Source organism: Trachurus japonicus, unplaced genomic scaffold (genome assembly GCF_045865225.1).
Source record: "Trachurus japonicus isolate A0001 unplaced genomic scaffold, Traja_1.0 AP029789.1".
NCBI lineage: Eukaryota > Metazoa > Chordata > Actinopteri > Carangiformes > Carangidae > Trachurus > Trachurus japonicus.
The window spans coordinates 205,119-312,485 of NW_028219922.1; the positions used below are offsets into that span (position 1 = coordinate 205,119).

Sequence of the window (107,367 nt, forward strand, 5' to 3'; positions counted from 1 at the left end):
GAGTGTGTGTGAGTGTGGTAAGTGTTTTCAGGTGTGCCGAGACGGAGCAGAGCCCTATCAGCTGCATCTCATCCTGCAATCACCTCAGCCTACTTCTACTCAGCCCTGCCACACCCTCGCTGGCAGATCGTAGCCACTGTTAGTCAGTACACAGCTCGACTCTAGCTTCTAGACCAAAACTTGAGATAAGAGACACCTTTTGACTCTGTTCTTCTTTTTCAGCACCCGCCTGTCTGCTCTGCTCCCCGGCCCCGCTCTGCTCCACCAGTTCTTCACTGTGTTTTTTCACTGTGACCTTGTGTACATCCATCTGTGCAGCCATGCTAGTCCTGCCTGGCATGGCTGCACAGCAGTCGACTGTAGACCACTTTCAGGGTTTTAAGGCGAGACACGGCAGGCAAAAACATCGTTTTTTCATGCACTTATCAATTTTGAGATTTTGGGCTATTTTGCTTCCATAACATGTCTTCTTTCAGACTAATACAAAAAAATAGTCTAAAATACACGTTATGGGTGTTTATTTTACTTCACTTTGACTGGTGTCGCCTGTAGATTTCTCCTAAATTCACCAGAACTGAGCGTTCTATCGCGGAGCGAGCCGCGTCTGTTCAGACTCCTGTCATATCAGGTATCGCTGTGAAGCTCTCTCTCTCTCTCTCTCTCTCTATCTCTCCCTCTCTCTCTCCTGCACTAATGTGTCGGTTCCAAAAATGGTCATTTCCTTTGTACCAGCGACGAATCGTAAAAGTACGAGGGAGGGTCTCATTGGCTGGTGTCGTTTTCCGACAGCGTGATTCGTTTAGAAGCATCACGTGATGCGCTCTGAACAGCATGGAGGGACTTTTAAAAACGGGGAAAGGAAATCGATTTAAATCCTCACGTAAAATAAAACAGCAACTCTCACTTGCTAGACAACAAAAGACACAGCACAGAAACTCACCGAGCCATAAGATCCCTTTACAAAGTGCGTCATCGCGGAAGCTGTCACCCGTAAAAAAAAACGAGTGTTTGCCGCCGGAGACAGCGCGATACACAGCGGTGGCTTTTTTTTTTTTTTTTTACACATCAGACGTCTGAATGAACTGATCGGAGATTTAATATGTCCCTGCGCTGGTACAGGGCTTAAAATGAGCATCGATCCTCAGAATCACGTGTTGTGCAGTAGTTTACTTCTCAGTGACAGAGGTGAAACGGATGTGACACTGACATGGGCCAGAGATGATTTTTAGCCAGACAGAGAGAAACTGAAAACATTGGTTGTCATATTACAGATGAGCCCAACTAGGCTACACCTAAAGTGTTTCTTATTTTTATTTTTATTTATTTATTTATTTTCTCTGACCTACTGGCCCACACACCTTAAAATTCACAGTGGCCAGACACTCTTGTTTCCAGTAACAATGGGCTCTATGCACAGCTCCACTGCTTTCTAAATTCAAGGCAGCTCTTTTATTTACTGACAAACTGATTAATCCAGGTGTGTCTGAGTAGTCACATTGGTCAGACACACCTGGATTAATCAGTTTGTCCAATAATGTAACACAGGAAACAAAGGAGCTGCCTGAAGTTCAGGAAGTAGAGCTGTGCATAGAGCCAATTTGTGGAATTTTTGCAATAGAATCTTTAAAGGCCGTTTTCTCAAAATGAGCTTTTTCTTATACTCTGGACCCGAAATCTCCAGTTCAGCAGCACTTACAGACACCAAACCTTCCAGTTGTATTCCCGCCTATATTCTGAAGGTTTTTACAGAGGGGATTGTTGATATATCATTCACAGCCTCATTTATACAACAATTTATACCTAAAAACAGGGCGAAATTTGATTTTTTAGGGCTGGTGACAGTATTTTCTCATTTACAAAGTGATAAAAAGAGATATCCAAAATCCCCTCTGTAAAAACTTTTGACTTTAAAATGTCAACAAAATAAAACAAGAATTTTGAAAGTGGCTTTATCCAATCTTCAGATTTCGGGTCTGGAAATGTACACAAATTCACGCATATTTAATTATATAATGTCTAATTTCCATATGTAAGCATAATATTTAAGAAAACATGTAATACAAAAAATAATTGTCTCAATCTAAGTAATAAACATAGAAAGTTTCATGGCAATAGCTGTTAGTTAAATTTTTTACCCTATTCACCTGGGGTGTCTCGCCTTAATAAAAATTAAAAAGAAAAAAACATATACACAACAATTTTTCAAGACACTGGAAGTTTACAAAGACTAGAAAATAAAAATGTTGTTGTTAAAACATACAGTGTCTATAGAAACTCATCATACCCCTTTGAAATATCAACAGTATGTCAGGTTTTCAGGAAGGTAGGCATGGGTTGACAATGACGCGACAAGAGACAATGGAAACACAGAGGTTATATACACACGAGGGAATGAGACACAGGTGGTGCAATCAAACACAGGTGAGACACATGAGGTAATCAAACGGGCGGGAAACTTAACAGAAAGACAAGGATCAGACACAGACTTCAAAGTAAAACAGGAAACCAGTACATAACAGGGAAAACGAGACAAAACACAACACAAAGGAAACAGGACATAGAACCACAAATTAACACAAGAATCTACACAGTATTGGTCATACAGCCAGAAATCATTGAACTAAATGTTTTTGTTTTTTTCACTTTGATAAGGAGGGTTATATTGTGTATACAGCTCATAAATGTTAGATTGAATTTATTCTACTCTTCAGGGTTTAATGTGACAAAACGTATGGTTACATTGTAACCTTGGTTCTCTGAGTGAAGAGACTATCTCTCCACTCAGTTACATATTCCATATGTACGGGATATGACCCCCGCTGCTTGTCAGGGCACGTGGATATTTCTTTAAGACACGCCCTATTGCGTAGCTATAAAGCGCCTGCGCTGGCGTGTAATCACTGATAGTTTGATCGAAACGTGTCTCCGAGCGGCCTAAGAACTGGAGAGATAGTCTCTTCACTCAGAGAACCAAGGTTACAATGTAACCATACGTTCTCTATCGTCTTGAGACTGTCTCTCCACTCAGTTACATATTCCATATGTACGGGATAGACCTTTAAGACACCCCGTGAGGAGACGGTGCAGCCACAATCCCACACCACAACGTGAACACACGAACTATGTACAAATATACAATATATACAAGTCACAGGGATAGGCCCCGCAAGGCGCTAAGGCCAACCCTGAGAGGGAAAGGACTGCCAGGGAAGCCCGCAAGACGCGAGACCAACCCAGGGAGACCGGCAAGGGCCCCGCAAGACGCAGGGGCCAGCCCGGCCACAGAGCAGCCGCACACTCAGCCCGCAAGACGCAAGGCTGAGGGGAGACACGTAAATCACCGTCGGGTCACGCCCAGCACCCGCTCCCCGAAGGAGGGGCTGGTGGCCACATTCAAGCGGTAAAATCTGGTAAACGTGGACTGGGACGACCATGTGGCGGCAGAGCATATGGAGGCAAGAGAGGCCCCCCGCCATAAGGCCCACAAGGCGGCCACACCCCGAGTGGAGTGAGACCGGACCCCTGGTGGAGCAGGCACCCCCGACTGCACATAGGCCTGCTGAATAGCGGCCACAACCCAGTGAGACAGCCTAGACTTCGACAGACGCCTGCCTAGACGCCCTCTGTCGTAACAGATAAACAGCTGGTCAGACCTCCGGACAGCCCGTGTCCGCCGCACGTATTCGGTCAAGGCCCTGACCGGGCACAGGGCAAACTGGCCCCGCTCTGGCTCCTCGCCAGAGACTGGAGAGGAGAGAGACCGGAGTTCTTTCCTTCTTGGGCCTGTAGCACGCCTGGCAAGGCCCACCGAAACCTCCTTAGCGCAGTGCCGGCTCTCCTGTGCCTGCTGCAACAAAGCAGTGGTATGGGGCCCAAACATAGCGGTCGGTTCCACCGGCACCTTAATCAGACAGTCTCTATCCCCTTGCTGCAGCTGGGATTGAGAGAGCCACAAGTGGCGCCTAACCACCCAGAATGACGCTAAAGCAGAGGAGAGGCATGAGGAAGGCCGTCTGTAGCTCCTCCCCCACACTGGTGTCATCCTGAACCTGCCGAGACAAGTCACGGAGGTAAAAGGACAAAATAGCCCCAGTGTTGGCCAACCGGGTCTGCACCGCCATAGCTTTATGTAGCTTAGCGAGCAGACTATCCATTAGCCTGCAGTTCTTGCTGGAGCAGGTGGCGTTGCCAAGGATGGAGCTGGAGGGGGAAACCAGTGGGGTGAGGGTTCGGTCCACTGGGGGAAGCGTCCCACAAGCAACCTGGTCCTTGTCGTGCATGTTAGAAAACCTGCGACATGCTGCAGACCACTTGTGGGTAGAAGCTGGAGAATGGAACTGCTGACACAGCAGTTCCTTAAAATCAGGTAGGAGGGGCACCTGGGTTGATGCAGGGCGCACCTCCGCATCCTCCTCAAATCTAGAGGACGTGGTAGGATTTACAGGGAGGGAAACACCCAGAGCTCTGGAGGCCCTGTTCATTACCGCCTCAAAGCAGTAGGCTAACTCCCCCCTCGTGGCTTCGCCCACTGTTTGTTGTGCACAAGAGAGGTCGTTATCGTCGGAGGAGGCAACTGTTTCTATGTCCACGTCCTCCTCCTCCGCCTCTTCCTCCCTGTCCAACTCTGAGGACGGGGGCAGAAAAGAACTGAGTGGAGGCCGGATCACCATGGGTTGAAGGGGAAGCAATGGAGTCTGCCAGACACCTGAAGACTCCCCCCTTCCCTCCGAGGCTGAAGCCGTTCTGCCAGTTTTCTGCCGGGGCCCCTCAGAAACCTGAGAGCCTGGGCGTTTCGAGGCAAAAAACCGACACCGAGCCTCCCTCGTACGTGCAGGCAAAATAAAGCAGTCCATGCATCACTGAGGCTTTTCCCTTGAAACCAGAGCATGCTCATGTCCTAAACACAGCACGCAACTATCATGCCCATCCTCTAGGGGCATGGCCACCCCACAACCCACACAACAATGACCCCCCTGGCGTGCCATATTACCAGGGACCGGAAACCGGAAGTACTGCACTTCCTGTTTACAGGTAGCCTGTAGCACCGCAGCTAACTTGGATTTATTTTTGCTCTGTGAGTGTACTCTGCCTGCCGGCCGCTGTGGGAGCCGTACGCTTATGATGGGGGATGGTGAAAGTGCTTGAACTTTTGGAAAGAGGGGAGACAGACGTTCGCCGCCGGGCGCGTCAGCCCGCGAGCAATACGCCGGTGAAGAACACTGCCGAGGCCGGGAGCCGAAGAGCTCCGGCTCAACCACACAGCTACGATGCTCGCCGTGAACCCACCAGGCGCGTCAGCTCACGACCCGCGAGCAATACGCCGATGGGAGACACTGCTGACCCAGTCAGTACTCAACCACCGAGCGCGTCAGCTCAGGAACCGCGAGCAATACGCCGGGAGGAATGCTATGGTTTTTTTTTTGAAAAGGACAGACAGAAAGAGCTTCAGATACAGCAATCCAGGGAGGCTGCCAGTGACAGGCGCCCCGACTTACACAGGTAAGCGGATTCACTGCTATATCCTCTGCTTCTCTTTCAACAATAGCTTTTCGGATTGTGAGACACAGCACCCTGACGTACAACGTGGAGATCAAACAATCAGTGATTACACGCCAGCGCAGGCGCTTTATAGCTACGCAATAGGGCGTGGCTGGGCAAGCCGGTGTGTCTTAAAGAAATATCCACGTGCCCTGACAAGCAGCGGGGGTCATATCCCGTACATATGGAATATGTAACTGAGTGGAGAGATAGTCTCAAGACGATAGAGAAGCTTAAGATTTTGGAAAGGTATGAGGAATTTCTATAGTTACATACAAACTGTATGTAGGTATGTCTATTGATTGATTCTCTCATCTACCAAAATCAGTTTAAATTGAAAAATGTTGCATCTTGTGTCAAATATTAATATGTGATTACAATGTGATTAATTAATTACAAAGCCTGTAATGAATTAGATAATTTTTTTTGTAGAGTCCCACCACTAATTTGATCCGATGTATTTCTACTGTTCCGTGTTCACCAGAGAAACGCTGCTGTTTCACAATAAAAGCACAGACACACAGAGCTGCAGTGGGAGGAGGAGGAGCAACAATACAGGAAACAGGGAGAGGCTCAACGTCACAGAAGTGAAATCTAAAGAGTGAGGGATTGAGGACTGAGAGGAGACAGAAAGTCAAAGTGAGTCCATCAGGAGTTTGTCAGCAACACAGCAGAGTCTCTACCAAACACTGGTGAGTACAGCTCATCATATTCACTGTGTGAGCAGCAGCTTTAACACTGAGTTTCATCTCTACTCAGCTGAAGCTTCACTCTCTTCATGTCACACTGACTCTAGTGAACTTAGTTTAGTTTATTAGTTTATTAAGGGACAATGTGCAATTACATTAATCATTTAAAGGAAAAAATGAAAAGATGGTTGCACCAGATTTAGCTCCCAGCTAATTTCCATCTGTAGTCCCTACACATATGTGTAATAAAGTACACAGAATACAAGCTATTATACAAAGATGAGGCATAAACAGATACAGATTGACAATGGACAACATTTAGACAACAACATGTATGAGGTAGGCAAAGTGCAAAGTGCTTATAGCAGCGAATGTTGACCGTCATACACTATGTGTGGTGGACAAAGTGCAAAAGTGCTCATAGCAGCATTATTATTCACAGTTTTGATAGTAATAAATAAAGTGGTAATAAGTAAAACATGAAAGTGGCAACAGTGGCAGATGTAATACCAACGATGGTAGTTCTCGGTTACAAAAAATAAAAAGTTACCAACTATGGTAATGTGACAGGTATATCTATGGACATCAGAAGAAAACAGAGACAAAAAGTGCTAACGAAGAAGAAAAACAGCCCAATGAGTCGGGCAGAGAGCCTGACAGCACCATCTAATGTTGGCAACTTTGATGGCAAAGGAGCCATTTTTTTGTAGCAAGATAGAAACTGCGATAGTTTTTGTTGGTCTTCAGGTCATTGGGGAGACTGTTCCATTCACCAATGGCCTTAACAGAAAACGCTGATTGGCCAAAGGTGGATTTTCGAAATGGAATTTTACAGTCTCCACACGTCGCAGATCTTAAAGCTCTTGTTTTGTTTTCTGAACAAGGAAGGACAAATTTTTTAAGTGGAGGAGGAGCTGTATTATTAATTATTTTATGAACTAGACAGATGTTGGACAGTTTACAGATATTGTCAAAACTTAGTTAATTATGTTTGACAAGAATGTTGCAATGATGGTGCTTAAGTAGGGAAGTATCATGGCATTGAAGTACATTATAGCAGCACTGGATGTTAAAGAATTTCTGATGTGGCGGAAGTTCATGAGGTTAAATTTCAAGGCGTGAGACATTTTTTTGAGGTGTTTTTTAAAATTCAGATTAGAGTCAAGGGTGACCCCCAGGTATTTAAATACCTCCACAGTTTTTATCGTTTGATTGTTTACAATTATTTTAGGATATACATATTTCTTGTTCTGTTTGTGGAAGTACATGGCCACTGTCTTGTCTGTGTTCAAAGTGAGATGTGTCCGGTGGAGCCATTCTGATATTCTCTCCATAACGTCTGAGAGTGTAACAGCCACTTCTTCATGATTTTTCCCGTGGGCAAAAATGACTGTGTCATCCGCATACATTATTGTTTCTACGTTGTCACAGATAGTAGGTAGGTCATTAATATAAATACAAAATAAGGATTGAGCCTTGGGGAACACCCATGCTACAGCTTTGAAAGGAGGACAGATTGTTTTTGATCCTAACGCACTGGGTGCGCCCCGCCAGGTAGGACTGCATCCAACTGAGTACATTTTCTGACAATTTAAATTTAGTTAGCTTGGAGAGAAGAATTGAATGATTCACCGTGTCAAAAGCCTTGCGCAAGTCCAGAAAGACAGCCCCTACAACACCCCCCCCTTTGTCCATCTTTTCCCTGACGACCTCTAAAAAATAGCAGCAGGCCGTTTCTGTTGAATGGTTTTTACGGAAACCAAATTGCATAGAGTTAAGTAATTTTTCATTATCAATATGAGACTTAAGCTCTTCCGCAACCTCCTTTTCCAGGACTTTAGAAATAGCAGGAAGTATGCTTATTGGCCTGTAGTTAGCCATTTCGTGTCGGGCTCCTGATTTAAAAACTGGGGTTACGATAGCAGACTTCATGGTAGAAGGGAACACACCACTTCCTAGTGACAGGTTAATAATATGAGTTAGTGGTTCAGCAAGGCTGCTCTTATACTTTTTCAGGAAGGCAGGGTCGAGTCCCCATGTGTCCTTTGCTCTGGATTTGGAAAGAGAGGCAAGGAGTTTGTCAATACCTGATTTGTTTACATTAAAAAAGTGCATTAGAGAATCAGGAGGCGTGGAAAAGCTGAGTGACATACAAGATTGATTCTTTGTAGCACATGATTGACTATTTTCACCACCTGCTTGAATATTTGTAGTACATATTTCTTTAAGATCACATGATTTTATGCTGTTTAGAACACATGATTGGTTGTTTGCAACACATGGTATATCACAGGAAGGACAATTTATAATACATGATTGGCTATTTATAACACATGATTGGCTGTTAATAATACATGATTTAAAGGATTCACCCAATTCCAACACTGAACTAATAAAATAAGCGTTGAAAGTATTTGCCATCTCTAGGCCGTCTGTTACGGTTTTTTGTGCAGTTACCCTAAGTTCAGAGGGACTGCTGTAATTCTTGCTTTGATCCCTACCTGTTAATTTGTCAATGCAGGTCCAGATCATTTTACTGTTCCCTTGCGCTTGTTGTATAATATCAATGAAAAAGTCTGCTTTGGCCTTTCTGATCTGTCTTGTTGCTCTATTTCTAAGGGTTTTAAACAGTAGTCGATCAGTTTCCAGCCCTGATTTTAAGGGCCTGCTTCCGTTTGCGTTTGAACATTTTTGTTTTAGAGAATTTACCCAATAGATTTAAGAGCGTTGTTTGCAGCTCCTTACATGCCTTCTCACAACATACATTTCCAGTCACATTATCCCAGTTAGTTGTTTTCAGTTCGGATTCCAATTTTACAAGGTCTTTCTTGGGTATAAATGAAATTGCTGTGCCCTTGTTGTTTATGTCGTTTAGGGTATCTCTGCTTGTTAAGTTTTCTTGTAATTAATGTCAGGTTGTGATCAGAAATTCCTGTGATAAGGTTGTAGCTTTTGGTTACACGGTCAGGCTTATTAGTGAAGATTAAATCAAGTAGGGTTCTGGAAGATTTAGTTATTCTTGTAGGATTTTTAATTATCTGAGTCAGGTGGAATTTATCCATTTGGTCCTTTAAGTTTTTACGCCGGCTTTTGTCTAGCCAGTCCAGGTTAAAATCCCCCATTAAAATAACTTCTTTGTTATTCCAGGTTTTAAGGATGTCAGCTACCTTGTTGAGAAAAGACACATTTTCTTTGGGTGGTCTATAAAAAACTATGACATTAAAACACATTTCTGGAGATAATCTCACTGTGCGTTCACACCAAAAGCTTCCAAAGCGTCAAAAACGCTCGAGGACGGGCGTCAGACAAGACAGCTTCCAAAGCGGCAAATATTTTCAGCCGCTTTGGCCGCTCGTCACGTGACTGACGTCACAGTTCAGTCGTGCTGGTCATTTAAAGGAGCCGCAAAGCGGACTTCCAGCATAGCACTGCTTGCTGTTGCTCAACTTCAGTTTGAAGCATAGCTGGCATATAGGAGATGTTCTGTAGTTGTGTAGTTATACAGAAAAAAGCACAAAAGTAAGAACATAATAACAGCTTAAAACTTTGCAATAGCCTACAGAAAAGAAAAGACGCCGTCAACGCCACATTCAGCTGTCTTTTAACAACTACTTGTGATGTCTTTGAGGCTGAGTGAAAAGAATCGCCAAGAGAAAAGGAAAAAACCCCCAGCGCACTATCGTGCATTTTTCATGTTTTAAGACACGTGTATAGACTTAGTGAAAGCTTAATTAATAAACACAAAGTCTCGGCATCCGAAGGGTGGTGGTTTTCAATCACACACTCCGACCCCGCTTTTTGCAACTTTAAAAAGTATAATCCAGGGGGGGGAAAGGCTTACAAACATGGACCAAAACGGCTCTATAATACACACAAATATCCAGAAGAAACGAAAATTAACTTAAAAATTAACTTAACAGCATGAAGTGGTCAAAATTTTTTTGTTTAAATATCTATGTGCAAATGTTGTCTATGACTATTGTAGCTGTGCACATTAGTGATGTTCGATACCACAAATTTCCTTTCCGATCCGATACTGAGTAAAATTCAGGCTGGTATCGGCGATACCGATCCGATACCGATACTTTGTGCAAATCCACCTAATGTGCCTGGTAAATCTAATAAAATTTTTAAAAAGTACTGTATTTCAAGTCATAGCATTTCAAACACTAAAAAAATAACATAAGTAAAATAATAAAATCATAAATTAAATAAGAAAATGAAACAAACATATAATTTTTTTAATCCATTCATCTATAATATTATTTATAATTTTCCCACAGATATTACAGACTTCGTCTTCACGTTTGTGACGCTGAAATAGCTCCACACCTGACTCCTTTCCGCTCCACCACTGACTCTACACAGACTGACTTTGTGAGCAGCATGCCGTTGCGCTTACACATTACGCACTTACCCAGGTGGACGAAAAAGTAGTTCCTACCAACCGCGTGTCATTTAGACAAGATCTGAATGGTTTAATTACTTTCCACTATGTTCCTGTTAATGATATGCATAACCACAAATGACAGAAGTATCAAAAGTATCGATATTTTCATTTGAGTATCGATTCTAGAGCACACAGACCTGGTATCGGAAGTATCGATATTTCAGCATCGATCTGCACATCACTAGTGCACATTTGCATTTGCGTATGTGTATGTATGCGCATATGTCCGTATATGTATATGTACATACATCTGTGTGTGACAATGTGTGATAGTATGCATGTAATTTTGTTTCTTGCACATGCATTTGTCTTTGTTTCTGTCTCTGCTCTGTGAAGCACTTTGGACGACTGTCACAGGTCTTTTTAACTGTGCTATACAAATAAAAGTGAACTTGAACTTGAACTTGAAAATTTGTGTTTTAAGCATGCGTCTGGCACAGGCGTCTTGGAGCTCTCCCGCGTTGGTTTGTGAAAGGAAGCTGGGGGTCTGGGGGCACACTTATTATTATTATTATTATTATTATTATTATTATTATTATTACTATTATTATTATTATTGTTGTTGTTGTTATATTGTTGCTGTACGGAGTCAAATACGACGAAGAGCCAGTCACTAACGTTGTCTTTTGAATAGGCTAAAAACAACATTTTTCAACTTCAGTCAGACAGACTCTTTCCCTTCTTTTTGCCATGAGCTGTCCTGCTTGTGTACATTTTTGTCTTTAAGCTTATGACACGCGCCGTCCCTGCAGATTGGCAGCTGATTTGAAAACATCTAGGCCTACTCTTGAGCAAATATCATTTAATTGTTGCGACCTTAGCCTATATGTTACATTGGATTTAAGAAGATTAATTTCAAGGAGACTAAAAAAGATGCCATTTAATTTTTAATCAGTTATTTAAGTAATTTCCTGCGGCCACAGAGTGTTGTAAAAGAGCGGGGGAAATTAGTATTTTGATACTTTTGAGGCGGAGAGCAAATTAAATTAATTCCCGCTCAATTGTATCATTAACACACTCCGCGATTACTATAAATAGGCGCGTTTAACCATCAAAATCATATCGAGTCATCATGGATTTGGAAGACATCGCTGTGCTGTGTGCTGCTGCCTGCCTGTACACCCGAAGACGCCGTCCTGCTCGCCGGGTTTGGGTCCATGAGATTCTCCGGCGCCGTGAGGAGCTCGGTGAATTTCATCGGCTGGTGCAGGAGCTGCGGCTGGATAGAGAGCGGTTCCAGCGTTACTTCAGGGTGGACGTCCAGCAGTTTGACAGCTTGCTGTCGAAGGTTGGACCTCTGATCGCCGCGCAGAGAACCAACTATCGCCGCCCCATCTCCCCATCCGAGCGCTTGGCGATATGCCTCCGCTTCCTGGCTACCGGTGACTCCTACCGCACTGTTGCCAGCAGCTACCGGGTGGGCGTGAGCACCGTCAGCCACATTGTAGCCAGTGTCACCGTGGTGATTTGGGATGTCTTGATGCCCGAATACATGCCGGTGCCCACCACCGAAGACTGGAGGAGAGTAGCCGAGGGGTTTCGTGACCGATGGGCTTTCCCTAATTGCGTCGGCTCCATCGATGGGAAGCACGTCGTTATCAAGGCTCCAGATAACTCGGGCTCCCTGTACTTCAATTATAAGAAGACGTACTCCATCGTTCTCCTGGCAGTGGTGGACGCAGATTACTGCTTCCGAGTGGTGGATGTGGGGAGCTACGGGAGGACCAGTGACGGCGGCGTGATGGCAAACTCCATCTTCGGGCACAAGCTGCAGCACGGAGCCCTTGGCCTACCAGAAGACGCTGTTCTCCCGGGGGCTGAGCAGACGAGGCGTTCCCACTCCGGCGCGATGTCATGCATCCTTTCCCAGGCAGGCAGTCCGGCAGTCACAGGTTGTACAACTACAGGCTGTCCCACGCAAGGCTGATTGTGGAGAATACCTTTGGTATTCTCACGTCCCAGTGGCGTATGTACAGAGGAGTCATTGGGGTCAGCCCTGCTAATGTGGACGCCTGTGTCAGAGCAACCTGTGTCTTGCACAACTTCCTGAGGCGGACCAGCAACAGCACCAGCTCGGCGATGCCACCACATCAGGCGCCGGATGCAGAGAGGGATGCTGCTGCAGGTCTACAATCGGTGACCCGAGTAGGATCCAACAATGCAACCCGGGAGGCCATCCGCGTCAGGGAGGCATATGTGTCCTACTTTGCCAACGAGGGAGCGGTGACCTGGCATCCTGCATTCATCTGATGCCATTCTTCAAAACGGCTCTTTTAAGAGCCACTAAATGAATATTTAAAAGCAATATTTTCCTGAGCTATCAACAAGAAATAACGTGATAAACGTATCAAGCACATAGACTGACATCACCCCGATTTTGCCTATCAATTGCTTTATTATAACTAAATCCAATACCAGTTAATTGCATACAACATACAGACACCGGTTTAACACCGGTGTCTGTATGCAATTAACTGGTTTGTAAAAAAAAAAAATATATATATATATATATACAAATGAGATATATATATATATATATATATATATATATACAAATGAGATATATTGAAAACACACACACACACAATTCCTCCTCCAATCAGAAGAAACTTTATTTCACATTTTTTTCAGGTTTTGAACTTCATTTTTTCCACATCAATTACTTCATTTTTTTAAAACTATAATTAATTGTAATATTTTTTTCAAACTAAAAGTCTTTTTTTTAAAACTACAATTAGTTTTCTTTTTTTTTTTTTTTTACTAAAGTAACTTATTGTTTAACTTTTTTTTTAGAGTTTTTTTTTTTAGAGTTTTTGAAGAAATTAGATTGTTTCATAAACAGGAACAAATGCATGAACAAACACAAGTGTGCGTGTGCCTGTGATGCAGGTGAAGGAGGGACAGCAGGGTGCAGATGACAGCACTGCGACGGTCAATAAACACCCCTCACAGTGTTGTCATCTGCACCCCGCACCCCGTGTGAATGCAGTCGTGTGCGTGTGGTTGTGTGTTACAGTGAGGTCAGCTGAGCGCTGCCTTCCTGCCCCCAAGGGTCCTCCCTCATCTTTGCCTCGAAGATGAGGCGGTGAAATTGAACCTTTAGCTCCTCTCGTGCTCTGAACGGAAGGGTTTTCAGGTCTGCAAGGAGCATTTTAAAAAATAGGGTGTCAGCATCTTCTGCTGGAGGTGGAGTGCTGGGTCTGGGGGGATTGGTGGCCCTGTTGGTGACTGCCTCCATGGCCCTCAACATCCTCTTTTCAAATTCAGAGCAACTACCCTGCGTCTTTCTCTTCCTCCCTTGCTCCTGCTCCTGCTCCTGCTCTTCTCCTGCTTCCTCTGCTTCTGTCACTCTGTCATATTGTAAAAGAAAATGTAGAAAATTTTAAATTAACTTTACAGATATAAACAACTTCATTTTGGTAAGTTGTAATTATGGGGGCGGGACTAGATAAGCTTTTGCTTCTCCCGCTTTCCCTTTCGGCCATGTGTTTGAACTAAGATGAAGTGCGATGATGATTATTTAAATTGACATGCCCGAAATAAACAAATTGATTGATTGATTGATTGAATTACATTGTGCCCTGGCAATTATTTTTTAAAGACAGCTATAATGTAATTCTGCATATTCAAAACTGAATTTACAGATGCCATTCAGTTTCCTTGAGATATGACCTGGACAAATGAGAATATTCACAGGTATCTGAGCTGTTAAATGTTAAAAAGGCTTCCCATACACTTCTGTCTCTGCCTCTGCCTCTCCCTCATCGGCCCTGCTCTCCTCGCTCTCCTCAGCCTCATTGAGGTTGGAGGTGGATGGGCGCTCCTCCATGAAAGGGTCCAAAAACTCCATTAAGGCGCTATAACGCCATGAACGGCCCCCGCCTCCAGCCGACCCACTTCTCCTCCTGTCCTTCTCCCTCTTCCTCTCCTTTCTATATTGGTCCCTCAGACCCTTCCACTTTTTTCTGCACTCTTCAGCTAATGGACAGAGAACACAAAGAATTATATTGTTAACATGAATCAATGCAGAACAGAGCTCAAACTCTCTATAAAATCATTGTACAACATATGAACATTGTCTCTGCAGTGGTTGATTCTGATTAATTGAAGCAGGACAAAATTATTGAGATTTTACTACAAAATATTCAGGCGAACTTTCCAAAATGTCCATTTTTGGCCCAGCTTGGAACCACCTGCTACTATAAACTATTGTTTAATCTTTATTTTCACACAATTTGGATAAACTAACTGAAAATAAATCTACTGGAACCGATTGTAAATAACTAACATAGTGGATTCAGTGTCTCTGCGCCCTGCTGCACTCAGAGCAGCTTGTTTGGGGGGGGTTGGCTTTCAGCCTGTATCTCTGCAGCGCATTGGTCGATTTGAGTGATCGATGGCTCATTCTTTTTTTTTTATAAAGTATATTTTTCGGCTTTTTGCCTTTATTTGATAGTGATGACAGTAGAGATAGACAGGAAAGGGGGAGGCAGAGAGAGGGGGAATGACACGCAGGAAAGGTCTGCCCGACGCGGGATTCGAACCGGGGACGCCTGCGGCGAGGACTGTAGCCTCTACATGGGGCGGCCGCTCTACCCACTGCGCCACGCACCGCCCCATCGACGGCTCATTCTAACCAATAGAGAGCAGAGAATGACGCTAGACCCAGGTCGATGTGATTGGCCGCACTGGCAGCCATGTGCCAGCCATGAACCAATCAGATCAGCAGATCCACGTGCAGGCCAACGTGGTGTTGTGTGCGCTCATAAAGCCCGTCGGATTTCGGCCCGGCTGATTCAGATGTAAACACTAGGCAGAGTTCAACTGGAAATATTGTGGATTTACCCATAACACAACCTTTTCACGGCAAAACAGCAAAGGTAAGAGCAAATGTACGACCATGTTTTGGCCACGCAGCGTCTGTTTTTGCTTGACTTTGCTGGTTGTTGTCTTCTCCCTCTGCCGTGCTGCTGCTAGCTGCTGTGTTAGCCGCGGTTGTTGGGGAATGCCCTGATGTTTATGTTCAGATGAGAGGTCGCTGATGTGTTTTGCATAATGTACAGTAGTATACGAGCCAGAAATGTGGCAACTGGGTCCACACAGAGGTGCTTTATGAAGTTTGATGTCTAGTTGTTTGTTTGAGTAGTGTTTGGGCTGTGTTTGGGTCATATAAACATGGTTTTTACACGTTGTAGCCCAGCTTCTGCTGTTTAATGTGACATAATATGACCATATTCTTTCATAATCAGTGCAGTGGGGGCTCTGTTATTGTTCTGCATGTCTTCAAGTCCCCCAACTGGGGGACTCTGGATTTTCGAAACGGATTGAAAAGCTGGTCCTGTGCATATCGAGACATTGACTTTCAGCCCTCAGTAGCCTGATTAATATCTATGAATGGACGACTTTTGCGGCAGCAATTTAAAGCGCGAAAATTGTACACAGTGCGCCAAAAATACACATAGGTGCACACATCAAGATACTTTGCTCTATTTAAATGTTAGTTACTTTTTAAATCATATGTTGATAAAATGCTTTGCTGTGCAGTGTGTTTTCCCATTCAGATGAAGCTAGAAAGGCTTGCATGCTAAATGTTGTCACTGCACTTCACTCCGCTATTTTTCTTTCATTTTTCTGTCATTACTACACATTTTTAAACTCACCAGACCAACCGACCACCTCCGCGACCAGATCCCATGCATCATTTTTTTTGTTTTGGTCCCTGTAGCCGAATATTGTCACGTTGTACAGAATCTGATGAGCCCGGACAGACGTGATCAATTTTTCAGCGTCCATGACGGAACGAATGTGCTCTAGGAACCAAAGTTGCATGCGTTGTTCTTTTGGGACCCGCTCAATCTAACGCACCTCTATCCCAGATAGCATACAGATGTGGGCCACTTCAGGCAACAATCCGGCACTGTAGGCATTCTTCTGGCCCGCACAAAACAGATGTGAGCCTAAAGTGGCCCATGTGGTAAATGCTACATTCGGCCCTTATATCACAAAACAAATACGGCCCATCTTTGGCAAATACGTGGCAGAGTTGGGAATGGTTATTCTTTAAGTGAACCAAGGCTGGGCCACATATGGTTCAGCACATGTGGCCCACCTTTGCTAAAACACTATTGGGCCAGTTTTGGCCAAAATACGGCAAGTTAGCATCGACTAATATGGATGTGAGCCTTACGCCTGGTTCACACTGGACGCGAAAGCGCCGTGAGGCGGAGCGGCCGCGGAAATCGCGCGCGAGCCGCGTCCCTCCAATTCACACCAGACGCTGATTTCTCCGCGGCGGTCGCGAGCGCCTCTGCTCCTCAGCTGTTGTTTACTCACATTCAGAGCTGTGTTTTTTACATCATGGATAAGTAAATAACCTCATATAATTATAACACCTTGTGCTGTGGGTCAAACAACTCCCTGTACTTCACTTCCAAGATGAATTTCACGTCGTCCTTCACTTTACAACAACTCGTCTCTGCCTCTCTCTCTCTCTCTCTCTCTCTCTCTCTCTCTCTTTCCCTGTTTGTTTGTGTGTTTTGACCCCCCCTCCTCCTCCCTGCAGCCAGCCCACTCCGTGTCTCCCTATCCTGTGTGTGTGTGTGTGTGTTTTCATCTCTCTTGTTCTCTGTTGTTTCATGTGTGACTTCCTGCCAAGATTGACGCGATTGCTCGCGGCTCGCGCACAAAATAGAACAGACGCCGAAACGATAAATGCACGGCGCGAGCAATCGCGGCGCTTCGCGGCGCGTCGCGTCTGGTCTGAACTACAGAACCTGTTAACTTGGCCGCCGAAGGGACGCGGTCTCCGTTCCGCGGCTATTCGCGGCGCTTCGGCGTCCGGTGTGAACCCGGCGTAAAGTGGCCCACATGTGAGAAAACGCATGTGGCCCACCTTTGCTGAAACACATTCGGGCCACTTTTGGCCGACAGACGGCAAGTTAGCATCGACTAATATGGATGTGAGCCTAAAGTGGCCCAAATATGGTTCAGCACACGTGGCCCACCTTTGCTGAAACACATTTGGGCCACCTTTGGCCGAAAGACGGCAAGTTAGCATCAACTAATATGGATGTGAGCCTAAAGTGGCCCACATGTGAGAAAACGCATGTGGCCCAACTTTGCTGAAACACATTTGGGCCACTTTTGGCCGAAAGACGGCAAGTTAGCATCGACTAATATGGATGTGAGCCTAAAGTGGCCCACATGTGAGAAAACGCATGTGGCCCACCTTTGCTGAAACACATTTGGGCCACTTTTTGCCAAAAGACGGCAAGTTAGCATCGACTAATCTGGATGTGAGCCTAAAGTGGCCCAAATATAGTTCAGCACACGTGGCCCACCTTTGCTAAAACACATTCGGGCCACTTTTGGCCTAAAGACGGCAAGTTAGCATCGACTAATATGGATGTGAGCCTAAAGTGGCCCAAATATGGTTCAGCACACGTGGCCCACCTTTGCTAAAACACATTCGGGCCACTTTTGGCCGAAAGACGGCAAGTTAGCATCGACTAATATGGATGTGAGCCTAAAGTGGCCCAAATATGGTTCAGCACACGTGGCCCACCTTTGCTGAAACACATTCGGGCCACTTTTGGCCGAAAGACGGCAAGTTAGCATCGACTAATATGGATGTGAGCCTAAAGTGGCCCAAATATGGTTCAGCACACGTGGCCCACCTTTGCTGAAACACATTCGGGCCACTTTTGGCCGAAAGACGGCAAGTTAGCATCGACTAATATGGATGTGAGCCTAAAGTGGCCCAAATATGGTTCAGCACACGTGGCCCACTTTTGCTGAAACACATTCGGGCCACTTTTGGCCGAAAGACGGCAAGTTAGCATCAACTAATATGGATGTGAGCCTAAAGTGGCCCAAATATGGTTCAGCACACGTGGCCCACTTTTGCTGAAACACATTTGGGCCACTTTTGGCCGAAAGACGGCAAGTTAGCATCGACTAATATGGATGTAAGCCTAAAGTGGCCCAAATATGGTTCAGCACACGTGGCCCACTTTTGCTGAAACACGCTTGGGCCACTTTTGGCCAAAAGACGGCAAGTTAGCATTGACTCATATGGATGCGAGCCTAAAGTGGCCCAAATATGGTTCAGTACACGTGGCCCACTTTTGCTGAAACACATTTGGAGACTCAAATGGAGCAGGCAATGCTGGAGCTTGCTATGGAAGCAGTGAGAGGACTTATGCTGCGTTCACATGGAGACCTCTAAACAGCAGACGGCATGCCGGACTCCATGTTAGTGGACGAGACGGTAAAACTTGGGGGAGCACGGAAAAAAATATTGTCGCCGGCAACGGCAATGCTGTCACGAGTTCAAATATTTTAACTTTTGCAGTCTGCCATGACGGTAAACTCAACCGAACGTGACGCCTAAGTACGAGTATGTTGATGTTGCCGTAACAACGTGGTGGCACGCTTTGCTGTTGTGCTGTGCCGTCCGACAGTTTGTTTTTACCGTTTCGTCCAGTGGCATTTGCCGTTTACCGTCTGCCGTTTACCGGGCTCCATGTGAACGCAGCGTTAGGCCTGAACTGCCATTGTGTTCAACTAGCAGATGGTGAATTCTGAGAGTTGTTCCGTCTGACACTCATACTAGCAAAAATTAGCCAACAGCCCAAAGTAGGCATAGTCAAGTTGAACTTTTTCTTCTCTTAGTGCAATATATAATATGCTGACTGTGATGAATTTTATTTGCTGATGAAAGTTATATTGACCGACAAGTTGTCCTTCCCACAGAACTTATTCTATATTGTCAGCGGGGAGCATACGTCAGTCCGACTGCCCACAAGTCCGACGGCTCATTTCTCCGACTACCCATTCTAGTGTTGAGGTTAGGTTTAGGGTAAGGTTAAGGGTTAGGGCTACTTAAGTCGGAGAAGTGGGAGGTCGGACTGATGACGCAAAAATAAAGAAATGTATGGTCGGAGTCGGAGAAATGGGTGGTCGGAGAAATGGGTAGTCGGACAGATGTCATGCGCCCATTGTCAGCGCTGGTTACAGTAAGCGAGTTTGCACATGTGTATGTGTCTGGTTATTAATATAAGTAAAAGCTGTGCAGTTTTGCACTAAATTATTTGGTGCTCTTTACTAGTAGGCCTATTAAAATATTATGGTTATCACTCATATTTCAATCATTTTAATGCTGTACCTATCTACTGACTTTACCTGCCCATGCAGGGACTACAGACCGAAGTGAGCTGTTGAGTGTTGCTCTAATCTGACTCAAAGCAAATCTTCTTGTCTTTATGTTTTTGTGCATTGTCCCTGTTTTAAATAAATAAATAAATTCAATTCATTAAATGCACAACTGTATATTCCTTGACAGAATGTGCGAACAAGAGCTAGCCTAGGCCAAGAGTGATGTGAACAGAAACCACTTCACGTCACATAGAAAATGACTGGCAGGTCGACATTGAAAAATGTATTGACCTACATTTACCTGAACATACTGAACTGTTTTTTTTTTTTTTTTTTTTTAATTACGGTAAGTCAACCCTATTAAGTCTACAGGATCGTATCTTTATTCAAACTCTACTTTCCGTTATGTTTTTTTCCGCTTCGAGTTGGAGTTTTCCAAATTACGAGTCTCTTTGAATGCATCATTTTCGAATTGACGAAAGGTAGCAAGGGAGCAGAAAGTCCGCGAAACGGAGATCCTAGAGAGAAGTCACGGTGAGCCTGAGGTGAGTCCCTGAACGAAAAATTAATGAATGCATTTCTGTAGGAAACATTTAGCTCTTATTGTTGGAACAAAACATTGTTTTGTTAGGTTGCCGGTGCTGCAAAATGTTAGCTAGTTAATATTCAGTTTTTAAACAAGGTTAATGTGACCAGGCAGACGTGGCCTAGATGTTTCCCATTTATGGACCTGGCGCGGCCACACAGAACCACAAAGATTCTGCTTTTTTTCTCTTATCAACGCAATATCGTTCCGTTCATCATAGCTCGGCTCCATTTTGGCATTCTCTCTCTCACACACACACGCGCGCGAACGCAGGCACGCATATGCACACACACATGCACACACACACACACTATGTACTATTATGCACGGTTTGAACTCACATGGTCCTCTAAAACAATGTGAGCAGTTCAATGGCCAGAGCAAACATATTTTGTAGCCTAATATTTCATATCTTTTTATTTTTTTATTTTTTTATTTTTTTACCTTACCTGTATGGCCATACATACAGTGAAATGTGAATGTGTTTTTTTGTATGAATGTATTTTTTTGAAGGAAAAATACCCATTTACTTGTGCTACATTATGCATTTTTAATTACAGTATATTACTGTCATGATGATTTTTTTTTTTTTTTTACAGCATGTGCTTATTGTTTTTACAGAAATTTGCTGGTGGAAATACAGATTATTGAACTCATTAAAGGTAAGCTTCTCTGGTGAAATACAGTTTTTTTTTTTTTTTTTTTTACCCGTCTTGCCCACATGTTGTTTGCCTTTGCACTGTCCTGTCAAACAAACAAACACACAAACAAATAAATGTAGCCTACTGATATACTATACGATGTATCAATGTATAGGCTAATACTTGTTTCTTTCTTTCTCTTTCAGAGTAACATTCTGCTACTGAGCTGCACAAGTTGCCAAACAACAAATAGGTTAGTGATACTGTAGTGCCATGGATAAAGAACAGTGGAATACCACACGCAGTAATTTAAGGAAAAGAGCTGTCAAAAGAGCTAACCAGTTCTTTGACTCTTTAAATGACAAGCTTGAGCTTGAGCTTGAGACTGAAGAGGAGTGCAGTTTTCAGGATGTAGCGATTGCTTCAACCTCGGAAACAATCGCTGATTCACCACCAAACCTTGATATAGACAGTGGAGATGGTGGATTAAGTTGTGATGATGATGACAGAAATGATGTTCATGACACAAGGGATTTAGCAAGTTGTTTGAGAGACTGGAGTACACATTTTGGGATTTCGCTGATTGCTTTGTCTGCCCTCTTGTCTATTCTGAAAGTTCATCATCCTTCATTACCCAAAGATGCCAGGACATTGTTAAAGACACAGATTTGCCATGCTGTTAGTTCCTTGGCAGGTGGCTCGTTCCACTATTTTGGGATACAGAATATGTTCACTAAAATATTTCAGAGACTTGCATTTATTGTTCCAGACAGGCACAACTTTAAATTGCAGTTAAATATTGACGGTCTACCCATTTTTAAAAGTTCAACTGTTCAGTTTTGGCCAATCTTGGGAATTCTGCAAGGGTTTAGTCGGAAACCTGTCCCAATCGCCATTTTCTGTGGCAACTCAAAGCCTCAGTCTTTATCAGAATATCTTAGGGATCTGGTTTGTGAACTGAAATCCCTGAGCAATGGATTTGTTGTTAATGGTAAAACCTTTTTCCTCACTGTGTGCTCAGTAATTTGTGATGCTCCTGCAAGGGCCTTTGTTAAAGGTATTAAATCACACAATGGCTACAGTGGCTGTGACAAGTGTGTACAGTCTGGCCTATATGTTAATAACCGCATGACGTTCCCCGAGACAAATGCCAGAGTGAGAACAGATCGATCGTTTTCAAATGCAGAGGATGAGGACCACCACATAAAACCTTCGCCATTTTGTGAAACATCTGTTCCTATGGTCAGTGGCTTCCCACACGACTATATGCATTTAGTTTGCTTAGGTGTCGTGCGTCGTCTACTTGATTTATGGATTGGCACACGTGGGAAGTTAAAATCCCGAATTTCATCCAGGCAAGTCTCTCTGATTTCTCCAAAGATAATTTCTCTCAGAATGTACATACCCTCTGAATTTGCCCGAAGACCAAGGGGGCTTGATGAAAGACTAAGATGGAAGGCAACAGAACTTAGGCAGTTCCTGCTTTACACTGGCCCAGTTGTTTTGAAGGATGTTCTGGCTCCTGAGGTGTATCAAAACAAAAAAAAATGCTCTTATCTGTGAGCATTTACATTCTGGCGAGTCCAACCTATTGTTTGATGCTAAATGACTTTGCAAACACACTCCTCAGATCATTTGTTCAACATTTTGGGCAACTCTATGGTCAGGAATTTATAGTGTACAACATACATGGCTTGATCCATCTCAGTGAAGATGTAAGGGTACATGGGAACTTGGACCTAATATCTGGATTTCCTTTTGAGAACTATTTAAAAAACATTAAAGGCATGGTTAGGAAGCCTAGTTCACCACTGCAACAAATCATACGCAGGATTTCAGAACTTGACTCAGCAAGTTTACTACCAGAGGAAACACTGAAAACTGGCAAACATCTCAAAATGTCACATTCAGATGGACCTGTCCCAGATGGCTTTGCGGGAACTGTCTCCCAGTATAAAGAACTGGAAATGGATACATTTGTCATTAATTCATCAGAGAGGGACAGATGCATTAAAATGAATGGCAAGATACTTCTGGTCCAGAATATAGTTGTTTTTGAGGGTCTGGAATACCTGGTTTGCAAAGAGTACAGAAAGACAACAAGCTTTTTTGACTATCCCATTAACTCTTCTGATTTGGGTATTTTTTTTGTGTCAGATCTCTCATCACACCTCTTGTGCTTAAGGTTAGACACTATACAGAAGTGTGTTCGCTTACCTCTGGAGGAGGGGTTTGTTGTTGTGCCTCTTCTCCATGCAGAGTGAGCTCTATTGAGCCGCACACAACATCAGTTTTTATTTTCATTTTCAGTTTAATTTATTATATACTTTTTGTGCAGCTCAGCGGCAAGTTACAGTGTTGACAGTTCAGCCGGCCTTCACCCATCTGTGTGTAAGTGTGTATACCATATTTAAAGTAATTATTCAGTTGGGAATGTGCATGGATTTGTCTAGAGTTAAATACTAAAACTAACTCTGTGTTGTTGTACCCCCTTCCTTTTCTAGGCAATGTTTTACATTGTTGAATTCTATGAAACCCAAGAGGTTGAGGTGGTGCCAGCAGCTTGGGTGGCTGATGACGTTTGTCAGTGGCCTTCCTTTTACAAGCCGGAAGAACTGTAAAGGCTGTGAAAAATTCAGAGCAGCTGGGATTGTCATGGGAAGAGTTTGGCGTTCGGATTTTATATAAAGCAGGTATACACGTCACCACATAATTACTTGAGTTCAGTCATTTAAAAACATATACACTCTATTAATGATTAATGATGTCTGAATTTCTTTATGTTCAGCAAACTATACAACTGCCCGCCTCAAACTTCCCATGGCAGAAGCCCACACTGATCTACAGACAACAGAAGAAGAGGAAGAAATACCAAGGAGAAAGCGAAAAAGGCTGTAAGCATTCAAAGCCACTACAGTACTATATTTGTGAGACATTAATAATTATTAATACGTTATCCGCTGTCAATAACTACCACCTCCCTTAGAGTGAATGCTACTTAAGCTGATGCAATTTAGATACATTCATACATTGTTATACATACATCTTATATTATATCTTATTACTATAAAGATTCTGTATGTTTATGATTACAGTACGTACCTGAAAATAGGAAAAGTTGTTCATGGTAAACCAAGTTTTACTTTCAGAGAGAAAGAGGATGGATTCTTCAATCCAAAGTAATGTCAAAATAACCCAAATCTCAATGAGTTGGTAGCTCAGCAACAGGTCCCTGTTTTGTGTTCACCTGCAACCTGGACAGGTGGAATAGTGAGAAAAGTGGGGGGTGGGAGATGGATCAAGGGGAAGGAGGGGGGTGGCTCAACATACCCTGCTCCTATGCTCAATTTATCCCATACGTGGGCTAAGTTGTGCCACCAGACCACTTTTTTTGGACAGACTATATTATCTACAATGTTACACCCTAAAATGTATACAGTTGCATTAGTTTGCAGTGACTACAATGTCTTAATGTAGTGATCCTGAATATGAGAAGGAACTCAACTTAAACTGGTCTCCCTATAGTTCAGAGTTTGATGCAGTGGATTAATGTCTATCATCAGATGCAGTTATCTTCCTCATATGGTTTTTTACTCATGCCGAGTCAATATGGCAGGTACATTGTCCTTCCCATGCTAACAAAAGCAATAGGGCAAAGTAGTCTGATGTGTGCTATATCTTAAGCAATACAAGTTCAGTGCAACAACTTACCAATGACAAATGCTTTATACTTTCAATTTCTTCCTCTTCCCATCCCAATCCCCTATATGCACACACAAGACCAAAAATTCGCTTTGAAAGTGATAGTGACAGCGACTCAACTGCAAAAAGATCATCACTGCCAGCAGCCCCAAAAATTCAACGGCCAGACTTCACACCAAGACCGACTCCGAACCCCAAACGTCCTGCATCAGTGGCAAGCCCACCACCCACTGTCAGCCCACAACAGCCAGTGACCAGTCAGGGCAATGAACAGCCGTCAGCTTCAGGTGCTTCAAACCTTGCTTGTAAGTGATTATATTTGCACACTAATGCACATACCCTCTCTGTCTCACTATCTTTTTCTCTGTCGCTGTATAAAATCAACTTACAATGCCTTTTTGGTTTTAATTACTTGTATGTCGTTATTTTTAGCTCTTCTGCGTAGGCTCCTGACGAACCAGGAGCTTATCATGGAGCAGCTCAAAATTATTACCCTGACCATGAATAAGACTCAAGGACAGCCTGTTGGTGGGCAGGAGGTCCTTGAAAAAGATGTCTTCCCAATTAAGGACATCAGCTCTTTACTGGCTGTGGAGAAGCGGGTCAGGGAAGAAGCAGACTTTCAACAGAAAATGGTAACACTCGTTATTTCTCACTCTAGAACTATTTTGTGTATGTGCGTGTTTATGGTAGATAGACAGGGCAGTCTGTCTTTGGGCATTTTTCACCTGTAAAGTGTGAGCTCTGTTTGATGATGAGACTGTACAGTGTGAGTACATACATCGTTAGCGTTGACTAGTGTTGTCACGATACCAACATTTTGGTACCGGTATCGGTACCAAAATGTTTTTCGATACTTTTCGGTACTTTTCCAAATAAAAAGAGAACACAAAAAATGTCATTATTGACTTTATTTTAATAGAAAATCTTAGAACTATAACATATGCATCAGTAGCCTACTGAACTCTTCCTAAATTAAATCATTAGTGGTCTGTTTAAAAATGATTATCAACTGCGTTATTTGAGGTCTGAAAACACTGCATCTTTTTTTGTTATTTTGACCAGTTGTAATTTTTGGGAGAAATTGTTCTCAGTAGTTTATAGAATGAAACACAAACGTTCATTTTACACAAACACACACCTATTGTTTCCCATATGCAGCGCCACAGAATCAAGACCAAGCCCCCCCCCCCACCAACGCAATATCGCTCCGTTAATTCATCTCCGCGTAGCGCTGTTCACTCACTCACTCACAGAGAGAGGGAGAGAGAGAGAGACACACACAGAGACAGAGAGCATGCCAGTGGTGATCCGCGGTAAAAACGGACTTATCAACCAGCTGTTTGCATTAATTAACGAGTCTGTGGCGGCCCGTCTCTCTTGCGCGCGGCGCGCACACACACACACACACAGTCACACATAAACACAGGCACATGGACAGGTGGCGCTGTAACGGTAATAAAAAAAAGCACCTTGCTTCGTTTGTGACTCGCTCACTCGCTCGCCTCGGCTCAAATTACAATGCGGCGACTTCACGCGGCGACGTCACCGCTGTCGGCGGCGCAAAATGAAAGTACCGGTCCCATCTAAGCGCAGTATGGTACCGTTTTAAATGCGTCAGTACCCCGGTACCACTCTAGTACCGGTATACCGAACAACCCTAGCGTTGACCATAAATCGTAGACAATTTACTCGTACAGTGTTCAGTGCTGATATAAACAACAAGATTTTCAAAAATTTTACATTGTATGCCCGGTGTAATACTGCTCGTATAGATCATGTATGTCCTTTTTTTTGCCGAGATTACTGCTTTGAGTGTCATCGGTGGGGTCGATATCAAGGACACCGTGTGGCAGATCATGAAAACCCTATTCACAAACTCCCTGGTCAAACAACTGAACTGGCGTGGCGTGAATGGGAAGACGGCCTTCCACAGCCTCCAGTTAAAAGATGTAATTACTGGTGAGTGTTAATTGTGGGTTATATTTCTTATGGCGCGTTTCCACTAGCACAGTACGGCACGCTATTTGCGTGTTTCCACTAGCCCTAGTACCTGGTACCAGGTTCCATTTTTAGTTCCTCCTCGGCCCTGGTTCCAAGCGAGCCGAAGCGATACTATAACGTGACGTCATCCGACTGCCTTCCGCTGATTGGGCAGAGAGTCAGCGCGAGCGCGACGTCGGACATGAGAATCAAACCCGGAAAGCAGAGTGGCAACAGCGCCAGCTGATCTGTATCAGACTGTTGTGGTTCCTTCACCTGAGTTAAATGTTGCTGTGTGTAAATCCACACTGTGGTCTGTTACCGAGGTGCAGACCAGTGAGTTTGGAGCTGACGAGCGGATCGAAAAAAGTTTGCGGCCCCGCGAAGACCCCTGGCCGACCCCACCCCCGCTGAGGAGGAACTAGAGAACTCAGATGTAATGGAAACACAACCGAACCGAGCCGTGCCGTGCCGTGCTGTACTGTGCCAGTGGAAAAGTGCCATTAGTGATGTGTCTTGATGAATCCTTCCTTCCTTTTCTTTTATGCTAGATAGGGGTGCTGAAATTTAATCATAAAATCAATTTATCAAGATGCAGATCTGAATGATTATGTATCAGTGTGGTAGCAGACAATATTCTATTCTATTCAAATAGAATTCCATTGCTTGTTGAGTTTATTGCTGCAGCTACAAAACCAAGTCTCACAGTGACAGGCAAATAATGAAGGCTGTTTGATCATGTTCCATGTGTGTGTTTAAATTTGTATAAGTTCATGACGACATGAGTTTTAGTAGTGGCTGACAGGGAGAAGATACTGGAGCACACGGTCAGTTTTAGAAGTTTTTATTACAGTGCCAGTGCTGACATTTCTGCACGAGTAAGTCTTCTTCAGGGCATATTAAGGGTGCCAGCTCATTGAAGCATGTCTGATTGGAGGAGCAGGTAAGCTATATGCATCATATACACTAAAACAACTCATATGTCACGACACAACACTTAAAGCTATGGTCTACGATTTGGTAGCTTGGTAATTATTATTAACATTGTTTATACAGCGATTATGGTCCTGTGGTCCGATCTACAATATAAATAGCAAAAAGAACCAAAAAAAAATTCAGTCTATCAGCTGTGGGACTGTATAGAAAGTGACCAACAGTCACGGTAAGCTTGCATTGGCTCGTACCCTCCATCCAATCACTTTGCCTCCCCTGCTCCACCTTGACCCGCCTCGTCCCCACTCCCTTACGCTTTGAAACTACAAGTAGTTGTAACTGCTCTGAGCAGCTCAGCCACAGACACATGAAACCACGAATTCAGTGCCCGTTGCCCGGCCAGCCTGCCACTGAAAGCCCACAAGGATTCAGAGAAGCACAGTACAGAAGCACAGAATGTTTTGCCACCATTATTACCGTTACCGGTGCCACGTGGAGTCTCCCTGATCCTCTCCCGTCACACAGCCGCTCCCAGCCACATACAGCACCCTGTGCTGGGTCGCCTGGTGTGACCAGCCTCCCTCCAGCTCTGGCAGTACCGGCGGTCGCCGTGGTCCCGTTGCCGCCACCAGGCTACCAGTAATTATGGTGACAACGGCAACTAGCACCGCCTCATTACTGGCAGCTGGTGCACAGCGGTGGCAACGGAGTACTGCTGCCATTAGAGGTACCGAGCACAGCCTCAGCCAACAGCGGAGTTTGTGTTGAACAGGTAATCTATGGTTTTATCGGAGAAGTTGTGACTGAATCCGACATTTTACTCTGCATTCAAAGCCGTGTTTGTTTTCTGCAGGTAACAGGCTTGTTGCTCTGATCTGCTCTAGGGGGTCATGTCGTGAGGAGGCTCGGAGGGGAGGGGTTTCTCATTGTCTTTCAGACCGTAGACCATAGCTCTAAATATAATTAATTAAAAATGCTGATAGTCTAATACTCATTAAAATACATATAATACAACATATACACCCAATCACATGTTATGAGGCACCAGTTTAAAGCTGCCATTCTTAAATTGCTCTGTTTGCTTTGAAGAAAACATACTCTGTGCCACATATGTGCCAAAATGTCAGCATTATAAAAATGTCTATGTGCTTCACCATCTTCTCCAGCTGTTTATCTGTCCTCTGCTCTAAGATGCACCCGTCTGCAATCATTTCGTCAGCTGAAGGCGAAAGTTTTCCTCCTACAGTTTTAGTTATTGGCTGGTCATGGCTAGACTGTTTTCAAACTAGATTCATTGCTGCCCAACTACTGTATGGGCAAGATATAGCATGTCATGCAGTTAGCCATTTCTCACCATTGTGTGCAATCTATCCAAAGCTTTACACTTTTCTCAATTTTTAGGAACAGTCAGAAAAAATCAATTGACGGCCACCGCAAAAGATCAGGAGGTGGAAGCATACATTAAAAGGTGGCTTCATCTCGCTGGCGATAGGGACGGTGGAAGGAGAGAGAGAGAGGAGAAACGGCGCTCTACACAGCTCGCACGTAAGTTAACTACAATACCTATTTTGCAATATACGTATGTGTGATACTGTTCTACAGCAGAAATCAAGATGAAGCTGTCTGCATATGTAAAATAAAAAAATAAAAAACAAGGGCAAAGTACAGAACAAATATTACAGATTCTAAATGAACAAATATAATTAAAAAAGGCAGAGTGTGACTTTTGGTATTTTTTCCGCTATGGTCAGTTAGGAATTAGAAGCTTGTTCAGCCACCATGCAGCAAGCACCCATTTTCTTGTAAATGTAAAGATTTATCTTGGCAGTGATGGGACAGTAATGTAAACTGTAACTGGAATTGTCACCCATTGCCTTTCTTAAAAGCCAGTTCATGGGTATGAAAAGTAGGGAAATCACATTTCAATTAGAAACACATCTTTAATGAATACTGTATTTGACTTTAGTGTAATATTCTAATTACAAAATAAATTCATGAATATGAAGCAACAGCTGAAATACATTTTTACATATTAATATTACATGCCACCTCCATGCTAAATTGAGCTGGAATGAAAGACAAAAACATTCTTGTGTTCTAATGTTAACATGAGTGGACAAGGTTTTGAGTCTTAAGATGTGGTCTTACCCCAAACTTTTCCCTTTACTGCTGCATTTATGGTCTTCAGCTCCACCATGTGGTGAACTGGTGTAAATACGCAGCGACTGTTTGAAAGAGGCTAGCTGACTCATTGTCATCTCAGACTTGATATGTGGTAGGTTTAATATGTAGGATGGAGTTGCTTCCAACTTAGAGCCTCAGCCATGTTGCAATGGAATACTTACCTTGGCATAATATATAAAAAATAAACACCATTTCCCCCTGTAGAACAACCAATCTGTTCCTCACTCATGTTTATATTTTGAGAACAACAGAATAGAAAAAAATAAGATTTAGACAGTATAAAACAGGCCATGTTGGAGCTGCAGGATGAAGTAAATGCTGATGTGTAGCCACTCACATGAATGAGTTAGTTAAACACAGTACTGCTTTACTGAGTCAACAAAATATGTTCTTTTGTGCATTTCTTAAAGGGCCAGATGAAGACGAGACCCAGCTGGGGCCATGAGTGAGCATGCTCCACACATGTTCTTGTTTGTTTGGTTTGTGTTATGTTAAGAAAATAAAGGTCACTGTTAACTGTTCAAGTTAAGTTGTTTCCCGTGTCTGGTTATTTCTTCAATTCTTCAGGAGGTATCTTCACCTTTGACCCTGAGACCAACAAGACTGGACCACTGCATGCCACCATTTAACACAGTATCTGGAGGTACCATAATGACATGTAGTCACAAATTCAGGCCAGTTCAGGGTTTTTTTTATACGACGTGTTTATATTTGACATAGTACTTGGTTTGGTTGTGACAAAGTGTGCAGGCTAGACAAGATCATAGACTGTAAACCAGTTCTGGGTAAGTCTGAAAGCTAGTTCCAATGTCCATGTGGGATGTGGGCCAGAATGAAAATGTACGGTGGTGGCCCACATTTGGGTGAGTGCTGGTTTATTGGTCTCTTCTTGGCTAACATTTGGCACTGTGTTGGTTTGGTTGTGGCCCACTTCTGGCACATAGCTGTGGACCACTCATGTGCCATCATTCTATGTGGGATGTGGGCCAGAATAAAAACATACAGTGGTGGCCCACATTTGGGTGAGTTCTGGTTTATTTGGTGTCGGCTGACATTTGGCACTGTGTTGGTTTGGTTGTGGCCCACCTCTGGCAAACAGCTGTGGACCACTCGTGTGCCATCATTCCATGTGGGATGTGGGCCAGAATGAAAATGTACGGTGGTGGCCCACATTTGGGTGAGTTCTGGTTTATTTGTTGTCGGCCCACATTTGGCACTGTGTTGGTTTGGTTGTGGCCCACCTCTGGCAAACAGCTGTGGACCACTCATGTGCCATCTTCCCTTTCCGTACTTGGGCCAGAATAAAAGTGTACAGTGGCCCACATTCGGTTGAGTTCTGGTTTATTTGGCCTGTTTTTGGTTGACATCTGGCATTGTGATGGCTTGGTTGTGGCCCACTTTTGGCAAACAGGAGCGGACCTCCCAAGTGCCATAAGTCCATGCGGTATGTGGACCGGATGAACATGACAGGTGTGGGCCAGATATGGGCCAAAACAATTTTGCTATCTGGGATCTGATTGGTTGCCGCTTAACCGCGTCATAGCTAATTACCATAAAGTTAACCCGGGCTCAACTTCTCATCTGGTGACGCTTTGGAAGCTTTGGACGCTTTGGAAGCGCGGCAACGCCTGTTGACGCTTTGGACGCTCAGTGCCGCCGGGCTCTCATTGAAAATGAATTGACTTCCGGCGTTTTTGACGCTTTGGAAGCTTTTGGTGTGAACGTACAGTTAATTTGGGCTCCAACACATTCGGTTTCATTTTGGGGGAACTCAAGCTGTGTACAAGATAGACTGTTCCTGACATATGTGTGGTGGCCTGGGAAAACCCTTCACATGGTGGGATTTTGACATTTTCATTTTTTGATATTTCCATAAACTAGACGTTTTCAGCCATTCATAACTGTTTGAATGACTGAGATAGCCCTCTCAGATCAAAAGTTATGAGCATTTTAATCTATCATGACCAAAAAACTGAAAAGTGAGAAAAATGGCTTTAACTAGAACGTTGCTGTTTTAACCCTCTAAAGACGAGAGTTTTACAAAACATTAAACAGCTTCTGAACCGTTTATGATAGAGATTAGCTGTAAACTGTATCTGAATCGTGTGATTTTCTGCTTTCCGAGGGTCCTTGAATGGTGCCTCTGTGACAAGAAGGGACCGTATAGGGTGCGTGTGATCACGTGGTACGGGAACAGACGCTAACCTAGCGTAGCATCGATGCTAATCCGAACGTAGCATCAATGCCAAACAGAACGTAGCATCGGCGCTAAACCGAACTCATCATCGGCACTTGCACAAGTTTTACAAAACATCAACAACCGTTTATGATAAAGACGAGCTGTAAAAAAGCATCTGAATCGCGGGATTCTCTGCTTTCCGAGGGTCCTTGAATGCTACATCTACAACAACAACGGACCTGTCTCCTCTAGCGCTGCTGCTGCGGCTCAGCTGTGCTGCGGCTCAGCTGGAAACGAAACGCCTTATACTCGCCACAAAAACATAAAAATAAGTATACTTTCCGTTTTGTTTTCTTAAAATATTTATTCACCACGATGTAGTAGGGAGTTCAAAGTACCAGAATCACACAAAATATCAAAATCGTGGAAATAGTACTTTTCCACCTATTTTGGCTATTTGCCACAATCGAACGTCCGCGACATCCGACGGGTTTTCCCAGGCCGCCACACATATAATATAACGCCACCACCTTTGCCAAGCGGACGGTCCCTTCTGAAGCTGGTGTAGCCTGTTATGTTAGTGATGCCAGGAGGGCTAGTTGGAGTTAGCCAAGTCTCTGATATCCCAAGAAAGTCCAGGTTAGAGTCAGTGAGGAGCTTTTCTAATTGTTCAGTTTTAGATATTATGCTTCTTATGTTAATGTGCCCACCTAGTATTCCTTTGGGTTTCGCTGTGGGGTCCCATAGCACCTTGGCATGGTTTACAGTTTGGAAAAATCTGGTATTTTTTTGTTTTTCTGTTACCTTTAGTGCTGGGTGGTGAGCTGGATGAGCTGGCCTTCTGGTGAATGTTGTTCCCTTCCTGACTGAAGGAGGGGGCTTGAGGGCCGCTGATGTTGGTGAGGGCCTGTTGGCTGCTGGGCTAACGTTAGCCGTAGGCGCCCCCCCGCTGATGGTGATGAGGGCCTGTTGGCTGCTGGGCTAACGTTAGCCGTAGGCGCCCCCCCGCTGAGGACCGCTGATGGTAGTGAGGGCCTGTTGGCTGCTGGGCTAACGTTAGCCGTAGGCGCCCCCCCCCCGCTGAGGGCCGCTGATGGTAGTGAGGGCCTGTTAGCTGCTGGGCTAACGTTAGCTGTAAGCGACCCCTGCTGAGGGCCGCTGATGGTGGTGAGGGCCTGTTAGCTGCTGGGCTAACGTTAGCCGTCGGTGTAGCTCCGCCGCTGGCCGCCGGAGATAGATGAAGCTTCTCAGCTGCTGGGCTAACGTTAGCCGTAGGCGCCCCCCCGCTGAGGGCCGCTAGTGGTGGTGGGGGCTTCTCAGCTGCTGGGCCAACGTTAGCCGTCCCCCCGCTGAGGGCCGCTGGTGGTGGTGAGTGCCTACTGACTGCTGGGCTAACGTTAGCCGCCGCTGGTGGAGAGCCGGGGCCGGTGGCCAGCGACGCTAGCTCCCCAGCTAGCATCGCAGGTGGTGGTGGCCCGGTGTCCGCTGGTTCAGCCGCTGCCGCTGGTGGAGAGCCGGGGCCGGGGGCCAGCGACGCTAGCTCCCCAGCTAGCATCGCAGGTGGTGGTGGCCCGGTGCCGGAGGCCAGTGACGCTAGCTCCCCAGCTAGCATCGCAGGTGGTGGTGGTCAGGTGTCCGCTGGTTCAGCCGCCGCCGCTGGTGGAGAGCTGGGGCCGGTGGCCAGCGACGCTAGCTCCCCAGCTAGCATCGCAGGTGGTGGTGGCCCGGTGTCCGCTGGCGGAGTAGTGTGTGTAGCGTTAGCTGTTTCGGGGCAGCTGGGGTCAGGGCTCGTGGGATTCGGTGTCGATTCTACAGCTGTCTTGAAGATGCGAGGACCGGGGCAGGGGTGTATGTCCCCCGATAGAAGGAGGCAGATTTGGACGATACTGAGAGCCCGGGCATCACCCCGCTTGCCGCTGTTTCTGAGGTGGCAAAGCGGGCACCCTGGGCGCTTCAACAGGTCTTCTGCGGCTGCATGTCCGAAGCCTGGATGTTTGTGTACCTGGTAATTGTCCAATATGTAAAAGTTAGGCAGGTTTGCCATCTCTTCCCCAACAGTTGAGGTGTTCCACGCGCCTTCTCGTCTTATGGTGGTCGTCCAAAGTAATAGAAAAGAAAAGAAACATTGCGCCGTAATAGACGAGAATGTTACAGAGAGAGCTGTCGACACCGCCGACACCGCCGCCGCCATCTTGCTATGTTTTTCTGCTAAGGTTGGCCTTCCACTTCCCCATGGGCTGTCCTAACAGCTTTGCTCAACTGGCTCACAACAGACCTGTGGCTCTATAATACTTCACCTCATTTCCTGGTTTTAGAGCCGTCAAGTTATCACCTGCTACAGCTGCATTACTCTCTACTTCCTGCTGCTCTTTCACAATAAGAGCTGTACACTTTTATTGTGAAGCAGCCAGAGGAAATACAGTGTCCTTCACTAAGTGCAGCTTTGAAAACAGAAAATATCAGATTATCAGGTGTTTACAGTTTTTCTTGATTGCTAAGACACATTTCTCGAAAGCTGCTCTCCTTTTCTTTAAACTGTGAACACAAACCCCAATTTTCAAGCTACATTCACAAAACCTCAGACTCTTCTTGCAAAACCAAACTTTCACATTAACACATGTTTTAGACCACAAGACTCATGAGTTTGTTCCTCTGAGAGAAGAATATGAAGGAAAGAAGGCAGAGCTGCAGAAGACAGAGGCTGAAACTCAGCAGATGATCCAGAAGAGATGACTGAAGATTGAGGAGATGAAACAGTCAGTGAAGATCAGTAAAGCTGCTGCAGACAGAGAGAAAGCAGAAGGTGTTGAGGTCTTCACTGCTCTGAAGGAGTCTGTTGACAGAGGCCTGAAGCAGCTCATCAAGGAGATCGAAGAGAAACAGAAAAGCTCAGAGAAACAGGCTGAAGACTTCATCACAGAGCTGGAACAGGAAATCTCTGAGCTGGAGAAGAGAAGCACTGAGGTGGAGCAGCTCTCACTCTCTGAAGACCACCTCCACCTCCTCCAAAGCTTCCCATCCCTGAAAGCTGCTCCACCCACCAAGGACTGGACACAGGTCAGAGTCTGTCCACCATTATATGAGGGGACTGTAGTGAGAGCTGTGTCTCAACTGGAGGAGACGCTCTATGGACAGATCAAGAAGATGATAGAGGTTGAGGTGAAGAGGATCCAGCAGTTTGCAGTGGATGTGACTCTGGATCCTGATACAGCAAATCCTTATCTCATTCTGTCTGATGATGGAAAACAAGTTCACTGTGGTGATTTGAGGAAGAGACTCACAGACAACCTAGAGAGATTTTCCAATTATATCTGTGTCTTAGGAAAACAGAATTTCTCTTCAGGCAGATTTTACTTTGAGGTTCAGGTTAAAGGAAAAACTGAGTGGATTGTGGGAGTGGCCAGTGATTCGATTGACAGAAAGAAAAGCATCACACTGGGCCCTCAGGATAGTTACTGGAGGATAAAGTTGATAAATGGAAATGAGTACTTTGCTGGTGTTGACCCTCCAGTCCCTCTTACTCTGAGGTCTGGTCCTGAGAAGGTGGGGGTGTTTGTGGATTATGAGGAGGGTTTGGTCTCCTTTTATGACGTAGATGCTGCAGCTCTCATCTACTCCTTCACTGGCTGCTGCTTCACTGACAAACTACACCCACTCCTCAATCCCTTTGATAATGATGGAGGTAAAAACTCTGCCCCTCTGATCATCTGTCCTGTCAATCAAACTTAATAGACCAATGAAGTGATTTTTTGTGTAATAAGCCTGTGCATATTCTCATTTGTCCAGGTCATAGTATCTCAAAGGAGGTTAAATCGAAAGCAACTGGACTTGGTTATTTGTCTGGGAAGACATTTCACCTCTCACCCAAGAGGATTCATCAGTTCATGTACGCATCTGACCAGGCTGGGACTGGTCCAACTAACTGGTGTGGAGGCTCAAATTACAACTACTGTTCACAAGTGGCAAGTGACTCCAACAACTGTCGTTATAACACAATAGGGCACTAACGAAGTCGAAACCAACTTTCCACCAAAGACAGTCAGTTAAACGACTGTCGTTGGCACCTGGAGCACAAAAGGGAACCAGTGACATCATCAGCCTTGTGAACGCCCACACAAGAGGTTAAATACCTGGATCACCACACCAGATAGTTGGACCAGTCCCAGCCTGGTCAGATGCTACATGAACTGATGAAACCTCTTGGATGAGAGGTGAAACGTCTTCCCAGACAAATAACCAAGTCCAGTTGCTTTCGATTTAACCTCCTTTGAGGTTTTTTGTGTAATGTTTAATAAAACGTCACTATTTTTTTCTAAAGATAACACATGGTGAATTATTGTGTTATATTATAAATATTAATGTTGAAGCTGCAGTGAAGAGTGAAGCCTGATACGCTGAGTCACTGTTTATTGATGTATCTGATTCTAATAATCAATAGCTGATTCTGTATGAGAGTAGGTGTTTGTGACCGTAATCACTTCTTCATCATGAAGACAAAAACAGTAAATCTGTAAAAGAAAATGCATGTGGAAAAATAAAGAGAAAAATATTGGTTTAAAAGACATTAACCTGTGTGATTGTTTTTCTTTTGTAAAGGAAAGCTGTCAATCAAATTGTTTGGGGTGGGTTTTGCTGACCAGGATGAGCAGGGGAAACAGGAAGTGGTGTGGCCCACAGAGGTGTAAAAATGTAGATAGATAGAGCTACCTTTCACCTCCTCCACACTGATGGACAGAGGGGCTGTGTGGTTCTTCTGGACCTCCTGGGTCCACAATGTTCTCCTTTGTTGTGGTGGTTTAGGACCAGGATGTTGCACCTCCAGTCTGTAGAAGGTCTCTTTGTTGTCACAGATGAGTCCCACCACAGTGGTGTCATCAGCAAACTGGATTCTGGTGTTGGAGGACTGGATGGAGACAAAGTCCTGAAGGAGGTCTAGACTGAGTCCTGTGGTTGCAGTCCAGGATTGTGGTTGATGATGTCATTTCCTGGTCCTGACACTCAATTTTACCATTTATTTATTCAAGAAGGGGGTGTGTACATAAGTCAACATATTTTGACGAAAGAGAAAGAATGTGGAGGTACCTAATTGCAGCCAAGGGCTGATTTACATTGGTAGTCCCCCTGCCAGATGTTGCAATGCAATGCACATAAATGTTGTAGGTGTGATTTAAAGTGGTTGCTAATAGTGGTGTATGTAAGGGCAGTGGGGGTTAAGGTGCTGGAGTTGTGGAGGACAAAAGGAGTTGAGGTTATAATGCATTATACCATGGTCTGGGTGAATCCTCGATTCTGATTGGCTGCTGGGTGTCCATTAAAAAGTGATAATGGAAACCTATAAAGATGTTCCGGTAAAATAGCCTGATTACGTTCTAAATATTACTGCGCTGGCTCAAACGCTTGTTGGTAACCACGGCAACGGACACTCGGACCATAACAACTTTTTTTCAGCGCATTACGGCACTGGAGTCTGTAAACACACAAGCGGTAAGAAGCACTGGACCTCTGAAAAACTTTGTGTCACGTAACATTTAAGCCGTCACCTCACCTCCCTTCACTGATCAACTATCAGGCTGTGGGAGAGTCACTGGCTGTAACGTTACGCTGCAGTCACAGCGGGTCCCTCTTTTTTTTTTTCTTTTATCGCCGACGAGTGTTATTAAATAGTCCGCTCGGCTCAGCCGCTTAAAGACGTATGGTTTTAACGGTAAAAACAACATTTTAACGGTAAAAACAACATTAAATTACAAGTAATTGATTTAATATGTATTTATCTCGTAAGTGACCATGGTATAAGCGGGATAATGCCCTTCGAGGTGTCCGATTATCAGAGATTAATGGGCTTCCATAACAACTTTTTTTCAGCGCATCATCGCACTGGAGTTTGTAAACACACAAGCGGTAAGAAGTGCACTGGCCGTCTGAAATAATACTTTGTGTCACGTAACATTTAAGCCGTCACCTCACCTCCCTTCACTGATCAACTATCAGGCTGTGGCAGAGTCACTGGCTGTACGCTGCGGTCACAGCGGGGTCCCTCTTTTTTTTTCTTTTATCGCCGACGAGTGTTATTAAATAGTCCGCTCGGCTCAGCCGCTTGCCTTAAAGACGTATGATTATAACGGTAAAAACAACATTTTAACGGTAAAAACAACATTAAATTATGATTTAATATGTATTTATCTCGTAAGTGACCATGGTATAAGCGGGATAATGCCCTTCGAGATGTCCGATTATCAGAAATTAATGGACTTCGCGGAAGCAACCGTCCGACGCGAACGCCTCCGCGTCGTCCATTAATTTCTGATAATGGACACCTCGTTGGGCATTATCCCTTACGTAGAACAGATGAAGAGCTCTTTTCCAAAACACTATAAATCCATTTTAATAGTTTTCCAGAAAATGACATTTTTTACCTAGGCCCACCCATTTTGTTAATATTCAATTTATCCTGTTAAAATGATTGTTGGCTCAGTCTGAACATGTTGAACAATGATTATTAAATCAAAGAACAATATTGTTGATTAAAAACTCAAAGTTTATTTTATTTTTTCTCAAAACGCTATATTTCCACATTAAAAAAAACAAACACTGACGGTTACTGTCTTGAAAAACCAACCAACATGACATGAGAACATCACTGAGTTGCGTGTGTGTGTGTGTGTGTGCGCGCGCGCGCGCGTCGGGGGGAAGGGGGGGGGGTGTCGACAGTAATGATGTCTGTCTCTTTACATATTAAACAAAGAGAACTATGGACTATGGAAATTTTAATGGTCAGAATACAGACGTTATCATGACGTGAGCACATGTTGCTGTAAACAAAACCACGTCTTTGCTGTAAAAAAAAAAAATTAAAAAAAAATCGATCGTTGATACGGAGGACACTCGTCGTTACAGGCGGGGGCGCGGGGCCCCTCCGGTATGCGGGGGCTGTGGGGGTATACTTAACGGGCCAGTGTCCACCACATAAACAGATACAGTAATTAACTCAGAACCCAGAAACTACTGAATGAATGACTGAAAACAAACCTGGGTTCAGAGCACCGCCATGTTGGACTGCATTGAGCGCTGCTAATAGAATTCTGAGGAGAGGGAGGAGATGTCGCGTTTTGGCTAAAAATAGATTCGGCGTTTATCGCGTTTTGGAAAAGAGCTCTTCAGATATCCGTGTACTGTCAGTTATATTTCAAATTACATGGTAGATGAGCCCGAAGAGAAGGAAAAATAGATAATAATAATAATGGAGGCAAAGGAGTCACGTGACGATGGTCGGCCATGATGGAAGGAGACGCTATCGGTTGCCAGGGGCAACGTCATCAGAACAGCACAGAGACGGACTAAATTCTAGCTCTTTTTTGCGCCAACAGATCAACAAATTACTAGAAAGAATAAGGAGAAAGTAAATCACTGAAGCAGTTTTTAACACAGCAGTGATTTCCGGCATTGTAAAACAGTAAATTACGGAGTAGACGATTTTGTTTTGCCCATAGACTAGTAAGGCTGTTGCCACCGGAATCCTTCCATCATGGCGGAGAAGGGGGGCGGGGCTCTGACATGGATGTATTGGGGCTCTGAGCTGTGACGACAACTCCTCACTCTCAATAAACCTCTCTCTGCTGGTGGACGTCAGACTTCTTCACCAACAGACCACATATAACTGTAACTAACTATCAACTAATCACGACTAGGCTACATCAAGAAATATGAACTGGACTTAGCATTGCTGCAGTTCCACATTTCATCTCCACAACCCAAACTGTTCCTCCCCACTTGGTTCCTTTTTTTCCCCTATAGTTTATGCCCCGGTTTATGGAGGATGATGGTATCAAAGGTCAGGCAGTGACTCCTCCCACCTGTCAGATGAAGCTTCATCTTTGTTCCATGTTCACCTGAGAAACACTCACAATAAAATCACAGACACACAGCATCACCGTCCAGAAATTAAAAAGTAAAGTGTGAGAGATCGACAACTGAGACGAGACAGAAATCCAAAGTGAGTCCATCAGGAGTTTGTCAGCAATACAGCAGAGTCTCTACAAAACACTGGTGAGTAGGCTACAGCTCATCATATTCACTGTGTGAGCAGCAGCTTTAAAGGGGACATATTTTGCTTATTTCTGCTTCTTGACATGGTACCTTCATGTTGTAAGACAGTCAGACCCCCACCCTGAAATGTTGTCTCTGAAACAATGGAAGTTTTACCTCAGCCTGGATGTAACCTCTTTGTGTATTTACACCTTTTGGTTATTAGTGATTTAGTCAATTGTCTTTGTTAGAGTTTCACCATTTGATGAATGTCTCTAATCACTAAAGTGTCTCAGTGCGAGAAGTATAAAGGTGTAGGTGATACATTGTCATATGAAAAGACCCCCTGATGATCAAAGGTCTCCAGATGTGAATGGTGTCTCCATGCAAAGTCCCAATTGTTATGTGAATTAGAGGTGTTTCTGTTCTGGTTGGATACATAAGGGAAAGAGCAACAACCTCACTTTGAGTTGATCTGCTTACCAGAGCTCCCACACATCGAGTGTGTTGCATTATCTGTTTCTTAATTATTGTTACTATTTGCTATAGTTTGTTCATTTTGTATATCACAATAAACTGGAATGTTAACCCTTCATTTCTAATATTGCCGTATTGAGACTTATATAGCGCCACCTAGTGGAAAACTCAAAGTGAGATATTTTAAATAAAATTAAAGCTAGGGTCTGTAATGCTGGAAAACTAGCAAGAGAGCGAGCAAGATTTGAAAAAAGCACCTCCTAAAGTTCCTCCCCCCTGCTCCCCCTCCCGTCAGTGAGTCCGTCCAAGCCACGCCCCCACACACTAGCACGCGCACAGAAGCAGCACGGAGGAGAGGACAGCTACGAGCTAAGGGCTACGAGCTACGAGCTAACGAGCTAGGAGTAGTTTTGGACGACAACAAACAGTCATGTCTCACTTACCGTACCTGTAAGTAAACTATATTATTATTATTATTATTATTTTTGTTTGTTTTATAGCACATCAGTCTGTGCAGACCCAGGGGCAGGTCGGGTCTGAAGGTCTGAATCTGCTGAATCTCCCCGAGGATCCTGGATTCAGACCCATCAGCTAAACTACATTGTAGCCTGATTGTGATGTGTTTTTCACTGACAAACTTGTATTATAATAGTCACATAGCATATCTGCCTAACTCAGTTTTTCATTGAAAATTATGCAGGGTGATGCAGAAGTGTTAGGAAAGTAAATTTAGGCCAATATCTCAATTTGGCTACATATATTAGTTAGGCAGATATGCTAATAGGATAACGATATCTTTGTTGTTTGATTGTTAGTTTACACGATGACAGCACTGGCTCAGACCGAGCTACAGTCTGAGCCTTTTTTTTTTCTCTTGATCTCAACATAATCAAGAACTGTAAACAACTGTAAACAATGACATGCCATTTACTGTGAACACAACATTTCTGTTAGAGAGTTCATTGTCATTCATAAACTGTAAAAGGAAAAATATAAACATACAAAAAATAATAAATGAAATCCCAGTAATATTAGTAATAATAAAGGACAACATGATGAGAAAGTCTAATCTTCTTGATGAACTATTCTCTTTACAGGCTAGAAATGAACGACTTGAGCTTGGAAGAATCTCATCAACCCAAACCTCCTGTTTGGTACCTGCAGATGTCAGCATCAGGAGATGCTCCTCCACCAGGCCCTCCAGCTCCACGTCTACCTAGTTCCTGTGTCTGGAAAATAAAGAGACCGCTACCCAGATCCTCATGGACAGTATAAAGGTTTTGTCCCTTGTAGAGTGTAAACACACTGTAAGATTTACTAGAGCCCTGCCGTTTATACTGTGTTCTACATTAGATTCCTGTCAAATTTGCACTGAAGTTTACAGACTGTACATTCCAAAGTTATTTTATTATTCTTATTTATATTTTTGACTTATATTTAAATTTTGTCTTTTGTTATTTATATTGTTTTTAATAAAAATTTGAAAGTGATGAATGCCTTTCATTTTAGTATTTCTGCAAAAGAAGCTATACATTTTCTCACCACCACAACAAAAATAAGTGATTACAGAAAAATTACAACAAAGTTGGTATCACCCTTTATTGTTACATAAGTATCTGTACATTTTCAACATGAGTATATCTACACATTGGAGAAGGTGTTTACATGGAAAAGGTGTTTCCAGGGAAGGCAGACAGGTCAGGCTGTGTATGAGGAGTGTTTTGTCAGCTCTGTTGATCTGCAATGTAACTGTAGTCCATCTCCACCTTTTCTGTGGAAAGGCTCCACTTCTTCGACTTTTCATTGTACACCTTGCCGTATCTGTAATAAGAGAAAAGATAATAAGCTTTGCGTGATACATTCATATTAGCTTACAGTTTACTCGGGGTGGAGTTTTATGCGTCAAGGTCTGAAGCATAAAGCTCTGCCCCAGTTGAACAACGTCTGAAAGGAGCAACATCATACGGAGCAGGAGGTAACTCCTGTCTAGTGTGGTGGCTGTGATACAACCTATAACCTACACCCTTATGAAAAACATACGTTCTTATCATTTAGGGACAAAAGTGTCCTCTTCAAAAATGCCAATAATATTTTTTGCCCCTTTTTTTCCTGATTAAAAAGGATTGAAAAAGAACAAACTAAGCATGGCGTGTGTGGTCTGTAAGATCAGTAATGTAAGTGGGTGTATGGATGGAAGAGTATGTGTGTGTGGGGTGTTATAGAGTGTAAAAACAGAACCAAAACATCAACCAAAGAGCAGGAGGTGTTGCAGGCAGGAGAGAGGGAGAGCAGCTGACTCCAGGAGGGAGTTGTAGGCCACAGCCTCCCCAGAGCCCAGGTGCAGCTTTGGCCACTGACCACCCTGCTGCTGTGAGGAGAGAGAGAGCAAGGCAGCAGCGATGGTCGTCACAGTAACATACCTTGCATCCAATTGCTGAAGAGCTGTCTCCTCTGGGCAGCTAATGTCTGATTCCTGAACCCCAGCTACTGAGAAGTCATCATCTCTGTGAAGATTGCAAAATTAGAGAATACTGTCAGTGCAGCATCAACATACATTTACCCTTCATTCATAGAGCACAAAACACAGAACTGCTTATATGTAGAAATAGAAATCTTGGGTTTGGCAGTTGAAAGGAAGATGTTTTGACAGAACAAAAAGGCATAAAGATTTATATAAACTGTTGAGAAGATCCTCAGTTTTCCCCTATCCTCTCTGCACAGCAGCTAACAGAGTATAGTCCATAGACAAGCTTGTAACATGATCAATTACTCCACCAACACCACACAAAGTTAGAGGTACAACCTAAGGTAGCTGTGTTTTATTTTAGTGTTGTTGGTGGTTGTTGTAGTTGATGTTAACAACTCTGTGTGGAGTGTTGGACCTCCTAAGGTCAGGTTTTATCCTCAGGCCATCATATTTCTCAAAAGATAATCACTAACATTTACTCAATGTCTGTATAATGATATGGCAGATATCACTTCATATCATGTATATATACTATATGTGCAATAATACTTTTCTGAAGTACCTCAAATAGCACTTTGAGCCACATAAAACAGAAAGGGCTAGATATGAAAGACAGATTTTTACACCACACCAAAGACAACGTTGGTCAAATTCATATTCATAGCAATAGCAGCAGCAGCAGCAAGTTGAACTCACCGTGGACAGAGACTTGGAAACAGTAGTTGAAGCTAGCGGGGCCTAATCAATCCGTGTTCAGACTGCGTCGAGGTTGATCGATCCTTCTCATATCATGACTATGAAAACATAAATACGCAACAGTTGTAAAACGTAAAAGCCAACATATGTGCGTCTTTTATCACAATAATAATGCAGACACTGACGACTATGGTAGAATCTATTCAATACTAGCGTCACCGACCAGTTTTAAACCCACAGAGAAGCTAATATTAGCATTTGGCTAATACAAGCTACAATAGCTACGTTAGCAAAAGTTAGCCTACATATTTCATGAAAATAAGAAATCCTCCCCGAAGCAAAACAAATAATTACCTGTCCAGCAGAAAGACAGCAACCTCGGCATCACTTTTCAGGCCCAGATCCCTCCGTTGTTTCCACCGACCTGAAGCTACACCGATGTACTCTGGTTTAGCCTCTTGCTGCATCCAGAGCATAGACTGATCCCGAGCCGTTTTGTCCGCAGCCAGCCGTTTCTTCCTCCGGCTTTCTCTTCCTTGCCTTTTTCTCAGGGCGAGTCGTTACAAGTAACCGTGGAAGTGGTGATTTGGGCTGCATTTTCTCAGCCGTTGCTCAGAAATGAGCATGAAATCCGTTCTTCTGCAGAGCAGTGCTGACTTTTTCCAGCCGGGCAACAACAGCGAGACGTGAAGACTGTGCACGCGCGCGTAGGAGGGGGACGGGTGCAGAACGAGACACGGAGGCATCTGATTGGTTCTTTACTCTCCGAGCAAACTTCGACCAATCCGTGCCCTTCGGTCTGAAGAGCACAGATTGGGCGGAGTTTTCTCATTCCTGCGGCTGTCACAGACCTCTGTTTTTTTCCGTTCCTTTTCCTGATGACATAATGTACTGATTCCTCTGAAATTAGACGGGCCATTTCCCCCAGTATAACGAAAAGTGCTTCTGAACAGCATTACAGACCCCAGCTTTAAGGCTTGTTGCTTTATGATCTTCTAGTCCAGTGGTACAGTAGCAATATTGAGCTAAACTGGTCGTAATTATTAGCTTCAACTGCAGAAGAGAAATACCAGAAGTCTGCTGCTGGAGTTTACTGAAGCTAAAGATGTCAGTAATTTGTTATTTATTGTTAGTAAACTAGTGGTTTGATAATGGCTTGCAGCAGTTAATATACTCAGTAGCCTACAGTAACTTCAAGACGGACTATGTTTAACCCCCCCCATCCGGAGACGTGGAGACTGAGAGGAGTGAAGAGAAGAAAAAAAAAGTAGGCTACGGTAGGACGGAAGTGCAGTCAGGCAACGTCTGTGTAACATTTGCCATCATAGCCATAACAGTGTGTAGTTGTGTAGGTAGGCAACTGTTTATTTCATTCAGCTTACATGTTTTATGTGAAGAAACTACGGATGATAATAGCATTTTAAAAAAAAAACATCAGAGCGCATTAAGCTGTCAATGAAACGCGATCTGGCCATTCTAATTAATGATGAGAAAAAAACGTATCTCCGCCATCGCGGTAAAAATAAACACGTAAATCCATTTAAACACGATTTTAGTAAAATGTGGATTATATCATGACACTCACATGTGTATGACCACATTTAATGTTATTGTAGCAAATTTGATGATACCACATTCAAACACTGTGAAATTACGGTGTTTTTTCCATTTCCTGTAAAAGTACCGTTTTGGACATACGTGTTCTACGTCGGGCAGCGACGATATATCAATATTTTTTTCTACTTTTTTTGCATGAATCTCTTCAGCCACTTCAGCTCTGTTCAAAAATACCAAATAATAAATCATTTTCAAAAATGTAACCCTTTAAATGCCAGTTTGAATACATGGTGCGCCAGCTATTGAAAAACTAAAAGTGAGATATTTAAAAAAAAATTAATAGGAGGGGGTTGGGGCTTTGCAGGTGATTAGAGTCTTGGACATGTCAAAAATTAGCAATAACATTAATTTCCTGGCATTTGTAGTTTTTGTGCAGTTTAAGTTTACGACTCATAGCAAAAAAGCCCCATTGACTTACATTGAAAACCACATTTTTTTATCTCACTAATAAAACACTATACAGACATGCATTCTGTATTATGTCAGCATTTCATTTTGAACAAAACTAGTTCAATTTGACATTTTTTACTGTATTCTATAAGATTCAACTTTTTTCCATTGTAGGCTGATGCATGATATTCTTTAGTTTATATTATGGAACCCTGTAACCCTGTGTGTGTGTGTGTGTGTGTGTGTGTGTGTGTGTGTGTGTGTGTGTGTGTGTGTGTGTGTGTGTGTGAGAGAGAGAGAGAGAAAGACAGAGACATAGTCTGGCTGAACTGAAAACAGATCAGAGAGAGAACACTGTCAGGGTGAATAAAGGGTTAAAATGGGATTGAATATGAACGTTTCTTGAGATTGTTTATCAGGTGTTTCATTCACTTGCCTTTGAAGTAGGCAGATAAAAGGTGCCTGAGTGAGTTCACGACCCTCTGCCCCTGCTGCATCAAAGATGTTGTCTATAATGTTGTGGATAAAATATCAACAATGGACGCGTATATTTATGCACCTGGCTGCTTTCGCAGCAGTTGGTAGCTTGTAGTTTTACTCAGTCCATTAGTGCACAAGGAGCAAGAAAGCAGCAGGACAAGAGAAGCAGTTACAATGAAGAGGAATTTTGATAGGACGGAAGCTTTGGCCATGGTGATGGACTCAGAGGCGTCCACATCATCCTCATCATCCTCATCACCCTCATCACATCAGACCAGTGTCGAGGCTGGGTCAGATGTGGAGATTTCTCTGGTATCGTCGTCCACTTCTGTGAGTTCTGCACCTCCATCTGAAAGTGAAGACGACACTGAGGTGAGGAATCCTGCTCCTCCAACCCATGGGTGGATAGCAAAAAGCGGTGACGTCTGGTCTCCATCAAATGCAGAGACTCTGCGCTACATCCCGGCGCCCACTGGGACAGTTCAAGGACCGACAAGGTATGCAACAGCACGAATCACTGATGTGGCATCATCTTTTGATTTATTTTTCACGTCCGACATGATTGACATGGTTGTGAGCATGACTAATCTCCATGGAAGGAGATCAGTCACAAAATGGAATGATGTCAACCCCAGAGAGATGAGAGTGTACATTGGCCTCCTCATCCTGGCTGGCGTGTATCGCTCCAAGGGAGAGGCGACACGTAGTCTCTGGGATGACTATAACGGCAGGACCATCTTCAAGGCGACGATGTCCCTGAAGAGATTCCAACTCATCAGCGCCACTGTCCGGTTTGACGACAGTCTAACCCGTCCTTCAAGACACAGACTGGACAAGCTCGCTGCATTCCGCGCCTTTTGGGACATGTGGGCCCACCGCCTCCAACTACTGTTCAATCCGGGTGAAGATGTGTGCATTGACGAGCAGTTAGTACCATTCCGAGGCCGTTGCAAATTTAGGCAATATATGCCAAGTAAGCCGGCCAAGTATGGTCTTAAAATATGGGTCACCGCGGATGTAGCAACATCATATGCCTGGCGATACCAGGTATACACGGGAAAAGAGCCTGGTGGCACTCCAGAGGTGGGCCAAGCAAAAAGGGTGGTCCTCAACATGGCAGAGGGGCTCACTGGTGTGACCGTGACGTGCGATAATTTTTTTACTTCACTCTCACTGGCCCAAGAGCTCCTGAAAAGAAAAGTGGCCCTTGTTGGAACCATGCGGGTAAATAAGCTTGAGCTCCCGCCGAAGCTCAAAGTGACGAAGGGGGGGGTCCGCCCGCTATTCAGACATCCCGCTATTCCGACATGTCACTATTTAGACATCCCGCTATTACGACATCCCTCTATCTAGACATACCGGTAGTCCGACACTTTTTGATACCGCTATTCCGACACGTCTTTTTTTTTTTTTTTTTTTTTACAGCTGCGATACCCAGGCGCGTCTCTCTCTCTCTTTTCTTTTCAGCATGTCTATCACTGGTTTGATGAGGGAGTGATGTTCTTAATCTCAACAACTCAACTATCAAGCAAACATAACTGACACATATGATAAACAAACAGAACTATGCTGCAGTTTGTTTGTCAAGTTAACCTGTGACCTTCAGCACCACGGACAGCGCCGCGGATGAGCCGCGGAGCTGCAGCTGTGAGCGTCTGGGCTCTGGGCTTAGGGCCTGGGGCCTCATTTATCAAAACTGTAAGTAAGCAGTGTAAAACTGCTGCTACGAAATGTTTTGCTTAGGCCTACGGTGAAAAGACAGCCCAAAATATTTACACCTTTTTCAGATCTATCAAACTGTGCGTGCACAACTCTGCACCTCAACTTTGATAACTGGATCCAAGAATGGTGCGCAGTTGCGCACGTGAACACACCTCCGTCCCGGAATGCCTACACAACCATATGGTCAGCACGTGCATATTAATTAGCCATGTGCGCTCTGTGGAGCGACAACAAAGTGACAACGAAGACAACGGGCGGAGGGAGGGGGAAAGAAAGCGAGATACATGGCATCGGGCAATAAATCAGGCAAAAACCTCCCAAATCTCAACAAAAGGGAGCAGAAAAAAGAATAATCTTATGTAATCTGCCCCTTTATTCCAGACAATCTTTTTTTTCTTCTTTTACCTATGTTAAAACAATGTAAAGCAGCAGGATAAACTCAGGTGACAGAATAATAACAGTCTCAGCTCTGCAGATCAGTGTGCGCTGCTGCCGGTGTGTTTTTAAACTTGGAGGGTTTGTTTTTTCTTCTCTAATAGGCCTATGTATTTGTGTATGAGAAACAGTGTCTCAGATGAAAAAATAAAAATAAATCAGAAGGACACTCTGACTATAACGTAATCAATCAATGTCGGAAAAGCGGAATGTTTGAAAAATAGTAAAGTGCCGCTACTCCGACAATGAAAAAAAAAAATGTCGGAATAGTGGGACGCTTAAAAAATAATGTTAATGCCGCTATTCCGACAATTAGAAGTCAATGTCGAAATAGCGGCATGTCTGAATAGCAGCATGTAACCACAAAGGGGAGAGCTGTCTATTCGTCCGTGTTCGCTTTCACCAGCACCGTGACAGCAGTAAGCTACATCCCTCGGCAGAGGAGAAACGTCATTCTCCTAAGCACAAAGCATCGCCAGCCAGCAGTGGGCGAAGACGAGAAGCAGAAGCCACAGATTATCCACGACTACAACCACTGCAAGGGTGGCGTGGATAATCTCGATAAGGTTTGTTCACATTGTTCATCACACCATTTCAAAAATGTAATTATGTACTGAATTCATGATATGTGTGTGTACATTTTGTATATATTGATTTATGTTGTTTATATTTTATCTGGGATTTTTCTTTAGGTCATCAGCACCTACAGTTGTCGGAGGAAGACGTATCGGTGGCCACTGACCCTCTTTTTCAACTGCATTGATGTCTCTGCGTACAACGCGTTTGTGCTGTTCACTGCAGTTGAGCCCTCTTGGAACATCAAGAAAACATTCCGACGAAGGCTCTTCATCGAGGAGTTGGGAAGGTCAATGGTGAGCCCAGAAATCCTGCAAAGACGCCGCTTTCCACGCACAACACCTGCTGCATCCATTGTAATGCAAATGAAGCCCACAGCAGCCCTTCCTACCACTACAGCTGCTTCTGCCACCGCCAGCACCAGCGCAGACACCAGCGCCAGCTCCGGCGCCACCGCCAGCACCAGCGCAGACACCAGCGCCAGCTCCGGCGCCACCGCCAGCACCAGCGCAGACACCAGTGCCAGCTCCAGCGCCACCACAGGCGCCAGCACCAGTACCAGCGCCAGCGCAGCCAAAAGGAGAAGAATATGTGGATTGTGCACAGGCAAGAAATATAGATGATTTTCTTTCTGCATCAAGTAGAACATTTGCAAGGTCCATCAGGTCACCTGCTGCATGTCCTGCTGGTCTGAAGTCAACTGAACACACACACACACACACACACACACACACACACACACACACAATGTTCTATTTGTTCTATTTTCAGTGAAGATAAAAAAAAACACTGATTTAACTGTTAAAATGCTCCATGACCCGCTGGTCTACTGATGCAACTCTACTGAGCTGCTACACACAAGTTCCATGATGTATTCTTTTTGTGCATGGATATGCACGTACATGTGCCATGATGTATTTGTTCTTTTTGTGCATGGATATGCACGTACATGTGCCATGATGTATTTGTTCTTTTTGTGCATGGATATGCACGTACAGGTGCCATGATCAATTTGTTCTTTTTGTGCTAGTTTCTGTGAAAATGAAGTGGTTGTTTTACTAGCCTATGTTTCATTGCCACACACACACGCACGCACACAACTTCTATGAAAAATAAAAGCTGTTGTTCTAATCTTACTTGATGGGTCATTTTTGTGGTTTTCAATGTAAGTCAATGGGGCTTTTTTGCTATGAGGGTCGTAAACTTAAACTGCACAAAAACTACAAATGCCATGAAATGAATGTTATTGCTAATCTTTGACATGTCCAAGACTCTAATCACCTGCAAAGCCCCAACCCCCTCCTATTAATTTTTTTAAAAAATATCTCACTTTTAGTTTTTCAATAGCTGGCGCACCATGTATTCAAACTGGCAGTTAAAGGGTTAAAGGTTACCAGACACACAGCTAAATCAGACTGACACAGGATGCAGCTCAAGTCAGTCACACACAGACACACACTCTAGGTGCGTTTCCATTACCCCTTGAAATGCGCAAAACCTAAATATCGAAATTAAAAACTGGTAATGGAAACACCTTCATTTCGAAAAAACTCTCAAATATCGCAAAAAAGTTTTTACGCTCTCATGAGGTGGTTTTTGAGACGTATCGATACAAACGTGTATCGCAAAAGTGTAATGGAAACACTTTTTTCACTTTTCTACATGTCAACGGCGTCACCGGAGTTGCGTGTGTCCACGCTGTGTTGGTTCATGTAACTTGAGGGGACAAATGAACCACATGTTTATTGTCATGCATTGCTGACCTGGGCATTGTTTCTCATTAAATTAGAAAAACCTTTATCATTCCCCTCTTCCGTGCATGGTTGAAGGAGATTGGCTCACATCCAGGCTCACTCCCTCCTGCGCCGAAATGTCACCTTTAGTCACATAAACCAGTACGGGTGTGTGGACACAACCACCTATATTGTTGTCAGCACCTCATCACCGCTGGTGTTTAAAAGACTCCGTTCTTTCTGCAGTCAGGTTAAAGCGCACATCCGCCGTGTTGGTAAACAAATAATCCCTCTATATCAACGGAGGCAACCGTGCTTGAGCAGCTTGGGTTCGAGGTGGTGTGAGTCCGGGCCAGCGGGGACAGGGGAGGGGGCATTCGGGCTTCAGCACGGTATAGAACAACTGGCCCTAGTGTGAGTGCGTCCTTATTTGTGGCCGCTGCCAGCGCCACACGGGCTTTGCCTTTCAGTAATCAAGCGCTGTTTTCGTCAAAGTTAAAAACAATAACAGCAACAGCTGTCGGCAGCTGAGATCGCTGTGCCGTCACCATAGAAACGCAAGACACATTACGGCTCATTCGCAAAATACCTTTCAATGGAAACACCCGCAAATGGCAGTTGCACTTTTTCGAAGTTTCAGAAATATCGCTTTTATTTTGCGAAAATCTGTAATGGAAACGCAGCTACAGACTCTAGAACCAGCTTCATGTGATTACAGTTACAGACACACACACACATCAAAACACACAGGTAACATACAAATGCACGCGGAAGCGCGCACTCCTCTCCCACACTCTAACACACACAGGTAACTTCATGTGATTATACACACACACACACACACACACACAGTTTCAGGAGAGGTGGCCACACCCCCCCCTCCCCTTCATATAGGAGGAGCAGCTGTGGAAGTGGTACCCTGTTTTAAATATCTAGGGGTGCACATCTCACATGACCTCACCTGGGCCAACCACACTGCCTGTGTCAGGAAGAAAGCTCACCAACGGCTCTACTTCCTGAGGAAGCTGAGGAATGCCGGCCTCAGCACAGCTGTCCTGACTGCTTTCTACAGGTGTGCGGTGGAGAGCATCCTTACATCTTGCATCACGGTCTGGTTCGGGAACTGCTCCGCTGCAGACAGGAGGGCTCTGCAGAGGGTGGTTAAGGCGGCACAGAAGGTCACAAAGTGCTGCCTTCCCTCCCTCGAAGACATTTACATAAGCAGGTGTAGGAGCAAAGCTTCCTCCATAATGAGGGACCCTACCCATCCTGCGAAGGGACTGTTTGCCCTCCTCCCCTCTGGCAGAAGGTTGAGAAGCCTAAAAGCCAAAACATCTAGGCTGAGATCCAGCTTCTTCCCTGAGGCTGTGAGGTTGATGAACTCCCTTCCATCATTACCTGCAACAAAGCACTGACTTGCACTTTTAGCCCACACACACACCCTCTTGCACTGACTATTTGACTATTTGCCACTTTTTATACTATTTTATCTTATTTAATTCTATTTATATAAATGTCTGTTTTTTAGGTGTGCCTGCCTTTTAGATTGTGTCCATTTCTTGCTTTTATATTTGTCTGCTTTATCTGGGACCTGGGTACAGATTTCCTTCTGTCATGTTTGACATGTGGAATGACAATAAAATACTTTGACTTTGACTTTGACTTTGAGTTAACCTAATGTGGTTACGGCTCCTCCATATCAGTGCTTATAGAAAGATGATCATGTGTCTGTCTGATCAGCTCTGTCTTGACCTTAAGATTGTGGGTTTGATTCCCATGTTGACAGAGATGGCAAAACCGGCAGTAGCCCCGTGGGCCTTTCAAAATTTCCCCAGAGGAAATTTTCTAGTTTTATTTAAAATATCTCACTTTGAGTTTTTCAATAGGAGGCGCACCATGTATTCAAACTGGCATTTAAAGGGTTAAATTTTTGAAAATGATTTATTATTTGGTATTTTTGAACAGAGCTGAAGTGGCTGAAGAAATTCATGCAAAAAAAGTAGAAAAAAATATATGATGATTTTATAGCAGTTTTTGTGGGCGTGGCCTTTTTTGGCCTTAGGAGGACGAACGTAACTTTTCTGGAGGAAGACCAGAGGGTTAAGAAGGTCACTGAGTGGTTTTAATAATCTATACCATCACTGAACTAAGATTGATTCCAGATTTCTTAACAATAGAATTGATTCTTAAAATGTTTATATTTTAAATGATTGATTAACTTTTAACTTTTAAAGAGTAAAGTTATTTTTAAATGGAGTCAGATTAAACGAGTATTTAAATTACTTTATTTTGAAAACCTCATCTTAACACTGGAAAGACAAAACACGTATTGGGGAGATATTGTTAAATATTGATGAATATTTCCTCCCCTACAATGTCTAAAAGTAATGTTAGTAACATGCTTTGGTCAGAAAAAACAAAAGATTGAGCAGAGCTGGGTTCTCTACACACCAGTTTCACAGCCCTGCTCTAAACAGTCGGTTTAGAATCTTCGCTCTGGTAGCTGAGGTAACCGTGGTAACCATGGGAGCGAGGGCTTGAATATTCAAATCACCCGGCTTGCGATTACATCACAAACCGGGTGAAATTAAAGCAGATATCAGTGGCACGGCCGTTTCGGCTAATGCTGTGTTCAAGGCAGGCTTTTGAAACCGTAAGTTACAGCTTCAAGTCACAACTACGACTTGGTAGCGTTCCAGGTAACCCGTAGCTCGTGTTTTTACCGTCCTGTTGTCTGTGAAAGTTCCCTATAACGGCCACTCGTAACTTCCGACCCGTGAACTCGTACCAGATCGAACTGGTATGACTTCACAGGAAGGAAAAACACAAAGTACGAGTTTCCTTGAACGCACCATGAGTTAGCAGCCCCCGCCCTTGTCAGGCATCAATTGGTCCTCGTGCTACGTCACCACATTCACGCGCATCCCTTGGCTGCACACACAGCCCTTCATGCCGTTCTCTCTCCTCATTGGATAACACTTGTATCCCACAAGGAAAATTTTCTCCTCGGGTTACAGCAGAGCAGAGTGACGGAGAGACTCGTGTTTAGGCTGAAATACTTCATGTAAGTGATTGCTGACGGAAAATAGGACTATTTAGGACTTATATTAACAAAAACATTCCACTGATATCTGCTTTAAGGGTGCACTCACACTAGAGCTGTGTCTCAATTCAGGGGCTGCATCCTTCGAAGGGTGCATTTGAAGGCCGATTACGTCACAGCGCTGCGCGAAGGCTGTCCCAATTCGTCCAAATTTGAAGGCTCCTCCAAATGCAGCCTACAAATGCGTCCTCCTTTCCCCTGCATTCGGAGGATGCACCGCTACTATCCTTCGCGGCCTCCCGTATCCCAAGATGCTTTGCTGCACCGTTGTTGTTATTAGCAACCTAGCCGCTAGCTATCGAACGGTAGCAGGGTCGCATGACGTCTGTCCGACTACCCATTTCTCCGATCATACATTTCTTTATTTTTGCGTCCATTAGTCCAACCTCCCACTTCTCCGTAGCCCTAACCCTTAACCTTACCCTAAACCTAACCTTAACACTGTAGAATGGGTATTCGGAGAAATGACACGTCAGACTTTTGGGCAGTCGGACTGATGTATGCTCCCCCGGTAGCAGCTCTGTGCTGTAGCCACGGTAACCCAGCTCTGCGGCCGGCTCGGAGGTGTGGCTGCCAAAAATAACTCCGTCCACATGAGACCGCAAATCCGTCTCAAACAATGTCATGTGCATTCCAAAGCAGTAGTGGCGATGTCACTTCTAACAGGAAAGCAGCTGTAACTTGTACAGAGAGAGTGGAGGCTCAAACTGACCGGCACCGAGAGTCCGCGGTATAGCCTACTAACACACCCCGCCCGTAATCTCTTGTTTATGACAGATACGAAAATACACAAATACACACATCCTAACGATAATCCATCGATCCACTGATTGATTCTGAAAGGCTTCACTGAAAACAAATGTACAGGACGGGAGGAAGCAAAACAGTGGGGAAGTGACAATTTACAATTTGATAAAAGCCTATTTTCGCCATAGGCTATCAACATATGGTGACCACGCGATTTTGTATTAGTGTCCGCATGTTTAGTGATTATTGATATTCACAGTAGCCGTAATAGTCCACTCAGCGTCTGAGCGGTCAGCACATGATCCATGGGTCAGCGTTTACAGTCTATGGTCAGCGTCGAGAAGCTTGACGTGCTAGCAACAGTAACTAGGGGGGCGGGGATTTATGAAAAATGTCCGGTTTTCCTGTCCACACATGAAGCTGAAACCGGAGTTTTCAAAAAAGTTCACCCTGGACTCCGGTTACAAAAAACTCCGGTTTCAGGAACCCACAACTGCGGTTACGTGTGGACGAAAGGCCAAACCGTGTAGAGAAACACACGGTTTCAAAAATACCCGTGTTTGTGTGTACGGCCCCTAAATTTCCTTGAGATGAAAGTAAACGTTCCGAATGGTGGCCCTTTGGAATGGCGCACTGGAACCAGACATGTCCGACTCCTCCTGGCAGCACAAACATTCAGTTTCAGCGGCCATTGGCAGGCAGTGACCACACATGGCCACTTGAATTCCCCCAGCACAGAGATTCCACTGGCAGATCTCCCTCTTTCACTTTTCTCCTCCATTTCCTTCAGCTCGGTTCAAACTCGATCTCAAACTGGTAGGGACACCCATCGAAATGAAACCAGTCATCGTTGTTCACAAACTCAGCCATGTTGTCCTTTCTGTGATGTCTGCTTGTTACTGCCATGGTTACAGGTAGTCCGCTGGCGTGGAAGCGATTACCAAGTTAAGTAGAGTCCTGGAGCTCAAGAATGAAAATGTGTGATTATTACTCCATGCAATGCAGCCAAAGTGCTCCAGCATGCAGGGATCACATGATCACAACAACAACAGCGTGTGTGCGATTCATCCATCTTAATATAATACATCCATGTGCGATTGTAGCAAGGAGAAGTGATGTCGGCTGTGTGGCACGTAGACTATACACACGTACGTGTACACACACACACACAGACACGGGTGCATGGACAGGTCGCGCTTGCCCGCTAATAAACGACCAGCTGGTCCACATGTTGTGCCGTGTTAACAGTGCTAAAGCCAGAATTAATTAAATTAATGATGCTAATTTCTGTTAGCCCGTCTATGGCGTTTTACATTATACGTTAGCATTAAGCTAGCGGGCTTTATGCTTAGTTGTGACACTGGCTGTGTGTTTTGAACGTTGTTTCAAACTATGTGTGTTTGATTAAACATCTTTGATGTTTAAATATTGCTGCTTAATATATTGCTTTAGTCCTCTTTTTATTTTATGTATGCCATTTTTACTGTAGGGCAGGCTATAATCTTCAATTTGGAGTGACAAATAAAACCTTGAAGCAAGAAGATTTTGCCTTTTGTTTGACATTGATGTACATACAGTAATTCAATAACAGTTGTAAATAAGGTTTATTTTTTAATATTTTACAGTTCAAAAGTAAGCTCACTACTGTCTGTCCCATAGAAGAACATGACAGCAGCAGCCTGTCAGTCAGCAACAAGAGGACTCTCCTTTGTATTAGAATTTGAAAAATATAAATAATCGTTTTTTTTCACCACCCCTAATATCGGATCAATATCGGTATCGGGCCAATATTGAAGGCTGCAATATCGGTATCGTATCGGAAGTGAAAAAGTGGTATCGGGACATCCCTAGTAACGTCACATATGAAATCAGGACGACGTTCGTTGCCAGAAGAGACTGCCTGTAACATAGTGAAGCAGACATCACAGAAGGGACAACACGGCTGAGTTTATGCAGTTCGAGAACAATGAGTGGTTTCATTTCGATGGGTACCCCTATCAGTTTGAGTTTACTGAAGACAAGGTGAAGGAAATGGAGGATAAAAGTGAAAGAGGAAGATCTGTTGGTGGAGTCTATGGCCTTGTCCACACGAGCCCGGGTATTTTCGAAACCGTTCCCGGTTGTATGTCCTGTCCACACGCAACCGCGCTTTTGGAACCCTGAAACCGTGGTTTTTTGAAACCGAAGTCCAGGGTGGGGTTTTCGGCCAGGGTTGGTTTCACCGGGTGCATGTGGACACTGCAACCACGATTGTTTTTCCCGTTCACGTCATAGCTGCGCGCGTGCTGATGTAAAGCGTGCGCGCAGCTATGACGTAAACGGGAAAAACAAACACAGCCTGCCTGTTTGCAGCGGTTTGCAGAAGTTGACGTGAGCTCGTAAAAATGGAGTTGACAAAGTGGATGTTGTTTATTGCCATGCTGTCGGCATTATGTGGTTGTTATATGCAGTTGCTCAACCTAATGCAACAACAAAGGCGCCTGGACGAGCAGCGACGACGACTGTTGATCCTGCTGGCGACCCAGGTAAGAAGACAACGACACCCCCGCCGGCGTCAGCGGAGGTTCTGGACGAGGCCAGGTCGGACCTCTGCCTGGTGGGACAACTTTGTCAACCAGGTGATGGTCGAAGAGGAATGGAGAGAGAACTTCGGGATGTCCCGAGCTGCGCTTCTGTCCTTAAGTGATATACTTCGCCCACACATCCAAGGACAGGTGACAGTGATGCGTTCACCTGTCGATGTCGTAAAGAAAGTGGCCCTGACTCTTCACTACCTGGCAGATGAAGGAAGGATGAGAAAGACAGGGAACACATTTGGGGTGTCAAGGCAGTCAGTGTCAAAAATAGTCCGACAAATATGTCGGGCCATCACTGAGCACGTTGAGCCTCAATATATTAAGTTGCCGAAAACGGAGCAACAGGTGAAAGAACTGACTGCAGGCTCTGAAGGAGCTCATGTCATCCCTCAGTGTATCGGTGCGGTGGACGGCACGCACATTACCATCCAGCAGCCAGTGTCGAACGCCAATGATTACCTTAACAGGTAGGATAACATTTCACTGTATATTATTGTAGTTAGTTACAATTGTGTAGCCCATCATTGTGGACAAAGAAATTGACATAGGCATACGTGATTACTGGGGTGGAAAATGTGTGATGCTGACAGAAGGAAGAAGTACTCAGACCTTGTACTTCAGTTAAGGCGAGACACTACAGGTGAATAGGGTAAAAAATTTAACTAACAGCTATTGCCATGAAACTTTCTATGTTTATTACTTACATTGAGACAACTATTTTTTGTATTACATGTTTTCTTAAATATTATGCTTAAATATGGAAATTAGACATTATCTAATTAAATATGCGTGAATTTGTGTACATTCCAGACCCGAAATCTGAAGATTAGATAAAGCCACTTTCAAAATTCTTGTTTTATTTTGTTGACATATTAAAGTCAAAAGTTTTTACAGAGGGGATTTTGGATATCTCTTTTTATCACTCCGTAAATGAGAAAATACTGTCACCAGCTCTAAAAAATTCAAATTTCGCCCTGTTTTTAGGTATAAATTGTTGTATAAATCAGGCTGTGAATGATATATCAACAAACCCCTCTGTAAAAACCTTCAGAATATAGACAGGAATACAACTGGAAGGTTTGGTGTTTGTAAGTGCTGCTGAACTGGAGATTTCAGGTCCAGAGTATAAGAAAAAGCTAATTTTGAGAAAACGGCCTTTAAAGATTCTATTGCAAAAATTCCACAAATTGGCTCTATGCACAGCTCTATTTCCTGAATTTAAGGCAGCTCCTTTATTCCCTGTCTTACATTATTGGACAAACTGATTAATCCAGGTGTGTCTGACCATTGTGACTACTCAGACACACCTGGATTAATCAGTTTGTCAGTAAATAAAAGAGCTGCCTTTGGAGCTGTGCATAGAGCCCATTGTTACTGGAAAAAATGGTGTCTGGCCACTGTGAGTTCCAGGTGTGGGCCAGTAGGTCAGAGAAAAGAAAATGAAAAAACAAACAAATAAGAAAAACACTTTAGGTGTAGTTGGGCTCATCTGTAGATATGACAACCAATGTTTTCAGTTTCTCTAATAGTGTCATGGCTAATCATCTCTGGCCCATGTCACATCCGTTTCACCTGAGAAGTAAACTAGGCTACACTGTAAGAAATGGCTGTGTAATCTACAGTTATTTACTGCAGTAAACACAGTAACATTACTGTGTAAGATCTTTACAGTAGAATACTGTAAATTCTACAATAAACCGTTGTCCACGTGACAAAATCACAGTAGTTTAAGTATTACTGTAGAAAATCACAGTAGACACATGGTTACTGTAAAAGAAATCACAATATCTGCTATAGTACTGTAAATAGTAAAGTAAAATACTGTATTTTTCCTTTTTGTGCGCATTAGATAAAAAAAAGTGTCTCATAATAAAAACACAATATCTCCTTTTTTTCCTTCATAAGTTTGACCCTTTATATCATATTTATGTCCTCTCATCTCATAATTGTGACTTTTAACTCATAATGACTTATGGAACTTTTATTTTGAAGAGGGCAACCAGCTCTATGGTAATGTGAAAATGTGGTAAAAATTGTCCGATCTGATATTAACCTGCCATTCTCAGCTGAGCATCAGCTGGAAATGAGTGACAACACATGGAGGAGATGTTGGACATGAGGAGCATGGAGGACTGAACAAAACGCAGAGGAACCGCCCTCTTCATAAACTGACGGTGCTTTTTTTTTTTTTTCATTTAACCAGTTAGTTAATTAATCTCTCGTCGTCCAGGGTGCCGGATCTCCGAGACCCTTACGTAATTTCGATGTGAGTTGTGATAATCTATATGAACTCTGTATTGGGTTTTATTTTGAAAGGGGGCGGAAGTGTTTTACTTTGATAACTGTGTCTGACTTCCTGTCTGGTGCGATCCGCTCTGTTGACACTTGACGCGATTTAGCAACGGGCTCCGTCTGCTATGGTATGCTATGGATTGATAGCTCTGCGGCTCGGAGAGCCGCTTCTGGGACACTGCTGAAACGTACCGCGGAGCGCCCGGTGGAAATATTCATATTGATTAGAGTGGCAGCGATCAGCACCGGTGACTGCGGCGCTGACGGTCTGGTGGAAATCCGGGGTAAGTTAGCCGAGTGGCTAACGGCAAGATGCGATCAATGATTAAATTATCAAAAACGTACAAAAATGCAAACTGCCAGAGACTATTAACAATGTTTACAAGAATAACTATGGAGAATGAAGAATGAGAGAGTTAGGTGTTAAGTGTTATCTATAATCGAAATACAGCAAACGCTATGGTAAATGAATGAATGAATGAATAAATAAATAAATAAATAAATACCGGTAAATAAATAAAGTCGACAGCGGAAGTAAAACAGACCCGTAACCTCGTTAAGCGGAAGTACGTCACACTAGGTCAGTTCATCCAATGAGGATCAAGAGAGTTCAACGGTCTTGTTTCAAATGTGACAGTCAAGTCAAAAAACCGCGACCACAGCAGTTGCTGTTCTGACACCGTTATTGACAGGAAAGCTGCGTGATTTATCCGTAGCACGTACTGTAAGTTACATTTCGGTTCGTTACACAAGGCTAGGTTTTGTGCTAGAGTACATTTTTGTGGCGTTTGTGTGTGTTTGCTAAGTCTGTGTTGATTTATTTTACTTTTTGCCCAAGTTAGTGATAGCACTAACTGACCAGACGGTCTTTTTTCAAACTTTAACATTGGCTGGGGCAGCTCTTCTTGCTCCTGCTTTTTTATTGTTTCACTGCTTGGAAAAACACCTTTTTTTCTCTGCAGGACTTTCCATCCTGGAATCCGACCACACCAACCACACTTCCAGACAATCGGTAAGTAGCCTAACGTTACCATCACTAGCAGAAAAAAAAGTTTTACACTCTGCCTCCTTGTCAGGCTGTGATATGGGATCTAGCTAGGTATTAACCTGTTAGCCATCATGAATTACTCTTGCAAGCAGTGTCATTTCACAACAGCTTCAATCCCTGCATTTGTACGGCATTTGAGGATTCACAGAAATCAAGCCAATTTTAGATTTCCATGTGGGGTAGCAGAATGCCTTGCCTCTTTTGTGTCACATGGCGCCGTTCGACTCCACATGTACCGCTTTCACAGGAAGACAGCTAAAACTAAACGAGGACATGAAAGGCAGATGGATGGAGTTGATTTGGCTTGCACTGTTGAAGGTTGTACCTTTTTGTCAGCAAACTTTTCCACCTTATGCAAACATCTTAATTGGCATATTAAAGATGGCAAAAAAGTGTCATGCCCCTATACTAACTGTTCTAAGTATTTTCGTGTCCGTTCATCCTTTGCCTCACACTTGAACCGGAAACACAAAAATATCTGTAATGTTAGTTCTCCATGTAGTAGCCAAACCAGTGCTACTAACATCACAAGTGCCTGCATGAATCCATCATCAGATCATGAACCAGGTCACACGTTTGAGACAATTTTTGATGATGACACAAATGATGAAGTGGAAACAGATGGCTTTATGAACAATCTGGCCATGTTTTATCTCCGGATGCAGGCTAAAATGCTGTTACCAGCCAGCACAATTCAAACCTTAATAGAGGAGATACAAGAGGTGCACACCACTGGTTTGATTCATCTTTTGTCTAGGATGCATGAAGAGTTAACAAAGTTAAATGTGCCTGAAAGTGACATTAAAAGGATTCTGGACGATCTCTCAAAAGACAACCTCCTGAAAATGTGTAATGAAGGAGTGTTTAGAACGGATCAAACCCGTAAAACCTTCTTCAAGAGCAGATTTAGCTATGTTGAACCTGTTAAGACTTACCTGGGTATTGATGCTAAAGGCAAAGAGAGGTTTTATCAGTATGTGCCCATCAATGATACGATCAAATCACTCCTCACTCAGAGCTCTTTTAAAGAGCAGTATGCAAAAGCGGACACAGAAACAACTCCTGATGTTCTGGAAGATGTGAAAGATGGTAGAAACATTAAAGAAAACAGACTTTTACAAGAATCACCATCTTCATTGTCTGTCATCTTATACCAGGACTCATTTGAAGTTGCGAACCCGCTGGGCTCAGGCAGAAAAAAACATAAAATATTGGCAATGTACATGACACTTGCAGAGATTGCACCACACAATAGGTCTTCCATTGATCCAATGCAACTTGTTATGTTGTGCAGAGAGGAGGATTTCCGTTTTTTCGGACAAGAAAAAGTGTTCTCCACTTTAGTCAGTGATTTAAAACAAATGGAGGAAAATGGAATTGAATGTGGTGATGGGGAGATGGTAAAAGGCTCTGTGATTGCCATTACTGGAGATAATCTGGGGTCACACAGTATTGGTGGGTTTACTGAAAACTTCAGTACAAGCACACATTTTTGCCGGTACTGTGTCATAGACAGACAATCTTTTCAGACAGATCCCACCAAATCTGGTCCTAAAAGAACCATAGAGAGTTACAAAAACAGTGTGGCACAGATAGCCTCAAACCAGGAAATGACCAATGGAATAAAGTTTGACTCAGTTTTCAATCAGTTGAAATATTATCATGTTTGCCAGCCAGGACTCCCTCCGTGTCTGGGTCATGACCTCTTTGAAGGGGTTGTTTCAGTTGATCTTGCTATGTACATCAAACACTTAGTGAAAGTGGGTAAGCACTTTACCTATGGTCAACTGAATCAGACTATATCACAGTTCACATACCTAGGCAGTGATGCAAATAACAAGCCATGTGAGGTAAAATCTGATGGGGAAAAGCTGGGAGGGCATGCTGCTCAGAACTGGTGCCTCTTACGTCTCTTTCCTATTCTGGTTGGAGACAGAATCAAAAATCCACTTGATGACGAGGTGTGGCAGTTGTGTTTAAAGCTGAGAGAAATTGTGGATTTGATATGTGCACCCAAGATCCATACCAATCAAGTAGCATATCTTAAGATTCTCATTGAGGAATACATCCAGCTAAGAACTGCCACATTCCCAGAAAAGACACTAAAAGCGAAACACCACTATCTTGTCCATTATCCAGAACTCATTCTTCGGTTTGGTCCCCTCATTAGATTGTGGACATTACGCTTCGAAAGCAAGCACTCATATTTTAAGCAATGTGCACGGAAACTCCACAACTTTAAAAACCTCTGCAGTACCTTAGCAGAACGACACCAGCTGCTTCAAGCATATTTGCATGCTGGTAGCTTATTTCCACCAATTCTGCAAATGGGCCAACCAAGTAAATTTGATGACCAACTGTACCAGATTGGCATTCAGAGAGCTGTCAGTCTCAAGGATCTCCACCCAGAACACACTAGTGAAACACCATCTGTCACTTTCAAAGGCACTCTGTACAAAAGAGGCATGACTGTTGTAGTGGACCAAAATGACACAGGGTATCTATTTGGGAAAATACTGTTGATACTGATAAATGAGTCAAATGTGCATTTTGTTGTCCAGCAGTATCAGTCTGTACCTGTTGTGGATCTTGGTGTGTATTGCTTACGAAGCAACTCAGAGGCACAGTACAAGTGTTTGACTGTAGACAAGCTTGCAGATTATTACCCTCTTTCTGTATATAATCAATTTGGTCTTAATCTTGTTGCTCTGCATCATTCTGTGTTTCAGAAGAATGAGTAATGGACTCCATTGAGAAGGCAATACAGGCCGTGCTACCACAGCTAGATGAAGCAAAACTTGAAACTTTGGTCAATGAGTTGGTGACCAAAGTAGGTGTTGAAGGACCCGATGATCTGCAGTTCATTCAAGAAGATGACATCAAACATCTGCTCACACCCATTCAGTGCAGAAAAATTCTTCATTCCTTGAAAGGAGGTGAGATTACAGTTGCTTTAATTAACATATTTTTTGTCCTGCAACAATTAATCAATAACTAAATTAATCAGCAATCATTTGATCATCAAAGAAAAACAAGTCCAGATTCTCTGATTTCATCTTATTAGATGGGAGGTTTTTCATCACGGATTTATGACTTCGTAATGGCAGAGCATATTAAACTGTTTTCCTGCAATTTTGTTTGTTTTTTGCTCATTAATTTGTGACTTTAATGTCAGAGAATTTAAGTCTTTTCCAGACAATGATTGACAGATTCATCAATAATCAAACTGCTTGCAGACCTATATCTTAATATGGGGTTATATAGAAAATCTGGAGGACATTATTGTGTGGTATCAAACTGGTCACAACCTTTTGTGTGTTTCTCTCATGTGTGTAAATGCAGGTCCTGCCAATCCCCAGCTGAGCCCGTCATCACCTGAGCCACTGCCAGTTGCCTCTTTCAGCACATGCCCCATATCACCCACCAGTCCCATCTCTGCATGGGTGGACAGCTTTGAGGTGCCATGGAACAAAGTGAGGCCGACTCTTAGAAGAGCAGTAGGTGCTGGTGAGGTGCCATCTCCGGAGGATCGCCGACACTTGATGAGAGTCACCGTTGATGCAATGAGAGAGCATTCCTTGAACCTTACTCGCACAGAGTGTGTGGTAGTGGCAAAAGCTATCACTCAAAAATATCCAAATAGCTTTTTAGACAAAACTGAAGAGGGGGAGCTAATTGGATGCGGGTATTTCAGTGTTTTAAATCAGCTCAAGACCAGAGTAGAATATTTGAATCGAGGCAACACTCTCTCCCGTCTGAGGAAGCCCAAACGCACCCAGAGAGATGATGAAAATGGTGATGATGACCAGCCAGCAGTAGCTACATGTGTAAGAGTCGACAGTTATGGGTGTGTTCGTTGGCAGCCAGAGGACTATCCAGATGGGGAAACATCAGCTTCATTAGAAGAAAAGAGGCTTGAGATGTTGGATATATTCAGCCGAGAGGGACTCAAGGGCGCTGAGAAAGGAAGGGTAGAAGACCTTATGGCAATCACTTATGCCAAACAGCGGGAATTCATCAATGCAAACCCTGCCACAAGCATTCTGGATGTGGGTAAAGAGTGGCCATTTCTCTTTTCACATAAGTTTTTATTGTCACACTTCACCACTCTCACCAATATTGAACTATACAGAAGACTGAATGAAGACTTGGACAAAAAGGGTAAAAGACTCCTGGAATTCTTCAGTAGTCAGATTACAAAGTGGAGGAAGGAAGTAAGAGCTGTTCTGAAGGAAGCCCTAAAGGAGGGCCGAGAAGGAACTGATGGCCTAGCAGCGATGCTTGTGATGTTGGCACACTTCAAAGAGCAAGAGGATTCACTTTTTCTTCTTGCTGATGTAAGCTCCTCCTCCGTTTTCAACAATTAAATGTCACATTTATTGTTACCAGAATCATTTTCCCTGATTAGAGTGAAACATTTTACACCCCCCAAATTGTATTGCAGGTTGGCGAGCCTCCAATGGCATCTTGCACTTGGGTTCAAGTAAATGCAGGTTTGCATCTGGCAATCCTGTCTTTCTAGGAGTTTGTAGTTTATGTTTGTTAATAGCTTAACGCAATGGGTTTGAGGCTGTATATAGTTTGAGGGCCACCTTTATGTTATTGGTTATTGAGCACTTTTTTGTTGATAGACCTCACCCCACTATGACCCACATGGTGCAAGGCAAGCTTTTATCTCAATTATTTTGTAGAGCATGCTGGATTTAGTCATTGTTGTCCACTGTGTCCACAATATTTTAATTATTAGTGAAAATTGATATAGCCTGGCATAAGGTTAGTGTGGCACTTTGTTCATTTTTTTTATTTCCAAGGGGTGTAAACATGCATGAACCATCAGAGCAACCAAAAATATGGCACATTGCGTTCACAACAACAACTTTCAAAAAGCCTTTTTTTCCAGGAGATAATACTGTCTAGTTTGTTTAAAATAACTTTTATCTTTACATTCATAGGTGACTTCCACTCCCGCAGATGCAGAGGCCCAGCTGTCTCTCCCAATCACGCCAAGGATCATAATGCTTGGTAAGTTTCACATTCAGTGCTAACGAATCCTTTGAATATAGAGGGCACAAGAAAAGAAAGTCTAGTCTGGAAACACTAGTGAATGCAGCTCGTTTTCGTGTCATTCACTGCCTCTGCACCAGGGATGGAAATTAACTTTTTTGTCCACCTGCCACTGTAATAAAAGATCTAAAAAGAATAAAAAAAAAAAAAAGCATGAATATTAAGGTAATTTTGTTTCATAAAGTAACTATTTAAAACCTTACTAAAAATCCTGACATTATCTCTCACGCACACAAAAACCATAACGTAATATATTTTTTGGCGACGTTTAGTTTAGTTTTTTGGCAGCATTTTTTCTCCACTAGATGGCACACTAAGACCATAAAATGACTGAACCATCAAAAAATTCTACTCCTTTGAAACAGAGTGTTTATTGGAGCTTCTGACAAGTAATAAAACATTACACACAGTGTAAAAAAAAGTTTAAAATGTTCTGTGTTTGTAAATAGTTCCTTTACTTGTTTCCAACTTGCACCTTGTACCACATAATTAACATTGTGTGAGTAGAAATAGAAACTCCACCAGGCCCCCTGTGATCAACACCGTGGAAAAAAAAGAAAAAAAAAATTAAAATGTTCTGTGTTTGTAAATATTTCCTTTACTTGTTTCCAACTTGCACCTTGTACCACATAATTAACATTGTGTGAGTAGTAAAAAAAAAACTCCACCAGGCCCCCTGTGATCAACACTGTGGAAAAAAAAAAAAAAAAAAATTAAAATGTTCTGTGTTTGTAAATAGTTCCTTTACTTGTTTCCAACTTGCACCTTGTACCACATAATTAACATTGTGTGAGTAGTAAAAAAAAAACTCCACCAGGTCCCCTGTGATCAACACTGTGGAAAAAAAAAAAAAAAATGTTCTGTGTTTGTAAATAGTTCCTTTACTTGTTTCCAACTTGCACCTTGTACCACATAATTAACATTGTGTGAGTAGTAAAAAAAAAAAAAAACTCCACCAGGTCCCCTGTGATCAACACTGTGGAAAAAAAAGAAAAAAAAAAATTAAAATGTTCTGTGTTTGTAAATAGTTCCTTTACTTGTTTCCAACTTGCACCTTGTACCACATAATTAACATTGTGTGAGTAGAAATAGAAACTTCACCAGGCCCCCTGTGATCAACACCGGGTAAAAAAAAAAGAAGAAAAAAAAGTTTAAAATGTTCTGTGTTTGTAAATAGTTCCTTTACTCTTATGACCAAAAACATTTATCTGAAGCTAAATTAAACATAAAGAAGCTTTTATGTAAACCGTTTTCTAATAAACAATAAATATAAAAACTTCTGATCAATCCATATCAATTTCAGGTGAAAAAGACATTGTCTGGGGTAAGACCATCTTATTTCTGGGTTAAACCACACCCACTTCCGGGTTAAGCCCCATTCTGAGTATGGATATAGATAATTTTGTTGATTGAACAGATACAGATAATGATGTACTCACTTATCCCTAGTAGACACCTCTGCTATCGTTATTGCTACCTCAGACTGTTTGCTATGCATGATGTGTCACACATCTGTTTTATGTACTGCTTGGAAGATATGTATGCACCTGCCCTGTTTTTACAGTCATTCATGTGGGGCGAATCATTTATATAATGTATTGCTATGAAATATAATTTTTGTAATGTCTCTCTTTACTCAGGAGAGACAATCCTGACTGCAAAAAAATGGATGCTGTCGATTGAGGGGAGGGTTGTAATCCCACCTGCTGCTCACCTGGTTGACTTCACCACTGCCTTGGCCGCTCTTTTCGCCTGTTACTATGTTTTCAACCTAGAGTATCAGGTGGAAGCCAGCACAACACTGGAGTTCGTTCAGAGGTATTAATTATCTTAAATTTTTGATTGTAAAGATTAACATTAACAGCAAATTGACAATTGAAAAGCTGTTCAAAATCACCTTCTTCCTTTAAAATGTTATTGGTCTTGAGTATGTAAGTAGTGTAGGTTGAAGTCTGCTTATAACTTGAATGCTTTATTAAAAAATAGAAGGGCTGTTGGGTTAAGTGCATATACACACTATTCCTTTTTACATAAAAACCTTAGGTAGAAAATGAAGGGACGAAACAGGTAGATGGCTGAGGAATATGATTTGGCCTGAAAAAACAAACAATTCAGTCAATAAATTTTTTTTTCTTGTTTAATTTGTGCTTAATTTGCATCACTTGCATGATAACCTCTGAGGGTGGATTTTAACTATTTGGTACAAAATATGATGATGTTATTTACAGAATATTGATTGGATACTAGCAGATCACATACCTTAACTGCGCTTGTGTGAACACTTGGAGTAACAAGTGTTTTTCAGACAGTATTATCACCTCTAAACCAGTAAAAAAAAAAAAAAATCAGAGAATTAAGTTAATGCATGTCCAAAATACTGTATTTTTTTTTATTTTATCTATTTCATGAAAAAAAAATTGTTTTGTTTTTCTCTGTTAACAGTTTGCTACCTGGTTACTCGTTAACATGTACATATTGTCGCATCCTTAACTCCTATACTCATTTTCATAGGTTTTTGGTCAGGATTAATCCTGACTCCAACAAGTGCAGTGCCAAGGAGCAGATAAGCCGGAAGACTGGGAGAGTGGTGAAGCGGAAGACTTCATACATGAACCCCCATGTAATCTCCTTCATCAGGGACTTCACTGAGTTTGATTGGCAAACTGTTTAGATGCAGGTGAGGTTCTGATAATACTTTTGCATTGAAAGTTCAAGATGATTTACTTAAATGTTATCTCAAATATTGTATTAAATAATGTGTGTTAAGGTACTGTTGTGTCAGTGATGGAATGGGTGATTGAGACTATGGTCCACTGATAAAGGCTCAAACATGCTGTAATTCATGGTCAATCAAAAACATGTTAAAAACACAGTTAATTCAACATCTCTTTAAGCATTTTAACACATTGCTAAACTGCATTTTGAATCAAAATGTAGGCTACCTTAAAGCTATGGTCTACGATTTGGATTTGGAAGATTGGTAATTATTATTAACATCGTTTATACGGCAATTCTGGTCCTGTCCAGTCCGATCTACACAATATGAATAGCAAAAAGAACCAAAAAAATCCATTCAGTCTATCAGCCGTGGGCCTGCATAGAAATCGACCAATGTTATCCAACCGTCATGGTAAGCTTGCATTGGCTCGTACCCTTCATCCAATCCCCTCGTCTCCCCTGCTCCTCCTCGTCCCGACTCAACCCGCCTCGACCCGCCTCGTACCCACCCCCTTCCGCTTAGAAACTACAAGTAGTTGTAACCGCTCTGAGCTGCTCAGCCACAGACACATGAACCCATGAATTCAGCGCCTGCTGCCCCCCACCCCCGGCCGGTCTGCCGCTGAAAGCCCCACTAGGATTCAGAGAAGCACAGTACAGAAGCACAGAAAGTGTTGCCACCGTTATTACCGGTGCCGGTGCCGCGTCGAGTCTTCCTACTTCTCTCCCCGACACACAGCTTCCAGCCGCAGCTGCACCTGAGCGGGGTTGCTCCGCAAACTGTGGTGCCGCGGAGCTACAGGCCCCGGTCCTCTCCCCCAGACACAGCTCCCTGTCCTGGGTCGGCGGCGAGCAGCCTCCCTCCACCTCTGGAGCCTTCCTCGGCGCAGCTCCAGAGCTACAGGGAGGCTGCTCGAGCCGGGAGACCCAGGACAGGGAGCTGTGTCTGGGGGAGACCCCGGTCAGGCTGCAGTGGCGGTGCTGAATTTATGTTGAACAGGTAATCTTTGGTTTTATTGTGGAAGTTGTGACTGTGAATCCGACATTTTACTCCACATTCAAAGCCGTGTTTGGTTTCTGCAGGCAGCAGGCTTGTTGCTCTGTCTTTCAGATTGTAGACCATAGCTTTAAACTGAATGCAGCACTGTCATCTTTGAATATTTGACACACTTCAGGAATAAGTACCTTGACATGACATCACCATCTTAGACGTGGTGCATTACTAATTAATTGTAATAAATGTAGTTTTTAATGTGTTTTCCTCTTTAATTTCAGGGATCCAACTGGGATCTGGGTCTCCCAAGTTCAGGGAAGGCGAGAGGCCATAGAGCTTTACCAGTATTTCAAGTGGTAGGAGAATGAGAGGATTTCTCTTCTCTAAGAAGTTTCTTATGATGCATTGTTCATGCAAATGTTTAGTATTTTATTGCCATTGTGTTGCCAAATGTTTAATTGTGAAGCTTGTGGGTCAGCTGACATAATTGGCTTTTTTGTTTTTATTTCTTGTTTCTAATGATGACCATATTTTAAAAATTGTTAGTTGTTTTCTGTATCTAACATTAGTGTCCCATTAGCCAAACAGTCAAGTTTATTTTTATCACAGTGATTCTCCAACTGTGGTATGTGTACTACTGGTGGAATGCAAAAATTGGTCTAAGTCCTTAAAGCAGAAGTAAGCGATCCGGTTGTTTTGGCTAACGTCTTGTCAGCAGATGGAGTTAGCAGCCTCCGCCCTCGTCATGGATCTATTGGTCCTCGTCCCTACGTCACCACATTCACGCGCATCCCTTGGCTGCACACACAGCCCTTCATGCCGTTCTCTCTCCTCATTGGATAAAGGTTGTAGGATACAAGGAAAGTTTTCTCCTCGGCTTACAGCAGAGCAGAGTGACTGACAGACCCATGTTTCGGACCAAACACTATATAAGTGATTGTTGTCGGAAGATATAACTATTTAAGACTTATATTAACACAAACATTCCGCTTACTTCTGCTTTAACTTCAAACCAAAAAAAAATCATTTCATTTTACTACAGACAACAGTTGTCGGCCTATTCAATGGCGGGCCTGAGTAGTTGTAGTAGTCAGACAAAGTAGACGTGTGTCTTTCATTGTTATATTGTTGGTATCTGAAGTGGAAATTTTGGTTTGGTACATGTTCCTGTTCACCAAATGCTTCAAATAAATTGCGTAAACTGTTTTCTTGTTTTCTGTAGTTAATTGAAAAGTTTAGAATATGGGTCATTCTATTAATGATGGTTAATATTAAATCACAGTGAGAAACTGAATTTACAGTGATCAACTGTTAATAGTAGTGTATTGCCATATACAGTACAATACCATTTTTAAAAATGACACTGCTTAACTGTTTTTATTTGTATAGTAACTAACCAGCACTGTAAAAACAACTGAAATCACAGTATTTAATTGGTATGTACTTCACAGTTAAACACTTGATACTGTAAAGACAACTGAAATCACAGTATTTAATTGGTATTTACTTCACAGTTAAACACTTGATACTGTAAAGACAACTGAAATCACAGTATTTAATTGGTATTTACTTCACAGTTAAACACTTGATACTGTAAAGACAACTGAAATCACAGTATTTAATTGGTATTTACTTCACAGTTAAACACTTGATACTGTAAAAACAACTGAAATCACAGTATTTAATTGGTATTTATTTTACAGTTAAACACCCAATTACTGTAAATACAACTGAAATCACAGTGTTTAATTGTTTTTTATTTCACAGTAAATAAACCAATACTGTAAATGGAAGTACAGTATGTCTACTGTAAAACATATTTACAGTAACTTGTTGGATACTTGTTGCCAGTAAGTTACTGTAAATTTTAAGGTAATTTTGTTACAGTGTACTGCAGAACACGTGATTCTGAGGATCGATGTTAATTTTAAGCCCTGTACCAGCGCAATTGGGACATATTAAATCTCCGATCAGTTCATTCAGACATCATGTGTAAAACCCACGAGTGTTATGGGATGCAATTAAAGGTTGCATCAGAAATAAAACCATATCATTCGCATCAAATCTTAATAAAAGTAGAAAGTGCCGTATTGATTTTCTTGAGGCTGAAATCGTAGCAACAGAACAAAGTATGGTAAATGATACGTCGCTTGAAAACATTAACAAGCGCCAGAACCTATTGGATGAACTTAGTAGCCTGCTGAGACAAAAAACATTGCATCGCACAAGACAAAATCATTATATGAATAGCGCCCGACCTAGTCGCCTTCTTGCGCTGAAGCTAAGAGCAAATAATCAATTAGCAAATATTGCAGCGATCAGAACTGAAGAAGGAACTTTAACCTCTGATCCTGTAAAGATTAATCACACCTTCAAAGGGTTTTTTCAAAAACTATATACATCGGAGGTGGATTATGACGAAAAAACCTCTAATGATTTTCTGAATTTGTTATCTTTATCTAAATTGCCCTTGGATGCTGTACACTCTAGAGGTACCAATCACTATAGAGGAGCTGGGCCAAGCTATCAAATCAATGAATAAAGGCCGATCACCAGGCATTGATGGTTTACTTCCGGAGTTATATTTGGCTCTCTGGCCTCAGCTCGGACCTCATTTGTTGACTATGATAAATGCTTCTATCTGCAGAGGATCTTTCTCTACAAGCTCCAATATTGCTATAATATCTCTTTTGTTAAAGAAAGATAAGCCTCCTGTCGATTGCTCATCTTACAGGCCTCTAAGTCTCCTTAACTGTGAAATCAAATTGTATGCAAAGGTTTTGGCATCCAGGTTAGAGCACTATATGCCCCATCTTGTTCACCATGATCAGACCGGGTTTATAAAATCAAGACTAGCTTCGGATAATGTCCGCCGACTACTTCATATCATACACTCAGCCTCCAGTTCAGAAAATAATAGTTCTATTCTTTCTTTGGACGCTGAGAAAGCTTTTGACCAGCTGGAGTGGTGCTACTTGTGGTCTGTGCTCCGACATATGGGCTTTAGTGATAACTTTATTCTCATGATCAGACTGTTGTATGTTAATCCTTCTGCTGTAGTGATAACGGGTAATATTTGTTCTTCTAGGTTCTCAATTTCGAGGTCTTCACGCCAGGGATGCCCACTGTCCCCTCTTCTGTTCTCACTGTCATTAGAGCCTGTAGCTCAGGCAATAAGGCAGTCAGACGTTATAAAGCCGATCACAGTACGTGACACACCGCATTCTATTTCTTTATTCGCAGATGATATTTTAATTTTCATAAAGAATTTGGCAGAATCACTTCCATATCTAATATTTGAGAACTTTAGTAATATCTCTGGATATAAAATCAATTGGAGAAAATCAGCATTAATGTTACTGGGTAAGCAAAGTGATCAGACTCCTACTTTAAATTTTCCTATACCTGTTGTCACTAATTTTAAATATTTGGGTGTTTCTATCCTTCCTTCTTTGAATTTGATAACCATGAATAATTATAATAAGGCTTTGAAGGATGTAGAGGAAGATTTAACGAAATGGGGTAAACTCCCTACTTCCTTTTATTCTAGATTATCGGTGATTAAGATGAATGTTTTGCCACGTGTAAATTTTATAAGTTCAATGATCCCTCTTGCCCCTCCAAACAATTATTGGAAAAAGTTGCACTCTATAATTAATCAATTTCTCTGGAACAAGAAAAAACCGAGAATTAAAACCTCTACATTGCAAAGGCACAAATCAGCAGGTGGTGTGAACTTGCCCAATTTTGAGTGGTATTCGTGGTGCTTTGTACTACGTCCACTTGCTGTCTGGTTAAATCCAAACAGTCAGGTTTCGTGGCGTCCTATCGAGGATAAATTTACATATCCATATAGCCTGCATAACCTGATACATTCTAATATTTCTTGTAAGCGAGTGAAACGTGACTTTGGACCAATTATTCCCTATCTCTTCACTGTGTGGCTTAAAGTCCAACAATTTGCAAAAATACACTCAAAATTTTTTCGTCAGACTACAATCTTTCATAATTTTGGTCTTCTAATAGATGGGAAACCCATTACTTTTCCCCAGTGGAGTGATAAGGGAGTAAATACACTTCAGGACGATATAGAGAGACAAGTAATACAACAAATAATAGCCGTCTTCTGTTTGCTGGGCTTACAGCAGCTAAGAGGATGATAGCTTGCAGCTGGAAACCCCCACATGTAATGTCAATCAAGGAATGGCTTTCTTCATACAAGAAGCCATAAGCTAGAGCTTACCACTGCACAATTACATTCAGCTAAAACACAAAATATCAGCTGTTGGTCAAACTTGGTAAAAAAAAAAAATTGAAAGTTTAATGTAAGAATCGTATTATTTATTTATTTATTTATATTTCTGGCTGTGCAGTGAACTGCTTACTTCTTGTGTACTTTGGTTCCTGTCTATCTGACTAAAACATATAAAATGTACATGTACAGATGTGCATGCAACTGACATACTGGCTATGTGTGTGGTCATGAAATTTCTGGGTTAGGGTAGAATGAGTGAGTGAATGAATTATGTATGAGTGAGTGCTTTGGGATATTATTGGTTTTGTTTTGTTGTTATTGTTGTGGTTGTTTTGTTTTTTAATATTATTGTTTGTTTGGTTTTGATTGATTGAACAACTCTGTTAATTCAATATGCCAATCGGGGGGGGGGGGGGTGCGCCCGCTATTCAGACATCCCGCTATTCCGACATGTCTCTATTTAGACATTGCGCTATTACGACATCCCTCTATCTAGGCATGCCGCTATTCCGACACGTCATCTTTTTTCTTTTTTTTACACAGCTGCGATACCCAGAAGCGTCTCTCTCTCTCTTTTCTTTTCAGCATGCCTATCACTGGTTTGATGAGGGAGTGATGTTCTTAATCTCAACAACTAAACTATCAAGTCGCAAACAAAACTGACACACATGATAAACAAACAGAACTATGCTGCAGTTTGTTTGTCAAGTTAACCCGTGACCTTGAGCACCACGGACAGCGCGGACTGGATCCAAGAATGGTGCGCACGTGAACACACCTCATATTCCGCCCCCGGAATGCCTAGACACAACCATATATGTGACCCGATCCATCAAAATGAGTCACAGTGACCCAAATTTCAAAGTTGAGATTTTGGTATCAATGGAAAGATTAGAAAATAAGCTTTAAAATGATACCCTAGACAAAGTCATACATTTGATGGTTTTCAAGATGTGGCCATTTGAATTACGATCTCCTACTCTCTTATTCCGTTCTAAAACCTGAGAAAATTGCAGTTAAAGTTTTTGCCAGTGACTCTGGCATCTGTTCCTGTACCACGTGATTACACACTCCCTATCCACCTTATTCCTGGGGTCGTTACTGTAGAAACGGTTATGGGTGGAACTTCCGGTCAGCACCGGAAGTAGCAGTGAGCCACTGTTTGCTAACATTTTTCGTTTCCCGTAGCGGTCTATTTGAAAGTTTACTGTTTTGTTTCCAAACGATTATCAGCTCCGGTGGCATTTAAAAATGTCCTTGCGCAGCTCGGGAACATGTTGCGCTGTTCGCGGTTGTACTAATAACCAGACAAAGTTAAATATGTGGCTACAAGAACAATGTTTTGAACATGCACCCCGGACGAAGAGAGAGTGTTGTTGTGAGAACCGGTACAGTTTCCACCGCCTACCGAAGGATGAGGAACCCAGAAGGATGTGGCTGAAAAACCTTAACTTGAAAAGACCACCTCAAACGTTATACGTGTGCTCTTTTCACTTTGTGGACAAAAAGCCCACGGAGGAAAACCCGCACCCCACTTTGTGGTTGGGATATGAGAGACCACCGGAGAAGAGACGCCGTGTGCTGAAGAGGATTGACAATAATGTCACGAGAATAACAGGTATGATTTCATGTGTATGTAGTAGTAGTTCGGCAGCAACATAGAATCGTCCAGCAGCTTACATAACCTAAAATAATATGATATAAATGATATGAAATTATATTAAGGTCAGGGAGATGAGCCTTTTGCTGCGGCTGCTCCTCTGACCTGAGAGGGTTTTGTGTAGAGGGTGTTGGGGGTCACCCAGGATGGTCTTCAACTTACACCCCATCCTTCACTTAACCACAGCCTCTACCAGCTCCGCCCCCCCCCCCATCACAGAGCTACATTTTTTGATGAGCCTGTCTAGTCTGTTCCTGTCCCTGACCTTGATGTTGTTACCCCAGCAGACAATAGCAAAGAATGTAACACTTGCAATGACAGACTGATAAAACACAGTATTACATTAAAGATGTCAAAGGACCTGAGTCTTCTCAAAAAGAAGAGCCTGCTTTGTGTCTTTTTGTACACAGCACTTGTGTGTATTGCCCTTTTCTGAACAGTTAACATGTAATGTGCATTTGGACTGCTGGTCAGTATGAACCTAAAAATGCCATCATTTCATTACAGGCATAATAAAATGTTCAACAATGCAGTATTTTAATCTTACTCTGAATTTAATATTGTACTGTAGCTGTTATTATGTACCAGGTTTTTCCTTGGTTTCTGGAGTGCATAGGTGATGTGGTTACCAGTAGGAAGTATCAGGGTTGATGGAGTATTAATGATGTCGGGTGGATGTGTTAAAATGAAGACCCTAATGCATCACTTCTTGATAATCATGTACTGTATTGCTACCCTCAGATAAGCAAGATGAGATGGATCAGGGCGAGGAGCTGTGTGCAGTAGCTAAGTCATCCCGTGATGCCCAGACACAGTGGTCAGACCCAGCGATGGAGGATCACACCTACTCAAAAGGGCCCACCATCACGTGTGGAACACATACACCACCACCACCAGAACTGCCACGACCTCTTGCTGACAGCATATTAGAGAGTGATGCAGACTCCCTTCTGTATACAGGGATTCCACTCAAAGAATTTCAAACACTTGTAGCCTGCCTACAGCCATTTGCTCCAGCTTCACCATCGATGCCAGTTATAGACCAAATTCTAATGACTTTGATGAAACTAAGATCATGGCTGATTTAGCACGCAGATTTCAAGTATCACAAAGCCAGGTCAGCAAGACAGTGGGAATGTGGGTAGACATTATGAGTGAACACATGAAGGATCTTATTGTGTGGTTGCCTCGTGAAACAATCAAGGCAACATTGCCAAAAGCTTTTAAAGAGCACTTTGCTAATACAACCTGTGTAATTGACTGCACGGAGACAGTTCTACAAAAATCAAAAAATCTGAATTCAAGAAGCGAGTCATACAGTCACTATTATGCAAGTAACACAGTTAAGTACTTAGTGGCTGTTTCTCCCTCTGGAATAATCATGTTTATATCGGATGCTTATGGTGGCAAATGCAGCGACAGATACATTACACAGAACTCAGGTTTTCTAAACCACTTGCGTGCTGGAGATGAGGTGATGGGTGATCGTGGGTTCACGGTGAGGGACTTGCTAGAGGAGCGTAGAGTGAACCTCATCATTCCAGCATTCACACGCAAAGGGTGCCAGCTCACCAATGAGGCGGTCACGTGTACACGCCGCATTGCTCATGTTCGCATTCATGTTGAACAGGCAATAAGGCGTCTGAAGGTCTACAAGATTCTCTCACAAACAGTGCCAATCAACATGGTGTCCAAAATTGATAAGATTCTCAAAATCTGTGCAGGTTTAGTGAATTTAAGAGCTGAGCTTATTTCAAGTGAACAGTGAGAAGACATTTAATGTTGCACTTCTACATACACAAACAGATACGTTAATATGATTACATACATAGCTGCATATTACATACTTAGACACATAAATACATTCGTAAAACGACTGAGGTACAGCTCTACTTTACTTTTTAATATAACTAAACAGGTAGAGTGCTCTATCTTTTCAGAGCTGCATTTGTTATGTGTAATATGATGTGACTGAATGTGATGTGGCTGAATATTTTCTGATGTTTTTGTATGCTCTAATATACTGTATGTATATATGGGATCTTTTATGTTTATGTTTTTTTATCTAGAACATAACAAAATATTGTATTGAAAACACCATTTTCCTTGTAACAATAAAAAAGCAACTAAACAACTCAAAATGTCATATTTCATTCCTTCCTTATTTTTCTTCATAAAGCACTCTTTTTTTGTCTGTAACACACATTACATCTGTTAAGTGCTCATTGTATTTTCAAGAGATTCAGGTATTTGGGGCAGAGCAGAACCTTCTTTGCAACAAATTCATCCACTAATGTTGGAAGCATATGTGAAAAGTAGAAATTCTGAAGGTGTTTCATGTGTGTGTCTGTAAAGACTTTGTCAAAAGAAATGTCCAACTCCAGGTGCTCAGTTGGTGTCCAGATAACCAGCTTGCAGGTCTGCAGCTGCAGGCACATCATTGTCAGCTGGACCTGGAGGGATAAATGTAAAATATATAAAAAATATAAGTGTATTTCAATGAAAGCTCACAAGTACCCTGTCACATTAATTAATACATTATAATTAACAAAATTAACCCACCTGGAGGTAGTATCCACGTGGCCCATTGGGAAGAATGAGATACCTCCCATCTTCTAAGCGTCTGATGTCACCATTTGGCTGACTTAGAAACTCTGCAAGTGATTTCTTTAGTGGACACTTGATCTCTAGGAGCTGTGTTGAGTCCAAAATTCCATCTGGGCTTGCTCCAAACCAGGGATGGTCAGGACACAGCACCAGCCCTCTCCGCTCCACAGTGTGACCTTGAGCCTCCACAAGCTGTATGGCTTTCTCCTCATTTTCTTTACCATATTTAGTGGCAGTATTGCCGGTGAAGGTGGGGTGCAAGTGTTCATTGAGGAACTTCTGTGGATTAGTAGTGCTCAGTTTAGGCACCCTCTTTGCCGTGCTCGCTGTCAGTCGCAGCTTCCTTGCATCATGCCATAGTTGTGATGCACTCTGTACTTGGGTCTCTTCACTCAATTTCTCCGCCTGAGCTGGGCTTAGTTGAACATATGTTTCATAAAAACTGAGACACTTCCTGCAGGTCTGCATTGTGCTGTGCTCTGTATGGGGCATTTGTAGATCACACTGGCTCTGAGAAGACTCATTATCTATAACTAATCTGTAGCACTGTTGAAGGGGGCCATTAGTCTGCAGCTGATATAGTGGGGCCATCACAGAAGAACTGATATAAGTTTTAAATTCTTCGTGATCCTTGAAAAGTTTGGGGGCACACTCTGCTGATGCCTCACTTGTGGGATCTGATGCTGATGCTGATGCTGATGCTGATGCTGATGCTGATGCTGATGAGCCTTCATGAATGTGGTCTGCTTTATGACATTTAAAATTGATGTGCTTCACCCTTTTCTGCTCTGCATTCTTTCTTGTGCCTGCATTCCACTTCCTCTGCACATCAGTGCATGATGTCCCTGTCTTTCCCTGTCTGACTGCATTCTCAACCTAAATTTTAAATAAATTAAAGATATATATAATACATAACAAAGTTTTTTTTAATTAAACAAAAGCATCTATAAATGAAATGAAAATTAACCCTCTGGTGCCCTTAGGGATTTTGTCCAGTAGGGGGCATTTTTCACTCATTATTTGTCCATAACTTTCACTGTATCACATGAAATTTAATGCTTTTTGGTCAGGAATCTTAATTGTATATAGGAAATTTGATTTGATTTTTTTTAATAGGTCTGTATGCTTGGGAAAAAAACGCATACGTCCAGTGGGAGACGATGGCTGTAAAAATCTATCAGATAAATGTTTTTTCTAAACTTTTTTTCTCAGATGTAGCCTTGGATATCTCAAAGATAGTTAAAAAAAGATTAAAATTCTTCACCTTAATGTACTCTAAGTGGACGTTTTTGTAGACTGTCATTAACCGGATTTTTTCACTGCAAAGCCATAACAGGATATAATCGTGCCCCCCGCGCCCCTTTGGAAAGAGGTTTTTATTGTGGATCATCAGATGACGTTATTTGCCTATTATTCAAGCCTATCCAACTATTATTATTATTATTATATTATCCAATTGCGTGGTTAGCCCACAGAAAACATGTGAAGAACCCCGCTAAATGACAACACGCGCAGCAGTAGGCTATTTAAATGAGGGTTTTGTGCGTGGTAATCGTTTCCATCATGGAGAGTGTGGACAGACAGCTAGATGGCCGCAAAGACAAAATTAAATTTGATCCGATGGATTAGTTTATAAAGAGCAGGTGGGACGGGACGCTCAGGCCACCCTCGGGTCTAAACGCTCTGACCAGAGGGATTTTTTTTTATTGTGATAACTCTGACCACAGGGATCAAAGATGGGGTGAAGGCAGAGCCTGACATCTCTCAGTCCCGATCCCGGAGCTGCTCAGCCAGATACTGGAGAGGAAAGGAGAGGAGCGCACTGGAGGAGAGTTTTGCGGCGTGCGTAATGAAGCTTAAAGGACATTTAACACACCTGTAAAACTGCTACAGTTCGCTGGAATGACCCAGACACGAGGAAATTCGGGGGGGGGGGGGGGGATAATATTTGATAGTTTTGATAAGGATCTGATTGAAAAGATCTGAGCAGGAAAAGTTGAAAAGAGAAGTATTTATCTGATCTGACATTTTTACAGCCGTCGTTTCCCTGAGGATACAAGTGGGAGTTTTTTTTTTTTTTTTAAGGGTCCCAGAGGGTTAAAACTATCAATCAATCAACATTTACCTTCCAAAGGATGGCAGCAGCATGGCTGCAAGATCTGCCTTTACCTGCAACGCAGGAACACCCTGCAGTTTGTATTTCACCTGATGATGATGACACTAACACCCAGGCTCGGTGATGACGGACTTTTAGGCTCTGGCTGGGCTCTACGTCTGCCTTGAGGTACATAAGGTTGTGTCCCACGATCTCTTTCAGCAAACCGGGCCAACCTTATTACTGTGCAGGTACTGGTACGCCTCAGAGCTTTTTAGATTGTTCATTGCCTCTCCGTCCGAAGCAACAGAGTTTAGAAAGTAGCTAAAAATACAACTGTATGTTATTTTAGGCCACTTCTTCATGTCATCCTCCCACCCCTCTATATGAGTAGGCAACGGGATTGAAATGTTGTCCCGTTTAAGCTCTGACAGCTGATGTTCCCACATGTTTTAACTCTCTAACCCACATAAACACCGGTTTAGCGTCTACCGTTACCATGTAAACAAGCGCGACTTCCGGTTCGCACCGGAAGTCGTGCCCATAATTCCCGCAAGGCATCATGGGGGCTAGGAATAAGGTGGATACGGTCCCTTGTTGTCATAGAGACACCATTCAATGACCCTCGGAAAGCAGAGAATCTCACAATTCAGATGCTTTTTACAGCTCGTCTCTATCATAAACGGTTCAGAAGTTGTCATGTTTTGTTGACATTTTGTAAAACATGTGCAAGCGTGTACGTTCGGGTTAGCATCGATGCTACGTTCGGTTTAGCATCGATGCTACGCTCTGTTAGCATCGATGCTACGCTCTGTTAGCATCGATGCTACGCTCTGTTAGCATCGATGCTACGCTCTGTTAGCGTCAATGCTACTCGGTTTAGCATCTGTTTCTGTATCCGTCCCTTCTCGTCATAGAAGCAACATTCAATGACCGTCGGAAAGCGGAGAATCCCGCGGTTCAGATGCAGTTTACAGCTCGTCTCTATCATGAACGGTTCAGAAGATATTTCATGTTTTGCACCGAAGCAACACTCATTTTCAGAGGGTTTAAGTTGCAGGTCAACTTTAATCATCATTTACGTGCCTTTCCTCAGTTATCTGGACTGTGAAACTTTGGGAGATTGTTTTTGAATGTCATTGCTTTGAAATTAGGGTAAAAAATTTTTTTTGATTTTCTATGGGTTTTCCATGTTATCAGCTGATTATCTAAAAATAGAACGTTGCGACTTCCGACTCATTTTGATGGAACGGGTCACATATGGTCAGCACGTGCATATTAATTAGCCATGTGCGCTCTGTGGAGCGGCTACAAAGTGACAACAAAGTGACAACGAAGACAACGGGCGGAGGGCGGGGGAAAGAAAGCGAGATACACGGCATCAGGCAATAAATCAGTCAGAAAAATGATCTTGCATTTTAATAAGATATAAGTTATGTATATGTTAAAACAATGTAAAATAAATAATAAATACATTTTTTATTATGCAGTCGCCAGTGGCAGGCACCTTGCACTTTACAAAGTATGCATTTTTTATATGTACTGTACTTTTCCTATGTGACCATCAGCCTATCCATGGGGGCAAATTGTCCATTTTATTTTATCTACTGTATCTGTTTATTGATTGTTTATTTATCTGCTCATTGGTTGTCTATTGTTTTATTGTCTTAAGTGTTTCTTTTTGAGCTCTCACAAAACCTTAGCCAAAAGACCGGATCGCTTACTTCTGCTTTAACTGAAAATATGTTGAAGTAAATTCTTTGTAGTCTCCCTTTTATCACAACACTTGGGCTAGATCATGAAAGGGTCTGATTTTCAATCCATATCAACTACTGTTTTGTTAATAACCTTTTTTGTTACAATAAATGGGAACATCAACCAGAGAGACCAACTGTATTTAAAACACACATGTCCTACACATTCTAGCCCTTGTGTGTCCCTGTATGTTTTGTTACAAATATTGTTTCATTTCCTTTATTTATATAGGAATTAAGTATATTGCCATGGCTTATCCTTTTAATTTACTACTTAATTTCTAACTAGACCTACCTTCAATTCTGTGAGAAGTTTACTCTCATCACAGAAAGCTGAGCAGGGCTTTCTAAAGAAATTCCTGCTCATTTTCTAATCCATTCATAGTCAAAGCAGTGGTGGGGGATGCTTGGAGGTGTGAATGTTCAGGAGTGTAGGGTGTGGTGGTAAGTTGGGGGCTGCATGCATACCTTTTAGGATGATAATCAGAGAGTATAATAGGTTAGCCAGACAGTGCTGTGTGACTGGTGAAATGTGTGAATGTGTAAATACTTTATATTTTACTCAATTTCCCTACCACCCCAACTTTTCCTGCAGGTAATCTACAAGCTAATAAGCATGTGTATTATTTATACATAGGTAAACATTTGTTAAACATTTATTTTTTCCATTTCAGAAGGACAGATCCTTGATACAGTGTGCTGGATGTGAGTGTTATCATCCAAAATGGATAATGTGATGTGGACATGATGTTAGATGACACTGATGCAAGTGACGCAGAGTCAGGTGACAGTACCTGTGACATGTGGACTAAGTAAACCAACCAGGCACTTATTGCCCAGTCAATGTGGACATTGAGTCCCGACTGCAAAAACACCCCATGCTCCATGACTGGTATCGCTAGTAATATGCATATCGGTCCCAATAATATTCTGTATGTACTTGACTCAACGTACAACGATGTACTTTCCCTCCATACACCATTGGAATACTACTGGAAGTTTGTGTCTGAACATTTATTATTTAAGCTCTGACAACAAACACAAATTAGTTCAGTATTTAAATGAATGGAAGATCTGTAAACACTAATGAAAAGGAAATGGAGCAAGTGTGGTGTTCATCTTTGATGTTTGTTTGCAGTGATAATCCCAGAAAGCAAAGTTCATATTTTTGTAATAAATTACTATTTGTAAAATATGACTGAGTTAACTTGGAGGAGGAAATATATAAAACCAGGGGCCTTATTGGAGGGAAACCAATGGATAATTGTTTGGGACACCTTGAACTTTCAAAAGATGCTGGTTGCCCACTCTTCCTCAAACATTTCTACAGGGTCACATGATTCTGAAGTTACAGCCTAGTCTATTCTTCCAACCGTTAACTCCGACAACGGTATCTAAGGGGAGGAGACTTAGCGATGTGACCGCGAGAGTCGGAGAGATCGTGAGAATACAAAGGTAAACAGATGGCGCTTTTCACTAACGACTCGGTTGAGGTGCTTCTCCAGCTCTGAGTTCTTCATAGATCCTCCACAGTGGGGGCGGGGTCGTCATATCACATTGTCTCTCTCTTGTTTCTCTCCTCTCGTCAGCTCCAGACTCACTCGTCTTCCAGTGACGACGCTCTGGCCAATCAGGGGAAGGCAGGGGAAGTAGCAGGTACCAGGTAGGAGGGGCTGGAGGATAAGAGTATAAAACCAAGTAGAGCCGTGCTGTACTGTACTGAGCTAGTGGAAAAGCACCAAGACGAGGTCCCGTCTGACCAGGACCAGGATGAAGGAGGAGAACCTGGACCGGGAAATTAGCGACCTGGATCAGAACACGCCTGCAATTAAAGAGGAGGACCAGGACTACAACATGATAAAGTAGGAGAACCAGGAACAGGACTACATCATGATTAAGGAGGAGAACCAGGACCAGGACTACATCATGATAAAGGAGGAGAAGCAGGATCCGGATTTGTTTGGGCAGACTGGGACTACGGGGGAGGAGCAGGACAAGGAGCCCTCCGGTCCATCCGGTTCCGGTCCACAGGTCTGTGTTTCTGTTTTGAGTGGGAGTGAGACAAGAGATGAAGCTAACTGTTAGCTGCTAACTATATTGTGGTTCACTAAAAAGTCTAAACCCTAACAAGCCTACTTTATTTCCTGCTGTAGCGCTGTTACGTCACTTTATTAAGTTTTAAAATATTTTTTCATGCGAGGAAGTAACTGTTTGGATCCCCAATATGCGGTTAGTTTATCCAAACGCTGTTTAGAAGACCGCTCCAACGTTTCAGAGAAGAGAGGCTTCACCCGTGTGAACAGCGGCTTGTCTGCAGAGCTGGTTGGCCGGCCAACCTCCGTCATCATCCCCGGGGAGAAAACGATCGCTAATTAACTTACCCGCAGGCTTTTTAGAGGGTTTTTAGAGCCAGCTGGTTAAATTCTTTTTGGGAGAACAATTGTGGCCGCCGCATTGTTTGAAGGAAAGGTGAAGCATCATGTGTGTATTGGACAGAAGAGCAGCGTTGCCTCGGGGCTCTGTGGCCTACATACAATAAATACATTTTCCAACTGTAGTTGCATCAACTCCTGAATGAAACTGCGACAGTCCACTGGGAAAATGAAAACTGTAATTGCGTAGCCAGGGGTGTCAAACTCAAATATGCTGTGGGCCAAAATTTAAAAATTGTTACAAGTCGAGGGCCGGATTGGTTGTTTATTTAGAACTTATTGAAATGACCCTTTTGCGCATATTGAACCTAAAACTATCATAGCCTGTAAATAATTGCATATTAACAACATTAATCATTAAATAAATAAATAAAATAAGTTGCATTAATTTCGAGTGGCTCTCAAGTAATGGAGCGTTTTATTGTCAGTAAAAAATTTTAAAAAATAAAATGAAAAAAGTATCAGAGTTATAACGGGGAAAACAGTAACTTTTTGAGCCCTTACTTCACTGGTTACCAAATCAACTCAAACGCTGACATCTTTTGCTTAGTTTCAAAGTATAATTTGAACTGGAAACAATTCTGCTTGTAAGATTTGTATTGATGAAGAATTTAAAAAGGAAAACAAATGTCCATCCATCAATAATTGATTCTCTCTTCCTGTCTGTTGCCATAGAAACAGGACCACACCATGGTGAAACCACACAGCTGTAATGAGTGTGGGAACATGTTCAGGACCTCAGTTCATCTAAACGCTCACCACTGGCGGCGCCAATGTGGACAGACGGTGTACAGGTGCGAGCAGTGTGGCACATTGTGCACTGACTTGTCCAAACTGAAAATTCACCAGCGGATCCACGCCGGAGAGAAACCGTACAGCTGTGAGCAGTGTGGGAAGGCGTTCGCTACCTCCGGACTGTTAAAGGCGTTCGCTTCCTCCTCAGAGTTAACGGTCCACCAGCGCGTCCACACCGGAGAGAAGCCGCACAGCTGTGAGCAGTGTGGAAAGGGGTTCACTACCTCCGGAAATTTAAAGGGATAGTTCAACATTTTGGCAAATTGGCCCATTGCCATAATCGCTATAGTCATAGCAGTAGGTTCGTTACCTTTAATTGTCGGTGTAAGCTATTTTTAGAACGGAGCAGCGGAGCGGCAGGCTGCTCAGGGCTATGCTATGGAGGCTAAGGGAATTTCTTGGTTTTCCTCATCAAATACACAATCCAACAACTCCAAAGGGCTGTCGTGGACAAGTTGTGACTTTCGTAACGTTCCATTATTATCTCATAGCGTGGTGGTTGTGCAGGTCACAACTTGTCCATGAAAGCGTTTTGGAGTTTTGGGATTTTGTATTTGATGAGTTTGATGAGGGAAACCAAGAAATTCCTTTAGCCTCCATAGCGTAGCTCTGAGCAGTTCGCCGCTCCGCTCCTCCGTTCTAAAAATAGCTTACACCGACAAGTAAAGGTAACGAACCTACTGCTATGGCTATAGCGATTATGGCAATGGGCCAATTTGCCAAAATGTTGAACTATCCCTTTAACAGTCCACCGGCGCGTCCACACCGGAGAGAGGCCGTACAGCTGTGAGCAGTGTGGGAAGGCGTTCACTAGCTCCTCACACTTAATGATCCACCAGCGGATCCACACCAGAGAGAGGCCGTACAGCTGCGAGCAGTGTGGGAAGGAGTTTGGTACTTCCGGTGGGTTGACGGTCCATCGGCGCGTCCACACCGGAGAGAGGCCATACAGCTGTGAGCAGTGCGGGAAGGCGTTCGCTACCTCTGGAGATTTAATGGTCCACCAGCGCATCCACACCGGAGAGAGACCGTACAGCTGTGAGCAGTGCGGAAAGGGGTTTACTAGCTCTGGAAATTTAACGGTCCACCGGCGCATCCACACTGGAGAGAGGCCATACAGCTGTGAGCAGTGTGGGAAGGCGTTCACTAACTCTGGAGAGTTAACGGTCCACCAGCGCGTCCACACCAGAGAAAAACCGTATGTGTGTGGGCAGTGTGGGAAGGCCTACAACAGGTCCCACAACCTGAAGAGACACAAGCAGCTCCACAGCAGCTAGAGGACGGGACGCTCCGGTCCTACACTTGAGCAACTAACCATTATTTTCATCATCGATTAATTTGTTGATATGTAAATGATTAATCAATTAGTTGTTTGGTCAATAAAATGTAAAAGAAAAATATCAATCAGTGTTTCTCAAACCACCAGGTTATATCCTCAAATATCTTGTTTTGTCCACAAACCAAAGAGAGATTCATTTTATTGTCATAAAGAAATCTGAGAATTTTGACTTTTTTTCTTTATAAACTCTAAATGGGCAACTTCGGTTTTTTTTTCAACCTCGGCCCTGTTTTCATATGTTTTTCTGTATATGTGAGCAGGGGCGGAGTGGGGCACCAAAATCTACCGGGAAAACAGAGCTATGTGACATTCCATATGGCAAAGTCTATGAGTGCCAGAAGCAAAAAAAAAAAGTAAAAAAATTCCTCTCCCAGAATTTTTTCTTTTATCTAGCTATAGCAAAATGAATAAAAATATTTAGCAATTTTTACAATTTCCTTCAGAAGTTGGTACCAGTTAGATCATGGATTTGTAAAAAAAAAAAAAAAAAAAAAAGGACAGAATTATGTAGACAGAATGGGGTGAAACAGCTGCAATTAGTGCCTCCCAAGCAGATTTACTTGCAATGCTTACCATAACATTACATCCAGTCATGTTTACTCCTTTATTTCCCCCTCTCAACTACTCTGCTCTACAAATGGAATTTACTGACAGCGCGCTGCAAACGCCACGGTTTCGGGTCTTGTCCTACTCACCAACATGCTTCGGTGCCCATGGAGAAGACAGAGTAGGCTGCTACTGGGATGTGAGAGGTTCCGGCTCGTAACGGTACCGGGTACCGACACGCACTGGCCGCGTACTGACTGGGAAATCTCCTGGTCGTCCCGATGGCCACTCCGCCCCTGTATGTGAGTGATGGATAATACTTTTATTGAGGTTGCTGCAGTATTGAGCTGGGCAGGCAGCCTGCAGCCCAGCTAACGCTCTTCCACGGGGCAAGTGGCTCCTATCAAAGTTCGCCCTATAAACAGGCATTTTTAAAAAAACTGACAGGCTCCGATAGTTACAGTGAGTGTCCGACAACATACTAGAAAGGAGAAATGAACGTATGTCTCTACCATGGATGTATTGGGTCTCTACCTTTAGCACACCTCTTTTTCTTCTGACTGGCAGCAGTCATCTCCGGTCAAAGTGGTCGGCGGTTACACCCCGCCTTTCCGAAGCCCCGCCTTTCCGACAATAGACTTCCATTCATCGTAATAGCGGGGTTTTCTATTTTTTCTAAAGACCCCGCTATTCCGAAAAGGCTATTGGGGGAAACCCCCAGTGCGCAGTGCGCATTGATCCTTTTTTCCTTTTTGGGGTCGAAACGGATCATGTGCATAATTAACTGCAAAACAAGCAAATAGCCTACTTCATATGACATATAATGTTCATTATGCTTCTAGCCTGTCTAGCCTCTACCTGGTCTTTTTACTAAACTTAACCAACTCCTTTCTTCATTGCCTAAGCCCAACCAAAGCATCTCCCTCAGTCAGCTGTCAGCACGAGCGGCGGCTGCAGCAGCCTCGCGCCCCTGTGAGCTCAAGCCGGGTTCAGCCGCGCTCGAGCGGAGCAGGGGGGGGAGAAAGCAAGTGGGACAGATCTGCCCAGTCCCTGAGCAGCGCACGTTTCACAGACAAGCCGCAACACAGAGTGTAAACAACATCACGCGGTTCAGCACCTTGGACAGCTGTGGGGGGGGGGTGTCGGAGTAGCGGTGTTTCGAAGTGGGGGTATTTCGGAACAGCGGGGTGTCGAAGTGGAGGTGTGTCGGAATGGAGAGCTGTCCCCGTGGTCGGCACGGCGCAGTGCATCGTGTTAGCATCCATTTGTAGCACAGCTAACTGTTAGCCCTAGCTTGTGAAAGCTCTGTGAAAGCTGCGAAGAGGACCCAACATTTTGTTGTTACAATTTGTAAATTCTCCGGTCGTCTCTCTTCACCTCAGTCAGGTAACAGTTGGTGCGTTCGAGATGAGCTAGGCCTGCGCAGAACCGATCGCCGGTGACCAGCGCACAATGCATGCCGGTTAGATTTGTGTCCGACTTGATCCCGACTTGCTCTGACGTCATGCACGCGCCTGCAACGATAACCTCACGAGATCAAGGCGGCCGCAGTTTTTAGAGCCAGGCGCCGCAGTTGCTCTCCACCGACTGCAACCGCCTGCTACCACCTGCAAGCCTCAGAGCATGATGGGAAACGCGCCGGATCATGATCTGATTGGCTCTTAGTTAGGACTGCAAACACTAGGTGTTGTTGTATAATGCTAGATTATATGAATCTCATGCTGTAGGCCTACTGCTTAAAAAAATATTCACACTGAGTCAAACTTCTGTTCTGAGAATTATATTGGTTATTTATTGGACAACTGCAGTACAGCATAAGAAATATATATTTCGGTGACTTCCTATTTGTATTGACGGCGGCTGGAAACTGTCCGACTTGACTGCAGCTTTCTGTCACCACCCCCTGCTGCTGCCGCCTGCTCTCGCCGACCTTCCAGACGAGGCGCAGTGCATCTCGAACGCACCTAGTATTCCCCACCGGTGTTTTGCCACAAGTTATCGCGAGATTTCAGAACGTGATTTCTGGCGTGGTGAGATTTGGACACAGATCACAGCAAACAGCGACCTACAGCTAAAGGTAGAGACTATTACGTTCATTTCTCCTTTCTAGTATGTTGTCGGACACTCACTGTAACTATCTGAGCCTGTCAGTTTGAAAAAAATGCCCGTTTATAGGGCGAACTTTGACGGGAGCCACTTGCCCCGTGGAAGAGCGTTAGCTGGGCTGCAGGCTGCCTGCCCAGCTCAATACTGCAGCGACCTCAATAAAAGTATTATCCATCACTCACATATACAGAAAAACATGAAAACAGGGCCCAGGTTGAACCGAAGTTGCCCTTTAAAACGGATTATTGATTAAAAGCTTAGAATTAGTTGTTTACAAATACATAGGTGGCGGTGCACCCACTGGAGCGGACAAACTTGGCTCAAACGCTCTATTGAGTGTTGCTACAGCTGAGCAGCATTAGCAGCTAGGCTACATCTTACAATGTTGAACTGTTGTTATACAAAGTGCAGCCAGACACCAGGCTGGAGAGAGAGAGACAGTAGAGACTCCTCTGACAGCTGTGGAGCTGCAGCTGAACCGGCTGCAGAGCCGTTGTTACAGCTGAACATACCGTATCTAATGTCCCAGTACGTTGTCCTCTGATCTTCCTTCATGGGACCGCACTACGTAACTGGCACATCCTGTCAGTCCTCCTGTGTAACTTCTTGCTGTGAAATATGACTGAAGGCACGAGTGCAAGTCTGCACGTGTTGTCATGGCCCCTGAGTTTGCCGCCACGCAGTGGCTCGGTTTTTAGTTGTTTTTGGTCTTTTGTCTCTTGTGTTCTTTGATTCTGTATTATTTTGAAGTTCTGTGTCTTGTCTTTCTGTGTCATGGTCTGTGTCTTTTGGTCCCTGTTGAGTTCCTGTTTTATTTTGTAGTTTCGTGTCGTGTCTTCCTGTGTGCTCCCTCCTTGTGATTACCTAATGTGTTTCACCTGTCTTGATTGCACCACCTGTGTCTTCCCTTGTGTATTTAGACTACCCTGTGTTCCCCAGCGTGCCAGCTCCCTGTTTTTGGTTTGAGTAAACAATGAGTCCCTTTTTGTCAGCGAAACCTGTCTCCACCTCTGTCTGCATTTGGGTCCTTCTCCACACATCCTGGCACGTGTGTTAAAAAAATTAAATAAAACAATAGTAATTGGTCAAAGAGATTGTTATCAGTTAGCAGATAGTTCGTGTACGTGTTTGTCCTCGGCGGCCACCGTCACATTGCTGATGGGAGGGGTGAGCGAGTGAGCGCTTCAATCTAGTATCTGAACGCTGGATGTCACGGTTTAACCCCAATACCAGACACTGAGGCTTTAATAATTAATCATTGTTTGATTTATCGATTAATTGTTGCAGCTCTAGTTTGTTGTTAAAGGGTTAGTTCGGGTCTTTTGATATGAATCTATATGGCATCCCCATCACCAGTTACGTGCTGTGACAGTGACTTTCCCCGGACTGCGTCCCGTGAGCGGAGTTCCGGCCTGGTTTCGGTGCTGACGAATGTAGTCCGGCTAGTTGGCTGGGGTCACGAAAATAAAGCGTTTTTCTTCTCAAAACAATATGCGTTCAAAAGAGTGATACATTTGCATCACAAAACCGTTGTCCACGAAAAAGTCTGACCTCGCAATCGCTTGGTGCTATTTTCTCTCCCTCCGTATCACTGCGCGCTGCCGCCTGTAGACGGCTGTGCGCATTTCCATCAGCTGTTTCACTGAGTTTACTGCTCGGATAGTTCACATAAACATATCTGATTATGACACAAGTGATGAAGCCATCCCTTGTTTTAGCACAGAGCCAAAGGGAGAGCTTTATGAACCTGATGTGATGCTGAACCTCGTCAGATGGAGTTAAAACGAGCAGACAGAGAGAGAGAGGAGGGACAGGGAGTGACAAGCTGAAGTTAGACCACAACTGTAGCTGTGAGAGACAGGGTGACCGGGTGATGATCAGTAATGCAGCGCAGTCCGTGATGGAAGATCAGCCCGACAAATGTACACACACTAGGTTATCAGACAATCAGGACGATTATTTTTTTCTTGCCGTTATAAAATAGTGAGCCTACACACCGGCCACGTCCACTGTGCTCTGGCTCAGCTGACCGGTGTTCAGATAGTAGTTAGATCTTCACATGTTGAACTCTTTTAAACAAAGTGCAGCCAAACACCAGGCTAAAGAGAGAGAACTGAGGCTCCTCTGACCGCTGCAGGTGCGCCGCAGGTGAGCTGCACGTCAGCTGGCTGGAGCGCCGTTCTTTTTTTTCTTCTTTTTTTTTCAGCAGCACCGTCCGGTGCAGGGGATGCACGCTGTCTGTCTGTGTATGTTTGTCGGTCTAATCTTCCACCATGAACTGCGCTGCAACGATCACCCACCTCTTTTATATAGGTCTACCTAACAGTCTATGGCTCTAACACCATCTGATGAAGTTCAGCATCACATCAGGTCCATAAAGCTCTCCCTTTAGCTCTGTGCTAAAACAAGGGATGGCTTCATCACTTGTGTCATAATCAGATATGTTTATGTGAACTATCCGAGCAGTAAACTCAGTGAAACAGCTGATGGAAATGCGCACAGCCGTCTACAGGCGGCAGCGCGCAGTGATACGGAGGGAGAGAAAATAGCGCCAAGCGATTGCGAGGTCAGACTTTTTCGTGGACAACGGTTTTGTGATGCAAATGTATCACTCTTTTGAACGCATATTGTTTTGAGAAGAAAAACGCTTTATTTTCGTGACCCCAGCCAACTAGCCGGACTACATTCGTCAGCACCAAAACCAGACCGGAACTCCACTCACGGGACGGGGAAAGTCACTGTCACAGCACGTAACTGGTGATGGAGATGCCATATAGATTCATATCAAAAGACCCGAACTAACCCTTTAAATCACAATAAAAGGCTGGTAATAGTTTAGCTTCATAAAACTCTCTCCTGCACAAAACAATCTTTTCTCACATGTTTATTTGGAAGGAAAACTGTTTCCTAAGATCGGGCGAAGGAATATTCACTGGCTGTATTCGAAACCGCCTACTACCGTACTGCCTACTACATACTGCGTTAGTATGTACTGTATACTGCATACTGAATGTGGGATTCAGTATGCTGCTTCAGCAGACCGACGCCGTTATCATCGCAGTATGCAGTATACGAGTTTCCCAGAATGCATTTCACGGCAACCGGTAGCGGTAGCTGTAAACAGGCGAAAAGCTGTTTTATTTCCCCTTCTAGCGCTGTTATTATGTAACTTTATTAAGTTTTAATATTTTTTCATGCGAGAAAGTAACTGTTAAAACCCCAAATATACGGCCAGTTTATCCAAATGACGGCTGTTTAAAAGTTTGCTCCGATGTTTTTCGAAGTGAAGCTCCGCAGCGACCGGGACATCACAGAGGCAGCAGCCGCTCTGGAGAGCTGCTCGGCCGGCCAACTTACGTTTGATCCTGAGGGAGAAAACGATCACTAATTAACTTACCCGCAGGTTTTTAGAGGTTTACCACCGGCTGGTTAAATTATTTTTAGGAGAAAAATGTCGGTCTCATTGATGAAATCTAACAATTGTGTCAATAGCATTCGTTTGTTTGAATGAAAAGTGAAGCTTCCTATGTGTATTGGACAGAAGAGCAGCGCTGCCTAGGGGCACTGTACACAAATCACCAAATATTAATAAAAGAAAGTTAATCAACAGAGTACTGTTTTTCTTTTCTTAAATATACAACAGCTTGGATTTCTATTGTACCTATATGCTTTCATCACAATAGTCAAGTAGCCTATGCACTGTACTTATGTATGTAAACAAACGCTGTACTGTACGTGACAATGACGTCATACGTCATAAGGCTTATGGATAGTATAAAAGGCGAGCAGGGGCGGGAAAAAAAACTGAGGGAGACAAAGGAGAAAACAGAACTGTAACAGATAGATGTCTTATCTGTCAGTAGTGAGAGGCCACAATGTGGCACAAAGAAGACGGAGGAGGGAGAGGAACAGAAGAAATTTCCTCGCCATATGCGAATATGAAGCCAATGTAAGTAAACCAAACACTTTTGAGTATTTTAGGGTCAGTTTTAGTTCTTAACCTGGGCATACAGTTATGTCATATAAATCAATAAACAATATTCAGAGATAAACACGTTTATTAAGGGCGCACTCACACTAGGCAATCGTACCGTGCCCAAGCACGTTTGCCCCCTAAAGTCCGGATTCTATTGCTGGTGTGAGTGCAAGTGTTCCGTGCCTGAGCACGGAACACTTCCCTGGCTCGGCGCGGCTGGGAGAGGTGTGCTTGGGCACGGTACGCTTGGCCAGGAATGTTCACAAGCAGGGTTACTACGCGACGTGTGGAACGTAACCATTACGTATTTATAAAGGGACTTTCACATCACATAATATCACATCCAGCACAACAACATCAAAAACAATGGCAGCGGCTAAGGGATCGCGTTGGTCAGAGGAGGAGGTGGACTGTCTGATAGAAATCTGGGCAGAGGACGGCATCCAGCAGCAGCTCGACAGGACTCACAAAAATTCAGACGTCTTCAGCAAAATCCGCGACTATCTGGTTAGTCGCGGATATCAACGGTCTGTGGAACAATGCCGGGACAAACTTAAAAAACTGAGGGTGCAGTACTTAAAGATACGTGATGCCCTGAGAAAGTCCGGCTCTTCCTCCGACGAGAAGGACAAGTGTCGGTGGTATGACGCTATAGATCAGATAATCGGCCGAAAACCAACCAGCCAACCTGTGGTTTTGGAGTCCAGTTCTCCGTCGGAAGAACCGTCAACTGACGAGGATACTCCACTAAACGGTAAATACATTGTGCTGTCTCTTGTCGTGGAAAATAACCGTTGACAATTCAAAAGTCACAATTTGTGAGGTTAATGTTGTAATTTGTAGACTTTATGTTTATGTAGGTAGATACTAAACACGTAGTGATACAGTACGTAAATCTAATCGTTTTTATTCGTATGTATTTTGTAAGTTATGTAGGCTAGTATGTGTGCTGTGTCCATGGTAAAATCCGGCCCTGAGTTAACGTCTTTGTCTGTGAAGTGAAGTTGCAACAATGTGTCAACCGTTACTTCCTATTTGTTAATAGAGCAACAAATGTATCATTGTAAAAGTGCTTGGCACTGCTGAACACTGACTCCCTCACTTTTTCCCCTATATTTTCCACTTAAAATAGTAATTGGATTCATGTAATTGGATTATATGGCCAAAAGCCACTGATAAACTAGATTTACATCATGTCTGCTAAATTTTGAGCTCTTGACTCTAAGCTTATATAGGTGTTAACATTGTTTTCTACTTCTTTCTTTGAAAGGCACATCAGAGGAGTCCAATGGCGACCAGCAGGCAGATAACACATCTGATGCCACCACCTCTGCCTCTGAAAACTCCATCAGAGCCCCAAGTCCATGCGTCTCTGTGGGGCCATCCACATCCTCAAGCCGGAAGAGGAAGAGGACAGATGTGACGGACATGATGGAGGCCTTCATGGAGATGCAAAGAAAACAGCACGACGACTTCATGCAGGCAGAGCAGGTCCGTCACAGTCAGGAGGTGGAGATGTTCAGTGGCTGGATAAGTGCACAGAGGGAAATGGAGGAGCGTCGGCTGCAACAGACTCATGGGATGTTCCAGCAATTCATCACGTCTATGCAGAGGCCCTCACATCCACACTCCACACCTCTGCACTACTCCTTCTCTGCCCTCGATGACTACCAGCACCTCTGACTTTATTATTCCAATTTGTTTATAACTCAAATATTATTTTATATATTATTTATATTTTCTAATGATTTGTAATTGATGTAGTACTTTATCTTTATCTATTTTGTTGTTTGGTTTTGCATCTCCATGTTTGGTTAATAAATGAGTTTTAGCAACCTATTTGGTTTAAGTTCATTTACAGGAACGGTTCAAAGTTCAATTGACATTTTTTCACAAGACATAAAACAAAATCCTTATATAAATCAATTATATAAGTGGGCAATGGATTTTATTATTTGATTGCTGAGAATTATTTTCTTCTTTTTTGGCAATTGTTCCACTTCAGTATGAGTAAAAAAACACATTTTGAGAAAATGAATTAAACGTTGTAAAAATCAGGTTGACTTATCAACTTATAATACCTTAAAGAACATGAAATGACTTGAAATAGAAAAATAAATATAAAGAAATACATATATATATATATATATATATATATATATACACACACACATGTATGTATAAGAAATACCCCAAATATTCAGGATCAAATCAAAATTTATTCACAGCATCAGCAAGTTTCTCAAGCTTCTTTCAAGCTTCAAGGTTCAGATAATAACAATGCAGTTTCTCATGGCCAGGCCACTAGCTAGCACTACAGACTTGCAAAATATGCACACAAAGCATCTCTAGTGGTGTGTGAAGTTGTCGCACAAACATGGTTGCAGTCCTGTCCCTCATGATGGTCCTCTCGCACATCTGTGCCATCGTAGCCCTCGCTGTTCTCCTCACAGAAATTGTGAAGCACGCAGCAGGCTGAGATCACAGTGTTGATGTTGTTGATGTTGCAGTCATATCTTTTCATCAGACACCGCCATCTACCTTTGAGACGCCCAAATGCCCTCTCCACAGTCATCCGAGCCCTGCTGAGACGGTTGTTGAAAGTAAGCTGTGCAGGGGTAGTGTGTTGGTTTTCAGGGTATGGTTTCATCAGCCATGGTAGAAGTGGATACGCTGCATCTCCCAGCATCGTCACTGGCACATTTACACCTCCAAACCTCTCTGTGAAATGAGGGAACAGTGTACCACTCTGACCCCTCTCATACAAAGATGAGTTTCCAAAAACTCTGGCATCATGGACTTTGCCAGGCCAACCTACATTAATGTCCCAGAACCGAAGACGATGGTCGACAACACCTTGCAGGATGACCGAGTAGAAACCTTTTCGGTTATAGTAGTCTGCAGGACTGTCAGGTGGGGCTAGGATCCCAATATGTGTTCCACCAATAGCCCCTCCACATTGTGGGAAACCCCAACGATCTCTGAACCCTTGAATAATTGTCTTAAATTCATCTTCGGATGGTGTTCTGATGTAGTGGGGCAGCATCTTGTTAACGATGATGGAAGTAACATGATTTGAAATTGTAACTGCAGTAGACTGGCCAATCCCAAATAAATGAGCGATTGTCCGGAACTCCACATTTGTGGCCAGTCTCCAGATACATATTGCCACACGTTGCTCCACGGGTACTGGTTTTCTGAAGGTGGTTGGCAGTCTTTGAAGGTGTGGTCTGAGGATGTCACACAACTGCTGGAATGTGGTCTTTCTCATTCTGAAGTTTAACTGCCACTCATCATCTGCCCAGTTGGTTGAAATGTGATCCCACCACACACCACTTCTCTGCCGAATCCAGATGGTCCTACAGCAAAAGGAGAAGACATGTAAATTAATCATGCAGTGATGCAAACTACCAGTCAACCAGTAGATACATAAATAACATTATCATATAAAGATTCTAGGTATAAACAGAAAAGTTAATAATAATAATAGGGAAAATGATTCAGATTCAGTTCATTTGGCACTTTCATAAAAAAACTCTGTTCTCCCTGTCATGTTGTTTATTTATAAATATCAATATAAAAAGGAGACACATTTTAAAGCAAAACAGCATTTCTTAAGAAGAGACAGCACATGATCAACCGTTTAACCATTAAAAAAAAACTTTGAAAACGTACATTCCAAGTCCGCTATGCTTAACAGCTTCCAGAAACCCTCCATAATTATCATCTAAAAACGCATAACATTCACATTAACAACGATGACAATGTGTCTCTCCTCAATTAATTTGAGTATTTGAATTATTAGTTTTAACGACTGGTCAGTTCTTACCTTTTGGCTGGAGGATGTGAAGTGTAATTCGCAAGAAGAGCTTTGAAAGCCTCCCCTTTTTCCTGTTGCCTCCGCAAAAACCTTTTAATTCGTGCAGCACGATTAACTGCGAATCGCCGCCTTGCAAAGTCAATGAATCCAGACGCTGGTGAGGGCTGACTATTTTGAAGATGGTTCAAAAAGAAAAGCAATGCCATTGCAGCCGTGTTGTCGGGTTCGCTCTCCATCTCGCTGCTTAACCGCAGATAAACAACAGTCACTTTATGATGACGTTGCGCAATGCGTATGACGTATATCAACGTGATGACATTTGTGTCGGAGGCAACCGTGCTTGAGCACGCTTGGGTTCGAGGTAGTGTGAGTGCGGGCCAGCGGGGGACAGGGGAGGGGGGGCATTCGGGCTTCAGCACGGCACGGATCAACTGGCCCTAGTGTGAGTGCGCCCTAAGAAACAATTTACAAGTCCTTCTTGAAATAGTTAACTTGGAGACATAAGAGAACTTAAAGAGTCATGTTAAGTTAGGGCGCACTCACACTAGGGCCAGTTGATCCGTGCCGTGCTGAAGCCCGAATGCCCCCCCTCCCCTGTCCCCCGCTGGCCCGCACTCACACTACCTCGAACCCAAGCGTGCTCAAGCACGGTTGCCTCCGACACAAACGTCATCACGTTGATATAACAACACGGCGGATGCGCTCTGACTGCTGAAAGAACGGCGCTTTGACCGGTTGTCATGGTTATCTTGAAGTTTAATCAAAGCGACGTTAACTAGCGATGTTTACGGCGCGACGTAATCGTTAAGTGACTGTTGTTTACATGCGGCTGTAGACACGTGGTGGAGAACGAGCCCGCAGCGCATTACGTGTGCGCATTCCTGGCCAAGCGTACCGTGCCCAAGCACACCTCTCCCAACCGTGCCGGGCCAGGGAAGTGTACCGTGCTCAGGCACGGAACGCTTGCACTCACACCATTAATAGAATCCGGACTTTAGGGGGCAAACGTGCTTGGGCACGGTACGATTGCCTAGTGTGAGTGCGCCCTTATCCAACAAAGAAAAAACATTTGCCCCTACTCTTACAGGCTGCGCTTCGAGGGCAGTATCTCAGATTAAATGCCCAAACTCCCATGGTCCACCTCTTCTTGGGAGAGGGGGATTTGCGGCGAGACTTCCGGCTTTCAAGGCAAACTGTAAATGCCTTGGTCGAGGCTCTGGGGTGTGACAAGGACCACGGATGGGGAGATGATCTGGAGGCTGCAGTCTTCCTGTACTGGCTGGCCAGTGCCACCTCCTATCGGGTGGTATCGGAGGCCTTTGATATCCCCACCACCACAGTTCACAATATTGTGCACCGGGTGGCGGACAACATCATGGCCATCTATGCAAGGGTCATCCATTTTCCTGCTGCAGATGACCTGGAGGGCATTGGGGAAGGCTTTGCCCACCTGGCTGGCTCCCGTGCCTTCTGCCGTGTTGTTGGCTGCATTGACGGGACGCACATCAGGATAAAGCCACCTGCAGCGAACAAAGACGATTACCTAAACAGGTATCTTGCATACAAGTGCTATTTAATCCCACCTTATTTAGGGCTGCAATTTATGATTATTTTGATTATCAGTAATCAGACTATTATTTAAACCATCAATCATTTAGTTGTTTGGTCAATAAAACATTAAAAGATGTAGAAAAATATCTGTGTTTCCCAAAACACAAGATGACATCCTTAAATGTCTTGTTTTGTCGACAAACCAAAGAGATATTCAGTTCATTGTCATAAAGGAACAAAGAAAACATTAAATATTCATATTAAGAAGCTGAAATCAGAGAATTTGGACCGATTGTTTAAGTATCAAAATAGTTGATGATTAATTTAATAATCAGTTACTGTTTGATTAATCGATTCATTGTTGCAGCTCTAATCTTAATGTGAACTATTAAGTGATTGTTTAAAATTGTTTTGTTGTTGTTGTTGTTTTTTTACAGGAAGCTTTTCCACTCAATTCAGCTTCAGGCCGTGTGTGATCACAAGGGGTTGTTCTTGAACACATTCACTGGTATGGATGATACATCAATATTAATATATAATGGGCTTTATGCACAGCTCCACTACTTCCTGAACTGGCAGCTCCTTTATACATTATTGGACAAACTGATTAATCCAGGTGTGTCTGACCATTGTGACTACTCAGACATACGTGGATTCATCAGTTTGTCCAAAGCCCCTTTTGTTAAAGCCCCTGCAAAGAGTTTTCAGTTTGTTTATTTTGGCCACACCAAAAGTGGTGTAGTAGTATACAACAACAACAACAACAACAACTACTACTACTACTACTACTACTACTGAGTGTGAGCTCCCACCAGAAGAGACCGTCTCGGTCTGTGTGGCACCAGGACCACAGGGGACAGTGAGACCGAGCGGCGCCTACCTCAGCTGTCACCGGTGCAGAGGAGCTTCACTCTGTTGCTGCAGACTGACACTGATCTGTCCTGTGGACCAACCCCACCACCGCCTCCCGGTTTCACTATTTACAAACAACTAAACTTCACGCCGATGGGCTCATTTGCTGTTGTAGGTCACAAAGAGACATCAGCAGAAACAAGATACTTTTGCATATCCAGTTAAAAAATCTTTGCAGGGGCTTTAACAGGATGATAATAGCCCTAATTACCTTGATCTGGATAACACTGATGTGGTTTTTACATGTATTTGAGGAATGTGGATTGCTTTTATTTGTTATATAAAAAGGTGTGTGTATCAGAAGTGTTTGCAAACAAGTACTCAGTTTTCTTTTTGTCTTTTCACAACCACTACTTACAGGCCTACCTGGTGCAGTCCATGACGCACGGGTCCTGCGGTGGAGTTCGCTTTATTACAGGCAGCTCTACCCACCCCCGGGCTGGATCATCCTTGGGGATGGGGGTTATCCCTGCCTGGCTGCTCCCATCTCCCTCATCACCCCGTACAGGGAGCCGGTCCAGAACCCCGTGCAGGCACGGTACAACCGGCACCACTCCAGGGCCAGATGTATAGTGGAGAGGTCCTTCGGGATGATGAAAACCCGGTGGCGGAGCATTTTTCTTAAGGCACTCGAGGTAAAAGAGAGCAAAAGATGTGTGTAAATGTAACTAGTATGTTATATGTAACTACTACCTAATGGCTAACAGCTGAGTAGTACATTATACACAAGTATAGGGAAAACATTGAAGGTCATTAAAAAATAGTTTACACAGCATTTTCATAAACTAGGATTAAAATGACATAACTCACCTCTTTGGTCCTGTAGGTTAAACCGACTTTCGTCCCGGTGGTGGTGTCTTGCTGTGCCTTCCTCCACAACCTCTCCATCCGCAATGGGGATTTGGTGGAGCCAGATGTGGAGGAAGGGCTCGAACAGGGAGAGGACGAGCAGGCAAACCAGCCTGCAGATAAAGTGCCAGGGGACAACGTCCGGGCACGACTGGCAGCAGAGGTCTCTGCTCCTGGAGGCGTCATCCCTGCACTGCAGGATCATGACTATTAAGGACATGAATATTTGTACATAGTTATGAGTTACTTTTCAAATTGTTTGTGTTCAATCTTCTTTTCTTTGTCTAATCAATTTAATGTATGGTGTTATTGTTGTTGAAATTTCAGTTCATTCATGTGCCCTGTCCCTACTTCAAAATAAGTAATTGAATAATTGTTCTTGTTAAATCTAGTTGATTGTACCCCCAGCAGAAGCTGCCTTCATTAGCTCGTTGTCCATGTCTCCCACATTCTGTTGTAAACTGTTGTCTTGTCTGTAACAACATCTATTGCACGTCCTGGGTGAGAGGATGTTGTTATGATGCAATGTGAAGCCCTTTGAGACAAACTGTAGAAACTATGCTATAACATTTGTCACCAACATACAAATACATTTATGCATGTTATCATACTGTTATATTTCTGGGATGACATTATTTGACCACCAGTGACACTAGAAACAAATGTAATGGGAAAAGTTAAATTTATTTTTTCAACACCATCTCCAACATCATCATCAGGGATTTCTCCCTCCTCTCCTCCCGCGCAGAGGTCTCCTTCTCCCTCATCTCCATCCACTGCCTCCATTCTCTCTCCCTCTTCTCCTCTCTCTCCAGCTGCTCTTTCTCCCTCTTCTCCTCTCTTTCCAGTGCTTCTCTCTCCTTCCTCTCCTCTCTCTCCAGCCGCTCTCTCTCCTTCCTCTCATCTCTCTCCAGCTGCTCTTTCTCCCTCTTCTCCTCTCTTTCCAGTGCTTCTCTCTCCTTCCTCTCCTCTCTCTCCAGCCGCTCTCTCTCCTTCCTCTCCTCTCTCTCCAGGGCTTCTCTCTCTCTTCTTTCCTCCTTCTCCACACACACACACGCTCCCTCTCCTCATCCTTCTTTGCCAGCAGCTGCAGCCACTCAGGCCCCCTCTTTCTCTTTGCTGCCGGTTGGTTAGCCTCCGTTTCAGAGGGAGGAAAGGCCACTACCACATCCTGGCTGGATGAGTCAATGGAGACCGGAGGCACAATGCTGGGCCTCCGGCCCAAAAACTCATCCATTAAATCAAACCACTTCCAGGATGCGGCAGTGGCCTCTCCTCCCTCTGTGCTAACCCCCACACTTCAAGCATCTTAGACATTTTTAGTACAGCATTTATCCTTTACATTTTCTCATTTAACCTGCCTGCCTGTCTACAAGGTATTGCAACTTTGCTAGCTTGAAAACTTACCTTATATTTTTGTTTTAAGTTCTCCCACTTCCTTTTCACCTTGGTGGGGTCCACCTTCCCCACCAAGTTGCTCACCCTGATGAACTCTCTGATAAAAAAAGAAGAAATAAACCTAATTACTTCCACAAAAATCCAACGAAGCGGTATCATAATTCTAAAATCTAACAGAGGAGCACGACAAGATGAAATAACACAACCCCCCCCCCTTCCTAGCAAGATCAGCGCCCACGAATCCCACCTCGTCTCAGCGGCACCGTGACAGAAATGCGCCCCGTAACATATAAACTAATTCCCTTTTATGCATTTAACTATTCAATTATTAAACTATTACCAAACTTACTCTAAACCTTTTTGGGCGGCATTTCGCCTGCCGCTGAAGAGGCTGTCGTTGGCAGCCCGCCACACAATCAGCCGCTCCGTGTCCTGCTCTGTCCCTAATAAATTTATAAATACATAAATAATAACACGTAACGTTAGATTTGTTGTTTTGCGATCACTCGCGTACATCAAATTACGGATGTGTAATTTTAAATGTGGTACTTACATTTGTATTCCTGAGGGACGCTCACGGGTACCCCGCTTTGGCTGCCTTGCTCCGCCATTTTTACATCCAGCCAGGCTCCAACGCATTGCATTGTGGGAAACAGTAGGCAGAGTAGACTGGTCGGATGCATACTGGAAATATTTTCCGAATCAGTACGACATCCGGGAACTTTTCGCATACTGCAGATTTTGCTTTTGTTCGCATACTGCATACTGCATACTACATTTTGGCCAAATCAGTACGTACTAGCAGTATAGTAGGCGGTTTCGAATACAGTAGTTCACCATGACAGTGACACTCTACATATAGAGCTAGATGCAGCGTATGCATACAGTTAGTTGCGGTGGCTGAGCGGCAGCGTCGCTGCCTTATAAGCGGGAGACCTGTGTTCGGGTCTGGACGTGGGCTTTTTTTTCCTTCTTTTTCTTTGTTATAAACTTTATTCACATTTCGGTTTACATTCAAATTTACATTTACTCGCCGGAGGAAACACAAGCTTGCACGTGAAACCTGACGTGAGCTTCGTGTTTTGAAATCACCTTTCTGTCTCCCTTGCCCCTGACGCGCACCACCGTTACCTAGCAACCCTGACCAGGCAGTCATGCATATGAATAGCCTAGAAGATGAATTTTTCAATGAGGGAGAAATAATGGACGTGTTTTTAGTGTCTTGGAGAGTTATTTTAAACATCTTTGTGTAGGTAAGCAATTTTAATCAAAGAATAGTCATAGCAGAGCATTTTTACAAATTTTAAAATGCCTCTTTAGGGGGACTTTAATGACCAGTGAGATGACAAGTCTTCGTGGTTGCTGCTCTGTGCAGTGTCCGGTCTTGTCATAAATCACTGACAAATCAACCTGATTAAATCTCAGCAACAATCACACTCTCAAGCCCTTTCCCTCTGCCATCGTGTAAAACTTCAATTCCCTGCCTGCCACTTCTTTCTGTAATTTTGATAAGCATACACATTTGTTTTTACCAGTTTCAACTGTCTCAACAGTTAACCAGAGTAGCCTAATATCATTCTCAAGTCAGCTGCCAATCTGCAGGGACAGCGCGTGTCATAAGCGCGAGGACAAAAATGTAGCCTAAAAAGCATCTGCTATCTATGTAACCATGGTGAGCTCCAGAGACCGAGTCTCCCTCCTTCACTCATCCGCACACCAGCGCCTTGTGCCCGGGCAGCAGGCCGGCCAGCCCCCCCTCTAGTTCTAGAGGGGAAAAAAAAATAGGACTTAACATTTTATTGGTGTCGGCTGTAACCGTTACGTTAGGATAACTAACGTTAAGTTAAACTAACGTTAACGCCAAATACAGTTATAAATAAGCTGGCACCTGTGCTGGTAGCCTATTATTTCGACCGCGTTGTACCTCGCCACTCACCGGAAACCTTTAACTTTTACAAAATAAACGAAATAGGCCTAACTTTTCTTTTTTTTTGGCAATATATCCCAAGTAACTTACCTGAAACGCACTCCGTCGACGTCTCTGGACCAAACTGACAGGAGGTCCCGCCGTCTGTGGGCAGGTCTGCGGCCAACTTAAAGCCGACGCACCAGAGACGTTTGATGAGCTGGCACAAATGAGTATCAAATTTGAAGATATTCGCCCATGGGCCGATGCTTGACAGATGTTATAAATTATAGGGCCGACGTCCAACCTCAGGCCGACGTCGGCCAGACGTACGTGTGCTATCTGGGTATAGCTTTAAATTTATGGGGGCTACATATATTATTTAGTATAAGTATAGGGAAGGAGTAGTTCCACCTAACACTTTTTGTTGCAGCTTCAGACTGCCATACACCCCGGATTAACACTTACATTAAATTTTCCGATCTGTTTGGAGAAATATTATTAATTTGTATTTTTTCACTTATTTGTTACTCATGTAATATTATCTTGTTTTCTGTTTCTTTGTGGCCATGTCTATATTTAATTTTTAGAAACCCTTTGTGTAGCTGTAATACCACACTATTATTTTTCTGTATTAGGTTTCGATTGTTTTGGGCCATTATATTTATATGGAATGTGTTTAATTTATTTGAAATTATCTTTACCCTGTACTTATATTATTTCCATTCTGATATAGGGAAGGAGAACACCTTTGTTTATTTTTTCTCCAGGTACCCCAGACTCCCTAATATTTATATTATGCATTAACTCAAGCAGGGAACCACTATTCATACACATTTCCCCCTTTTTCTTTCTTTTTTTTGGGGAAAATACAAGATGTGTGTTTTGCTTATTTAGTTACTCTTTTCCCAGATGTATAATCCTCTGTAACATGTTTGTTTATTTTCAATGAAAATGGCCGACATTCGTATTTGTACATCTATACACTGTGTTTTTATTGTTGATTTAAGACCTTGTTGTGACCTACAGTAGGCTACTGTCATGTTCGTCGTGCTTCACTCATCCACGCCCATGGGTGGATCCTGTGTATCTATTTAATGAACACCTAAAAGCAACTGTCTTAATTGACCTGACAAAGAGCGCATTGCTCGAAACGTTGTCTTTTTTTTTATGTAGTCCTCCAAAAATTTTTTGTTCTTTCTTCTTTTTTATGTTTGCTTCCCTGGACTGGTTGCACTCTGGATGTGCATGAGCCTTTGTTGTTCACCTGCTGAGGATGAGCAACACTGTCAAAAGAGAACATGCAAGGAAAAGTTTGAAAGATGATCAAGAGAATTTAACCTGTTTAAATAGGTTAAATTCTCTTGGAAAGGTAGGAAAAGCAAAGGTTGAAAGATGTTACTAAATGAGCAACATTTGATGAATTGGCTTTTGAAAGTCAGGATGGAAAATTGAAAACAATGAGTGGAATCACATTTTATGCAAAATTGCAAGTAGCCTAGTTTAAACCTTTATTTCATATCATTTGTATAGATTGCTACCCATCTCTCTCCATTTCAGTGTGTAATCACGTAGTACAGGAACAGATGCCAGAGTGGCTGGCCAAAACTTTGAATGCAATTTTCTCAGGTTTTTTTTAAACCTCTATTGTAACGCAGACATGTTTAGCTCAGTTTCAAAGTGTATTTTGCATTGGAATTTCTTCTGCTTGTAAGATTTGTAATATTACTTATAAAGAAAAAAAATTCTCAGGTTTTAGAACGGAATAAGAGAAGATCGTAGGCTAATCCAAATGGCCTTGGCCACATCTTGAAAACCATCAAATGTCTGACTTTATTATTTTAAAGCTTATTTTCTAGTCTTTCCATTGATAACAAAATCCCAACTTTGAAATTTGGGTCACTGTGACAAATTTTGATGGATCAGGTCACAAATGTTCTCATGAGCCTTAGGCCTATGTGAAAACAGCATGTGGTGTTGTTAAAAGGATTTTACTTTGTAAGTTAGTCTCTGCCAATAAACTGTTTTAGCATTATCAATGAGTGTTACAGACAATGATTTGATAGTTGTTAAACAGTCAAATGTGTAGTTCGTTTGTGGTAGTGTGGGGAGCTTTTATTTTGTTAATGCATTTGCGTTTCCGAGTCATGGTCAAGGCCCCGCCTCCATGTTTCCAGTGCTCTAATGTTTACCAACAAGTCAGGATGCGTGCGCAACCTGACTGCAAAAAGAACCGGTTGTCATGGTTACCTCCATGGATCTAGTGTAGTCAAAGCGGTGTTAGCTAGCGATGTTGTCAGCCTACTACAGCAGTTTATCACCTACTGATGTAGTGTGTGTTTTATATATAAACTGTAGGTTTTATAACTGCAGGAAAAGGAAAAGAAAAAAAAACGTCATGATGGAGGATCGAGTTACTGCGGCAACGGCAACTCAGCCACGGCACAATCCACGGACACTCACAGCATGTCGTCGGTCATCGGTAAAAACAACACTGTCACTGTGCATCCCTAACGTTACCAACAGCTATTTAACAGACAATCATGTTCATGAAAACACTCGCGATTACAAAACTCAGTGGCTGTGAGAACTGAGGAGCTGCCTGGTCAGAGACGAGGGAAGTATTATGTGACCTCGTCTTCAGTCACTGTCATAGTAAACATTTCACAACTCATTCGCTGCAGTTATACAGCTGTGACTGTGGGCATATTTAGCTTTATCAATATTCAAACCAACGTGTCTAGCACGTTATATTGCTCGAAATGAATCCCCAATGTACTATTTTCTCTCTCGTTTGCCTTGAAAGGGCTGCGAGTTGACGGTATTCTGTAAAATTTATTTTCATCAAAACGATTAGTGCAACTAACAGCACAAAAAGACATGATCGCGGCTCTAGCTGCTCTCTTTCTACAGGCGACATGCGCAGTAGAACGTCAGTGACGTTAGGCGTATAATCCCTCTATAAATTCCAGGTAACCGCCAAATCGTCATTATTCCCGAGCAAAGGGTGGAGATGTAAGTTTTCTTATAGCATGGCTATTAGCGTAGTTAATCCTATGAGTTGATCCCATTTGAAATGTATGTTGTTCCGAATGCAACTATGTTAGTTAATGTTTGTTTTTTGTATTTTAGAAAATGGCAGAATCCCCACAAAAAATTATGTCTGTGCCCGACGACCCGGAGGTGCAGGCCGTCAGGCAGGAGCTGATGTTGGTGACTGTGAGTAATGTTGTCAGAAGTTACATGTACTACCGAGCTAAATAGCAAATAAATAAATGTAGTTACAGCGCGGTTGGTGGATGTAATCTTGTAGGGTAACTCAGCATTGAATTGGCTTAAACTTAATAAAGTGATATTCGGCGCGGAGCCTGTGTAGAGGAGTAACGGAGTAACTTATTGGGTCAGTTGGTTATTTCCAGAAAAATAAAAGTAACATACTTTTCCCTCGACCAGTTCATGCATTGTAATTGTTGTGTTATTTCAATATTGAAGGGGTGGATGTTGAGACGGTAGTTATTTTAGGCGGCAAAAATACGTTGATTAGCTAATTGTCAGTCATTGACAACAGTTTTTTCGGTGTACCGTATTGCGCAGGTTTTTGTCAGGGGAGATCAAAGTCGCCTGTAGTGTAGAAAAGGTATTTGTAGGCTGATAACGTTACTTGAAAAATGCAGAACAATCCCTTTGCTCACAGGGCTGTAGCCAGGATTTTTGAAATACCGAGGTCATAGTCGTGGTGCACGGGGGGGGTGGCGTCAGAAATTTGGGCAATTTTATATTAAAAGGCTTCAATCTGGTGCACTTTGACAGATAATAAAATAACAACATCATATTAGATTTATGCCATTTTTTATGATTTATTATCATCACTAGTGGATCATCTCAGAGAAGACCCAACTTCACTGAATTCTGCTGAGGGAACACACCATCCATTACAAACAGTAGACTTAGCTCCTCACAATCGTCGCAGCCCACAGAGTATTAGCAAAAAATATTATTTTATAAAGTTTAATTCCAGCTCGAAAAAAAAAGAGTTGAAATGCAAAGTGATGGTCCTGGTTGTTAACATAAAGATGAACAGGTTTTTAGGGTAGATGTGTGCATCTCTTTTTTTTACCATAAGCTACTAGCCTACTATTTTGGGTGACTTCCTTCTGGAGCGTCAGCT

At 43.1% G+C, this 107,367-nt stretch overlaps 2 protein-coding genes across 2 annotated transcripts; both read left to right on the forward strand.

Annotated features, from left to right (window-relative positions):
- Nucleotides 1-34,786: 34,786 nt before the first annotated feature.
- LOC146960961 (E3 ubiquitin-protein ligase TRIM21-like) lies at nucleotides 34,787-35,770 on the forward strand. Its single transcript, XM_085771905.1, has one exon. It carries the CDS (start codon nucleotides 34,790-34,792, stop codon nucleotides 35,768-35,770), a length of 981 nt encoding a protein of 326 aa, XP_085628031.1. The 5' UTR covers nucleotides 34,787-34,789.
- A 27,288-nt stretch (nucleotides 35,771-63,058) lies between these two features.
- On the forward strand, nucleotides 63,059-65,574 carry LOC146960962 (uncharacterized). The gene is made up of 3 exons (XM_085771907.1): nucleotides 63,059-63,358; nucleotides 63,765-64,759; nucleotides 65,375-65,574. The coding sequence occupies exons 1-3, from the start codon at nucleotides 63,163-63,165 to the stop codon at nucleotides 65,465-65,467; spliced, it is 1,284 nt and encodes a 427-aa protein (XP_085628033.1). The 5' UTR covers nucleotides 63,059-63,162; the 3' UTR covers nucleotides 65,468-65,574.
- Nucleotides 65,575-107,367: the final 41,793 nt, after the last annotated feature.

What these genes read in the sequence shown, in the direction of transcription:
- LOC146960962 (XM_085771907.1), top strand. Translation starts at nt 63,163, where the DNA reads ATGGACTCCATTGAGAAGGCAATACAGGCCGTGCTACCACAGCTAGAT. An exon ending in TCTTCATTCCTTGAAAGGAG is followed by an intron (nt 63,359 to 63,764) that starts GTGAGATTACAG and finishes GTGTAAATGCAG; the next exon opens with GTCCTGCCAATCCCCAGCTG. An exon ending in CACTTTTTCTTCTTGCTGAT is followed by an intron (nt 64,760 to 65,374) that starts GTAAGCTCCTCC and finishes TTACATTCATAG; the next exon opens with GTGACTTCCACTCCCGCAGA.
- LOC146960961 (XM_085771905.1), top strand. Translation starts at nt 34,790, where the DNA reads ATGAAACAGTCAGTGAAGATCAGTAAAGCTGCTGCAGACAGAGAGAAA.